Below are 144,179 nucleotides of genomic sequence, written 5' to 3'. Positions count from 1 at the left end.
TTTCTTTTGACGTGTGGAGAAGGCGGGTTGTAGCTGACGATGTCATTAATCCAAGTGATTTCTCCACCTGGACCAGAGTCCTTGTGTTCGGGCAAGCCAGGGAGTGTTCCTCCTTGCTCAGTAAGCTGGTAAATCGAGCGGCTGTCCCCACCCTGACTCCTGGCCTCCTTCAGGGCCCCACTCGGGGCTGAGAATGCAGTGCACTCCTTTCTTGGCAAAAGGCAGAACCGTGTGTGCTTTCGCTCCTCCTGAGTCACCCAAGGTGATTTGACAGCTCCAATGGCTGGTGTGGCTGGGATTTCTCTGGAGCCCACATGTTCATTGCATGTAGGTCCTTGACCAGACATTGGTGTCCTTTGTCGGGTTCAAGATACAACTTTGTGTTGAAAGAAGCAGTTTTGGGTGATGAACTCATAAATATGAAAATATTCTTAATAAGGAATATTTAAAAACACACACACCTAGATTCTTTTTTTAACAATATATTTTATTAATTTTTTACAGAGAGGAAGGGAGAGGGATAGAGAATTAGAAATATCGATGAGAGAGAAACATCAATCAGCTGCCTCCTGCACACTCCCCACTGGGGATGTGCCCGCAACCAAAGTAATTGCCCTTGACCAGAATCAAACCTAGGACCCTTCAGTCCACAGGCTGATGCTCTATCCACTGAGCCAAACCGGTTAGGGCAGCGTTTTTCAACCGCTGTTCCGCGGCACACTAGTGTGCCGCGAGATGTTGCCTGGTGTGCCGTAGGTGCAGACAAGACAAGAATTTTATAATTTTTTTTTTAAAATAAATTTTTATTGTTCATATTATTACAAGTGTTCCTTTACCCCCCCTTCCCACCCCACCCTCTGCCCTTTCCCCACTCCCCATTGTCCTCATCCATAGTTGCACAGTTTATGTTCAGTCTCTTCCCACATCCCGCTCCCCCCTTTTCCCCAAGAATCGTCAGTTCACTCCCCTTCCATACCTCTGATTCTATTATATTCAACAGTTAATATTGTTCATCAGATTTTTTTTTTTAAATTTCCTTGGTTTTTAGATTCACTTGTTGATAGTTACGTATTTGTTGTTCATAATTTTTATCTTTATTTACTTTCTCTTCTGAAAGAACCCCCTTCAGCAATTCATATAATTCTGGTTTGGTGGTGGTGAACTCCTTTAGCTTTTTTTTATTAGTGAAGCTCTTTATCTGACCTTCGAATCTGAGTGATAGCTTTGCTGGGTAGAGTATTTTTGGCTGTAGGTTCTTGCTATTCATCACCTTGAATATTTCTTGCCATTCCCGTCTGGCCTGCATGGTTTCTGTTGAGAAATCAGCTGACAATCGTATAGGTGCTCCTTTATAGGTAACCACCTGCTTAGCTCTTGCTGCTTTTAATATTCTCTCTTTGTCCTTTGCTCTTGGAATCTTAATTATGATTTCTCTTGGTGTGGTCCTCTTTGGATTCCTTTTGTTTGGAGTTCTGTGTGCTTCCTGGACTTGTAAGTCCAATTCTTTCCCCAGGTGGGGGAAGTTTTCTGTCACTATTTCTTTCAGTATGTTTTCGATATCTTGCTCTCTCTCATCTTCTGGGACCCCCATGATTCTGATGTTGGATCGTTTGAAGTTGTCCCAGAGGTTTCTTACATTATCTTCAATTTTCTGGATTCTCTTGCCTTCTAGCTTCTGCAGAGGAGTGTCTTCTGGCTCTTTATGTTCCAAATCTTTGACTTAATTCTTGCGATCTTCTATTCTGTTTTTAGGACTCTGTATATTTTTTTATTTCAGACAATGTATTCTTTATTTCTTTTTGATCCCTTTTCATATCCTCATAGGTCTCATTTATTTTATCAGCCTTTTCTAGGAGACTCTTGAAAAACCTTATAAGTGTGGTTTTGAATTCTATATCCAGTCGCTTTTTGTCCTCCATTTCTTTCGTTTGTGATCTATTTGGTTTAGGCATTTTCGCAGGCAGCTTTCCTGATGGGGCAGGGTTTCAGGGTGGAGCCTACAGCCTGGCTTCCGTCAGCCCCGCCCTATGCGACTCCTGAGACTCAGGGTCCTTCAGTACTTGCTGCAAGCACCTCTGAGAGAAAGGTGCCCTCGATTTTCGCCTGCTACCAAACAGTGTAGGCTCTCCCGCAATGGGCCTGAAACTGGGGTTCAGTTCAGTTGGAAGTGGAGTTGGAGATGGCGTTCAGAGCAGTCTGGAGCCAAAGTCTCCTTCCGGCCAGGGCAGTCCCGCGGCACAGCCGAGCGTCCCTTCTCTGTGCACAGTGTGCGCGCCTCTGGGACCTCCTTTCGCCGCTTCCCCGGGTTCCGCTTACAGCCCAGCTCCCTCTGGATGAGCCTGGGTCCCCGGGGTCTGGCCTAGAACGGGGGTTCAGAGCAGTTGGGGGCCCAGCACAGTCGGAGTGTTTATCTCCTTCCTGCTAGGGAACGCCAGCCAGGCACTCGGCCTCCCTCCTCTCCCGCTCCGTCCTCTCCGCGCGCCCGCGTGTCTCCGTACCTTGGGCTTTTAAAGCTCCTCTGAGCTTCCTTCTGGTTTTCTCCTTGCTTCTCGTTGTAGAATTTCCAGTCAGTCGACTTTCCTGTAGTTCTGGGTAATGTCCATTTTTTATTTTAGTTGTATTTTATTGAAATTGTTGTGTGCGGCTGCGGCTAGGTGCCTACCCGAGCAGCCATCTTGGATTCTCCTCAAGAATTTTATAATTTTTCACTATTTTGTTTACTTAATATTTCATAATAAAGTAATTATAAAATACTTTCTTTGTGTTTATTTGATTCCTATTCAAGAGAATTACTTTATATATAGTCAATATAGGCACAGAGTTAAATTTTTTAACATTTTCTAATGGTGGTGTGCCTCGTGATTTTTTTCATGAAACAAGTGTGCCTTTGCCCAAAAAAGGTTGAAAAACACTGGGTTAGGGCTACCCAGATTCTTACTGTAAAGTTAAAATTGGTAGAGGATTTTTTTTTTTTTTTTTTTTTTTTAGTAACAGATATGGCTTGATGCAACCGTTAAAGTTAGTGGAGACAAGAGAAAGAGATTTGAAAATAAAGGGGTATACTTTTCTTAAATTCAATTAGGTAAAAATAGTATCATTGAAGGGAGGAGTCCTGGCCTAAGAGAAGAAAGCTAATGACCTCAGGGAAGATTCGAACTCAAATCCTTCTTTCTCCTTGAAGCTTCTTTCTTTCCTTGCCCTCCTCTCTCTGGATGGTTCCCTCCCTCGGGCCAGGAACTCTCTCCACCTTGCAGGCACCATGTCCATTCTTTATTTAGGTCTCAGCTAATACATTTTACTTCCGTTGGAAGGCATTCCTGACCCATCCTGCCACATGCTCCCTACCCGCTACTTTTCCCCAGGTAATCTAGCCTGCAAACCCGTGAGATCAGGAATGGGTATCATATATGAAGGCTCTAACACAGTGCCTGGTCTTTGGTGGGTATTCACTGGTTAAAAAAGAAAGAAAGAAAGAAAGAAAGAAAAAAGACTGCTCAAGCTCTTGCTCACCTTACTTTTCCTTACAATCTTATTTCACTTACTGTCCTGTTTCTACTTCCCAGGGCAGTGTTGTTTCCATGTTTTTCAATGTATATTTTTTTATGAATTCAAGTACATTATAAACTACTGGGGAATGGGCACCAACTTTATTTTTTCCTGGATTTTCCAGGCCATCAAGCACAAAACTGAAAACCTAATTGGGGGTGGGGCATTATAAATACTTTCTGGTCTATTTAGTGAATGGAAAAGACGCTGCTCACAATTAACTAGGTCTTTCCCATTTCTCCCCGTCTTCCATCGCTGTTTGTGATTTACTCTTTTCTCCTCATGGCTCCACCTTTTTTGGCCCCAGATCACTCAGATGAAAGAGGGAAGAGATGGAGCCCATAATTAAGCCTACTCAAAAGAATTTTCACAAAAAAAATACTCTTTAGGACTTTAAAAAGCTGGGCTAAATATCCCAGAATCCCTTCCAAGGGTCCTGAGGCTCAGCACTTACCCCCTTAATTCTGAGTGACAGAACCAATCTAGCAGATTGGTAATGAGAGCCCTTTGTCTCAGTTTTCCCATATGTATAATGGGGTTAATAACACCTGCCTTCTACCTTCTACACAAGAACATGGTGAGATAATGTCAGAACATGCACTGCTGTCCTCAGATGAAAGGTACCCCATAAATACCAAATGCTATTAAAAGCCCTTGACCCTATGGAAGATCACGGAGGCTTTATTGCTTATGACGTTCACAGCAAGATGAATGAAAAGGAGTTCTTGGCGCTGGGAACTGGCAGCTGCCCATGAGAATTAGAATCTGTGCATGAAGCAAGGGCCTAAAATCAATTTGGCAGTGATCCAAGAATGCTTTAAAAATGTTCAAATAAATTTGTAAAATAACTGACTACAGTTAATAAATCAAAGTACAAAAACTCTTGTAAATAAAAGTTACTCGTTTCATCCTTTTCTAATTCCTGTCCTTTCCCCTGTCCTTTCCCCAGAAGATTCCACTTGTAATCTTCTGACTGTATCTTTTGATATTATATGCTGGGTCTAAATAAAATGTTTGTACTCCTGTTCTCTTATTGATCAATTGTAGAAGTTGGTTATTGAATTTCTGCTACTAATTTATTATGATTTTACCATTTCCTTTCTCTCATCTTTTTAATTTAGCTATATCACTATTCTATTCCTTTTATCACTGTTCTTTGAAACTTTGTCATTAGTATACCACTCTATTTCTTGTTCAGCTATAGACATTTTTTACTTCCTACCTTAAAAAATGGGAACATTTGCATCTTTACCTTTTCTTACAACTCCCCTTTCTGCTTTCTATCTCTCCACTTCTATCATTTGAATTTCTACACTGTCAAATATTTACACTCTGTCCGAAAACCATAACTGTATTCTGTGCTTTTCCTATGGGTTTAGTTTCAGAGATGAAGTTCATTTAAATTGCTTAGTGTAGAACTTTATTTTGTACTATGATTATATTTCTTCTCTTGTAGAGCTTTTTTTTCTTCTTCTTTTTCTTTTCTTTTTAAGTCTCTATCTCCTTTTCTTTTCTGGCACTGTTTATTTTTATTATGTTTATTATATTTATCTTTAATTTATTTTCATCTACTTGATTCAATAGGCATTCTATTACACACCCTTTATCCATTTCTCTGAGATACCCCTCCTGGGGCTCTCCCTCCTCTGACTGACTCTTCTCTAAATGCTGCATAGTTACTACTCGGGGACTTTATCACTGTCTCATGTTTTTAGAGCCCACATTTTCCTTATTCTTGGTAAATCTTTTGTTTTGCTGAGGTATATTCTCAATAGTGTCCCCAAAAGGCATATTAAAAAAATAAATATTTAGTTTTGAATGCCTTGAAATGTTTTTATTCCTCCCTCAACATAACTGATAGTTTGTCTGGGTAGAGAGTTCAAGGTTGGAAATAGTTTTTTTTTCCCCCCTGAGAGTTTTGAAGACCTTATTCCATTGTCTTCTAGTTCCCAGTGTTGTTGAGGGGAAGTCTAGTGCCAGTCTGATTCTTGTTCCGTTGTCGGTATCCTATTTTCTTCACCATAAGATCTCATAGAGTCTTCCTGTTTCCTTATCATTTTGAATCTTCACAATGATGTGTCTAGATGCGGGTTTGAGGAGACTTGGTGGGCCCTTTCAATTTAGAAATACTTATCTTTTATTTCTGATTAAGTTTTTCATATAGTTTCTTTGATAAGTTTTTTCCTCTTTGTTTTTATTTAAAAATATATTTTATTGATTTTTTTTTTTTATAGAGAGGAAGGGAGAGGGATAAAGAGTTAGAAACATTGATCAGCTGCCTCCTGCACACCCCCTACTGGGCACATGCCCTTGACCAGAATTGAACCTGGGACCTTTCAGTCTGCAGGTTGATGCTCTATCCACTGAGCCAAACCAGTTAGGGCACCTCTTTGTTTTCCTGAACTTTTCTTTTCCCTCTTGCTGGTTGTCATGGGTTGAGTTGTGTGCACCAAAACCCACATGTTGAAGCCCTAATCACTAGTACTTGCAAATGTGACTGTATTTGGAGATAGGGCCTTTAAAAATGTGATTAAGTTAAAATGAGGTTATTAGGGTGGGCAATAACCCAATGACTGATGTCCTTTTAAGAAGAGGAAATTTGGATACACAGAGAGGCACCAATTATGCATGCACAAAGGAAAGACCATGGGAAGACACAATGAAAAGGTAGCCGTCCACAAGCCAAGAAGAGAGGTCTCAGAAGAAACCATACCCGCCAGCACTTTGACCTTGGATTTCTGGTCTTCAAAACTGAAGCACAATAAATTTCTGTTGTTTAAGCTACCTAGTCTGTGGTACTGTGTTTTGGCAGTCTTAGCAAATTACTATACTAATCAAGTGAAACATAGAGAAATAAAGAAACTTTAATTGGATTCTTTTAATAAAGAAAATTTATCGGCCACATAACTAGTCAAAGGTTGGAAATAGCCTTGACCACTGCTGAATTCAGGGGGGCCAGCAATATCATGAGGATGTAACTTCTTTCATCTCTCAGCTCTATACTCTTCTATTCTGCCATTATTCACAGACGCTGGCTGAGGGTAGGGTCACATGATCCAAGGTTTAAGTACAGTGGGAACAAATCTCTCTCTCTTTTTCTGCAGTTCTAAAAAACATCTTTTTCTTCATTTGTCTTTTTGAGTCACATGTTCCTACCCAAATTTTGAGGCCAGGAAATTGTAGTGTTCTGATTATCTAGTCTGGAATCACATACTCCCTTTGAGCTGGGTGTGTGTGGAGTCATCCACATCTAAACTGAATGAGTGTGAATGGAAGGGGGATGGTTATCCTATCAAAAGGAATAAATGCTGGTGCTAAATAATAGTAAAGGTTTATATTGTTAGGTAAAATTAGAATTTTGATTTAAATGTGTCTGGTAAGAGAAGCATAGCTGCATTCCTTTATGTAAATTTGAGATATTTAATAGTCGAAGAATGGTGAGCGAGAGGGTGTAAGGATCTGATCTAATTAGTACTTGGCGAGTATGTACTCTGTGTCTTGGAGGTAAGTGAAGGTGAGGACAAAGAACCTTTCTGTCTTTAGTGAGTCTGTGTGGTCAGTAATTGTTGTCGAGTTTCCATCTGTGGGCAGATGGGTCATCCTTTAGCACTTTTCCAGGACATCTGTCTTTGTAGTGAGCTGGGGAGTTATGGCTCATCTTAGTCATCAACACTCGAGGCTCCATGAAAGAGCTCCGGGAAGAGAAACTTATTTCAGAGGGATTATCATCACTAGTCTTACGGTGTTTATTTCAATAACCTCTGTCATCAGTGGATGAGTCCATGGACCTTTCTTTGATAGATGGCTTTCAAGCTGATGTTAATATGGAGAAAGTGGGCACATTTTTGTTAGAAAATCTCCTAAGACTTGCCGAAACTGGTTTGGCTCAGTGGTAGAGCGTCAGTCTGCGGACTGAAAGGTCCCAGGTTCGATTCTGGTCAAGGGCATGTACATTGGTTGCGGGCACATCCTCAGTAGGGGGTGTGCAAGAGGCAGCTGGTTGATGTTTCTCTCTCATCGACGTTTCTAGCTCTCTATCTCTCTCCCTTCCTCTCTGTAAAAAATCAATAAAATATATTTTAAAAAAAAGAGAGAGAGAGAGAAAAAAAAAGAAAATCTCCTAAGACTTGATGAGATTTGAATATACTTTGTAATTATCCTCAGGAAATCCATTTTTGGGATTGGTTCCAGGTCCCATTACTGATTCACTGGATGGCCTCTGATCTGCAATTCAAAACAGGTTGCCTCAGTTTCCCCGTTTGAGAACAAGCCAAAACCAAATCCATTTCCCTCTGTAAGATGTGATATGTAATTAGAGCTTTACATTTCTTTTTAAATTTTTATTGAATTTATTGGGGGTAACTTTGGTTAATAAAATAAAATAGGTTTCGGGTATGCAATTCTAAATAATGCATCATCTGTATATTGAATTGTATGTTTATTACCCAAAGTCAAGTTTCCTTCCATCACCATTTACTCCTCCATATCCTCTTCTACTTCCCTTCAATTCCCTTTCCTTCTGGTAATCACCATACTCTTATTAATGTGTATGATTTATTTTTTGCTTATCCCTTCATCTTTTTCACCCATCCCTAACACCCTCCGCTCTACCAGCTGTCAGTCTATTCTCTTAGTGAGTCTGTTTCTATTTTGTTTGTTAGTTTATTTTGTTAATTAGATTTCACATATAAGTGAAATCATATGTCATTTGTCTTTCTCTGACTGGCTTATTTCACTTAGCATAGCAATCCCAGGTCCATCCATCCTATTGCAAAAGGTAATATTTCCTTCTTTTATTACTGCTGATTAGCATTTCATTGTGTAAATGCACCACAGCTTTTTTATCCAATCATCTACTGATGGAACTTGCTTCCATAGCTTGGCTATTGTAAATAATGCTGCATTGAACAGAGGGGTGCATATATTCAGTGTTTTGTGTTTCTTTAGATATATTCCCAGAGGTGGGATTGTTGGGTGGTAAGGTAGTTCTATTACTAATTTTTTGAAGAAACTCTATTCTGCTTTCCACAATGTCTGTACCAGTCTGCATTCTCACCAATAGTGCGGGAAGATTCCCCTTTCTCCACATCTTCACCAGCTCTTCATTGCTGATTTATTGATGGTAGCCATCATGTGAGGTGATATCTCATTGTGGTTGTAATTTGAATTTCTCTGATGATTAGTGACATCGAACATCTTTTCATATGCCTATTGGCCATCTTTTGACCGCTTGGGAGAAGTGTCTATTTAGGTTCTTTGCCTATTTGTGTGTGTGTATGTGTGTGTGTGTGTGTGTGTGTGTGTGTGTGTGTGTGTGTGTGTTGACTTGTATAAATTCTTTATAAATTTTGGACATTAAGCTCTTATCAGATATGTCACTGGTGAATGTGTTCTCTCATTCAGTGGGTTGTCTTTTCATTTTGTTGATGGTTTTCTTTTACTTTGATATAGTCCCATTTGTTTATTTTTTCTTTTGTTTCCCTTGCTTGAGGAGATATATCAGAAAAAATATTGTTAGAAGAAATGTCCAAGATATTACTGCCTATGTTTTTTTCTGGTATTTTTGTTTTTGAGTCTTTCACCCATTAAAGATTCTTTTGTATGGTATAAGAAGGTGGTCTAGTATCATTGTTTTGCACATCTCTGTCTAATTTTCTCAACACCATTTATTGAATAGACTATTTTTACACTTTGTATGATCTTGTCTCCTTTGAGTTTTATTTTCTTCCTCTCTTAAATTTATTTCTTCCCACAGGCTGCCCTCAGTGCCAACTTATCTCGATTAGAAGGGAAGTGGTATTCATTCTCATTATCATCATCATCATCTAATAACTACTACAGTAATAATAGCTTACATTTATTAAGTGCTTTCCATATATCAAGAACTCTGCTAAGTGATAATTTTTAATTATGCTTTGCGGTAAATGGCCTCTTTACATAATCCCATTTTAACATATGAGGAAACTGAGGCATAGAGGGGCTAATATAGATTTGCTTCTTTTCCCTTCGAATTTTTAGCCTTTTTTTTTTTTACTTTTGTGAATACATTTTATTTATTATTATTTTTTAACATTTATTGTTGAAAATATTACATAAGTCTCCCTCTCCCCTTCCCCCCACTGACTTCTTCTAGCCTCCTACTACCCAGGCCTTCAACACCCTGTTGTCTGTGTTTATGGGTTATGCATATACATATATAAGTTCTTTGGTTGATCTCTTCCCACCTACCCACACTCCCACACCTTCCCTCTGAAATTCTGCAGTCTGCTCCATGCTCTTATGTCTCTGGATCTATTTTGTTCATCAGTTTATTTTGTTCATTAGATTCCACATAAGAGTGAGATCATGTGATACTTGTCTTTCTCTGGCTGGCTCATTTTGTTTAGCATAATGCTCTCCAGGTCCCTCCATGTTGTCTCAAAGGGTAAGAGATCCTTCTTTTTTACTGCTGCATAGTATCTGCCTCATTGTGGAGTCATTATTCTTAACTGTTGTACACAGCTAACTTCCTGAACAGCAAGAAGTCAAAGGGCTTATGGAGCAACAGCAGCATCTAGGCCAAGGTTACCCAACTTCAGAGGTCAGAAGACTAAGACTATTTGGGGGATTTAGGAAGAACTTTGGGGGTCAAGGTTCCTAATACTCAGATCATAGGTGAGAAAGTTAACATAAAGAGATTGAGTGACTTACTCAGGTTCATACCGAACAAGACCTCTCTATCCACAATGATTTCCAAATGCCTTCTGAGCCAACATCAGAGCTCACACATTAATGGCTAATTAACTAAATGTTCTACTCCTCTAACATGGATTTTTAGTGACAAAGAGAAAAGTTGCAAGCACGACTTTCTGATATGGGTATTTTCCATTTCAAGAACTGAGTCAGACTCTTCACATTGGTATTTCATCCAACTCTTGGAAACTTCTTGCTACCTGTTTCCCCGAAAATAAGACAGTGTCTTATATTAATTTTTGCTCCCAAAGATGCGCTAGGTCTTATTTTCAGGGGATGTCTTATTTTTCCATGAAGAAGAATACGGTACACATTTATTGTTAAATGAAAATAAAGGAAATTTATTACCTGTATACGGTAGTTGTCAACACAAACCAGACAAACTGTGAATCCTACAGTATCAAGAATTTACTCATTTATTCAATGACAATCATGTCATCATCTTCTGGAACATCATCATAACAATCCAATTCCTGAATTTCCTGGTGAATTTCTTGTGACTCCATTTCTTTCAGAATCAGTGGACCAAATCTCTCATGTTTAGCCTAGGAGGAGGCCTTATTTTCGGGGGGATGCTTTATATTTTACTCAGAAGGAAACCTGTAAGTAGGTCTTATTTTTGGGGAAACACAGTAGTATGGGCTCCTCGTTGCTGTTCCATGGTGTGTGCTGTTGATGTTATCTGATACCAACAGTATCATTTGATATGGGAATTTTGTCATTAGCTCCTCTATATTCTCTTTAAGTATCATATTGTGTGTTTGTTTTTAAATGGGGGGGGGGTTGTTTTGTTTTTTAACTTCTGGGTTGGGTTCAGAAGCTTTTTGGAATCATCTGACTTTTTTATTTTGTCCTGAGGAGTAAAAGTTTGAGTCATACAAAAAAAGGGCTTTTTGCTCTTCCAAGACTAGATTAATCAATTTATTGAAAAGCAAGGCCACTGGGCTTTGTTTAAACAAGGAACAAGAGTATTATATGGCTTTGTACTTGAGAAGTTCCATCACAGGTAGTGAGTGCACTGGCACTAGAGAAGGATGCATTGTGCTATTATTAAATCAACTTTTCATATAATAAAAGAAGGTAACTTTCTTTTCCAGTCACCATGGAAAATCATCATATTCAGAGTTCCACTTATTCCAGTACAAACTCACAGTCTGTAGTTACACTAGCATCTTTTTCACTGTCATAAAGGGTTGCTTTTGACATGGAGACATGCTAAGTAATCTTTCAGACAAAATGCCAACAGCTCTGCCTCTACGGGCTTTGAAACCAAGGGGCCTTATATGTAAAATGCTTTGGGCAAATGAAGCCTTTGATGAAGGGAACATATAAGATATGGTCTCATACCACATAAAACACACCTGTAGGAAGAAGTATCGATACATGAAAACCCTATTCTCTGTCTACACGCCTCTTTCATTAGGATTTATTATAGTAGGTTGTTCATTTATATGCATTTATTAAGCACTGCAGAAGGTGTTGTTGGGGGATATGAAACTGAACAAGCGTGGAATCTGTTTTGTGGGAACTTGTTGGAGAGCTGCCGATACAAGTTGTGAGCACGGGGCAGCTTGCACAAGAACTATGACGCAGCAGCCGGACACATTGACAAGGGTGCTACCCCGGGATGTAAAGGCCCAGGTAACTAGGGATGTGAGGAAAAGGGGCAGGGCTAATATTCCTATGGGAAATATTTCTGGGAGAGCTGGATTTTGATACGTATCTCGAAGGAGGTAGAAGCTGTGGATTAGAGAAGAGAAATTATGGGATTTGAAGAAAGGAGTGCTGAGGAAAGGAATAAAGTATGAAAACACTAAAACTGACTTGGCAAAACATTTCTGTAGCTAGAACACAGGCAGCATGTAGGAAGTAGATGAGATTGCAGAGGCATAGGCTTGGGGAGGTGGGGGCTCCGAGGACAGGCTACAAACTGAGAGGCTATGATTTGATATGAAAACTACATGGGAAGCACTAAATGAAAAACTGCCATGTGAAATAGAGAGTTTGAGAAGGGCTTTCTGGCACAAAGGAACAAAGCTTGGAGTCACTGGAGGTTGGAGATCATCTAGGAAACTGTAATCATCCAACAGAAATGCAAGCCACATATGGATTTATACAGTTTCTTATAGTCATATTGAAAAAGTAAAATTAATTTATATAACATGACTGATTTATCCTGATATGTAAAAACATGACATGTTAACATGTAAGTGATATACAGTTATTAATAAACTATTTAACAGTTTTTTTATATGGAGTCTTTGAATTTGTACATTTGTACTTATGGCACTTCTCAATTTGGATGTTAAATTTTTTATTGGAAATATTTTATCTGTGTTTAGATTTTATAAAATTTATAGTTAAAAAATGCTGATTCACATACTCAAGTTGTTCCCAACATACTAACATACTTGAATGTTTTCCAATAACTGAATTGAGTGCTAGCTATAAAGTTAAAATTAATTAAAATTAAAGTGAAAACATTCAGTCTGGCGACTGCACTAGCCATATTTTACGTGCGCACTGGCTTCATGTGGGCAGCATTGCCTATAGGGCCAGCTCTGTCCTGAGGGATAGGTAAGAGCAGGAGCTCAAGTGGAGGGAGTTTCCATGGAATTGTGCTCCTTGATGCCCTAAAGAACAAAGTAATTTTGTTCTGAAAGAGAATAAAGATGGTTGCCTGTGTCTAAACATGTTCTGTCATAAGATCCCTGCTGACAGGGCCACACAACTGTACGCACATTCCTTTTTATCCTCCCCTAATGCAATGCTTAAATATGAGGTGAGTGATTATTAACAGGCTTCTTAGGACGCCATGGTTTGTTCATATTTGTTTGAATTACAAATCCACATTTGCCTCTGGCCATTATCAGCATTTGATCGCAGACAGGGGACATGGAAACCTGCCTCTCAGGGACCCTGTATTAGAGAACATTGAGCGAAGAGTCAGAAAAGCAGGCTAAACAGAGCTTGATCTGGGTATTCTCTCCTTTTCCCCCTTGCTTTTTATAATATTTTCATTCCATTTATTGTGGTGACATGGGTTGTTAAAATTATACAGCTTTCAGGTGTACAATTCTATACTACATCATCTGTATATTATATTGTGTGTTCTCCACCCCAAGTCAAGTCTCCTTTCATCACCATTTATCCTCTCTTCTATTTATTATTTTCTAGTCATTCTTTGCTTCCTATCCCTGTTTCTTCTTTCCTTGTAATAGGTTTAATATCTGAATCAAACTCAGAAAATTGTTCCACAGCATTATAAAGGTCTGGGAACTTCTCATCTTGACCTATGAAGAGAGCTGTGGTCACTGCTCTATGAAAGGGCAAGGATCGGATTGACCCTGCAGAAGGTGCCCCTGACTTTCATCTTGATCCAGACAAGAGTGAGTGGGTGGCGCTGTCACTACTTGCTAGCTCATTTCATTCAGCTGGGACTTATTAAATTACTGTGCTACTTGGGCCCTCACAAAGCAGCCTTCACGTATCTCTCTCTCTCTCTCTCTCTCTCTCACACACACACACACACACACACACACCTTTTCAAGACTTTTAAGAAATTTATTAATTTTTAGAGAGAGAGAAAACAAGAGGGAGAGAGTAAGAAAAAAACATTGATGTGAGAGTAAAACATCGATTGGCTGTCTCCTGCATGCCCCCTGCATGTCTCTGTTTTCCAGCTAATGGAAGAAAATAGGATTCTACTGAGTCTCCTATCTACCTACTCCAGGACTTCTGTGAGGATCAAATGAGATGATGTACAGGAAAAAGCTTCACAAACATTTTATTACAGTATAAAATATTTCCAGCTGGCTATAAAGCAAGTCATGTTCCTGGGCTGAAGAAACTGCAAGGAGGCTAGTTACGAGGGAGAGGAAACTGAGTGTTGCTATATGATGTCATTACTTGAATGGACATTTAGCATATTAGCCTTTTATATATATAGATATGCATAGCCCATGGATATAAACAATAGTGTGGTGAAGGCCTGGGATGGGGTAGGGACTGTGTGGAGGGGGAAAAGGAAGGTGGGAATGGAGACATCTATAATACTGTCAACAATAAAAATATATATTTAGAAAATAATAATAAACATCAACACAGTGTGGTGAGTACTATAATAAGCCTCAGGCATCACAAATAGAGTCATAGGCCCAAGAATCAAAGAACCACCAATCATTTATTTAACAAATATTTACTAGATACCTGTTAAATGCCAGGTACTGTGCTAGGTGCTAGGTGGGAATATTATGGTGAGCAAGACAGATCTGAAAGAGCTTTAAGTCTAGCTTATAGTTTATAATTATCATAAATACAGGAGGGATTTTTGAGGCCATCTGATGCAATCCGCTTATCTGATGGAAAACCCTTGCTGTCTTGACAAGTGCCATTTACATGCATGGCCTATCTCCAGTAACAGGAAACTAATGGATTAATTTACATCTAATGTTGGACAACATAAATGTTGGTTGTTATGCTTTATTTGACTTTATTTTATCTATCCTGTGCCTCTTAGTAGAAATGATATATTTCACTGCTGAAAAGTACTTGTTAGATGATCTAAAATTCCTTTTTTCATGTGACAATATAAAAAATATTAACATTCATTAAAATATAAGCTTCATAAGGACAGAGATTTTGCCTTTTGTTCATCACTTTATTATAGCATTTACCCTGGAAGAGACTTTGGCACATGACAGACATCATGTTCGTGTAAATGAGTGAATAATAGGCTTATCATAAAAGGATCATAGATTATATATCAAACTCTTTTTAAAAATATATATATTTTATTGATTTTGTACAGAGAGGAAGGGAGAGAGATAGAGAGCTAGAAACGTCGATGAGAGAGAAACATCGACCAGCTGCCTCTTGCACCTCCCCCACCGGGGATGTGCTCGCAACCAAGGTACATGCCCTTGACCGGAATTAAACCCGGGACCTTTCAGTCCGCAGACTGACGCTCTACCACTGAGCCAAACCGGTTTCGGCAATATATCAAACTCTTTAAAAAATATATATATATTTTATTGATTTTTTTACAGAGAGGAAGGGAGAAAGATAGAGAGTTAGAAACTTCAATGAGAGTCATCAATCAGCTGCCTCTTGCATGCCCCCTACTGGGGATGTGCCCGCAACCAAGGTACATGCCCTTGACCAGAATCGAACCTGGGACCCTTCAATCCACAGTCTGACTCTCTATCCACTGAGCCAAACCGGTTTTGGCTATATTAAACTCTTTACATAAATTATCTCATGTATTATATCATGAGACTATTTCTTCCTTCTCATCCTCCTGGTGGGCCAACTGATACTTAAATAACTTGCTGAGAACAACAGACTCAGGTGGTAAAACTTAGGCTACAGCTGCTCTATACCTTCTGGTGGCCAGTGGCCTCCTTGCCTGTACTCTGGAGACCTAGGGGTGCCGGCATTCCACAGGCTTGTCTTTCCTGGCACAGGAGGGTAACTGGACGAGGACAGGCAAAGGTACATTGAGGAAGTAGTCAAGCAAATGTTGAACAGTCTATGTGGAGGCCAGAGGCACTGCGTGGGGACCATTTGTAAGGAGGCCACGTCTTAAGGAAGTCCTTAACCATCTAGTCATACCACAGCATGCACCCTTCAGGTCCCAGAAGTTGGTACCTTGTGATAGCTGCATACTCTTTCATACACTCCAGTAACGAAGGTAGGAATTTGCTCCCCGATGCATTGATGTGGTATAACCTTTGCTTCTCAAAGAGTGGATCCCGCCAATCAGCAGCATTGGCAACATCTGGGAGTTTGTTAGAAATGCGGAATTTCAGGCTCCAGCCCAGCTGTACTAGATCAGAACCTGCAATTTATTAAGATCCCCAGGTGATTTGCATGCACATTAAAGTTTGGGAAGCAACTAGCGTAATTCATAAAGTTAATGCTTTGCTCAGCTGGTATCACAGGCTTCTATGTGGGACACGCTATGCTGTGTCCTGGCTTAGGGAAATCTTGCTGAGCTTACATGGAGTGACCTCATTCTGCCACACCTTCTGGACAAGCTAAGAAATTGGTTAGCTGGAATATGTTCTTGGTATTCTTAACAACAATAGACAGATGGAAAAAGGAATGAAAGAACAAACAGAAAGAAAGAGGAGTAAATGAAAGAATTAAAAAAAAAAAAAAACCCCAAAGGAATGAAAAGAAAGAAAAAGGAAAGAAGGAAAGAAAAAGGGAAGAAAGGAAGAAAGGAAGGAAGGAAGAAAGGAAGGAAGGAAGGAAGGAAGGAAGGAAGGAAGGAAGGAAGGAAGGATAAAAGGATGGAGAGAGGGAAGGAAGGAAGGAGGAAGGAAGGAGGAAGGAAGGAATGTAGGAAGGAAGGAAAGAAGGAAGGAAGGAGAGAAGGAAGGAAGGAGAGTGTACCTAGCTGGAGGGTTCTCTGGGCCAGAAATGCCCAAGCTGTCCAGGGATAAAACTCACTGGGTAGCTGCTCAGCTGAGACCAACCCTTCCCCTCAACTTTAGGGCCTAAAGTTCGCATGTGTAAGTGACTAGGTATAAATAATGTGCCACCGCCTGCCTCTTGTGGTCATATTTGGGCTGTGGGTAATGGGCCAACTCTTAGCAATCTCCAAAACAGTCAACTCTGATTTTAATTCCTTCTTGCCTTCTTTGCCTGCATGAAAATTCCTATTTTTCTTCAAAGGGAGCTTAAATGCTAACTCTTCCATAATTCCCTAAATCCAAAACTTACCCCAGGCCTTCAGTACCATTCTAGATGGACTTTCCTGGGAAGACTCTACAGCCCTCTCTGCCCAAGACCCCACCATCCATCCCCACTTTTATTTATTTATTTTTTAAATATATTTTATTGATTTTTTTTACAGAGAGGAAGGGAGAGAGATAGAGAGCTAGAAACGTCGATGAGAGAGAAACATCGACCAGCTGCCTCTTGCACACCCCCTACCGAGGATGTGGCCGCAACCAATGTACATGCCCCTGACCAGAATTGAACCTGGGACCTTTAAGTCCGCACACTGATGCTCTACCACTGAGCCAAACCGGTTTTGGCTCCATCTCCACTTAAAAAAAATAAATAAATAACTAGGTAGCTTTTTTTTTTTTAGCAGTTTTGGGTTCACAGAACGATGGAGCAGAGAGTATAGAGAAGCCCTGCCGGTTTGGCTCAGTGGATAGAGTGTGGCCTGCAGGCCAAAGGGTCCCAGGTTCATTTCTGGTCACGGGCTCCGTTGCAGGCTCCTCCCTGTACTGGGCCCTGGTCAGGGCTTGTGCAGGAGGCAATCCATCGATATGTTTCTCTCACATCGATATTTCTGTCTTTCCCTCTCTCTAAAAATAAGTGGAAAAATATCTTCAGGTGAGGATTAAACAAGAAAGAAAATATAGAGAATTCCCATATACTCCCCCTACACACACTCCTCCCCTGTTCCTCCTATTACTAACATCTTGCATTAGTGTGATACACTTGTCACAAGTAATGAGCCAATATTCATCCAGTGCCATTAAAATACAGTCCACAGTTTATGTTAGGATTCATTCTTGGTGTACATTCTATGGCTTTGGACAAATGTATTACGACATATACCCACTGTACACACATGGACCCACCATTACGGTATCACATAGCAGAGTTTCACTGCCCCCCAAAATCCCACCTGTAGCCCCTTTTGCTCCTCCATCCGCTGTTCTTAGCATCTGCCTCCTTGCCTCCCGGGCCCATGCCACACCCACTTGGACTGCCATCAAGGTGCAGCTTGTACTCAGGTTACCTGCCCCACCCAGGAACTTGGCTGACCTAGCACCTAGACATCTCTAAATCTCCACCGAACTCGAAGGGAAGTTTACCCCGTGAATTTGGAAAGCTCCAAAAGGAGAGGAGAGGAAGCTGTGTCTCTAGGCTCAGAACGTTACCAGGAACCCAGCAGGCTGAGTTCCTGCTGAGCAGCCTCAGGGATTTTCCCAAGAAATGCCAGGATTTCAGAAATGGCTTTTCTTTAATCTCGATGACTCATTCCTCCCGAGCCAGTCCCCGTCCTTTAATGGGGCGCTTTGTGGACATAATTTTAGTGGTGCCACGACGTGGCTAATGAAGTAATAATTTATGGATGCCCAGGGTATACGAGGCAGGAGGGGGCCCAGCTTCCGAGGGGGCCTCGGAAGCGAAGCCAAGGCCTCAACCCGATCTAGAAGCTGCCCGTTTCCCAGACTCTGCTGGGCTGCCTCATGGTGGGCCCTGGGAACCCTGTGATGGGGAAGGACCCTAACAATACATTTTGCATGTTATCTTTAACATCTTTGTTCCAGGAAAGCAGCAGGGCATTCCAGTTTGCAAGATTATATCTGAATCTGCTGGCAGCAGGTCCTGCTGGGTTCGGTAAAGCACACAAAATTTACCTTTTAGCCACTTAATTCAGTGGCAGAAAGTACATTTGCAATGTTGTGCAACTACATCATGATGCATCTTCCCAAGTAAAAACTACCCATTGTGAAGAAACTCCTTACTCCCGCCTTCCTGTGTCCCCTCGTAACATCTGTTACACTTCCTATCTCTACAAATTTGCTTATTCTAAGTGCCTTATGGAAGTGGAGTCATACAATACGTGTCCTCTTTTGTCTGGCTTATTTCACTTAGCATAATGTTTTCAAGTTCATACCTATTGGAGCATGTACCAGAAGTTCATTGCTTTTTAAGGCTAAACATATCCCATTGTTTGTATATACCACCTTTGTTTATCCATTCTCCTGCCAATGAATATTTGGCTTGTTTAACCTTTTGGTTCTTGTGACTATTGATGTTCTGAACGTTGGTGTATAAGTAGCTGTTAAGTCCCTGGTTTTGGTCCTTTTGTGTATATACCTAGAAGTAGAACTGCTGGACCATAGGGTAAGCTTATGTTTAACTCCTTAAGGAACTGTGATACTGTTTCCACAACAGCTATATTATTATGTTCCCACCAGCAATTCTCAAGGGCTCCAATTTCTCCACATCTTTACCAAAACTTGTTATTTTTTGTTCTTAAAAATTATAGTTTTCCTAAGGAGCTTGAAGTAATATCCCATGTTTTCTCTATTTTATTTCAATTACATTCTTGTAAGAACATTTAACATGTAAGTGCACATACAATATTGTTGACTATAGGCACAATGTTGGGCAGAGGATCTCCAGAACTTAATCATCTTGTGTAATTGAAACCTTCTATCTGTTCTGCAGCGACTCCCCATTCCCCCTCCTCTAGCCGCTGGCAATCACCATTCAACTCCTTGTTCATATGAGTTTGCTATTTTATTTTATTTTATTTATTTTATTTTTATTTTTTAAATATATTTTATTGATTTTTTTACAGAGAGGAAGAGAGAGGGATAGAGTTAGAAACATCGATGAGAGAGAGTCATCGATCAGCTGCCTCTTGCACACCCCCCACTGGGGATGTGCCCCCAACCAAGGTACATGCCCTTGACCAGAATAGAACCCGGTACCTTTCAGTCTGCAGGCCGACACTGTATCCACTGAGCCAAACCGGTTTCGGCAAGTTTGGCTATTTTAGATACTTGATATAAGCCATATCATGCATCATTCGTCCTTCAGGAATGGCTTATTTCACTTTTCCTGATGTCCTCAAGGTTCAACCACATTGTCATATACTGCAAAATACCCTTCTTTTTAAAAGACTGAATAACATTCCAGTGTGTGTGTGTGTGTGTGTGTGTGTGTAGATATGTATCTATTTTCTTAACAAAGACACACACGCTGAAGCAGGTTTGGCTCAGTGGTAGAGTGTCAGTCTGCGGACTGAAAGGTCCCAGGTTCGATTCCGGTCAGGGGCATGTACCTTGGTTGCGGGCACATCCCCGGTAGGGGGTGTGCAAGAGGCAGCTGGTCGATGTTTCTCTCTCATTGAGTGTTTCTAGCTCTCTATCTCTCTCCCTTTCTCTCTGTTAAAAATCAATAAAATATATTTTAAAAAAAAAACAAAAAAAATAAAGATCCACACATATATAATTTCTTTATTCATTCATTCACCATGGCTTTTTAGGCTGTTTTTATATTTTGGCAATTGTGAACAGGGCTGCAATGGACATGGGAGTGCTAACATTGCTTTGAGATCCTATTTCAGTTCTTTTGGCTAAGTATCCAGAAGTGGGATTGCTGGATCAAATGATAGTGCTATTTGTTTTTTGAGGTTTCTTTACTGTGTTCCATAGCAGCCAAACCACTTTACATTCCCATTGCAGTGTACAAGGGTTTTAATTTCTTCATATCTTTGCCAACTCTTATCTTTTTAAAAAAATAAAGGTTGTCCTAAAAGGTGTGAGGTGATATTTCATTGTTGTTTTGATTTGTACTTCCCAGACAATTAATAATATTGAGTATCTTTTCTTATACCTGTCAGTCATTTATATATCTTTTTTGGAGATTTGTCTAGTCAAATCTTTTACCCATTTTTAAATTGGGGTTATTTTTTTCTATTAAATTGTTTTCCTTATATCTGTTGTATATTAGTCCCTTATCAGATATGTGACTTGCAAATCTTCTCTCTCATTCCACAGGTTGCCTTTTTATGGCTCATTGTGGTTTTGATTTGTATTTTTCTAGTGAGTAGTAATACTGAGTAGCTTTTTAATATATATGTATTGATTTTTTACAAAGAGGAAGAGAGGGATAGAAAGTTAGAAACATCGATGAGAAAGAAATATCGATCCGCTGCCTCCTGCACACTCCCTACTGGTTGTGGGATGTGGGGCACATCCCACAACCAAGTTACATGCCCTTGACCAGAATCAAACCTGGAACCCTTCAGTGTGCAGGCCAATGCTCTATACACAGAGACAAACAGGTTAGGCTGAGTAGCTTTTTAATGTATATATTGGCCATTTATATATGTCTTGTTTGGTGAAATGTCTACTCTAGTCCTTTGCCCATTTTTAGATTGGGCTGTTTCTCTGTTGTTGAGTTGTAGGAGTTCTTTACATAATATGGAAATTAATCCCTGATACCATATTATCAGATATATGATTTGCAAATACTTTCTCCCACTCTATAGTTTCTCTTTGAAAGGACCCTGTATTTTTACTTGTTAAATCTGGCAGCTCTATGTGTGTGAGAGTCCCTCTATATATATCAAAGTTTCTCAAAACCATGGTGATTTTGCCCTCCAATTTGAAAATGGGCAAAGGATTTGACTGGACATATCATCAAATGACCAACAGGCATATGAAAAGGTCCTCAGTATCATTAAAATCATCAGGGAAGTACAAATGAAAACTGCAATGAGATATTTGGAAATGTCTGGAAACATTTTTGGATGTCCCAACCAGGGAGGAGTGCTACTAACCTCTAATAAACATCTTACAATGAACAAGAGAGCCCCTGGTAACAAAAAAAACCTGCCCAACCCAGACTACAGCCAGGCTGGGGCTGAGAAATTTCACACACTGTTGCTTCTCAATGCATCACCTTCCGGGATGTGTGGGAGCATCCGCTCCAGGGCTGACACTGCTCTCAGAGCTCCTCTGGGGTCCTCTGAGGCTAGTTCTGCCCCTGTTGGTGCTGATGGGGAATCTGAGGCAGTGAAAGGAAGCAGATCACAGGAAGCAGATCGCAGGTCAAATATTCTGTTGACCTGCACCACGGAGCTGCAATACTTCTGTACTAACTTCCTCGACTCTCAGAGACCAGATCAGTCCTACGTCTGATGTGAAGCTGCCCAGACAAATGATGTATTTATTGAGCACCTGCTCTGTACACCAGGTCTGTCCTAGGCGCTTTGAGAAACATTGATTTGATCTTAGAATGTACCATTCCTTTTATGCATGAATATATTAAGTTTTAGAAAGGTTATAAACTAAGTGCTTCTTAGATTGGATTGTGTGTGTGTGTGTGCGCGCATTTTAACCTGTATATCTCCCAAGCTTACTAGTAGCTCACAAATTAAACAGTAATAGAAACATAATAAATATTTGTCAGAGAAGTGGAAATTAACACAGTAACCAAGTGGTGGAGTGAGGGTTTACCTTCCCAGTTTGCTTGCAGGATCTATGAGAGCTAGAATCATTTGCTATTTATTTTAAAAATAGTTCCTTGAGTGCCTAGCATACTGCTAAGAATATAATGAGTGTTCTATAAATACTTGTGTTTTGTTTTTTTTAAACTAAGTATCATTTTTGAAGCAAATACATTACTTTGGAATCTGAATGTTTGTCTTGTATGGGGCTCCCATGGGTTCCCAGAATCTCAGAGATGGAATACACCCTGAGGTTATGTAGTACAGCGCACCGCCTAACGGCAGGATAGCCACTTTAGCAGTGGTTATCAATGTGTGGTCCCCCGATTAACAACATCCACAGCACCTGGAAGTTTGTTAGAAAAGGAAATTATCTGGCCCCAACTTTGACCTACTGAATCAGAAGTAATATGGGCAATCTGTGGTTTAACAAGCTTTCTATGTAGCTATTTTTGATTCAGAGACAGTTTGAGAACTGCCTTATCACAGTCCTGATGTCTAGTTTTGCTCTTTCTTGGACATGGCCACTGAGGGGTTTCACCATGCCTTGTTTCGTTGCCCTTTCCAGATGTTGTGTGTGTTTCCTTGGTTTATTTGAAGTTTTTTATTTTTATTGACTTCAGAGAGAAAATGAGAGGGAGAGAGAGACAAAAACATCAATGGTGAGAGAGAATCATTGATCTGCTGCCTCCTGCACACCCCACACTGGGGATCAAGCCCGAAACCTGCTTATATTCCCTGGCCAGGAATCAAACCATGACCTCCTGGTTCATTCACATCATTTTAATTGTTAGAAAGATCTCCTTATTTTGAACTATAATCTGTTGCCATTCCTATATGTTGTCCTGCCTCTATATTCTGGAACTAGATGGAATAGGAATCAATATACCAGAATTTTCTGTCTATATATATAAAAAGCCAGTAAAGATCGGTCAGTTGCTATGACGCCCACTGTGGCCAGTGAACCGGTCCAATTGGGGGATAGGACCTGCCGGCCAACCCCTGCCTCCCCCACCATAGCCCTCACCCCAACCAGCCCTGACTCCAATGGGCCCCCACCACTCGGATCAGCTCACAGCACCTCCTCTCCCCACTCCCCCCAGCTCCACCCCTGATCATCCCCCTACCCCAATAGAGGGTGGTGCCAGCTGGCCAACCTCCTGCAGCCCCTTCCCCTTGCTGGCCCCACCCTCAATGGGCCCCCACCACCCTAATAGCCTGCGGCCTCTCCCTCTAGGCCACATGTGTCAAACACAAGGCCCGCGGGCCAAATCCAGCCCGCCAGGCCTTACAATGTGGTCCACACCGCGCTGTCATCACTGCATTCCGCTGTCAGTTTATGACATTGTCAGTTTATGACTGTTCAGTAAACCATTCGGCCAGCGATTTAGGCTGGATTTTAGATTTTGGCCCCTTCTCTGATTGAGTTCGACACCCCTATGCAGATCTGCCCCTGACAGACACCCCCACCCCCAACTCTGATCAGGGGCAGAGCCAGAGGGCCAACCACCCATGGCCCCTCTCCCAGGCTAATGGCCCATGATTGACACCCCCACCCTATTTGGGGGTGGGGCCAGCTGGCCCACCTCCCTCAGCCCCTCCCCATGGCTGGCCCCATCCCTGATCAGCTCCCACCACCCCAATAGGCCCACAGTCCCTTCCCACAGCCAGCTCCCCACCCTATCCCCCCCCCCACACACACACCATTCAAGAGGGGGGCCAGTTGGCCCCACTGCACACAGCCCCTTTCCATGGTCAGCTCTGCCCCAAATTGGGGTGGGGCCTGCTGGCCAATCACCTGTGGCCCCTCTCTCCTGATTCCTGACCAATCTTCTGCTCTCTCCTCCTCACAACAGATCCAGCCCCGATCCTCTGATTAGGGCTGGCTGGGCCAGCAGGACCCTGCCTGTGCATGAATTCATGCACTGGGCCTCTAGTGTGTAGATAAAGATAAGCATTCTTTATGAAATTCAAATCTGGTGTTAGAGAAATGGGGTTGGGTGGATGGCAGTAGTCTAGGTTGTAGTGCATCGTGGATGATTTGGAAATTGGTCCAGGCCCCTGAGGACTGCCTGGGATCAGAGCAAGGCTGCATATCACAGCCAGGATTAAATTACTTGCCTCACAATCATTCCCCTCTCATCCTCCTCCACTTGATTTAGATCTCTCTCTCTAACAAAGCACTTGGCAGGGATCTCTCACGGGGACTTCCCCAGCCCCTGCCACAAGCACGATGCAACTAACCCTTGATCTTTCATAAATGGGGGCTCCAACTTCAAGCAGCCCAGAGAAACTTGTCTTGACGTTTTTCACCTCTGGTTTTATAGAATCTCAATACAGCAGTTTCTCCGATAATGTTGCTTTGTTCAATGCCATTTTGTTATAACACTGATGAGGAAGACAAAATTGATTCCTGGCCAGGGCCACTGTCTGTGTGAAGTTTGCACATTCTCCCCATGTCTGCATGGGTTTCTCTGGGGACTCTGGTTTTCTCCCACATCCCAAAGCTGTGCCTCTGAGCTGAGCTGACGTGTCTGGCTTGCCCCAGTCTGAGGGAGTGTGGATGTGTGAGTGGCTCTGCAATGGAAGGTGTCTGTCCAGGGTGGGTTCCCACCTTGTGCCTTGAACTGCTGAGATGGGCTGGGGCCACCCTCAACCCTGAATTGGAATCAGCAGGCTGGGAAAGAAGTATCCTGTTAGTTTTTATTCTTTCTTAAATGTATGCATAATTCACATTTATCTCAACGTTTAATATCAGAAGTGTTTTGAGTGTTTATTTAGAAGTTAGGTGATATTTTTGTGACAGCAATATGCTTTAGGAACTTAACTCTTGTTTATCTTATAGCCTATGGTAAAATTCATTTCATTATATGTTATTTCACTTAAAGTTGCAGTTTTCAAGAACCTATGATGACATGAACTGAGGCTTGACTGTACTCTTAATGTTACAAATAATCTTAGGGGTCATTTAGTACATCTTATAGATATGAACACAGAAGTGAAGGTTAGCAAGCAAGCACTGGGTCTTGAGGTATCTGGTCTCTAATCAGTTTTATTGCCCACTGATTACCAAGATTTTTTTTTTAAAACAGCTCTATTGAGATATAATTTGCAAACTATACATTCAGTCATTTAAAGTGTACTATTCAATGGTTTTTGACATATTAAAAAATTAATCTTTTAAAATTGTGGTGAATATATAACAAAATTTGCCATTTAAACCATTTTAACTGTACCATTCAGTGGCATTGATTACATTTACAAAGTGTGCAAACATAAACATTATCTATTTTCAAAACTCTTTCATTCTCCCAAACAGAAATTCTATAACCATTAAGCAATAACTCCCATTCCTCCTCCTTTAAGCTTTGGTAACCTCTAATCTAATTTTGTCTCTGTGAATTTTTCCATTCTAGATATTTCATATAAAGAGATCATACAGTATTTGTACTTTTGTGTCTAGCTTATTTCACTTTGCAAAATATTTTTAAGGCTTATCCAAGTTGCAATATATATCAAAATTTCATTTCTTGTTATGGCTAAATAATATTATATATATATATATATATATATATATATATATATATATATATATATAATTTTTTTTTTTTATTTATTCACACCTGTTTAGAAATGGGTTGTTTATACCTCTTGGCTATTGTGTATAAACTGCAATGAACATAGGCATACAAGTAAAAGTCTGACTTCCTGCTTTCAATTCCTTTGGCTATATATGTAGGAGTGGAAACTTACAAAATTTAATGAAACATTTTTATTTTAAATCAAACATAAATAAAAGTAGAGAAAATGCTAGGTATTATAAATTCCCCCATGAAGATAAAGTAGATATTAATAGTTTTCCATTTTTTAGATAATTTAAAAATTGAAACATTAAAAAATAGCTAAAGCCCATCCCTCATTCATTCCTTTTTTTTTCTAACCACAATCTCAAAGTTTTTGTATATTATTCTCATGCTTATTTTTATAATTTTCTATATGTCATCTCTGTATGTATGTGCTGTGTATACATTCTATATGTATATCCAAAAAATATATATATTATAATTTGGGGTATTTTAAATATGCATAAATAGTACAATTTTGCTATATTCTTTTACTTCTTTCTATTTTTCCCACTTAACATTATGTTTTTGGATTTACCCTTGTTAACACATTTAATTCATTAATTTTAACTGCTGTATAATATTTAACAATAGTTAATTATATTTAAAAATATGTAGGAGTTTCTTTTAACTTAGAGTTCACCATTTTATGCTTATTTTATTAGTAGTGTATGTGAATTCCTATTATCTTTTTTTTTTCTATTTGCTATGCTTATTTTAAGTTTCTTTTTGTTCCTTTTCTTCCTCCTATTAAATCAAGATTTCTTTATTTCCTTTCCCTCCTCTGTTGCTCCTAACATTTCTATTCTTTTAGTAGTTACTTTTAAAATTCTAATATGCATATTATACATAAATTCTACAGTTATATAAAACTCTTTTTTTTCTTCTTGAACAATAAGAATATACCAATTGTTATTTCAAATCCCTTCTTTCCATTTTATGTTATTGTTTATCTGTGTTTTAGTGACATATATAAAAATATATATCCTAAAATTATTCCTATTATTATTATTTAATTCAATCAATGTAATTATCCTTTCCCCCCCTTAATTTTGCTTCTTATATCTCATTTCTTTAATCTGAATTAAATTTATTTATTTCTGCAGGACATACTTTAGTAGCTCTTATTGGTCTGAAAATGTCTTAATTTTATTCTTGTATGATAGTTGAGCTGGGGCTAGTATTCTAAGTTGGCAATTATTTTCTCTCAGCATTTTGAAGTTATTATCCTACTAGCCTCTTTTGTGACATTGGAAAGTATGCTGTCAGTCTATCAATCCTTTGATCTGTGTGTTTTCTTTGGATACTTTTAGAATCTTTTTTTATGTCTTTGATGTTTTGTGGTTTCAATACAATATGCCAAGATATAGATTTATATATATACACACACACCACACACACACACACACACGCGCGCGTGTGTGTGTGTATGTGTGTGTAATATATATATGTATATATGTGTGTATATATATATATTTAAATCCTCACCAGAAGATATTTTGTCCACTGATTTTTAGAAATAGTAAAAGTGAGGAGGGGGAGAGAGAGAGAGAGAGAGGAGAGAGATACATCGACTAGTTGTCTCTCATATGCACCCTGACCAGGGCTGGGGATGGAACCTGCAATCAAGGTGTATGTCCTTGACTTGGAATTGAACCTGTGACCTTTCAGTCCTCAGGCTGATGCTCTAACCACTGAGCAAAACAGGGCAAGAGTTAGTTCACTTTATAGAATACTTGCTAACAACCAGGAGGTCTGCTAGTTTCCTGGAGACAGAGAAAAAAGACCAACTCATAGATACACAGATAAATGCACAGATATTTTCAATGTGTTATCAAAATAAATATAATAGCTAGGGTGTAGGTGGTGACTCACATGTTCAAGGCACTATTCTAAGTACTTTACATAAACCTCAGGTAATTATCCTAATAACCCTGTGAGGTTGAAGCTATGATTATATTTTACATGGGAGGAAAATGAGATAAGAGAATCAGGTACTGTGCTCAGGTCATTTGACCTTGAGAGAGGTCAACCTGAGGATCGGCAGGAGCTTCAAAGTAGAGCAGCTAACCGAAGCTGGGAAGGACCAGAAGTGTTGCCAGAGAAGGTGGTATCTGCTTTGAGTCCAGAGGCCAGGAAGGAGTTAAAATGGGGCAAAAGCATTCCCAGAAGAGGAACTGAATGAGCAAAGCGGCCCTGAGGGGCAGTGTGGCATGGTGTATGCAGGGAGCCCTGGCAGGGCACACTTCTGGAACAGAAGGTTTCCCAAGACCGTAGCAGGTTTCAGGGGTGGGCAGGGTCAGCTCAGCAGGGCTTTACATGCCATGCTGAAAACTCTGCACTTAATTATGTTGCGTTTCACTTTGACGGTAGAAGGAAAAAGAGCTAGTATTTATTGTTCACTATAATGAGGCTTATTTTAACATATTATCTTCTTTTTACAAAGTTTCCTCCATTAATAAGGAATAGAAGGTCACAAAAAGCTTCATAGTCAGGCAAAAAGCTTCATAACAACATATCCCATTTTGTGTTGACATTATAAGAAAGATGCTGCCAGAATTGAGGTTATACAAAATTACTATTTTTAATTAGAAAGGGATGTAAAAAAAAAAATAATACGCATGCTTTACTTATACTAGACACAGCATTGTGAGTTTATTGTTAACCTTAAAGTGACAGAACCAATTAACTAGAAGCCAATTTGTTGAAACTACATTATTTAGAACTCATCCTGTGATTCTATTTTAAGGAGAAATAAGAAAAAGACAACTTGACATTAAAGATATATTAAGAGTAAAATAGCCCTAACTTGGTTGGCTCAGTAGATAGAGTGTTGGCCTGCAGACTGAAGGGTCCCTGGTTCGATTTTGGTCAATGGTATGTACCTTGATAGAGGGCACATCCCCAGTGGGGGATGTGCAGGAGGCAGCTAATCGATGTTTTTAACTTTCTACCTCTCTCCCTTCCTCTCTGTAAATATACAAAAAATAAAATGAATAAAATATATTTTAAAAAAGAGTAAAACAACCTCTAGGTCAAGTTCTGAGATTCAGTGAACACTCATTCTAGCTCACTGTCTTTACCCTACAGAGTTTCAATGAATTATCAGTTCAGTTCATTATGCTATACGTGTAAGTAAGGGGAATTTAACATCCACCATAGAATGATTTTTTTTCTCCAAATAAAAAATTCATTCACTTGTTTTTAGCAAATACTTATTGTGCTTAACTCTGTACCTTTCCTTTTTAGGAACTGGGGTTTCCTCCAGAAGAAGAGAGTTCTTGAGCAGACACTGAGGTATGGGATTTGTCAGGGAGACAAGCAGGGGGAAAAAAGCATTCCAGGTGGGAGAACTCCAAATTGTGCATTGAAAGGCCCTGGGGCCCCATGGGCATGGTGGGTTCAGAGATATATGAGATGGATACATATGGAGGATAAAATTCATAAGCGGTGAGGCTTGTTGGTTGTCAGGGGTTGATGCCACAAAGAAGGTTGAACAGGGTGGTCATGATCAGATTCATGTAATAGAAAGATTACTTAGGGACAAAGTAATCTACTAATTCTCTCTTAGTCCCTGGCCACAAAGTAGAGCCACTACATTGGGTACAAGAAAGGTCCTGAGACCAGTGAAGATCTGGGGGCCATCTCCAATCATGAGATAATGACTGTCTCCACAATGACTGTTGGGGTGAAGCAGAAAGATACAAGAGCTGTTCAGGAAGACAGCAATGTGAGTGTGGCAGAGAGCAGAAGGAAAGGATAAAAGAGGAACCCAAGTTTCTGGACTAGGCCCCTGGTGATGGTGTTAGCTGTAGGTGAGATGGAAGCAGGAGGAGCAGGTTTGGGGGTTGAGATGGAAATACAGGTGATATCAGCCCTATATCATACTTTGATAAGCAGAAAGCCAGGGTTGCTCCTGCCAGTCTTGGGTGGTAGAATAGCTTAAGTCAGACTGAGCGTTGGCATACTTGAAGAAGTTACAGAGCCTGCCACATTGCAAGGTTCCTCTCCTCATTTCTAAGAACCAAAAATGTAGGCCTATTCATGTTTTTCCTTTGAAAAATTTTTTACAACGTATGTATGACAATATGCTTGTTGCAAAAATTTATGTTATGTAATTTACTTTTGCTAGGTTTATCAGAATAGATAAAAATTCTCAAATTTCTGAACTCAGGACTTCTTTCTACTCTATTTTTTTTTTTTTATCAGTACTTTTTAAAAAATATATATTTTAATTGATTTTTTACAGAGAGGAAAGAGAGGGATAGAGAGTCAGAAACATCGATAAGCTGCCTCTTGCACACCCCCTACTGGGGATGTACCCGCAACCAGGGTACATGCCCTTGACCGGAATCGAACCTGGGACCTTTCAGTCTGCAGGCTGACACTCTATCCACTGAGCCAAACCGGTTTCGGCAGGACTTCTTTCTACTCTTAAAGGTCACTGAAGAACCCAAAAAGCTATAATATAGTTTATATATTTTATCTACTAATATTTACCACATTCAAAATAAAGGTGAGAAATTTAGAAACTATTTATAAATTTATTTTAAAAAAAATAATAAATATTAACATAAAGCCCATTATATGTTAATGTAAATAATATAGTTTAAATAAAAACATATCTTCCAAAAATATATTTAGTAAGAACATCACAATAGTTATAGTTATGCCAACCATTCAATGTTAAGTTTGTTATTCTCATGCCTGTTTCTGTCTCCAATCTGTTGTTCTTGCATCTCCCAAAAAGTGGTAGATCTAGAGTGTGGATTGAACAGCAACCAACCAATCCTGTAGGGGTGTCGAACTCAATCAGAGAAGGGGCCAAAATCTAAAATCCAGCTTAAATCGAGGGCCGAATGGTTTTCTGAACAGTCATAAACTGACAATGTCATAAACTGACAGTGGAGTGCAGGGTGCGGGCCACATTGCAAGGCCTGGCGGGCTGGATTTGGCCCGCGGGCCTTGTGTTTGACACATGTGCAAAGCATCCTGATTTGCCAACTGACTTCATACAGACGCCACTCTGAGATCCCATGGCCTTCGACAAGAGAATTCTCTCTTAGTCTCTGGTCACAGTAATGGAGGGCAATGGAGCTTTCTCCACTAGTAAAAATCAGTGCTATCACAACCAAGATCATTACAAAACAAGCTTCAAGGCTCAGGGATGACCCACCCTAGATGTCTTGATCTGTGTGGAAGAAGAAGAGAGTGAAGGGGAGCCCATTTCCTCTGCTCTTCTTTTTACTATATCTGTGATTGAAGGCTGGCTGTCTTGAGTCTCTGGCCTGAGGGTTTGCTCCAGGCATGTGGGAGGTGAGGCATCTTGAGGCACTTCCCCAGTGGAGGAACAAGGAAATGCCCAAAAGTGGAAGTCCCCACTGGCTAGGGATGTGGCCCATTAACTTTTCCCACAAAACTCAACCTAAGTTGTCTATCAAGCTAACCTTGTATTTTTTGTTGTTGTTTGTTTTTCCTTTGATGATGGTGGTGGGTGGGACTTCACTATGCTCTATTCCTCCCTATAAAACATAAACATACTTCAGAACAAGCTGCCTGGCCATCTCTCCAAACATCTCAGACACCTCCTAACATTCTCTCCATTCACATTGGATTTACATTGAACTTTACTGAGCTTGTCATGATATTTAGCTAATATTTTAAAACTTGTTTGTTTACAATCCATTTCCCCCACTAAAATATAAACACGTTGAGGGCAGGGACCATGGGTGTCATATTTCTAGTTGACTAGAACAGTTACTAAAGTAGATATTCAGTAAATCTTTCCAAATGGTTGAATGACTGATTTTATCACTAGACTTTCATTTGGTGAAGTGTTTTCCCATGTGCATTTTATGTTGTGTTTCTTTTAAATCCTTAGGTCATGTTTATGCTTGAATAAAATTCTTATGTTCCTCTCTTGAAAGGGTCTTCCTTGAATAATCCCAGTAATACCTACTGAGTGTAGTATTCTATAGATTCTTTTAATAAAGCCCTTGGACCTCAGATGTAAAAGGAGGAAGATGTTGAGGCCTTGTCAGCTAGGCACTGTTCTCAAGGACTTTAGAGTCTGGTATGGGAGGCCAACATATAAGCATACAATAATATAGATAGAGATGCTCATGTGTACAAAGCCTGGAGGAAATACAGAGGAGGAAAGGTATGGAGGATGTGGCAGGAACCAAGGAAGGTTTCGGAGAGGAAGAGCCTAGAAGGATTTGGAAGGATGAGAAAGAATTTAGTGCAGGTGAGGGATGGAGTGGGTGGAAGTTGGGACATAAAATGGAGGAATGAAGCAGAATGATGGCATGCTTGTGTGTTTTTAAGGTTCTGAAATAATCAGGGCTTTACCAGGGCTGGGCTGAAGAGACATTTTGGGATCCCCTTCAATGGCCCCAAATAATCTGCTTCTCTAGAGTATGAACAAAAACCTTTTGGTCCAGGACATTTCCGAATTCCAAGAACTCCTAAAGCCCTACTTCCTTCAAGGCCATGCTCAGGTCTGCCCTGGGAGTCCTTTCCCCATGGTGGCTATTAGATGATGAACTCACACAAAGTGTCCAAACTCATATGAAGAGTAGATGTGCGTTAAAGGAAGGTGTGCTGTGGCAATTACTCCACAAGTGTCCTGATATTTTTAAAAAATAAAACCTAAGATCATTTAGATTTGCTTTTATGTCATTCTTTAAAATTTTTTAACAATCCCTTCACCCCCTGATTTGCAGAACCAGGTTTAGAGAGGTCCAGTGATTCTTCAATGCCATTAAATAAGTGCTGGGACTGGATTTCAAACACAGGTCTGTTCGAGCTCAGAATCCATCCTGGAGACCATTTCCTTCATTCCACATCTGGGGACCACTAGATTGGCTCACTTGCAGGGTCAGATGAATTCTCTTTTTTGTTTTGTTTTGTTTTGTTTTGTTTTGCTTTGTTTTGTTTTGTTTTTGTGCATCCTCACCTGAAGATATCCATTGATTTTTAGAGAGAGTGGAAGAGAAGAGGAAAGACACAGAGAGAAAAACATCAATGTGAAAGAGACACATCGATCGGTTGCCTCCCACACAAACCCCAACCAGGACCAGGGATGGAGCCTGCAACCGAGGTACGTGCCCTTGTCCGGAATCAAACCTGGGATCATTGAGTCCACAGGACGATGCTTTATTACTGAGCCAGGCTGATTGAGGCAAATGAGTTCCTTTTAAGCACTGAGATTCTAGGACACACATTTGAACACACAGAAGAATGGGCACTCCCTTCACCTTTTTGACCCAAAGACCTGCTACTGAATTAGGTCTTCATGTGCCTGAAGGGTATTCCTCCTGTACCACTGTCACTCATGTCCAGAAAGGCAGCTCAGTCTTAGGGGTGATAACCTCTAGAATTGTGGCTGAACCGGGTGATTGAACTCCTAATTTTTGCCAGTGGGATTTGAATTTGGTGGAGATGATTCATGAGCAAATGAAGAATTAGTGTGGTTTTACAATGTTGTTATGAACTTTACGATGTGAGTTGATTGTTTCATGTAGCCCTATAAAACAAGTTGCAGATGGCAGAGAGTGATTACATCATGCCCTCTGCTCAGCCGACAGAGATGAAGCCTTCTTTAGAGCTTGAGATAGTTCCTGATGCTTCATTCAGGCCAGCCCAGTATTCAGATTTTAATATGTTCCTATAATGGGTGTGGAGGGGGGGAAGAAAAAAAAAGAGGAAGAAGGCGGGGAAACCTATTAGCCCAACTAGTTGTACTGCCATTCCTGGTAATGATGAATGATTAATATCAGAGCAGAGCCCCAAAACCTACAGAAACAGGCCTGTTTGGCTTGGGCACTATATAAATAAACCAGTTACACATTTCTTGGATAGCTGGCAAAGGTTTTGTTGTCATAGCAACTCCCCCATCCAGCTTGCTCTGCTTATATGAGTTGTCAGCCTATGTCCCAACCCCAAGCTCCTGAGGAGGAGGAGCTGGAGCTGGGCCTTGTCTCTTTCTCATTTATAACTAACTCCAAATGAGGGGGAGGGACAGGCAGGGTTGCCTCCTGCACAGGCTGCTTGCCTGAGTTACATTCACAAATGCCTGGGAAGCAGCAGACTGCCTGCATCCTTCTCATCACATTCCTGGGTGTGTCTGGGCTGGTTGGCGCAGTTACCAGAACATACCACATCGGAATTGTGGAAGAATACTGGGACTATGTACCTCAGGGGAAGAACATTATTACTGGGAAAAGTTTCGCAGAAGACAAGTGAGTGAGCACGGGGTCCCCATGGACTCCCAGGTTTGGCTTCCTTTCCACTCGACGTGCGGGATCTTGTATTCCTTGGGTGGTGGTAATGGGGTGAGTTAATGTAAATCCACAGGCGGGGGTTTGCATTTGCTTGGAGAGCCCAGTCTGGGTGGGTGTGCAGACATTCTTAACTCTATCTATTTGCTGAACCTTCTATTCAAAGCCTTGTCTGTGAAGAGCCACAGACACAACCAGCTGCTTGAATAATGGCTCATTCTATAAATGGACAGTTTTCATTAGACATTTCTAGTAACTCAAGGAAGTTCTAGATTCTGGTGTGTGTTTTTTTTGTTTGTTTTTTGTGTTTTTTTTTTTGTTTTTTGTTTTTTGTTTTTTTTTAAGAGTGGCAATCTTTGAAATGGAAATTTGAGAATTTTTCAAGAATTCTTTACAGTTAAAACACACAGTGTTTTCTTAGTTTTTATTTTTTGGAATGAAACATCATCATTTTTGTTTTTGCTTTGTAATATTTAAGAGAGGGACTGTTACAATAGATTTGGCTGGTGTTTAAAGAGCTTCCGTGAGTCTCTGAGAAATGGCTTTTTCACTGGTGAGAGAGGCTTGTTCCAGGCCGATTCATTCAATCTGAGGGCAATAGCCTATCTCCAGATCCCATGGTGTAGCTGGATGAGATGGTTCTAGAATGTTCTATATCCGTGGGGTTTTTTTTGTTGTTGTTTTTTTTGTTTTTTTTGTTTTGTTTTGTTTTGTTTTGTTTTTTGTAGAATATAGCCCTCGTTTCCTGTTTTTCTTGTGGGATCTAGTGTCTTATATCTCTTATTTGTTCCCTGGAGATCCATCTGAAGTCACCCCCTGGCTCCAAAAGTTGTTATGCATATTTTCAACTTTGTGCTTCTTAAAACAACTTTTGAGATGTTCTGGTAACCACTGTTGGATTTTTGGATGCTTGTTTCTTTTCTGATAGGCAGAGCCCATTGTATTCAATATTCAAATTCCATTTTCTAAAGATGAAATTACTTGCTAAGCTTCAGTAAGAGCACAGGGTTTGCCAGCAAGTCCTTCAGAGCCAGGTCCCCCTGCCATGGGCAAAGACCAAAGATCCAGTTGGCTTGGACACACGGCTTCCAGGCTATGCCACAGTGGTGACACAGCCATAGCCATCAGTGTTTTGTCTGTTTGTTTTAAAATTAAGGAAGGATGATGCTTGTGCCAGCCAGGCTGCCAAGAAAGTCTTTTCCTTGAGTTTTGTTCCAGGAAATTTAATGTCCAGGGGCTATTTCTAAAGAAAGTTCTTGACTTCTTTTAATCCTACCTGTGCTGGCCTTCCCTCGATATGGAATTTGAAAGGCTACCCTCCCTGCTGGTGCCCTTCCCAAAATATGGAATTCTGCCATCCTCAAAAAACACTCAATAGAAAATAGTTGTTGTGAGCCACCATTGGATGCAAGGCTACTCAAAATGTGTGTGCTGAGTGTAGTGAGTTTATTCCTGAGCTCAGTGTGATATTGGACAACCTTCCCATATGGTTGAGTAAAAAGGAATGCTATCTTTCTCCTAAAATGTCCATGTCAGTATTCTTTGTTCTTTGTTCTTACTTGGAATTCCATTAGAGACTTTCATTTCATTGAAGCTTGTACATATTATTATTCCAATTTTACAAGCCAGGAACTGAGGTTCCACGAAGTACTTGACAGAGTTTATAGAGTGAAGGTAGCACCAAACACACATTGCTTTAGCTCCAGACCCCCCCGCCCCCCCCCCCCCCCCCCCCCCGGCTTAAACCATGAAACCTGTTTCTTGGCAAAGGTGATCCTTTCCAGCTGAGTTAAACTCAGCTTTGCAGAAGCCAGGGATCCCAGCAATTAAAAGTTCTAGAAAGAGCTAATTCTTACCAAAGACAGGTTCAGTCCACTTGTCACTCTTCTCAGAGAGACACTGAAAGTGATCACTCGTGTCCGTGACCAAACTGGTGACCTATTCATTGAGAAGCCCAAAATACGTAAACCCTCAAATGTTGGAATGCTGTTTTCACAAGGCTCTGGGTGCAGGAGGAGTTAGGGGCTCTCTTTTCAGCCATAAGATGGTGCTTTGAAGAAAGCACAAAAAGTGGGTAGCCCTGGCCGGGTGGCTCAGTTGGTTGGAGTGTCATCCCGTACACCAAAAGGTTGGGTGTTTGATATGCAGTCCAGGCATGTATGGAAGACAAATGATCCAATGTTTCTTTCTCGCATCTCTCTCTCCCCTTCTCTCTCTTTTTCTCTTTCTCTCTCTCAATAAAAAAATGTATGAAAATAGTTATTGCCAAAACCGGTTTGGCTCAGTGGATAGAGCATCTGCCTGCAGACTGAAAGGTCCCAGGTTTGATTCTGGTCAAGGGCATATATATTGGTTGTGGGCACATCCCCGGTAGGGGGTGTGCAGGAGGCAGCTAGTCGATGTTTCTCTCTTATCGATGTTTCTAGCTCTCTATCCCTCTCCCTTCCTCTCTGTAAAAAATCAATAAAGCCAAAACCAGTTTGGCTCAGTGGATAGAGCGTCAGCCTGCAGACTGAAAGGTCCAGGGTTTGATTCCGGTCAAGGGCATGTACCTTGGTTGCGGGCACATCCCCAGTAGGGGGTATGCAAGAGGCAGCTGATTGATGACTCTTTCTCATCAATGTTTCTAATTCTCTGTCCCTCTCTGTTCCTCTCTGTAAAAAATCAATAAAATATATTTTTAAAAATCAACAAAATATATTTAAAAATGTATGAAAATAGTTATGGTGAAAAAGAAATGGGAAAAAAGAGCCACGATTAAAACACAGTTTGGTATCAGATTAGAGTGAGATGGTTTAACAAATGTGGTTTCACATGAGAGGACTCGTGCTTTTACGGACAGCTAGTATATACAGTATATGTCATATTGGATGCCACAGTCCCCACATGCTTCCTTCTGGTGTATAAGAGACAAATTAATGCAGGGTGACTCCTGACTCTTGAATGGGCAGCCTGGTTGAGTGTGCCATGTATGTTGGTTTTTATCAACAATTGTCTCAGGAAGTGCTACTGGTGAGGCAGGTGGCTCAGGGCAAGTCCCCAAGAAGGCTGCTGATCTTTGTTTGAAGACCACAGAGCACATGCCTCAGATACTACAGTTTACAGTTGTCACAGCTGTCACATGACGATGCCATGATTGTGGAACATGTATGTGTGCTCTGCATGGTGCCATTTCCCCAGGAGCAAGGAATCATCCTGGATGATGTGGCCATGGTGTCGCTCAGCCTCCCGCAGGATGAGTAGGTAGTGTTTCTGGGGATGGGCTGCTATTTGGATAGTCAGAGCCAGACAAATGCCTGGTATTTAGAGGTTCCCAGCATTCACTATGGGTGGAAAGAACCTGAAATAGGAGTCAGGAGACCTGACTTCTAGTCCTTGCTCTGCCCCCTACTTGTTAACTTCTAGTCCTTGCTCCTTCCCGCTTTTTAACTTTGCTGGATCACAGGGTTCAAAATATAATTGAGGTTGTATCCACTAACATTTTCCTAAGAAGTATAGGATATAGAGTTATAGTCTATCTAGAAATATTTTTTCTCGGTGACTATATTCCCCCTCTTCCCTCCTGTGCATAATGGGGACTCGGGGCTCCTTTGATTTGCCTGGGGACATGTCAGCATTTGATCCATCGGGCCAGTGCTGCTCGAGCTCATAAAGCACTTAAGGCGTGACTGTGCTTCGGGGGCAAAGCCTGGTCTTGCATGGAGCCAGAGTGGGCTCACTTTACTTAAAGCCATAATTCTCACCAAAGCCCTCATTAGGCAACCAACACGTGCAGGCTTTTGCTTGCCAGTGAAACTCAGAGGTTTTTGTGGGCACTAGCTCACAGGCAGAAGCACACTTGACTGAGTGTGGCTGGCAATTGTTCAAATCCCAAGTTTAGGGAGTTCACTTGATCACAGCACTGTGTAAGACCAGCTGATGGCAAAGGGTTTTGAGCAGGCCCTTGGATAGCTGTGAAGTAGAGTCCCGTATGTCTACTGAAAGATTCAACTGGAGGAAACAGGTGGGAGAAGACAAGCTTTAAAATAAAGGGGAAGATTTCATCTTTTTAGGGTATAATCTTAGACAGACAGTGACTTTCAAATCTCAACTTTTATTTTATCAGCAGAAAAAAAAATCTTGTGTTAGGCTTGATGTCATGTGACTCCATTGAAGTTGCTGTTATTTCCTTCTATCAGTTAGTGATTGCTTTTGGCTGCCAATAGTGACAAGAATAGAGTGGCTTAAATAAATTAGGGTTTTGTATTTTCTTCTGAAAGAAATCCAGATGTGGGCAGTCCAAGGTTGTTGGGACAGCTGGTATGATAGGATTTCAGGGACCTTAATAATTTCTGACCCAACATCCCTAGCATGTGATTTTACTCCTCAAGGAAGTTAAGGGTCACAAGATGGCTGCTGGAACTCCAGCCTTCTTGTCTATGTTCCAGGGAGGAAGAGAGGAAGGAAAAAGGTAGAAGGAGCAAATTTCTGCTGCAGCAGCCCTATAAAGTGCTCTCATGGATATGCCACCCAATTAATTCTACTTATATCTCATTGGATACTCCAAACCTCAAAAGGAGCTTGACGATATAATCTTTCAGTTATGTGCTTTTTGGTTTGAAAACAGTAGGATTTAATTCTTTTACTAATAAGTGGGGCATAAATTTTGCAAAGCAGCTGGCAGCCCCTACCACCTTCCCCTTCCTCAGTTCACCCTGTTCCCCATCCTTCACAAAATCCTTTTTTTTTTTTTGAATTTATTAAAAAAAAAAATTTAAATATATTTTTTATTGATATTTTACAGAGAGGAGGAAGGGAGAGAGATAGAGAGCCAGAAACGTCGATGAGAGAGAAACATCGACCAGCTGCCTCTTGCATACCCCTTACCGGGGATGTGCCTGCAACCAATGTACATGCCCTTGACCGGAATCAAACCTGGGACCTTTCAGTCCGCAGACCGATGCTCTACCACTGAGCCGCAAAATCCTCTTGATCCCCCTCTTCTCTTTCCCACCCCAAGGCCTGGTTAGTGGGGTTCTAGACAACATTAATATCTAAGCGCCATTGAGTCCTTACTATGTTGCAGGCATTGTCATAAAAGCTTTTCATGCCATGCAGAGGAGTGACAGATCTTCTGCCCAGTCACGGGGACCAGGAGGTCTAGGGCGGGTTTTCCCCAGCCAAGTGTGGCCCAGCAGTGGTCTGGCAGAGATGCCAAGGCAGCCTGGCTTTCTGGTGGATGTGGGGCTCTAGCATTAACTTAGAAACTTAGAATTCTTGTTCCACTTACTAAGCAAGTAATTGAATCTCTGCCTCAATTTTCTCATCAGTAAAGTGGGAATAATGATAGTCCTTTCTTGGAGGTGGTTGTGGTGGGGGTGTATGAGTTTTCTGTGGCTGCTATAACAAATTACCACAAACTGAGTGGCTTAACACAATAAAAAATGTACTCTCCCAGCTCTAGGGGCCAGAAATCTAAAATGAAGGGGTTGCCCTAACTGATTTGGCTCAGTGGAGAGAGCGTCGTGTCAGCCAGGTTCAATTCTGGTCAAGGGCATATACCTTGGTTGTGGGCACATACCCAATAGGGAGTTTGCAGGAGGCAGCTGATCGATGTTTCTCTCTCATTGATGTTTCTAACTCTCTATCCATCCCCTTCCTCTCTGTAAAAAATCAATAAAATATATATATATTTTAAAATAAAGTGAAGGCTTTGACAGAACCACACTCCCTCTGAAGGCTCTAAAGGATGATCAATTCATTGCCTTTTCCAGCTCTGGTGGCTGCTGGCAATCCTTGGCTTGAGGAGGGGGCATCACTCCAATCTCTGCCTCCATTTTCACATCACCTTCTCCTGTGTGTGTCTAATCCCCCTGTTGTAAAAACACTTTTAATGGCATTTAAGACCCATCTGGATAATCCAGGATCATCTCCTCATCTTAAAAAAATCCTTAACATCAACAAAGGCCCCTTTTCCAAATAAGGAGATTAGGTCATGGAATTCCTTTGGAAGCCATTATTAAGCCATAAGACAGGTATCAGAGGTAAAGCCTCTGGGTTAAGCACACAAGACATGTTAGCCATCATGCTATCTCTCCTACCTCTAGGACTTCTCCTGCGAGCCGGAGCTCTGTGGGAAAGACACTTCAAATGGTCACATTTTCTTCTTCTCTGATTGGAGCTTTGCCAGAAATAATCATTACTCCCATAATTATCATTGCTTCAACATTCAGACACTGTGCATGTGGCTACACATCTCGTCTCATTTCCTCTCCTTGATGGCTCTATGATGGCCACCGGGTTGACTGTCAAGGAAACTGGGGTTCAAATCTCCCCAAGATCTCACACCATCAAGTGGGGAAGTTGGGATTCAAGCTCATTCCCTTTTCCCTTCACGGTGTTTTCAACTTGCCTTATGTGTGTCCCGAGGGGCTTCTATGAAAATAAAGTGGGAGGAGGAAGTCAAGACTCAGGTAGTGCCAGGGAACCAGAGTGAGAGGACGTGAATGGGAGCACATCGCTTAGGTGGGATGGTTTGAAATCATTAACCTAATTAGGGAGAGCGTGGCTACACCTGAGTTGCAATGCATAATCACCATCTCCACCCTTGTCTTTGCCAAGTGTCATTTGTATCTGTCTAGTCCTGTTTCTCCTCAGTGAACAATGCCCCTTCTCAGACAACAATTGCTTGTCCATATTGTGACTATAATGATTTCCCATGCTTTCCCTGACCATACCTCTGCTGATGTTATTCAAAGCTCATCTTTACCCACACTCACACACACATAGACAATCAGCTCTATATGATATATTTGCCACTTAGTATGGAAAACTGGGTGTTGCTATTTATTCTCCAATGCATATGTTTTGTCTTCCCAACCAGATGGTATGTCTCTTGAGTGCAGGGACTGAGATTCACACATCTTGGCCCTCAATTCTAAATCAATGTTCCGTGTACAGGAGAGGTTCTACAATTACTCAGTGGTGGAATGGATGGGGAAGAATCCTGCTAAAAGATCCAGGCTGTGGGGGACAGTGGTTCTGGCAAGGTGCACACCCCCTGTAAGCTATGAAAATCCTTGGAATCTAACCTGGAATTCACCTCTGCACTAGTTAGATGATTCTCAGAGGCAGGCTCATTCCCGCAGTAGTTAATCTCACCTGCTTTTAGAAGGTGTCTCTTTCTCAATATTGTCCCTGGCCTTGGCAATGTGAGCGTTTTGAATCTCGTTTTGTCCTTAAAGCAGTTGCTAATGTGAAGCTTCCCAGCCCAACTAGATTCCTCTACAGCAGGACAGAGATACCTGCTTGATTTGAGTCAAAATGTTAGGATATATGTTGGGGATAGACGTGAGGGGTAGTGATCGCTTAATCCATCACAGTGGGACCGTCCTGTAGCTGCACTGTAAACAATATACAGTCCACCAATGAAGCATCCTAATGCCTGCACTCCAGCTAACCTTGGGCTGCTTCCTGAGGATGCCTTCTGTGAAATCACCCCTTGCTTTGTTTTGGGGCAAAACTTGCATTTTTAGAACTCATATGAGTTTGAGTCTCTGTCCAACTGTTACAAAGGAATACTGTGTTCTTAGGGGTGGTTGGCTGCGTAGACATTCTCTTACTTCCATTCCTTTCCTGCCTTTTCTACTTCCAATAGTCCCTGTGGTTTCAAACAGCTACTATTTCAGGCTGTTTCTATGGGCTTTGTGCTAAATACAGTAGAAATGTGATTTCCAAACTTTCATTCACATCAGAATTGTATTAATCAGAATACATCAGCTGGTGCTAACATAGCCTCCAAATCTCAGGCTCAGGCCACAGAAGTGTATTTCTCGCCCACTGGGGTTCACCCAGGGCCATGAGACTGCAGGGCACCTGGGTGAACTAGTGAGCCAGGCTGCCAAGATCTGGAGACTTCACTGTCGCCGCTGAAGGTTTCCCCTGCAGCAGAGGAAGTGAGGGGCCTTGTAATGAGAGGCCCTGGCCCAGGAGTGGCACCTGTCACTTCCTCTCATAGCTCACTGGCCAAAACTGCAAAATGTCTTTGTTCTCCCCTTCTGCTGGGAAGAAAGAAGACTCCGATTGGGCAAGCACTGGAAAGCTCTGCTGTGAGAATTGGTTAGTGCAGTGGTTGGCAAACTCATTAGTCAACAGAGCCAAATATTAACAGTACAACGATTGAAATTTCTTTTGAGAGCCAAATTTTTAAACTTAAACTTCTTCTAATGCCACTTCTTCAAGATAGATTCACCCAGGCCGTGGTATTTTGTGGAAGAGCCATACTCAAGGGGCCAAAGGGTTGAATGTGGCTCGACCACGGGGTTAGTGAGCTCAGGAAACAGATGCCATGGCCCTGACACAGAAAGTCTGATTCAATTGCCCTGAAATGGGGCCTGGGGACCTACATTTTTGGCAAATGTCCCAAATAATTTGGATACAGTTAATACCTAGGTGGACATTTGGGAGCCACGGCTTAAGTAAACCTAATCCCTTCTCAGGATGACTGTGTAGGTGATAAGATTGACACATGTCCAGGAAGGTGCAAAACAAGTCAATATATAACTCAGTGCTAAAATATGCAACATATGCAATAAACGCTGTAAGAAGTCAACCAACAGTTCTCCTCCCTCTAGTTTGGCTGGCTCTGCTAGACAATTCATGATAAGGAACTGTTGCTCAGCATGCATTTGCATGTGTGTTTACTGGTATGAATGTGTGTGTGTGTGTATTGTGTGTGTGTGTGTGTGTGTGTGTGTGTGTGTATGTGTGTGTTGGGTGCCCAGAATAGAGATGTGAGGATATCAGATGTTCAATAGTATTTTTTATCCGCATTTGGGAATCCCCATTTGGGAATGCAAAAATACTGTTTTTCTGTCCGTGCTTAAATGAATCCTCGGATGTAAACCCAAGGATACAAAGGATCAACATTATTTCTTGAAAACAGTGTGTAAATGGGTCCACACAGTTCAAACATATTGCTCAAAGATCAGCTATATCCGATGATGCTTGGGTCCAGGGTAGAGTTTGTGGCTACAAGAAAATATCAGTGAACATCTTTCCGGAAAGCCACCAAGTAACCTTAAGAACTTTGGTCTGCTGGGCTTGCCTTTCAAAGACTGTTTTCTTTGTCCCAGGGACTTGCTAACAAGGAGGGTTTACTTTGCCTTAATAAATTGACGCTCATTGCACGACAAAGTTAAAAGAAAGGCACTTAAATAGACTATAGCACAATTTTAAAGTTACAAGTTGATTTTTCACAATCTTATCACTATCACTTCCTCACTTTAACCCGCTGAGGCATGCAGCCTGCCCCAGACTGCCTAATGATCATAGGACAAGGTCAAACCTGTCAGCAAAAGCCCCTTTTAACGAGAAAGCCCTTGGTCTCGGAGGTGGGAGAACTCTCAGGGATCCTCAGCTGAGCCAGAGGTGGAACATCTGGGCCTCAGCTCTGGAGGGCACTTCAGGCATCTGAATTTTTATCTGAATTTTTTTATCTGAAAAATTTATCTGAATTTTTTCCAGACAAAATTCACTGGAAATGACATTGAAGGGGGAGAAAATGACATCTCATTTTGTGTCTGATCGGTTAGGCTGAGTCACTTGCCCCATCTCTGGAGCTGGGGGTGGAGCCCTCTCCAAAGTACTTAGCATGAGAATGGGAAGGTGTGCTATCAGATCAAAGAATGGTGTGTGGGCACTGACCTGGCACAGCTCCACAGTATCTACATCAGCCCTTTCCATATCAAAGCTCCTCTTTGATCTTCGAGACCATGTTTAGGCATTACTTCCTCTAGAAAACCTTCCCTGATCTGTCTTCCCCTCCAGACTAGATGCCCCAGAACATCACCTGTGTTCTCATGACTCTCCTAGCACGAGAGCTCCTTCCAGGCTTTGCCTTTTTGTTCTGTAGCCCAAAGTTTGTTGAGGGACCGAGAGGGAATGCATGTGCATATGCAGGAGTGTGTGTGAGAGGGGGGCCTGCCTCTCCCCTCAGAGGGCACAGCTACACTAGGATGGCTGCACCCGAAGTGGTGGAGCTTTCCTTCCAGCAGAAGCAGTCCGTCTGGGGTGGAGCCCTGTGTGAGCACACAGACTGAGAGTGGGGAGGGGAGGCCCTCCTTCCAGGGAGCTGGTGTGGCCACCTCTCAGGTGGTGTCAGCAGTGCTGCTATTGTCTCAAGCTCCCAGACCCTGGGACTGAGTGTCCCCTTCCCCCTGGGGCTCCAGGAGGGGATTTGCTCACATCACATCTTACAATCCTACTTTTTACACATCTGCTCCTTTCTTTCTATTGCAACTCCACCCCGCCCCCATCTCCACTGGTCTCCTGACAGCTTCCCTCCCCCTCATTCATGCTCTCCCCTTTGCCCGACTCTTCTACGACTTGCACACCACTGTCAGAAGGATGGTCCCGAGAGACTGATGATCATGCCACCACGTTAGGAAAAACCTCCGTGAGTCCTCAGTGCTTCCAAGACAAATCCTAAATGTTTCAACCTGGAATTCAAGTTCCTGGTCAGTCTTCTTCCAGATGTTCCATGCATCCATACTTCTCACTGCTCCTCCCCTTCCGGACTCATAGCCTCCAGCCTAGAACCTCCTCTCCCCCCAAACGATGGGTTCTGCTTCGTTCTCATGGCTTATGCTCGGTCCCTGCCGAGTGTCCTCACTTTTCCCTTTTCTTATCTAATCCTCCTCCTCCTCCTCCTCCTCCTCCTCCTCCTCCTCCTCCTCCTCCTCAATTCCTGCATTTTTCATGAGGTGTTTACTGACCTCTTCAACCACTGCAACCTTTTCCTTCTCTGAACTAATTATTCCTAGAAAACGTGATCTGTATCTGAGGCTTCAACCACTCAGTTGGCACTTGATCAAATACTGCTCTAGGCAGTTCCTTAATTTTTCCATTATTAGGTCATAAGCTCTTTTGTTTCCCCCGCCCCCCCCCCCCTCTTACACCCCCTAGCACCCAGCAAAGTGCTGGGAATGCAGCAAGTGCATATTAAGGTTTTGTCAAACAAAAAACAAAAGGGGGGGGGGGGACGGGGTGTAGAAAGAAAGGGGGCAAAGGGGCAGCATGATTTTAGGGTGTTTGTGTTTTGTTTTAATTTGTGTCTTTGGCTTGTCACTTAACTCTCTCAGCCTCCATTTCATCATCAATAAACCAGGGGTAATCTTACCAGCTCTCCAGTGGTGACAGGATTATGGTGAACACCAAAGGAGAAAGTATAAGTGCATGTACTTTATATGTTATTAAGTGAAGACATGTTATTAAGATTTTCCTTTCAATTTCCACTTTTAATATTTTTCTCCTTATTTTTAGACTTGCAACCTTATTTCTCGAAAGAGGGCCCAACAGGATAGGTGGTCTTTACAAAAAGGCTGTTTACAAACACTACACAGATGAGACGTACTCCACGGAGATCCCCAAACCGCCCTGGCTTGGCTTCCTGGGCCCCATCTTGAGGGCCGAAGTGGGGGACGTGATTGTCATCCATTTAAAGAACTTCGCTTCCCGGCCTTACTCTTTGCACCCACATGGCGTTTTCTACAACAAAGACTCGGAAGGTAAATGTCAATCCTGTAGTATTGGTGTCCTGTCTCTGTTTCATAAATCAGGCAACTGCCCATTACAGGGAAAGGGATTCTGAGAGCCCAATGATTGCACGGATTCATTTGTCTTCTCCCTGTCTCCTTGACTCCCATCTCCATCTCTTCCCCCTTCTCTTTCTCTTTTTCCTGTTCCTCTCTCTCTTGTTTCTACCCTCCCTTCTTTCTCATTCTTTTTTATGTTGATTCCAAGCTGGGTGCTGGGCTCCCTTGGCACAAGTGCCCCCACTCCCCCAGCATTACACTAACTTTCGTCCTTGTCAATCACTTGTGACTGGGTAGCACATTGGATAAGGAGGGCACACACCAACAGCTTCCAGGGGCCTGACAGCTGTAACAGCCTTAGTGTGGGCAGCGTGTCTCAGGGCAGGTTGACTTCCACGCCCCTGCTCAAGGCTACTGTCTTTGGCACTTCGTTCCTGAAACTCCCCAGTTTTCCCTGCACTGCAAGAGCTTCCACCGTGCAGGTTCTTGAGTGCTCCCTAATGATTTAAAAAAAAAAAAAATTTTTCAAGCGATATTCTTGGACTTTTGATATAAAAGTAGTTCTGAGATTTCAAAAGTTTCCCAACCTTTTCCTCCACTTGAAGTGTGTAGCAAAAGCTCCCATGGTGTTCCTGAGTCCTCGAGGATGAGCACATAAAACTGTGCCAAGAGAGTTCTGTGACTCTAAGGATTAACAACTGATGCATTTTCTTTAGCATGGTTTTGTGGAAGTATTATTTATGTTGCAGGTAGAAAGCAAAAATGTGTCATGCCTGTCCTTTCAGCTGTAGAGGAAGTAAGACCATCTGTGAATCTTTAATTTTGTCTTTACCCCTTCAGATATTTCTGGGAAGCATACCTTAATAGAGCTGATGGTGTTCTGGTAGATCAGCTAGACCTGCGACTCTAAAGCTTGATAAGGTTACAGAACCATTTTTTACAAATTGTAGTAAAACACACATTACACAAAAGTTCTCATTTTACCATTTTAAGTATATAATTAGTGGTATTAAGTGATATAAATGTAAGGGTTTATATCAGAGGTCTCAATTCTATTTCACTGATCTGTGTGCTTAATCCTATCACCAATGCCAAACTGTCTTGATTACTAGGGATTTATCGTAAGTTCTGAAATCGGGTAAATAAATCCTCCAGCTTTGTTCTTTTTTGCAAGACTTTTTAGCTTTGCATTTCCATATACATTTTAGATCTGCTTGTTAATTTAAAAAAAAAACAACAGCTGGGATTTTGATGAAGATTGCATTGAGTTGCTCTATCATGAAGGGAGGGGCAGGGGGAATTGCCATGTGTATTTTAAAAATGAATTACCATCTAGATAATATTGAGTTTCCAGTCCGTCAACATGCAATTTAGAGCTTCAGGCTCTTGCAACAATGTTTTAGTTTCTAGTGTACAAGATTTGCATTTCTTTTTGTTGTTGTTAATCCTCACCCAAGGATATTTTTTCCATTGATTTTTTTTTTTTTTTTTTTTTATTTATTTAATAAGTTTTTATTTTTCATATTATTACAAATGTCCCCCCCCCCCCACCATTGCTCTCCTCCACCAGGTTCCCACCCCACCCTCTGCCCTTTCCCCTCTCCCCATTGTCCTCATCCATAGGTGCACAGTTTATGTTCAGTCTCTTCCCACGCCCCCCTCTCCCCTTTTCCCCAAGAATCGTCAGTTCACTCCCCTTCCATACCTCTGATTCTATTATATTCAACAGTTAATATTGTTCATCAGATTTTTTTAATTTCCTTGGTTTTTAGATTCACTTGTTGATAATTACGTATTTGTTGTTCATAATTTTTATCTTTGTTTACTTTCTCTTCTGAAAGAACCCCCTTCAGCAATTCATATAATTCTGGTTTGGTGGTGATGAACTCCTTTAGCTTTTTTTTATTAGTGAAGCTCTTTATCTGGCCTTCGATTCTGAGTGATAGCTTTGCTGGGTAGCTTATTTTTGGCTGTAGGTTCTTGCTATTCATCACCTTGAATATTTCTTGCCATTCCCTTCTGGCCTGCATGGTTTCTGTTGAGAAGTCAGCTGACAATCGTATAGGTGCTCCTTTATAAGTTACTACCTTCTTTGCTCTTGCTTCTTTTAGTATTCTCTCTTTATCTTTTGCTCTTGGAATTTTAATAATGATGTGTCTCGGTGTGGTCCTCTTTGGATTCCTTTTGTTTGGAGTTCTGTGCGCTTCCTGGACTTGTAAGTCAAATTCTTTCACCATGTGGGGGAAGTTTTCTGTCACTATTTCTTTCAGTATGTTTTCGATATCTTGCTCTCTCTCATCTTCTGGAACCCCCATAATTCTGATGTTGGTTCGCTTGAAGTTGTCCCAGAGGTTTCTTACATTATCTTCAATTTTCTGGATTCTCTTGCCTTCTAGCTTCTGTGGAGGAGTGTCTTCTGGCTCTTTATGTTCCAAATCTTTGACTTGATTCTTGCAATCTTCCCTTTTGTTTTTAGGACTCTGTAAAATATGTTTTATTTCAGACAATGTATTCTTTATTTCTTGTTGATCCCTTATCATTTCTTGTTGACTCCTTATTAATTCTAGTTGATCTCTTTTCATATCCTCATAGGCCTTATCCATCTTTTCTAGGAAATTCTTGAAAAACCTTATAAGCGTAGATTTGAACTCTATATCCAGTCGCTTTTTGTCCTCCATTTCTTTCGTTTGTGATCTATTTTGTTGTCGCATTTCGCAGTTACAGATGGGACGGGGTTTCAGGGTGGAGCCTGCAGCTTTGGCTTCAGTCAGCCCCGCCCTATGCGGGTCCTTCAGTGCTCGCTGCCGGCGCCTCTGAGAGAAAGGTGCCCTTGATTTTCGCCTGCTGCCAAACAGTCTATGCTCTCCCACAATGAGCCCGGTATTGGGGTTCAGTTCAGTTGGAAGTGGAGTTGGAGGTGGCGTTCACAGCAGTCTGGAGCCCCAGTCTCCTTCCCGTCAGGGCAATCCCGCGGCACAGCCGACCGTCCCTTCTCTGGGGGCAGTGTGCGCGCCTCCGGGACTCCTTTCTCCGCTACCCCGGGGTTCCGACTTACAGCCCAGCTCCCTATGGCTGAGCCTGAGTCCCCGGGGTCTGGCCTAGAACGGGGGTTCAGAGCAGTCAGGGGCCCAGCACAGTCGGAGTTTTATCTCCTTTCCGCTAGGGAACGCCCGCCAGGCACTCGGCCTCCCTCCTCTCCGGCTCCGTCCTCTCCGCGTGCGCCGCGTGTCTCCGTACCTTAGGCTTTTACAGCTCCTCCATGCTTCCTTCTGGTTTTCTCCTTGCTTCTTGTTGTAGGATTTCCAGTCAGTCGACTTTCCTGTAGTTCTGGGTAATGTCCATTTTATATTTTAGTTGTATTTTATTAAAATTGTTGTGTGCGGCTGCGGCTAGTTGCCTACCCGAGCAGCCATCTTGGATTCTCCTTCTTTCCATTGATTTTTAAAAAGAGTGGAAAGGAGGGAGAGAGACACACGGAGAGAGAAACATCAATGTGAGAGAGACACATTAATTGGCTGCCTCCCACACTTGCCCTGGGCCAGGATCTAGCCTGAAATCAACGTACATGCCCTTGACCAGAATCGAACTCAGGACTCTTCAGTCCTTGGGCCGATGCTTATCACTGAGTCAAATTGCCTAGGGCTGCATTTCTTTTATTACATTTATTCCACAGTATTTAAAAAATATATATATTTTATTGATTCTCTACAGAGAGGAAGGGAGAGAGATAGAGAGCCAGAAACGTCGATGAGATAGAAACATCGACCAGCCGCCTCCTGCACACCCCCCACCAGGGATGCGCCCACAACCAATGTACATGCCCTTGACCGGAATCGAACCTGGGAACTTTCAGTCCGCAGACCAACATTCCACCACTGAGCCAAACCGGTTTCGGCCAAAGTATTTTATTTTATTGCTCTTATAAATGGAATAGTTTTCTTAATTTTATTTTTTGATTGTTGCTGATGTATAGAATACAATTTTTTTAAAAAATATATATTTTATTGATTTTTTACAGAGAGGAAGGGAGAGTTAGAAACACTGATGAGAGAGAATCATAAATCAGCTGCCTCCTGCACACTCCCCACCAGGGATGTGCCCGCAACCAAGGTACATGCCCCTGACCGGAACCAAACCCGGGACCCCTCAATCGACAGACCGACACTCCATCCACTGAGCCAAACCGGTTTCGGCTATAATACAATTATCTTTTGTATATTTATCATGAATCCTACTATCTTGTTGAACTGGTTTATTAGTGGATAGTTAGAGGGGTCCTTGGAATTTGCTATATATAGAATCATGACAGTTTTATTTCTTCATTACCAATCAGTGTATTTCACTTTTTTTTTTCTTTTGCCCAATTGCACTGGCTGGCACCTTCAGGACAATATTTAATATTAGTGATGAGAGCAGACATTCTTTCTTGCCTTGTTCCCAATCTTAGAAAAAAACATTCAGTCTCCTTCCCATTAAGCATAATGTTAGCTGTGAGTCTTCCTTAGATTGTCCTTTGTCAGGTTGAGGATGTTTCTATCTGTCCCTAGTTTGCTGAGAGTTTTTAATTTGTTAAGTTTAATTTGATATGGATTTTGTTAATTGCTTTTTGGCACATATTGAGATAATTCTATGGCTTTTGTCATTTAGTCTATTAATGTGTTATATTACATCACTTTATTTATTTATTTATTTATTTATTTATTTATAAATATATTTTTTATTGATTTCAGAGAGGAAGGGAGAAGGAGAGAGAGAAACACCAATAATGACAGAGAATCATTCATCAGCTGCCTCCTGTACACCCCAGATCAAGCCTGCAACCTGGTCATGTGCCCTTGACCAAGAATCAAACTGTGACCTACTGGTTCATAGGTTGATGCTCAACCACTGAGACACTTTATTTTTTTAATGTTAAGCCAACCTTGCAATTATAGAATAAATTTGGTCATGTTATATAATTTTCTTGATATGTTGCTGAAGTCAGTCTGCTAATATTTTGTTAAGAATATCTGTTTTTACATTCATGAGGAATATTGGTCAGTGTTTTCATTGCTTGTGATATCTTTATCTGGTTTGGTAGGAAGGTAATGTTTGTCTCACAGGATGAATTTGGGGCAATTCCCTCCTTTATTTTCTGAAAGATTTTGTAAAGTATTGGCAACATATCTTCTTTAAGTGTATTATAGAATTTATAAGTGAAACTAACAGAGCCTGGATTCTTTGAGGGAAGATTTTAATTGCTAATTGCATTTATTTACATGCTATAGGTCTATTTCAAATTTTTATTTTTCTTGAGATATTTTTGATATTTTGTGTCTGTATATGAGTTTTTAATTTCATAAGTTGTGTAATATTTTGACACAAATTACTTCTAATATTCCCTAATGATCCTTTTATTTTCTGTCTGATCAGAATAATGTCCCATCTTCCACTTGGTTTTGGTGGTTTGTGCCCTCTTTCTTTCCTGGTTAGTCTTAGTAAAGTTTCCTCAATTTTGTTGATCTTTTCAAAGAGCCAACATCTGTTTTCTCTTTCCCCTTCATTGTTTTCTGCTCAAATCTTTTTTTTTTTTTTAAATATATATATTATTGATTTTTTTACAGAGAGGAAGGGAGAGGGATAAAAAGTTAGAAACATCGATGAGAGAGAAACACCGATCAGCTACCTCTTGCACACCCCCTCCTGGGGATGTGCCCACAACCAAGGTACATGCCTTTTAGTCCACAGGCTGCTCTATCCACGGAGCCAAACCGGTTTTGGCTTCAAATCTTTATCATTTTTTTCTTCTCTTTTTCTGTTGTTTTAGGCATAGTTTTACTTTTTTTTTTTTTTCTAGTTTCTTAAGGTGGAAGCTCATGTTATTGATTTGAGACTGTTATTCCCTTTTGACTTAAGTGTTTCAAGCTCTAAATTTCCTTTTAAGTACTACTTTAGCTGTATGCCACACATTTTGGTATGTCTTTTCTCCGTTTTTTATTTAGTTCAAAAAAATTTTACAATTTATCTTGTGATTTCCTCTGAGACCTATAGGTTAGTTAGAAGGGCATTGTTTTATTTCCAAATACTCGTAGAATTTAAAAGATTCATTTCTGGTACTGATACCAAATTTAATTTCATTGTGATTGGAGAACATACTTTGCATCCTATGAGTTCTTTTAAATTTATCAAGATTTATTTTATGTGTATGTAGCCTGTTGTTCATCCTGAGGAATGTTCCATATGCTCTTGTAAACAAGGTGTATTGTGCAGTCATTGGGAAGAATGTTATATAGATGACAGGTCTAGTTGGTTGATGGTATTGTTGAAGTCTTCTACATTCTTGCTGATCTTCTATCTGGTTCTGTCTGTTACTATCAGGAGGGTATTGAGATCTCTAACAATTTTTGTTGTGCTGTGTATTTCTCCTTTAATTATATGAGTTTTGATGTGTGTGTTTTGAGACTATTTTGTTAGATGTGGATACATTTATAATTGTTATATCTTCCTGACACATTAACTCTTATCATTATGAAATACTTATCTTTGTTCTAGCAATATTTCTTGTCTTACAATATGGCTTGTCTATATTGACAGCACTTCAACTCTCCTGTTGTTACTATCTGCATTCTTTTACTTTTAACCTATTTCTGTCATTGAATCTAGGAAATAGACTGCATATAGCTGGATATCTTTTTTTTTTTTTTTTTTTTTTGTCCAGCTTAACAATCTCTTCATACTAATATGGATGCTTAGAATATTCATATTTAATATAATTATTGATTGGTTTCATCTACATTTGTCATTTTGCTAATTATTTTTTATGTGCCTTCTGTCTCTTGGTTCCTCTTGGTCCTCCTTTATTGCCCTTTCTGGTGCTAAATATTTTAAGTATATTCTTTATATTCCTCTATTTATTTTTTAATACATATTGAGTTATTTTTTTATTGGTTGGCCTAGAGATTATAATATGCAACCTTTAACTGATCACAATATACTCCATATTTTTATGACCTAGTTCTGTCAAGACATAGAAGCTGCCGAAACCGGTTTGGCTCAATGAATAGAGCGTCTGCCTGTGGACTGAAAGGTCCCAGGTTCAATTCCGGTCAAGGGCATGTACCATTAGGGGGTGTGCAAGAGGCAGCTAATCGATGATTCTCTCTCATCGATGTTTCTAATTCTCTATCCCTCTCTCCTCCGCTCTGTAAAAAATCAATAAAATATATTTTAAAAAAAAAAGACATAGAAGCTTTGTTCCAACAGTGCTTCATTCTATTCCCCCCTTTTGTGTTACTATTGTTGTGCTGTCATTATACCTATAATAATAATAGCATAATATGCTAATTAGACCGGATGTTCTTCCAGACGTCCTTCTGGATGACCTTCCGGAGGAAGCCAGGGCTGTTAGGGAAGCCCCAGTCCTGGGTGTCGGAGGGAAGCTGGTACCGGCAGCTGGGGGGAAGAAAGGCCCACTCTTACACAAATTTTGTGCATCAGGCCTCTAGTCTCTCTATAAATACAACAATGTGATGCTGCACTCAGTACTTTATATTATCTTATGACTTGGAAAGAGTTAAGAGAAGAAAGGAAAGTATTTGTAGAACTTTTTATATTGATTCACATATTTTCCATTTTGTTGCTTTTCATTTCTTCCTGTAGATTTAAGTTACTCCCAAGTGGTAGTTCCTTTTAGTCTAAAGGACTTCCTTTAGTATTTCTTATAAAACAGGCCAGATAGCAACAAACTCACTCAACCTTTATTTATCTAGAGCATTTCTATTTTGCATTTTGTTTTTCATTTTTTACTTCATCTTGGAGATTTTCTCATATTATTATATATAAAGAGACCTCCTTTTAACAGATATAGTTATACAATATTCTTGTATGAATATACCACTTTGGTATTGATGATTATTTAGGTTGCTTTCAGTTTTGGGTTGATACAGTCTGACATGAGAGTCAGGCATTAGTCAAGCAATTGCACACATTTTATATGTATACATATATAATTAAAAACTTAGATAAGTGCTATTAATAAATAATAACCAATGTTTATTGAATGCTTACTATATAATAGGCACTATGATAAATGTTTTATAGACATTTTATCATGTAAATCTCAACTACTCTATGAGGTAAGGATTATAATTATAATCTTACAGATAGGAAACTAAGACTCAAAGAGGAGAAGGGTATTGCCCAAATCACAAGCTCACAAGTGATGGAAAAAGGATTTGATTCTAAACAAGTAGCTGTGAGCTTAACTGCTATATCTACTGCCCTTCTCTCTGTGTGATGCATTTTAGAAAACTGGTCTAGTCCAGAGAGTTCAGGATTGCTTGAACCAGACTATGCTGGGCCTTGCAATCTCTCTCTCTCTCTCTCTCTCTCTCTCTCTTTTTTCTTTTTCTTTTCTTTCTTTTTTTTAAAATTTATTAAATTATTATCTGTGTACATATTTTAACACTTGCAATCTATCTCAACACATTTGACCTTCATCCCTAAAGTGATGGGAAGCCATGGAATGATTTTAAGTAAAGGACAATATGATCAGATTTGAGATGAAAAGACAAAACAAAACTCTCTTTCTATGGCTTGGAAAATGATTAGAGAAGCAAGAGATGCTGTGAAATCAGCTAGGAGGTCACTGCAGAAGTCCAGGGGAGAGATAATGCTGTTTGGACTAGGACTGTGATAGTGGAAATGGATACAAATGGAGACATCTTAAAGAAGCAAAGACAGAACCTGTGGTGCTTTGGAAATGGTACGGGAGGAATATTATATCACTCAATAATTTGTATATAATTATTTTCTTGAAAATATTATCTTAGAATTAATATCAACAAAAAGTTCCTCTCCCTTAAGGAACTGGTAAGTTTCTTTTTATTAGACAAAGAAAGAATATAACCTAATTATATCACCTAATATATATTAATATAATAACACAGATATTTTATTTTATTTTATTATTTTTAAAAATATATATTTTATTGTTTTTGTACAGAGAGGAAGGGAGAGAGATAGAGAGCTAGAAACATCGATGAGAGAGAGTCATCAATCAGCTGCCTCTTGCACACCCCCCACTGGGGATATGCCCGCAACCAAGGTACATGCCCTTGACCGGAATCGAACCCGGGTCCCTTCAGTCCCCAAGCCAATGCTCTATCCATTGAGCCAAACCGGTTTTGGCATAACACAGATATTTTAATATAACCTAGATATAACCAAGAAATTCAGAACTAACCGTAATACTAAAGAGGTCTAACTAATTAAATCAATCGCCTGATACTTTTACATAGGTTTTGTTTTCAGACTTTATCTTTTTAGTATTATATTGTATCTGAATATAAATTGAAAAATAATCCATATTTTTCAGATTAAAAGAAAGTTTTACATAAACATAATACATAAAAAGAAAGTATGTAGCCCTAACCGGTTTGGCTCAATGGATAGAATGTCTGTCTGCAGACTGAAGGGTCCTGAGTTCCATTCTGATCAAGGGCAGGTACCTTAGTTGTGGGCTCAATCTCCAGCAGGGGAAGTATAGGAGGCAGCTGATCGATGTTTCTCTCCCATCAATGTTTCTAACTCTCTATCCCTCCCCTTCCTCTCTGTAATGTATTAAAATAAAGAAAGAAAGTATTTAGCCCAGCTGGCACGGCTCAGTGGTTGAATGTCCAGCTATGAACCAGGAGGTCAAGGTTCGATTCCAGGTCAGGGCACATGCCCAGGTTTCAGGTTCAATCCCCAATGGGATAGAGCCAACCAATGATTCTCTCTCACCATTGATGTTTCTATCTCTCTCCCTTCCTCTCTGAAATCAATAAAAATGTTAAAAAAAAATAAAGTATGTAAAAATAAAGTGAATAAATATGTTAAACAGTTCATACACTATATTCCCAATAATTTTGGGGGAGGTATCACAGTATAGTGAGAAATTAGACACAACTATTATAGATTGAAATTTGGTTCAGCCATATGCTAATGTGTTGCCTTGACTCGATCTAAAAGAGGTATTAATATAACCATATGGGATTGCTTTGAGGAGTGAGGTAATCTACACAAAGTACCCACTATGCTTGGCACATAATAGGCTCTTTGCTAGTATTCTTCTAAAAAAAAAAATCAAACTATGATTCATGGTAGAATTCATTTAAAAGGTAATGTTAGATTTTTAGTTATATCTTTTCTGCGGCTTGCCTTGGATATACTGGCTCTTGCTGCCTTATTCGAATTTGCATTCCTAACACCAGCACATTTGCTGGCCTCTGGTCAATAGCCAATACAGGGTTGTTGAGTGACTTAATGAGAGAATGAGAATGAACTTGGAGTGTTTTCACATCCGTCTTTCTCTCAGCCCTCACCCTCCAGCCTTCTTCTCAGTACCATCCAAGTCCTCCCAGTCGTTCAAGGCCCCTCAAATCCCACCTCTGTTTCTGATAATTATAACTTGCACAGGTTGATCTTCTGCCTTCTACCCAGATGATTTTCAAACTATTTTTAGCAACAGCCCTTCTTTAATGGAAAAACCTTAGTTTATAAAACAGAGAAAGGGGATGTCACGCCCGTGTGCCCCACCCTTCTCTGTGGTAGAACCTCCACTTTGCATAGACCCCAAATTACATAAAACACACACCCTGCTTTATCCTCCAGTGGACCTATGTGTTCATAGTTCACATTCTTGTCTCTGCAGAGGAACCGTAAGATCCCTGGAGGCAAGAAGAATGTCTTCACTCTCTTCCTATATTTTGTGAAACCTCATATAGGTGCTGAGTCTGTTTTTAAGTGCCCAAGAGGTGTTGGTTATTTCTTTTGCTGCTTCTCCTTTCCTTTTGAGTTGATGTTGAATGGATTGCTCGCTTCCTGATTGGTGCAGAAGACCGATCAGGAGGGGTCCTAGGAACACCTTGGAAGCATCTGGGTCTTGTGCAGGACAGTCATATACATGGTCATCTAGTTCTCACATCCCTCTGGGGCACACAGTAGCATTCCAGCTGTACTGATAGGAAATGAAGGCACTGAGAATGTAAGTGATTTCCTTCAATCTCACAGGAAATAAATTTTTAATTCATATGTGTTTGATTCTAAACCCCTGGCCCTAACCATGATAGCCTGTGGTCTCTGTGTTTAACTATGTTTTCTCTTTTCTTGGAAGGAGCCTTGTACCCAGATGGGACATCTGGAAAGAACAAAGATGATGATATGGTTCCTCCTGGCAAAAATTACACCTATGTCTGGCCAGTGAGAGAAGAATATGCTCCTGCTCCAGCCGACGCCAATTGCCTGACCTGGGTGTACCATTCGCACATCGATGCCCCTAAGGACATCTGTTCTGGGCTCATTGGCCCACTGCTGGTGTGCAAGGAAGGTAAGGGGGTGCCTTCCCACCCCTCCTCCCCTGCCCCGCACAACCAAGTAGGCTGTTCCCAGTGTGATAAAAAGCATGCATACATTTCAGGTCTTGTCTTGCCTACCTCCTCTGCTTCATGTGGAATGTGCCTTTTCTTCCAAACTTTCTATAAGATGGGATAAATTCTTCTAATGCAGAAGATTAGTCTGACACCATAGCAAGGACAATAATTTAAACTTCTAAGGACCACCATAGCCTTCTGAAATAAATAAACATTTATTTTATTTTATTTTTTAAAGAAAAAAAATAAGGACATTCTCTAGTAATAGCTGTTAGTACCTCACTGATACCATGCACAGGAAAAAGAAAAAAATGTAGTCAAATGACCAGGAGTGCTTTTACTTCTTTATTTTACCCACATATTCAAGCTGCTATTTCATTTCCTATTGGTTTGGTGTGTCTGTATTCTATCCATAAAGTTGGCTTCCTTCTGGGATGGACAGATTTCCAAGTCTGAAGTTGTGAAGATTTATGTTCGATGGCTTTTCTTTTCTGCAGTTCTGTCATTTTCATTAAAGCCCTTCACTGCTTCTATGTTGCAGGTTACTCTTGTACATATACACTGAGTGGCCAGATTATTTCTCTGAACGCATAATAATCTGTGTGTGTATATATGCACTGAGTGACCAGATTATTATGCGTTCAGAGATCATAATAATCTGGTCACTCAGTTAGTTCTTTGACACACCTCACACTTCTGTGACACCATTGGCAGGAAAGAAAACTCATCTTGATTTAGTTTACTCTGAACTTCTTTCCCTTCTCTTTTTAATGTGTTTGATAGGTGTCCTGAACAAATATTCAGGGACAAGGATGGATGTGGACCAAGAGTTCATCATAATGTTTACCCTGGTGGATGAGAATCAAAGCTGGTACCTCGATGAAAATATCAGGCATTTCTGCACTGAGCCTGATTCCGTTGACAAGGAAGATCCTGTTTTCCAGAGGAGTAACAAAATGCATGGTAGTGTCTCCCATGTTCCCAAATGCATACCTACAGCCTCTGTGTGTCTGGTGCTATGAGGGATGCAAAAGCACAGAAATACCCAACCTAGTTTTCCAAGATTTGTAACTTAGCGATGAGAATGGTTAGAAAGTGATATGAAACATGTTAACACACTACGTGTCAGAACCTGCAACAGCCTGAGAAGGAACGAGATAATAGATAAAAGCTAAATTGCGTGTGACAAAGCTATGGTACAGCAAGTGGAAGGATTGATGTTATAATCAGAAAAGAATCAGGAGGTGACCCCAGAGGATGGGTGGACAGAAGAAAGAAGAACAAATCATCATCCTATCACAGTCCTGTGATTTACAGCCTCTTGTTTTATTCAGGAACTATTTTCTAAGCAGCTGCTAAACGTCAAGAAGGATGCTACACCCTGAGCTAAACACCTGCTTGTGAATTCATGTTTCCCCAGACATTCTTTAAATCAACGCCATCTATTGAGCATTCATTCTGTGCCATGAGTCCTTTCTAATCAGTACCTTTTCTTTCCATCTTGCTGTTTGCTTTTGTCACTTACATTAGGTAGTTACTATGGGCCAGGTTTTCTGCTGGGCCCTGGTGGCTGTAAGATAAGTGAGACAGGGTTCTGGTTGCCAGGGGCAGTCAGTGGGGAAGGCAGATATGCAAATGAAGGATTGGGAAAGAGGTGGCTGACCAGTCCTGGCAGTTTGAGAGGCACTGTTTACTCCTGATCTCATTGTGCCCACACAGCAGCTCCATGCCTGTTTTCTCGTGTGCCCATGACAATTTTTATTGAGTGCTTTTCTCTCAAAAAGAATAATACCTTTCATTTCCTCCTGGGACTACGTTTTATAAAAGGAGCTTTTCTGCACAAAGTCACTGCGGTCAGTGATCTGCGCTGATTTTCCAGCCGCGCTGGAGGATGAATGATCAGGGTCCCGTGGTTCTGCTTGCTCCGCAGGAGAGACTGTTCCTCTCGTGTGCTTCTGTGTTTCAGCCCTGAATGGATACCTCTTTGGGAACTTCCCCGAACCTGAGATGTGCGCTGGTGAATCAGTGTCCTGGCACCTGTTTGGGATGGGGAATGAGATAGACATCCATTCCATCTATTTCTATGGTAACACCTTCATCAGCCGAGGGCATCGGACTGACGTTGTCAACCTGTTCCCAGCCACCTTCCTGACAACAGAAATGATAGCTGAGAATCCTGGGAAATGGATGATAACCTGCCAAGTCAGTGATCACCTACAAGGTAAAGGGACAAAAGACCAGTGTAAGAAGCTTAGACTAGAACAATTAAACCACACGGTCAGTGGTGCTCAGTCAGTGCCCGCTGTTATGTGCTATGTTTAATTAAATATTAAATATCTAGGAAAATGCACAATGCTTATGTGACAGCATGTCAACAGATATTTGTTGATCCCCTCCCTATGAACCACGTAAGAGGTGATTGAAAGAAATATGGCCCCTCAAAGAATCTATAGTCTAATAGTTCCTTGCAAAATGACTAACATTTGAGGCAGAATGATAAAGGCTCTTTGGGTGCCATAGTCACTTCTCTAGAGCAATCAGAGAGGCTTCCTGAGGAGTTGGCTCCTACCCTGAGCATGGAAATATGGGTAGGAATTGAATAGATAAAGAAGGGAAGGAAGACTTTCCAGATAGAGGAATCAGCATGGGCTGGGAAAAACATGTTCTCTATGAGCAGCTGTAATCAGAATGGCACATTTTTAGCACTGTCAAGGAATTGGTAGATAATCTGGATCAATCCCCTATCTGATTCTTCAATTTCTTTTGGAGGATCTATTTTTTAATTTCATTTCTGGGCTGCTCTGTTAGAACATTCTTCCTTTTATGCAAAATCTGATGAAAGGTGTGCAGTAAACATTTGTTGGCTTAAAAGCCTGCTGAATGACTTGGTCCTGGTTCTTTGGGACCACATATAGGTCTTTACTTACCTGGACCCATGCTTGCGGTGTGAGGAGAGAGAAGCCTAGAGAGGCAGTTTGGCCCCTGTAAGAGCAGTTTTAAAAGATAAGGGTAAGGAGGTGGGACTGTGTCTAGAAGGCAATAGTGAGTCCTTCTAGATCTGTAGGCACACTAGAGACATAATCAGTGGTAGTATTTATCTGTCATTGTGCAAATTTACCACAATATTATTGACTGTGTTATTCTCCTTAATCTTTTCATCCATCCCCCAACCCTCTCCCCTGTGGTAACCATCTTTTTGGTCTCGGTTTCTATGAGTCTGTTTTTTGTTTTGCTTGTTTGTTTCATTTTTTAGATTCCACATGTAAGTGAAACTATATGGTATTTTCTTTCTCTGTCTGACATTTCATTTAGCATAATATCCTTTAGGTCCATGGAAATATCAAAACTATACCATATGGTTTCATTTATAATGGAATATTACACAGTGATAAAAAAGAACAAAGTCTTGTGTTTATCCTTTATTTTTAACTTTGTTTATTGTCCTGTTTTCTGTACAAAAGATTTTGTTGTTGTTTTTTAAAAATATATATTTCTTTTTATTGATTTCAGAGAGGAAGGGAGCATGAGAGAGAGATAGAAACATCAATGATGAGAGAGAACCATTGACTGGCTGCCTCCTGCATGCCCCTACTGGGGATCGAGCCTGCAACCCAGGCATGTGCCCTTGGCTGAAATCAAAACTGGGACACTCTATCCACTGAGCCACGCAGGTTAGGGCTATCCAAAAGTTTTAAATATTTTTTCATGAATTCAAATGTATCAGTCTTTTTCTGTATGATTTATTTTGTGAGCAGTTATACCTTGGCTGATGGTTTTTCTCTGTTCTGCAGCTGGTATGCTGGGGCAATACAACGTTGGTAACTGCAAAAAGGATATTTCTCATCCCAAGATGAAGGGTCCACAGAGGCGCTACTTTATAGCAGCTGAAAAAATTCTTTGGGATTATGGTCCTCAAGGTTATGACAGATTCAGTGGTCTTGCCCTAAATGCCTCTGGCAGGTAAGCTTTTTTGATGGTGTTTCTGAGCCTCTCATAAAAGCGGCATCTGTTGGCCTTTTCCCTGAGATCTCATTCATATTCCCAGCACCGCTCTTATGAGCACACCTTATGAGATGACATAATGATACCACTTAAGGAGTTCTGAGCCCTGGATATACTGCTGAGAGCTGGCAGACTATTGCTTCACAATTTTCTGGCCAAATCAAAACACCAGATTCATTCATGCAGTCATCAAACATTTCCTGAGCATCTACCATGTGCAAATTGCAGTGCTAAGTGCCATGAGCAATACTAAACTGACAGAAAACAGAACAAAGCCTCTCTGTACTTATGGAGCAGACAGTTTTGAAAAAGTAGTAAGACAGGGCTCTTTCAATGGAGATGACCTGGCAAGAAAGGTTACCCTTTTTGGTTCGAGGACAGCCTGATATAAGACTCCCTGTAGAGTAAAATGCCAATTTCCTTCAAAATCTAGCACTAATGTCACATCTTAAGTGAGGCCTGTCCTGAGTCCTGAGTCATAATTGATAATTTTCACTCTTGGCTCCCATAGAACATGGAATGGGATCTAATGGCTTATTGAGTGGTTGATGATTCCTATTGCTTTTTATTGTAGAATCACATGCAATGATGCCTGTGAAAGCATTTAAAAATGTACATTGTAATACCAAAAAATGCTGCTATTACCCTATAATCCTTTTTGTTTGGGGAAATGTTTTTTTTTTTTAATTCTCTTCGTGATCAATAAGATACCCTTTGTTTTTTTTCCAATGCAGATTTCATTCATTCATTCATTCATTCTTCCACCAAACTGCTGATATACTTGATCCTTGTTTAAAGGATGTGTGTGAACCATGTATTAAAAAGTCTGATATCAACATTCTCTACTGACCAGTATTTCTCCATAAACAGAATAATGAGAATTAGTATTGAAAATTGTGTCTTAGAAACCATACAGAGTATGAAGCACCTTTTAAAATCTGAAGTTAGATTAAGCTGTATTCAATCAATATTTAATGTAATCTATGAAAGCACAACATTAAGTGACATGAGGATGCAAGACGATCTCAGACTATGTTCCCACCTGAAGATAGAGAAAAAATCTGTATGCACAAAAGAGAGGTAACTGTCAGTTACAAATAGGAGTGAGTGGTTCAGTCAGTTCTCTGGGCATTCAGAGAGAACTAAAAGAGACAGAACCCTTAACAGAGGAAGCAGGACCTAAGCAGGGCCACGAAGAATGATAGACTTTGTTACACAACAGTGAGATTTTAGATGTAGGGGTTCATGCAGCACTTTCTATGCAGGAGAGAGTGATTAGATCAGAATGACTGGAGAGGGGGATATGCATAGGTGAGTAGGCATTTACATAGAGAGAATTGGGACAGAATAAACTGGATATCAATTGCAGAGGTCCTTTAACCCTCATTTGTTGGCAATTGGAAGCAAATGATAATTTTGAAACTGGTATTGGACAGTGAAAATTGCCATTTTGGAGATCAGTGTTGCAGTAGTGTGTATGCTGAGAAAAAAACTGAGTGAGCCCATGTGAAATAGAGAATGGAGAGTTAGAGGTTCATATACTAGTCCAAACATAGATAATACGGGCATGGATTGGGTCATGGCACAGGAAGAAAGGAAAGAAAAAGATGCAAAAAAAAAAAAAAAAAAAAGGTGCTGAATAGGAAGGGTGCATTAAGAGGTTACAAATAAACAAAATAAGGAGAGTAATAAACAGCCTGTATGACTGCAAGAGGGATGGTACCGTTGACAGAAATAAGATAATATAGAGTTAGAACTAGTCAGAATGTATCGTATTACATTTCACATTTCACAACTTTGAAGTAGTATTTCATGTATGTAGCTTCTATAATAACTCTCCTTTAATTAGACAATTTGATTAACTAGACACTCCATTTCTTAATCATGCCAGATATCAAAGAGCTTACACTATGCAGAGATATTCATATTGGCATCAGCAAGGGAGAGAGGGTTGCTTATTCTGCAAAGAAACCAGTTAGCTCTTTGTTACTTTGTAGGACACCATTCTAGGACTCCAGTTCTGGTCAGTAAGGAGTTACCTCGGTTGATGGGCCTTTGGGGAAGAAATGCAGTGGCTAAGAGAGAAATGAGCTTGCGCATCATCCAGCTTTTGATGACTTTTAAGGCCGGTTGACTATTCCTGGTAACTGGTTGAAGCCTGTTTTGTTGTTTCTTGGGAGATGGGTGGGTGAATGGGCTAAAGATCACAAAACCAAGCTCCACAGTGAAGGCAGTGGATATCAGAGATGTGTTCTCAGTCAGGTTCCTACTCTCTCCACAGTGACTCTGAGCTCTACTTCACCCAAGGGGACAACAGAATAGGAGGAAAATATTGGAAGGCTCAATATATAGAGTATGTTGATGCAACTTTCACGCGAAGAAAGAGACTCTCTGAGGAAGAAGCCCATCTTGGAATTCTTGGTAGAGTAAAACCAACTGGCATGTTTTGAATGGGGGAGGGGAGATGTCGTAGCAGGCATGTGCACCTACTTGGAATAACTCTTCTTCCCTTGCTTATAGTTACGTCTCTCTATTTTTCATCCTTTTGTCTTGTTGATATTTTTCAGGCCCAGTCATGAGGGCAGAGGTGGGCGATACCCTGTTAGTGACCTTTGCCAACAAAGCTGACAAAGTCTACAGTATTTTGCCTCATGGCGTGGTCTATGACAAGGCCTCTGATGCAGCCCCAAACATAGATGGTAAGTCTCAGCCTCAGCTTAGAGAGGAAACAGGATGAATATGCAAAGGACTTAGAACTGGACAGAACAGGTTCAAATCCTGGTCCCCTTCACTTATCAGCTCCGTGAGCTTGGGCAATTATTTCTACTTTCTAAACCTTATTCTTCTCACCCATCAAATGCAGACAATGGCACTCAACTCACAGGGCTTTGGGAAGCAATGCAGAGAATTCAGGATGGAGTCTGGCCCACAGTAGGTTCTTAGGAAACGTTAATTCCTTTTTCCCCCCTTAGTAATGTAATAAATCTCAAAGCAAGCCACTTGCACAGTCACCCCCACTTCTTTAAGGCGAATAACTTTTCTACTGAAGGTTACATGGAATTCTGTGGGTGAGGGATGAGGGGGAAATGTTTTGTTTATATCAAATTTTTACACATGGTCTTTGCTCCAAATCTACCAACAAAATGTTTACTTGTTTGTTTATTTATTTATTTTACTTTTTTTGTTAATCCTCACCCAAGGATATTTTTCCATTGAATTTTAGAGTGGAAGAAGGGGGGAGAGACAGTTGTAAGAGAGACACATTGATTGGTTGCCTTCTGCATACCCCAACCAGAGCCTGGGATTGAGCCTGTAACCAATGTACCTGCCCTTGACTGGAATCGAACCTGGGACCCTTCAGTCAGCGGTCTGACACTCTATCCCCTGAGCCAAACCAGCTCGGGCCAAAATATTTATTTAAAACTATATTATGTGCTTACCATCATCGATGGCTTCTCCCCATCACAGAGTAGGTGACACAGGCTCTCTGTGTGTAAGGAAGGCAGCTTCTGCCCTGAGGCTGCAGGAAGTGTCCTTTCCTTCATGACTCTGCTCCTGGGAAGCTCTGGGTCTCCTCGAAAGCTTCTCATGGCTGTCTAGGCTACCTCCTCATGTCCCAGTGTGAGGCCAGGCCTATCCAGAGCTGGCTTTGGGGTGATGAAGAGGATAGAGGATGAAGGAATGGAGAGAGTCTTCCTCCTCCTTAGGCCCATCCTAGCCCTCCCTGCTGTAGTATCTCCTGTACCTGCACTCTCTTCCTTGGCTAAAATGTTCACAATGACTTTTTGTATGCATCCAGAAAAAAAAAAAAGTGACAACCCAAATGTCAATATTTTCTATTGTTTAACTCAGTAAACTTTTAGGGCACCTTTTTTGCAAAGCCCTGAACAAGAGGCAGAGTGGCTCTGTCTAGCAGGAGAGATTCAATGTGTTCATTGCTGTGTAATGTGAGGATTAAGTGCACAGTCTTTAGAATTGAACGGCCCAGGGTTTGCATTCCAGATCAGCCTTGCAGCCTTGAACTTTTCTTGTAGTTACTTGGATTATTTTCTAGTTCAACCTTCAAGATTTCAAACTCTTCAAAGATAGGCCTTTTGATTAACTTTTTGGGGTATACTTTGCTGGGCCAAATGTAAAATATGGCTACATTTTATGGCTACATTTAATTGCTAAACGGGCAACTATTACTTTTTAAATATTTGAGTAAGAATAGCATCTATGAAAGTAATAAATGTGATCTATGAAGAAGGCAATCCTTTGATAGAAGCTTCTACCTCATGAAACAGAACACTGTGGCTTGTAGCTTCCCTTGATAGATACATAAGCAAAATCAACTGTCGTTCTGCAAAACATATTAGAGAGAGACACCATGGGCTGTAAGACCCAACCTGACAAGTTTAATAATGTTCCTGGTTGTTGCTTCAAGTAATTGTTTCATTTATCTCCTCAGGATTTGTGAAACCAGGGGCACATGTTAAGCCAGGTGAAACCTTCACGTACAGGTGGACAGTGCCTGAAAGCGTAAGCCCAACAGCCGGTGACCCTCCCTGTCTGATCTACCTGTACTTCTCAGCAGTTGAGCCAATCAAGGACACCAGCGCTGGCCTTGTAGGGCCTTTGCTAGTCTGTAAAAAAGGTGCTCTCAATGCCGATGGGACACAGGTAAGTCAACAAATGTTACCAAATTCTTCTCAGGGTTGTATGTAGGAAAAATCAGCAATATGGTTAGAGATTAGATCATAATAAAGAGTCGGTTACAAAAAGCAATTTCCCCTTCTTCCTCTTGAAATTGACTTCTACACAATGGGAATTCTATTTTATTTTTTTTTAATACATTTACATCTGACTTTCTTGAGTTACAGATGTCCACCCAGAACCCCAGGATTTCTGCTTGTTGGCTGGGGTTTGGTGGATCTCTTCCTGTGCATTGCTTTGATTGTAGAATCTTCTGAGATTTACATGGAATGCAAATTGGGATCCTTTCTTCTTGGACAAGGTTACTCAAGCCTGGCCACCCATTGGAATCACCTGAGATCTTTTAAACATCTTTTTTTCATGTGTTCCAGACCAATCCATCAGAATCTCCAGGTGATTCCAATGAGCAGCCAGGGCCGAGTGAGAACCACTGTTAACTCATCACTACAAAGTGGAAGTTAATCACTCTGGCTGAAAGAACAAGAAACATATACATAACTTCTGGCAAGTTCCACCTTAGAGGCTTGAATGGTTGCGCTGGTTAGTGTGGCAAAACATAGCATTCCAACCCATGTCTGCATGCTATTAAATGCGCTGAAAAAAGAGGAAAGTCCAGTCATTTAACCATTTGAAATTATTTCACCAATCAGAAATAGCAAGACTATTTATTTGAATGGAATATTTATAATGTTTGCATTGTATGGACCCACTTCTGGGCTTACAGGAACTTCTAGGTACAGGACATAAAGTGTCTTGGTCTGCCTCGAATTCTCATTTCCCTGTGCAAAGGACCAATCCTGGGAATGTGTATCAGAGATTCAGTGTGTCCCTGGCCCTCTGAATGACCGTCAATAATGCTTGTGCAATAAGACTGAATATTTATACTGAACCCCAACAATCATATAAGGTGAAGCAGAATGACTATCCCTATTTTAAAACTGAAGGAACTGAGGCTCAGAGACGTTGAATGATATCCCAGAAAACACACCTAGTAAACAGTGATAGTCAGCAGAATATGGAACTTGGAGCATCCAACTTTGGCCTTTTATCAATATACTACCCTGCTTTCTATTAGCTAAATACCTGAACCAAAAGCATAGTGTGCCAGAAACAATTTGTTAGGTACTTCTGATTTTGTCCCTGTTGCATCCATTCAATGGTAACTTTGAGGTTTGCTAGAAGTGTCTTATAATTATTCTTTGGGAGTTGTTACCTAAGCCACATACCTTTTGTGGTCAGTCCATAAAATCATTAAAAAAAAACAATGGCATTAGAATCTAGGCCTGCCTGCTTCCATAACCCATAATCTTTAATATACTTGTGATCCCTTTGCTCCCCTCAAATTTTTATATTTTATTTTGAAAAATTTCAGGCCTACATTGTTTCTTTCTATAGCCCATTATCTTAAATTTCTGCCTGCTAAAGCACCATGCGATTAAAGCAGTTAAGTGTACAGGTGCAGTACAAGCGTAAAGCAAGCAGTATCCACATCTTCCATAGGTGTTAGGAAAGCATCACAGAGATGGGACTGCTAAGCTGGCCCTTGAGGCTGCATTAGGGTGGCAGACCATCAAAGTTACAGGATACATGCATGAAGGACAGAGACCTTCAGAACACAGCACGCTCAGATTGGTGCGAGAAGCTAGGCCTCTCTTTGGTCAAAGTGCCAGGAGGGAAATGCCAGGAGCTGAGGCAGCACAGGCGGGCAGGGACCAGGTCACTGTGAGTTTAGGTTGTATTGTCCAGGAGGGAAAGAGATGTGATCAGATGGCATTGCTGAGGAGCTCTCTGGAGCAGGCAGCAGGATGAAGGGTGGATTAGATAGGAGCCTGTTAAGGAAAGGAGACATTGAGGGACAGAAAATACAGTCTCCTCTCTGTTTCAGCATTAAGGAAAAGCATATTCCATCAATTCGAGATGCTGTGTGGTCAGATATGCTCAAATAGAAGGATTAGGAATATACACAATGGGAAATAATCTGTAGTCCCTTCAAGGTCAACTCAAGTTAACATAATATAGCAAAATCTCATGGATTAAGTCAATTCATTATTTCACTCACAAACATGTTCTGGGTGCCTGCTTTTCCAGACTGTTTTTTTTTGTTTGTTTGTTTTGTTTTTTGTTTTTTAGCTGGGGATACAGAGAGGAACCTAGAATGTTCCTACAAGGCCTGCATTGCAGTGAGAAAACAATAAAAAAATATATGTTTATAAATAAAATATATTTAATATTTAATAAATTATTTATTAATATTTAATAAAATTTAAGGTAGAGAAATGTGCTATGAAGAGCAAAATAAGGTAAAATGAGTGAGTTTGAAGGCAGGGTGGAAGGTGAGTGACTGTTTTAAACAGGGTATCAGGGAAAGGCACCTGAGGAGGTGACATTTGTGCAGAGAACTGGATGCAGTTAGGAGTGACCCAAGCAAAACCTGGGAGAACCTTCTAGGCAGTGAGAACAGCACTTGAAAACGCCCTGAGGGGGGAATGAGCGAGGTTGGTGTGAGCCTGGTTGCAGTAAGCAGGGGGGCGAGTATGAGGGCCTGAAACCAGGAAGAGAGAGAGACTGAAGCCATGGTCAGGAGAGTAAGACAGTGAGGACCCGCTGACCATAGCAGTACCACAGGTAGAAAGTTTCCTGAGCAGGGTCTTATTTCCCACCTGGAGGAGGAGAAGGAATTAATGAGAACGACGAATTTTGGGGGGGAGTGTAATAAATTTATCAGAATCATCCTCAGAATGCTGATTTACTATATTACCCCATACATCTATGGCTGATTCTTGTTTACTTCGTGTTAACTTTGAAAGTGAAACCGAGCTAAGAATTTCTCCAAGTTGTATTTTTCATATATTCATTTCTTTCTTCTCTGTAGAAAGGAATAGACAAGGAGTTTTACCTACTATTCACAGTCTTTGATGAGAATCTGAGCAGGTACCTGGATGAAAACATTCAGAAGTTTACCCTGCGTCCCTTCAGTGTTGACAAAGAGGACAAGGAGTTTGTGAAGTCTAATCGGATGCATGGTATGAACAATGGCTTCTCCCCTGGAAAGAACAGGGCCATTGCGTTTGATGTGAAAACGTTTGGCATGCTTTTAACAGTCTCAGTTTTTGGTGTTTTGGGTGTTGTTCTTGGATGAGTAAATTAGTTCATGGCTTCAGCCTCACAAAGTATGGGGAACCCTCAGTATCTCCCGGAGAGGTTGTGATCTTAAGTCTAAAACACTTTGTCAGCCTTAGATGAAGCAACACAGAATTAGAACTTGCAAAGGTCACAGTGCATCTTAATTGTATCAAATCACTGACAAATGCCTCCCTTGATTTCGTGATGACAGTGTTAAGTCTGATAACCCCAGTGATAACTGATGTAATCACTATAGAGCAAAGGAGCTCTTATCAAGTTGTATGGGTGTCTAAAGGGTTAATTTGAAAAATTCTAACCATTCCTATTCCAGATGTTCATTTAGGAGGAATTACTTAATTCACCTTCCCTGCAAAAGTCCAAACTCAAATGGCTGCAAGAGTGTGCAGCCAAAAATAATAAATAAATAAATAAATAAATAAATAAATAAATAAATACCTAAAACAAACACTGTGACATAGATAAAGGTGCTAACCTGCTTGTCTATAAATAAACATCTATTTATTGCCTGTAAGGCATTATGAGAAAATAACAAAGCAGCCCTTAATCTCCCTCCCCCACAAGGAAGTCCAAGGTTCCAAGTGACTCACAGCACCTAGCTCACAGATTCCTAAGGTCCTGGATGCTCCATGCTAACAGTTTCCTCTTGGGCCAATAGAAAGCATGGAGTAATGCGTTTTCATTATCATCTTCTGCAAAAAGCTTTGTTATAACTCAATACAAACTTTGTTTTCAATCTGCCTAGCAGCCAATAAAAAAAGGGGGAGGGACTAAAACTAGAAATGAGGAAACATAGCAATTCCTTATGGAGAGGGTAAGAGGCAAATGAAATTTATCATGAGAGGCCTGTCTATAGAAAACATTCAACAACCTCATGGGCCATGTCAAATCCAACCCCATCTGGTTTGGCTGTGTGAATATGTTTTCCTATTTTGGACATGCAGACTGTGTTATTTTAAAAGCAAAGTTCAAGGAAAATCATGTATTTTGATTTAAATTTTACATTAATGATGAATTTAATTCTCTCTCCAGTCTTGCTTGCATGGAGTGGGAGGAAAAAAGGTGGCAACAATACCAAAGAGAAAGTACCTCACACAGTATACAATGCTTTGCATTGCACCTATTCTATAGTCTATATTGAAAGACGTTTGCTCAATGAATGAACAAATGAATGAATGAATGTTCCAGAAAGAGAGCCATTAAAGTAGAGTTCCTGAGTAAGAGAAGACTCTTCACCAGCCAGCCAAGGACCAAGTTATTACAATATCTCCTTGATATCCAGTGGACAAGATTTAGATCATTTATTTGCAAAGCATGATCAAAGATTCTTTTTTTAGAAAATGATATGTTCCCTCTCAGAAGTCCCAGGGCTTCTTGGAATTTCTACCAATAATCTTAGATATCTGGGGAAATTTCCAAACGCCACTGGTTCTGCAGACACAGAATAAGAAGTAATTTTGTTTGAGAATGGGATTATAACAGAAGATCATGCAGGGTATAGCACTTGTTTTTCTTTCTTTTTTCCTACGATGGGCATTAGTAAGGAGTGGGAGCAAGGATGGAATCTTGATATCTCTAATGGACATCAAGTATGAGACATAATTATGTGCAGTTGTCCTCAGACAGTGCTGTTCAGTCATGGCATTCATCCTCCCCCAGCCCCCAGCCCAGCCTCTCCCCCTTCCTCTACCCCAGAGTGAGAATGTACTTTGTAAATTCTCTATGCACTGCTCCAGATAGCCAATATCAATACCTTGGGGTTGATGTAAAAGATAAAAACAGTTTGCATTTCTGAAGATACAGATGGTATTCATATCTAAGTAAGAAGTACTCTAAGTTCTTTAAATTATTTTACTGAGATACAAAAAGTTACCATAGGGCAGACTTATTTACCCAAAGACTACCTTCTTATAAACTTAGTGTTCCTCTTCAACACCCTCCCCAGTCCCCCCAAAAATTCATCTCCACTGACACAATAGCCAATATAATGTCAATTAACTGCAAATCTTTCAAATGATGTAGGATCCATGGAGTCAGTAAAGAAATGTCTGATATCTTCTAGAATCAAATGCCAAGCATTGACAAATAAGGATCTGACAAAATTATATGAATTAATAACTGAGAAAGAGACATTTTACAAGGGAGATGACAAGATAAGAATCTCAAAAGAAAATGATTTTCATATCAAGAGTTTTAGAGAAGCCCTAACTGGTTTGTCTCAGTGAATAGAGCATCAGCCTGTGGACTGAAGGGTCCTGGGTTTTATTTCAGTCAAGGGCATGTACTGAGGTTGTGGGATCGATCCCCAGTGGGGTTGTGCAGAAGGCAGCTGATCAATGTTTCTCTCTCATCATTGTTTCTAATTTTCTATCCTTCTCTCTTCCTCTCTGTAAAAATCAATAATATATATATATTTAAAAGTTTTAGGGAAGACTTTGGGGAAATTGATAAAGTCCATAAATATTTTTTACAAGGATGATCCTCTTTATAATCTGCAAAATTAAAATTGAAAATGAAAGATATCATGTTAACCATCAAACAATCTTATCAGAAAAAAAAGGATGCCAGAACACAACCTGATTTATTCCTTATTAATTCTTATAATTCACGCATGCCCTTGTGTATATGTTATTACATATAACATTTTCACAGTTTTCATATATTTTATTATTCATTGTTCATTTCAGTTTCCATTTGAAATTGATTCACCATGACTTTTCCCCAGTACTATTATTCTCTGATAATAAGGATCTTCTGTAGAGAGTTTGAACACTTAAACACCCCACCCCATGCATAACTGATAAGCTTTCATTTAGGATTATGTGTTCTCAGTATTTCTACCAAATTATAGTGGGCTCTGACTATGTCTTTCCTTCCATTTAGCTATTAATGGATATATGTATGGCAACCAGCCAGGCCTTACCATGTGCAAAAAGGATAGAGTTTCCTGGCATATGATTGGAATGGGCACTGACACTGACATGCACGGAGTTTATTTTCAAGGCAACACCATCCACCTACGAGGCACTCACCGTGACACCCTGGCCCTGTTTCCTCACATGGCTACAACGGCATTCATGCAGCCAGACCACGCAGGTAAAACTTGGCAGAGCCATCCCAGGTGACCAAGTTTCTATCTTCAGGTATATACTCTTAGGGTACTTTCTTAGAAAACATTCGTCAAATTTGGGCACTTCGGGGTGTGTCTTGATTAGAATCAGAGAATCCTGTTTTATTCCAAACATATAGCGTAAAGGAAAAGGAGAAGCATCTAAAATAACATCCATAAAGCAGAAGTGCGAGTCCTCTAAATCAGTGTTTCCCAACCTTCTCTCATGATGAGAATCACCTGGTGGAGTTGTTAAAACACAGATTCCTGAATCCCAACTAAGAAGTGCTAAACTAGAATTTTTGAGAACATATAGGTAAAATTGTATACTTAACTAGTGCTCTAACACAGATGTTATATACAGAGCACTAAGTTAGGTTTTTTACCTATATGTTCTCAAAAATTCTAGTTTAGCACTTCTTAGTTGGGATTCAGGAATCTGTGTTTTAACAACTCCACCAGGTGATTCTCATCGTGAGAGAAGGTTGGGAAACACTGCTCTAAATGACCTTGCTGCACAAATCCTAGAAGGATGCTTTTGATTCATATCCATGAATAATTTAGCCCCAAAAAAGAATACAGGTTTTTGGTTTTTTTTTAATAGTTTCTCTTTAACCACAAACATCATTTTAGTTGCTACTCTGAAGCATCTTACCAGGTATGGACAGCCCAGTGGGTGCTTCTAGGTTATGGACATGGCCTGGTCTGCCTTCTCTAGAGATTGACACTTTCCCATTTGATGACTTATTTGGGGGCTTCTCTATTTTCATTCTGTTGGGCACCTTTGGTTTCCCCAGAGGATATGCTGCACTGGGCCTGAAGTCCATGGAAGGCCCATTGAAGTGCCTGCACTCCTCATCTTTTCTTTTAGAGACTCCTAAGCCAATTAAGTACTCAAGGCACTTTTATAAGAGATACAGAGCAATACATGGCAGCATATGCTTGCTGTTGCATGAAAAGTAAGGATAGCAAGTGCTATGGGCTTTCAACATGTTTCTGCACCCAACATTTTCATTAGCTTTGAAAAGAAACCAATATGCTACTCAAGATGAGTTCTTGGCAACTCTACCTCCTTCATGAATGGATGTTTACTTCTATAATTAACACTGAAATTGCAGTGTAGGTGCCTCCTGGTGCCATTGGTTAAGAACTTGAGGTTTGGGTTTCACAACTTTTGCCCAATAATTGCCTGAGAGTAGGAACTCCATAATCTGTGTCTTGTAAACATCTAGTATTCAACCTTTCTCTTTTAATGTAATTGTTCAATTATGAATCACCCAAACCAAAGGATGCCTTGGGCACAATGAATTTTGTTTTTAACATACTCTAAAACCAAAAGAGGAGGGGAGAGAATCGCCAAATAGTTTTAATCCATTAAAACAGACATTCAAAGCTAGAGCTGGTTGGGATAATTTTAGAGACATGGCTACTTATTACATGCCATTACTCATGTGCTCTACAGGCTTCTAAAGAGCTTTATGATAATGGTTTCCGGTTTATGTTTGGTGGTAAGTATAAATCTGTGGCTGCTTAAAAGCTTGGTCATGTCCCCAATTCCTGTCCCTCGTCTATCAGCCAAAAGAATACCCCAAACATGGGCAGAGTAGACTATAGTCTGCAACTCAAACATTTTATTTTCTTTAAAATCACTCTATTGATGTTTGATTGATATGCAAAAAGCTGTACACATTTAATATCTACAAATGAACTAGTTTGGAGATACGTACACATCTCTGAAACCATCACCACAAAAAAAGGCCGTAAACTCCTCTTTGTTCTGAGAGAAGATAATTCCTTGACTACTGAAGAACACAAAGAACACAACATATGCAGAAGAAGCTCTTTCCAAGTTTGTCCTCACAGGTGCTTTCCCTTGTGGTGTCTTCCTCATGAAGGTACTCACCAGAGGCTTGAGGGTTCTAAGGTAGCCACTGAACCAACAATTTTTGCTCATCCCGAAGGGATAACTTAGTATTTAGACATACGTAGCATGACAAAAATTCTCTCTATGCATCATAGATAATGAAAGCTACAGTAATTACTCACCCCTAAGAACAGACTCTACTAGAGGAAGAGAAGATTTATTGATCTAACAGTAAATATCTCCCAACAATTTTGTTTTATATGATTTTATGTTGAGTTCAATTAACATATATCTACCTGATGCTAATGCATCTAGAGAATCCATTTTAAAAATTACATAATCTCAATCATATATTAATTTTGGCCCTATGTGGGGAGATCTAGTTGACTTTTTATTTTTTTGCTTTTCATCTGGCATAAGGTAGACCTATCATTGGTAATGAGAATCTCGTTGGCTCAAAGGCTTGATGAAATATATGTTTGGTTTTAATAATACCTTATATGTGTATTGTGCTTTATAGTTTATGAAATCCTTTAGGGCAAATAGGTGGCTTCGGAAATGTGTCCTCATTTGAACTTTGTCTAGGATATTAATCTTACAGGTAATTAGTTCTGTTTCATCTGGGCTGGGCTAAGATAATCATCCCCAGCTGTGATTTCCCAGAAGTACTATCTTCTAACAGGTGTGCTCAACAGGGAAGACCCAGGTAAATCACTTCTCGGCAGCAACTTCACAAGTTTTATTTTTTTGTTGCAAATGAATTATTTTAGATGGTATTCCCCTTTACCCCCCATAAGTAAATATATTCCAAGTGAATTTTTCTCCCTGGGGCACTGATTTTGAAATACTACATACAGTTGACATTAAAAAAAAAAAATCTATAATACCTTCCCGGTTATTGATTTTAGGATAACACATGTAAGTTTGCTAGCAAACCTAAACCAAGAACAACAACAAAAACCACAATCGACCACCACACCCAATGCCAAGCCTGTTTCTCTTCCAGGCATTTTCAGGGTGTTTTGTTCCACCATGCACCACTTCACCAGAGGCATGAATCAGATATACGAGGTCAGCAGCTGCGGCAACAAGGACCCCTCCGAGCAGCCGTACGGGATGATAAGAACCTTTTACATCGCCGCTGAAGAGGTAGAATGGGATTATGCCCCTAACAAAAACTGGGAGTTCGAAAAGCAGCACTTGGACGCAGGAGGGGAAAGGTACCACGGGCGAAGCCGCCAAGTCTCTTGGGTGGGATTGCACACGCGCTTGTAGACGTTTTTTCAAATGTGGAAACCTCAGAACGCCCTGGTGTTTGCCCGCGCAGAGACTTTGACTGTGAGCACAAAAGATGAAGGAAGCTGCGGTCTCCATCCCGGGAAGGGCACCTGAGGTCATTTGGAGGGCACTCCGCGGGCGGGCTCAGCACACCTCCGCCAGCGGGGCTGGTCCACGTGTGGCTGTGACAATGACAGTGACTTTGAGTGAGCGTGTAGAGCGAAAGGTTGTAGGGGAATTGGGCAGATCCCAGGGATCGTGGGACTGAGAAGACAAAAGGTGCAGAGAGGGTGTAGATTGAGGACCGAGAGAAAGGGGGCCGGAGCGGGGGCCACCGAGCAAGAGCTGACCCGGGCGGGAGACAACCCAGCAGCAGGCAGAAATGCCAGTGGAGGATGGAGGAGCAGGTCTTCTCTACGGGGCCCTATACCCAGAAGTCTGCAAGACTGATTTTCGCATGAAAGCGCGGTCAGTCATGCTAAGCAGCAAAGCATCAGCGAGGCTCGAGCTCCTGAAGGCTGGTGAGCCCTGGTCCTCCTAAGCCCCCAGGATGCACTGCGGTAGAGTCAGACAACGTAGAGAGGCATGTGTCAGGCTCAGACCTGCAGGCTTTCTCCCCCAAAGTTCAAAGTTCATCTCCCCCCACTTCTCAGCTTCCCTCTGTTGGGCTATCACTGCCTCCCCCCACCCCCCACCCCCTCCACCCCCCAGCTACAGACTTGGACACTTCCATGCAGAGAGTTAAAATCGCCCAACTGGTCGCTGGGAGGGCTGGAATTGAACACAGACCTTTTGAAGGACAAATACCAGGACATGTTGACTTGGGTGCCTGTTCTCTTTTTTTTTTTTTTATTATCATCCTTCCTTCTCCCCTCCCCTCCACACTCCTCTTACTCATCCTATGGCTATGCCGCACTCAAACTCCTCTAAGCACAGCTGTTCCTGACCCAGTATGTTGTTTCTCTTCTACCTGGTTGACCTGTTTTGAGGGTTCAGACTCCAGGAAAAGAGAGTATAACAGTGCCACCTTATGGATAACTGAAGAAACAAAATGAATCTACATTTAAAAAAGATTTGCCTCAGGGACAAGATGACTTAAAATTAATTCAGTTATTCCATAACCCATTTGTTAAACCAGACACCCCTCTCCTGCAATACCCGTGCTGCCAATGCAAGCTAAGAACTGATGTCGATGCATTGGAATAGGAATGAATGCTAATTTGGCCTTTTATAAAAAACAATTATTCCTTTACATGGCTGCCATAACTAAAGAATTAATTGTGTTGCATGTACAAGTTTAGCTCATGAGCATGTAAGATACATAACCTTCCTTATTTTCTTGAAACTCAGTGTAATTTCAGTATTAAGACCCGGACCTCCACCCCCCATCCCTCTGGGCTGGCAGGAAGTTCTAGCTTCATTCCTCTGGGATTGTCTCCCAAGATATACAGAAGGAGAGCAGGTGCTGAGTGTACTTGCACTCTGCCTTTGCCACTCTGGATATTGTCCATGAACAAATAAATAGATAAAAGCAAAATAAAATGAGAGTATGTTCACATGTTCAAAGTACAAACAATTCATAGATAAAATAACAGAACAGAAATGAAACAAATTCCCCTACTGGCACCTCTGTGGTACCCTTGTCAATATGAACCTGGAACAAAGGTCCCTTCTATACCCCAGTTGCTATTTCTCTGCCCTTTGACCCAAGACCATCGCATGGCAACACATCTGTTTTTTTCCAAACCACCACTGGGTACAGGAAGTCTTTCCCTGGGGCTTCCTAAGAACACACCGGGGTCTCAAAAGGCAAAAATGGCAGGGTTTGTGCAGTGGGAGGGAATTTGAAAACAGAAGTTCAGTTGCAATAGAGCAATAAAGTTGAATTCCTAGCATTCCTGATTGACATGCAGATAATGTAACTAACCTGGGATTCAAGATAATAACCACCATCTATTAAGCACCCACTGTGATCCGGGCATTTGGCTAGGGCTTTTACAAACTACCTGGTATGACCCTCACAACACACTTGATCAGCTTTGACTCAGCGTCACACAGGACACCCTAAAGAGATAATGATAGAGCAAGTGCTTACATGGTGCTTAATAAGTGTCAGACTCAGTGCATTACAAATCTTATCTCATATTATCCTCACTCCAATCCTGGGAGCTAGACACATTATTGTCACGCCATTTGCAGGGAAGGAAAGCTGAAAACAGCACAGCATGGCTCCAGAGTCTGTGCTTGGCACTACCACAAGCTTTACGGTACACCTGGAAAATAAAAGCAGAAGAAACGTTCCTTTTTTAGAAAGCATACAGTGTAGGGTAGAAGGTATATGTGCATTTGTTAAATGCCTACTGTGTGCTAGGCATTGTGCAAAGTGCTGGTGAAACCGTGCTGAGAAGGGCAGACAAGGTCCTTCTCACACAGACTTGATGGTCCATGGGGAAGACATTAGGACAAGCACATTGAGTGAGGCAATCACTATGAGAGGGAAGTGCAAAGTGCAGCCAGAACTCACAACAGGAGCACACAGCCCCCTCTGGGGGAGAGACAGGGATAGGGTAAGTGGTTAAGGAAAGCTTCTGGGAGGAAGAAATCTTTGACCAGGAACATGAGGAATTAAGAAATTGAAGTGGCAGGAACTGCACTCTTGGCACAGGGAACAGCACATGGGAGGCCTGGAGGTGGAGAGGGCATGTGGTGTTCAAGAGAGTAAAAGTTTAGCCTTGGCAGGGGTGGCTAAGTTGGTTGAGCATGGTCCCATGCACCACGAGGTAGCCAGTTCATTCCTGGTTGGGTCACATGCCCAGGTTTTGAGCTTGATCCCCATAGAGGGCATGCACGAAACAGCCAATCAATATTTCTCACATCAGTGTTTCTCTCCCTCTCCCTTTCCCTTCCTTTCTCTCAATAAAACCTTTTCTTTTTTAAGAGTGAGTGTTTAGAATGACCTGAGCATAAAGTATGTGAGGGCCAGTGATGGGAAACAAGGTTTGGGAAGCTGGCAGAGGCAGAGAGTGAAGTGGTGGCATGCGAGCCAATTTAAAGAGTTTGGCAGTGGGAAGCCATAAAAAGGCTTTCCACAAGGACTGGCTTGGTTGAATGTATTGTTTAGGATCACTGTCTGCAGTGTAGAGAATAAAGCAATGGTCGGCAAACTGCAGCTCTGTTGACTAATGAGTTTGCCAAACACTGACCTAGAATCTCGATTCCAATAATTACAGGCTGTTGTTGTTCCTTGTGATTAAGTGGTTGGCAAACTCACTAGTCAACAGAGCAGCAAACTGAGGCTCACGAGCCGCATGTGGCTCGGGAGCAGCAGTTTGCTGACCACTGGCATAGAGAAATGGGAGGAGTGTAGTTGGCAGGAGGATGATTAGGAAAAATTCCAGTTAATGCAGGTGGCTTAGATTGGAGTGTGGGCAGCTTCACGTATCTCTATAGTTTAGAAGTAAAATTGGTAGATTTTAAAAAATCTTTTGTGATGGTCTATCTTGGTGATAGATTAAGTATACAGTCAGTTTTCATTATTGGTGGGTTCCACATTTGTGAATTTGCCTGTTCACTAAAATGAATTTGTGACCCCCAAACAAATTCTGGGGTGCCTTTGTGAACATTTGCAGATATGCATAAGGAGGCAACAATTTTGTGTCACCTGATATTCATGTCAAGCAAGACCTTGCTTTGCCTTCTTGTCTCCAATCTTATGCTGTAAACAAATGTTCTATTTGTCGTTTATTTAGCAACACTTCCCCCCACCCCCATTTTAATGCTTTTTATTGGCCATTTCTCTGTTTAAAACTTCCCCCAACAGTATCTGAATGCCCAAGAGGCCTTACAGAGGAAATATTTGTGTTAGACAAGCTTCATTCAGACCTGAGTGACAGGGCTGTTAGCTGTGAATTCAATGTTAATGAATCAGAAGTATATAGTAAATAAGATGTGTTTAAACAGAACAAAGGTTCTATTGTATATTGATCTGTTGGTGGAAATATTGTGGCCAAAGGTGAGGTGGAACCCAGCCCTGTATTTCCCCAAGGAAATACAAGGCTGGGTTCAGTATTTGTTAATCCGGTGTTTGCAGTGACTTTCTAAGACAAAACTACTGTGATTAATGAGAATAAACTGTATCTATATTTGGCATAATGCACAAACCACAGGCTTTCTTAAGACCTTTCAAAGTGGAAAAGCATACCAAGGAACAGAATGATAACATATGAAATCTGGAGGAATCTGGGTGCGTGGGTGTTTGCACGCACGAGCATGTGTGTGGGGTAGTTACTACCCAGAAGGAAGTTACGACCGCAAGGGGCCCTTAGGAGTCTCCCACTGAGCCTGGCCCTTACTCATTACTCAGCACCCAGCAGGGCTGTAGAGCAATGGTTCCCAAGAGTGAGCCACGGGCCAGCGCTGGGCTGCTTGCAGCAGTACCCGCTGAGTGCTTTAAACTCGGATTCCTTGCCCCACTCCCCAACAGCTTGGCCCAAAAGGCCAGCTCCCCAGGGAGATCCTAACTGCAGTGAGGTTTGGGAAGCACTGCCCCAGAGCACCCCGCATCACTCAGAAGCACTCAAGGTTTTTCTACCGTCTAACAACCTTAATTCCTGCTGCTTCTGACTTGCAGACACGGAGATATATTTATGAACCACACTGAAAACTGGATTGGCTCTCAGTACAAGAAGGTGGTTTACAGGGAATACACCGATGGAGAATTTGTGGAGATCAAAGCCCGGCCACCAAGAGAGGAGCACTTAGAACTGCTGGGTATGGCACACGCGTGCGTACACACACACACACACACACACACACACACACACTCACATAGGTCCGTTAGATTCACACCTGAGAATGGAGGAAAGGAACAGAGTAGCCTGCCTGCATTCAGCCGAGTGCAAAATCTTCCTGCCCTCCCACTTTCAGGGAGCAGGCTGTGCACGCAGCCCATTCAGCGCATAGTCAAATGGACAGAGCACTTGCATAGCTTCTCCCAAGTCCTCGATTACCCGTGCACAGGACCATAACAACACACATAAAAACAATTCTGACGAAAGAGGAAGCCCTTATGTGGGAGGGGTGCTCAGGGTGAAGGGCCTGATTTCCATTTGGGTCATGGCCTTAGACCCACTCTGCCTGTCTGACGCCTGAGCCTGCCTGACCCTGCCATCAAGTTAACCCTCCCTCCCTTCCTCCCTCCTTCCCTTCCTTCCTTTCTCCACCTGAGAACCCCAAAACCTGATCCCATCGTGAAGATGTGATCTCAAGGCAGAGGACTAATCTGGATGACTTTCTGAAATCCATTCCCATTTAGGCACATGGTAACTTATGTGCCTAACATGACTTACGGAGTACTTTTTAATATTAAGATAAGGGCCCACAGCTGCTAGCTCGATAAATGACCAAATGCCCTACCCAGCCACACCACACCTTCACCACCTATTAATACTGGCGCACAGGCTTGCTTGTCACACTAAGTGAAGTCAGCCCCGGTGGGAGCGTTTCTTCTTTTGAAACTTGTGTGTGACAACTGAGCTCTAGAGACAGCGTGCTGGTCCTGCCAAGGGGGCCAGGTTGCCCCTCAGAGAGCCCCAATTTGGCTCTGCTCAGTAAAATGACACAAACGATGACTCCATCAGAGGCAAGTCCTGCAGCACTTCAGCCAGAGAAACAGGAGGCCCACCTACTCCTTTTCTGCAGCTCAGGGACAGGAGTGCATCTTGAAGTTACAAAAGGCACAAGGCAGGCACAGTACTGCTCACTACTGCTCCCTGTGACCCACCAGGCCACAAATCCAAAAGCATTCACTGTTACCACTGCAGCAAGCCTGTGCGATTTGAGTGGTAATGAACCGACAAATAGTGATTTTAATTTAGCCTACACATGCCCTACTTGTAATTATACCGAACTTACTGTTTAAAAATATGCCTAGAAATTTCTTTGCTAGCTTTATCATTTTTTTCCAGACACTTCCTAATTTGCACTATTTCCTTCCAAAGATAATAATAGTCCAACAAATAATAGATTTTTTATTTTAGGTCTTTCTCAGAAAAATCAGTTTAAATCATGGTCTGAATCAGTAATGAATGGATAGGTGTGATCTGACCTCCCTTTCATGAGTATATCTCCCCCTGAATGTAGAATTCAATAAATGCCCAAGAATGTGAATAAATAGGGAACTGGTCTCAGGTGCTTCCAAAATAGGAGTCTGGTTCCATCCCACTGCCTGGGCCACTAGGAGGTAAAAGGCACTAGGCATGGGCAATGGCATCCCATCGTCATGCTGGCACAGGCTTCCCTTTTTTTTCCATTGGCACACAGGCTGGTTGCTTCTAACAGAAATGTGCATAAATGAGGACTGAAGGGAGCGCATCTCAGCTATCCAAATATTGAGAAACAGTGTTGGGCATGCCTTAGTGAAATCACTGTATTGATCATAAATCAACATATAAATATTTACATTTTGTTCTTATCTTTCAGATTCCTTTTATACACATTACTTCATTGTATTATTAATTATTATTATTATTATATCCATTTACCAGATAGTGAGCAATTTCAGACTTAACAAAAGTTACAGACAAAGAGATTATATCTGAACGTCTTCATATTGTGAATATGGCTTTTCCTGGAGATTATGTCTAAGCAGTAGTAGAAATTTAAGCACTTATTATTGTGTTTCAGTGCACTGAAATAAGCACTTTACATACGTTATTTTATTAAATCCTACGATAAAAGCATCATTAAACCCATCTTATAGAAGAAGTTGAGATTCAGGCAGGCCTTGACTATAAGGCCTCTCTAATAAGTGAAGGAGGCAGGACTTGGGCCCAAATTGGTCCAATTGCCAAAACTACATGCTCTTTCATACTACATATATGGCCCTCTAAAGGAAATACACTAATGAAGAAGCTAATATTTATTTTATTTTGCCAAATACTACCTACATCTAAAATACTTAGTGTTGAAAAGAGCAGCAATAATGCACACATACCTGTGTTTTGCCTTTAGGCCCAATGATACATGCTGAGGTGGGTGACTCTATCCTGATCATATTTAAGAACAAAGCCGATCGACCCTACTCCATCTCAGCCCACGGTGTGGAGAACACAGAGAGTGGGAAGCGACTCCAAGTGTCCATGACAAAGCCAGGTACGTTACCCCCGATATCTGCTGCATCCTGATGAGGACACCAGACTCAACCCTTCTCTGATCATTTCTGATCTCATCTTAATATTAATGCGTTCCACCCATTACTTTTTATCTCTTCTGTGTAGTAATATTGTGATACCCAATACTATAGTAATTACAAGAAAGGTCATATGAACTTAAAAAAAAAATAAAAGCACATATAAAGGAGAAAACAAAACAATCTCACGCATCACTAGAAACATCAGCAAGGTGCCTCCTACCTATACAAGCATGCAGCTGGGGGAAGGAAAATCGTTATTGGCTGAAATTCGTCTGCCACACCCCACTCCACCCCACCCCAGTAACAGAAGCCTGTATTTTGCTGCTTCGAAAAACTTCTCAGGAACATCCTAAATGTCTAAGGAAAACAGTTAAGTGAATATTGGAATATTCTTACAATGGACTGTTATATAGCCATTAAATGAAATTTAAGAGTTTGAATGACATGAGAAACACTAGTGGTATCATGTTAAGCAAAATACAAGTGTAATGGGAAGGCCTGAGGGAAATAAGCCAAACTGTTAATAAAGATTATATCTTTGTGGTGGTATTGGAGTAGCAGAGTGATGCTCTTTTCTACTTCTTTACATTTTATTGTACATTTTAATATATTTTATTGATTTTTTACAGAGAGGAAGGGAAAGAGATAGAGAGATAGAAACGTCGATGAGAGAGAAACATCGACCAGCTGCCTCCTGCACACCCTCTACCGGGGATGTGCCCGCAACCAACGTACATGCCCCTGACCGGAATCGAACCCGGGACCCTTCAGTCCGCAGACCGACGCTCTACCACTGAGCCAAACCGGTTTCGGCTTATTGTACATTTTAGATTTTCTTTTAGATGAAGAGGAACATGTTTTAAAATGGGTCAAAAAGCCATTAAGGTATTCATTTTTTTAAAAATATATTTTATTGATTTTGTACAGAGAGGAAGGGAGAGAGATAGAGAGTTAGAAACATCGATGAGAGAGAGTCATCGATCAGCTGCCTCTTGCACACCCCCTACTGGGGATATGCCCGCAACCAAGGTACATGCCCTTGACCGGAATCGAACCCGGGACCTTTCAGTCCCCAAGCCGATGCTCTATCCATTGAGCCAAACCGGTCTCGGCGAGGTATTCATTTTTGATGGTTGAAAGCATCTCAGGAGTAGAAGGGGAGAAAGAAAGGTGCCAATCAGGCATTGATGGGACCCTGGTAGGGCTGTGGACAAGGTGGAGTGACCTTTTGCAGGCAGTTGGGCCTTAATGGTGAGGATGTACAGGGGACACAGCTCCTCTATGCTGGCTGGCCTTCAAAGAGCCCTTGATGTGAGGTTATGGAAGAGGGGAGGAGAATGATTAGGAAGTGACGAAGGAGCATTTTTCTTCCTGGAAATCAGAGAGTGAGAATCCCCACAAGGGTCTGACAGGCTGAAAGGTATGGGAGAGCCCAGAGATGAGGGTAGGAGCAAGAAACTAACTTTGGGCAGGAAGTCCAGGCAAGCTGGAGAAGAGTAATCTGGGCATGCTTGGGATAAGGAGAGTATCATGGTAAGAAAAGTAAGCAGCCCCTCTCTTCTCTTTCAAAATTACACGACTCAGAAAACATTTATTGAGCATCTTCTGTTTATTTCAGGCTGTGCTCTCTGCTGGATTGTTCCAGCTTTAATCATACCACACCTGTAGCCACTTGCATTTAGGAAGCTAAATATTAGCATTTTATCTTGTGATTAACAAGGTATAGAGGCTATAGTGAAACTTAATGGAAATTAGATCTAAAGTTATATTGCTAACTCATTGGTGTGTGAGCACTTATGGAGCAAAGTTACACGAAAGCAATGCTTCTGCTTTGTTTTGTGGCTCACATTCAGCTATAGGTTATTTGCCCTGATGTGGTGGTGTGGGACACAGTTCAAGAGGGGATAATGATTTAAATGTGGCTTTTATTTGAGATGTTTACAATGGGATTATGTTGCTAATTCATGAGTATATTTATGACTCCTCTGCAAGGCTCTGGATTGGTCACGGGAGGGGAGGGGAGTTTGCACAGGTATGGTGCCCAGCAACAGGCAGTGCACACATTTGTTATTAGTATAGATAGAAGTTAACATATATTGACTGCCTTCAATGTGAGGCACTATCCTGGGTGTTTTATTTCCTTTTATCCTCACAACAATCTGAAGACTGGATAACTACCCCACTTAATAAGTAAGGAAACTAAAGGTCAGGGAGGTTAAGTAGTGTGTCAAAAGTTGGGTAAGTAGGAAGTCATGGAATTGAAATTTGGAACTAGATCTCTCTGGTTCTAACTAGATCCCACCTGTTTGCACATTAAAATCACCTGAAAAGCTTAAAAAAAAAATGCCAGTACCCTAATCCTAGACCACCCCACACTCTAATTTCATTGGTTTGGGATGAGGCCTGAGCAGTGAGGGTTCACAAAGCTTCCTGGTGATTCCATAGGAAGCCAAGGCTGAAATCTATGGTAATTCAAATGAGCTTGAGCATAGCTCTTGGGAAAGAGACATGATATTTGACTGGGAAAAGCAGTGAGGTATAACATAAGTCTTCATTTCCTGAATAAACATAAGTTGATAATAGAAAGAGCAAACTAGAGGGGAAGCTTTATTCTGAAATGAAATATATGCCACTTTGAAACCACAGAAAATCAAGATGTGAGTTTAATGGGAACATTTCTAATGAATGGGTACTTCTCCCCAGCAAGAAACATTAACCAAAATATATAAAGATCTGTTTGTAGTATTTCTCCAGCTAAATCGCCTGGAATAAGAGGTAACATTAGTAAATCCTTTCTATTTCTTCTCATTCGTTTCAGGAGAAATAAAAACTTACATATGGAATGTCCCTAAAAGGTCAGGTCCAGGGCCATCGGACCCAAATTGTATTCCATGGGTTTACTATTCAACAGTAAACTTTGTGAAGGTAAGATGGAGAGAGCAACCAGAATGCTCATAGTAATATGGCTGTAAGTTGACTATTAAGTTATCACAATTCTGGTGGGTATATGTGAAGGTGTCATGGTTTAGAGCAGGGGTCTCAAACTATGGCCATTTATTTATATTTCCTATGGTTGAATTGAGTAGTTGTGAAAGAAATAGTATGGCCAATGAAGTAAAAAATATTTATTATCTGGTGCTTTGCATAATATAAGTTAGTTGACGCTAATCTAATGTATGAGGGAAAAGATCAAATCAAATACCAATGTTTCAATTATCACATTTAGAATTTACAAGGTAGTTTATGTAAATAGGTAGCCACAAAATAAAAATATTTTAGATATAATTTATACCATGGTTTTTTATGTGGAATCTACAATTTTTAAATGCATCACCACTGCTGTAGGGGTTCAGAAAAAGAAAACGCATTCCAAACATAGTAACTGAAACTATAAACTATTTGAATAATAAATAGGCTAACTTTATATAGAAATGAAAGGCAAGATTCACTAGTGATTGAGTCAGAGATGTATATGGTAAAACAACTAGTCTTTAATTATATGTCATAAATCAAAGTCCAAACTAAAGTCACATCTGTATATATAAAAGGCTAATATGGAAAGTGTCTCCTCTCAAATTTGACCAGGAGATTGGGAGTTCAATCGCTCGCTATGACGTGTGCTGACCACCAGGGGGTGGCATGGAATGAAGGGAGGTCCCTGCAGGCAGCGGGGAGGCCCCAATGGCCAGCCAGGCGTAGGGACCCTACCTGTGCATGAGTTTCATGCACTGGGCCTCTATTATGATATAAAATTTCAATAATGCCCTTTGTTTAAAAAGTAAAAGATTCTCTTAACCTTCCTTTTAAATATTAGATGGCTGCATTATTGTCCTTGAGTTGTACTGGACAGTGAAGGAGTTACAGGGTGACATTAAAGACAATTCAAAAAAATAAACTTATATTTTGGAATTATGGGAAATGTATACTTATTCATTTATTTCTTTGTACATCCCCCAAAATATTTATTGAGCACTTGTACTATGAGCTATGCAAACATTCTTGTCTTGAAGGACTTACACTCTTTGGGGAAAATAATACATATGCACTCCCATAATTATAACAAAATTCTGAATCTGGTGTGTTTTATAGGAGTGTCCGGGAAAGAGAGTCTAGGAAGAGAGAGCATTGTGAGCAAAGCTGAAAATAGGAAAGTCAGTGTGTTTGGGAAATGCTGAGAGTCCCATTTGGCCAATATAATAAAGGAAAGCAGTGGAGGAGGGTTCAAGGACCTATTGAGGATTGACATTCTATTCAGTAGGTCATGGAGATTCACTGAGGACTTCTAGATATGGGAATGATGAGGTTAATCTGATGGCAGTCCGCAGGATGGGCTGGAGGTGAGTGAGTCAGAGACCAGAGAGGGGCTGATTTCCAGTCCAGGGTGAGGTGTATGGTCCTACACTAGACGGGTGGCAGATGGTCTGGAAAGGAAGTCGCAGAATGGAGAGGCATGGTGAGGGAAAATAAGTGTAAGGTTTGAGATTTATTGAAATGAGACCAACTGAGAAAGAAAGAGGAATTAAATACTGGAATAAAGTTATCTGATCTAAATGACAGGTAATATCATAGCACGGTTAACAGAAAAAGAGAAATAACTTTCTTGTAAGAAAATGACTTTGCTACAAGCACTTAACCTGTATTATTAAATTAGTTAAAGGCTCTTCTACGCAATTTTCTTTTCTTTCAGGATACTTATAGTGGTTTGATGGGCCCTCTGATTATATGCAGAGAAGGAGTGTTGAATGAGAAAGGAAGAAGAAGCGATGTTGATTATGAATTTGCTCTCTTGTTTTTGGTATTTAACGAGAATGAATCTTGGTATCTGGACGACAATATTAAGAAGTATCTCAATAAAGATCCACGAGATTTTAAGCCCACTGATGATTTTGAGGAGAGCAACAGAATGCATGGTATATCAGAGATTAAAAAAGAAGACCCTTGGTGAGATAAGCTCATAGAAATTCCTGTAACTGTAGGAGGTCCCCAGCCTCCTTCTCTGAGCCCTCCCCCAAACCCAGGTGCTCCTGGGCTGAAGCCAGAGCTCTAAAGCTTTCCTTCACAGGGAACCAGTCAAGCCATTGGATGGCTGCCAGCAAGGCCCAGCCAGGCTGTGGACCTACTGTTTTAGAAAGTTCTACCCTGAATGCTGGGAACCCTAAATTTTAAGACTATGAAATAATTCTTTAAAAGTGAATCATCACTTATTGGTATATTTCCTCTAAGAATACATCATAACATCTAATTGATCAAATTTAAGGGTCTGGTTGAACTGTTTCTGGGACATAAAATACCATCACCAAATTTCTGTTTTAATGTGTCTCTATTATTTAATTCTATGTCATTTAGGGTAGTTTTATTTTTAAGCAGGAGTAATGTGTTTCATTGACACAGCTATACTCTCTCACCAAGATCTACTTTGTGACCAAAAGAGGTCACAAAGCTGATTAATTGCTAACACAGATTAGAATTAGCCTGATCTCTGGCTCAGCTACTCTTTCCCCTACCCATTTTGCTTCCTTTTCCCAGAAATTTCTTGATATGCCCTCTATTTTTAATGGATTAATTCATTTGGCTGTGTCATGATGCATAGAACACAAACAGAAGAAAGTGAAGGAGAATCCCACATCACATCAATCCACCTTGAGCTTGCTTTGGTCCCTGTGAGCTCATGGGCTCTGCTGGTGTGATGCTGTTAGTAGAGTCAGCCAGGCTTAGAAACTTGCCCCAAGGTAGTTCTCAGAAAGTACATATTAAGGAAATAGCTTCTAATTGGTTCAATCATGATTTTATGAACTCGATTATCTGTGCTTCAGTCCACTCAACTGTAGAACGGTATAAATCTGGCTACCTCACAAATGGGGCTGTAATCTACTTCACAAAGAGAATATACTGAATAAACAAATGAACAGTTCGCACTGCTACTCAAGATGCAGCTTTAAAAACAAACTGCTATTCTCTTTCCTAGCAATCTTTGTATAAGGATTTCTTAGGAATGTGAATTTTGGGTCTAGAATGGTGGGGACATTGGCAAGTGTAAATGAGTTTGTTCCATTTTATCAGGCAGGTGAGAACATTGGTGACTTAAATATTGGCTTGAACCAGATCAAGGAATGAGCTTAATAAAAAGCTATTTTCTCTTCACCATCTTAGCTATTAATGGAAAGATTTTTGGGAATCTCCATGGCCTCATCATGAATGAAGATACAATGACAAACTGGTATTTGTTAGGAATAGGAAGTGAAGTGGATATACATACCATCCATTATCATGCTGAGAGCTTTCTTTTCAAAGTAAGTATAAGGAAAATGCTTTGGGGAGGAGATATTTTCAATAAATTCAATGCATTTCCACTATAAAGTAAGAGGTTTATTTGGCAATAAAGCTTGGGGGAGGGGGAGGGGAGTCAATTTTAGAGAATAGAACAGAATAGTGTGGTGATAGCCTACCCGTGGTAGATATTTCTTAATATGTACATATATTTTATTGTTCGTAATAAGTCCACAAAGACAAACAAAAAACCTCTTTAAGCTTCAGGTGAGAGTTTTTGCATCTAGGGTCATGAAGAATATTAGTAGTCACTTTATTTTCATGTAAACTATTTGTAAACTATTTGTCTTGGTTTTGGTATCAGGGTAATGATGGCCTCATAAACTAAGTTTAAAGTGTTCCCTCCTCTTCTATTTTCTGGAAGCTATGTTTAGAATTGGTATCATTGCTTTTCTAAACTTTGGTAAAATTTGCCAATGAAGGCCTATGGATATGGAGTTTATTTGATGGAAGGTTTTAATATAATTTCAGTTTTTTAATAGGTAATCTAAATAGTGATATTTATCAGTTTTATTGTAAGGACTTTGTCCATACCATCTAAGTTGTAGAATTGATGAACAGCTGTTCACAATATTCCTTTATTATCCTCTTTAGTGTCTATAAAACTCAGTAATGACCCCTCTTTTCTTCCTGGTATTTGCAATTTGTGTCTTCCTTCTTTTGCTTTTCTCTCCTTGGTGAGTTTGTCTAGAAGTTTGTATTAGTTATCTCTTGCTACATAACTGTTTTTGGTTCCTTTATCTCTATTATATTTCTAGTCTTGATTTTATTGATTTCTGCTCTTACATTTATCATTTTCTTCTTTCTGCAGATAGATAAATCTTACCGAGAAGATGTGTACGACCTCTTTCCTGGGACATTCCAAACCATCGAACTGTTTGCGGATCACCCAGGGACATGGCTGTTACACTGTCATGTATCCGATCACATCCATGCTGGCATGGAAACAACCTACACAGTCCTTCGGAACATAGGTATGCTGTTGTCTGCCAGTGATGCCAGGGGCTAGGCTTCCTGTAGACCCTGAAAACAGGAGGCATGAGACCCCCCCCCCCAAGGAGCTCAGAGCCAAGCATGAGAGACAGACATGTAAATAATAACCGTAATAAAATCTGCAACATGCCCACATAGAGTGCAGAGTACAGGGCTCAGTGACAGCAGTAGGAAGCAATGGTCAACAGTCTGGGGATATGAGCCAAGGTTCCACAGAGGCCATCGTTTCCGATGGGCCTGAACGGATGAGTAGAAACTTGAAAGGTGACTGGGGTTGGAACCACATGTATAGTAGAAGGGAGAGTAACACTGAGAATCCAAGAAAGGCTTACAGATAACTGACGGGGAAGTTCTGTTCGGTGAAAGGAAATAACCATTGAAACAGCTCATGCCATGAAAAGAACCTACTACTTCTGTTGTTTATAAAACAATCAACTTGCCTTCTTTGTCCAGACAACAGGATTCCTTACTCCACCAAGTCTCCTTCTGGAGGAACCTCCCATCCGGCCACCACCATGCCCTCCCATGGTAAGGACCTCTCCCTGACCCCTGCGTGGGAATGGTCAGTCTCACGCTTAGGCAGAGGCCTGACACCTCACTTTTCTTTTTCACAGAAGAGCCTGCCGAGGAGCAACTCTATTTCTTTGGCAAGAATCTGAGTCCCAGAGGAGCTAAAGCCGCCTTGGTCATCCTATTCATCATCGGGCTCCTCCTCCTGATCGCCACCATGACCCTCTCCCTCAGACTGCGCTCTGCACGGAAGCAGGTGGCCTACCAGGCCGTGCAGTCCTGCGCGCTCCCCACCGAGGCCCTGTGAGCGGCTGCTCTTGCTCCGCAGGGGAACTGGACAAGGCGTGGTTCGCCAAGGAAGGTCCACACGGTACCCTGGATGGGCGCTGATCCTCGGGAACACAATCAAAGCAATTTGCTTTTAATTATTTGTTTTAAATGGGCTGTGACTAATCCTCAGGTATAAAATACAGAGAGAGAATAGATGTGACTGAGACAACAGCCTCAGCCTGTTCTCAGAATACATTTGCTAAAGCTGTGGATTCCCTTTGAAAGATGTCTTTCGTTTCCAGCTCTCACACTTCTTAGATTAGACAGTGAGGGCTTCCTTAGTTAACCGTCCGAGTTTTCAGATGGACAACTTCTGGAAAGTTAGACTGCCTCAGACATCTAACTGGAATAGCACTGAGTTTTCAACCCTGTTCAACAAGATGCTTCCTTTAGCTGTTCTAGGGGGAAGGCCTTTCTCAGGAGTTCATGGAAATGTCTGTCAGTATTTGCTGATAGAATCTGACCAAGGGAATATTTTAGAGCGTTAGCCAGCTCTCTCCGGCCTTTCCCACTTTAATATAAATAACTGGTACACTATTTGTTACAGAAGGCAAAGTTATGCGCAAACAATTTTTAAAATATTGGTGCTATTTTTATGCAAACTCATAGAGATACTTGAATGTGTATGACTCACTTTATGTTATAAATTTTTACTGTATGTTTCTATGGCAACGTTTGTATTTTCAAGAATCAACTAGAGAACTTGAATCTGTGTTCCAGGAAGTGGAGGGCTGGAATCTGAAACAGCGGGCTCCCTGAGAATTTCGAGAGAGTTTCTAAGATGGAAGGAAACTTCGCAGGAGGCGAGTCTGGGCTTGAGTCTGATTTTTTATTCACCTCGGGGTTCTTTCCAAGTCTCCATCTTCTAGGAAATAAAAACAGTCTCATCATGTCAGAAACACTAGGAAGAACTCAGCAATGCAGCTGACTGGTTGAGAGGAGAAGAGAACCTCACAAAATCCTTGATTCTATGCCTCTGATTGATATAGCCTCTTGTGAGAAAGGGAAAAAAAGGGAAAGGAAATGCTAGAAAAAGAGAGTCCCAGTGGCAATTATTGACACCATTAAATCAGCTTTAAAAATAAGTATTGCAGTTTTCAAGGCTCAAATGCAAAAATAACATCTTGAACAACTAAACTCAATCCACTATGAGGCAATCCATACTCTTTGTATGCATAAAGGTTAGGTGTAAGATTAATAAAACCAATATTGTTTATTACTAGACTGAGAAATTGCCCTTGGTTCAGGGCGAGATGCCCTGTGATGCCAATGCCAATGCCAGACTAGTGACAGTATACATCTGCCCTCGCCATGGATCACTTGGATGTCCAGATGAATGAGTAGGATCTAATAAATACCGGTGGAGGGAACTTTCATACTTTCTGTCTTCATCTTGGTGAGGGGAAATGGGATTTGGTAGAAGCTATTTTTACATAAGACAGGATGTGAATGCTAATAGTTCTGTTCATTGTTTGGCTGAATGCCCTCTCAAGCAGGGGTTTGAACTCTCCCCTGCTAACCACTGATAATGTGATTTTGTAATAGGTGCTCTACAGTTTTCATACATATGTAGACTGCATCATTTCATCATAATGATTATGAGAAATGTCTTATTTATATAACTCACTTAAACAACAATTATTTAGTTGTAAGGTTTTTTCCCCCTTTTCTCTTAGTTTTTTTTTTTTTTTTTTAATGAACATGAAACCACATAGTAGTTTGATTATACCACTTCTCTTTTTAATAAAGTTTCACATAAGATGGCTAATTGCATGTTTGTTCGTCTTTTAACTAAAAATTACCTACCATTAACCTGGTGTGGGGAGTAGTTAAAGGAGGATATATTTTATTTATTTATTTTTCATTTTTTATTAAGGTATTATATGTGTACATATCTTACCATTGTGCTCCCCCGCCCCCAACTCCCATACATGCCCTCCCTCCCCAGAGTTTTGCGTCCATTGGTTATGTTTATATGCATGCATACAAGTCCTTCCGTTGATCGCTTAAAGGAGAAAATATTTCAGATACTCAGCAGCTATCCCAGTTATACTTACTAAGGGAAATGAAACAACAATTTATCTCCACAAGTAATATGACACTCCCCAACCATTGTTTCCTCAAATGTATCACACTTCTTCATCCTCAGCCTCACTCCTTTGAGAAAATCAACCACATTACACACATCTTTTCCTCCAGTCACAATAGAAGAAATGTCTCTGCTCCTGGGAGGGCTAGTCTCTCACTTGGCTCTGGACCTCATCCCTTTGTGCTTTCTCAAGGACTTCATTCCTCAGTTATCAGTTTTTCCTCCTGCATGGAGTCATCAGCAATACCCACCATTAACATTAGAAAGCAAAATTGCCCTAGCCACTTTGGCTCAGTGGATAGAGTGTTGGCCCTCGAACTGAAAGGTCTCGGGTTTGATTTCAGTCAAGGGCAAGTAACTCAGTTGCAGGCTCGATCCACAGCCCCAGGCATGCGTGTGGAAGGCAACCAATCCGATGTGTCTCTCTCACATCAATGTTTCTCTCTGTGTGTCTCTCCCCCTCCCACTCTCTCTAAAAATCAATGGAAAAATATCCTGCGGTGAGAATTGACAACAGCAAAAGAAAGCAAAACAAGAGGTCTTGTACTTAACTCCATAAACCCCTCCAGCCCAGTTTCTCTGTTCCCTTGATAGCAGAACTTAAAAAGCTATACCACCTCACCCCCTGCTCATTCCTCAACTCATTCCAATGGCTTCCAATCCAGGGTGCCCCATCCTCTCTTCCCCCACATCCCAATCTGCTGATGTCAAAATCAATAACCATCATGCCATTTCTACTGGTTCCCCCCCCCCCCCCCATCTTTAGCCTTCCATCTTCCTCAACTGCTATTCCGTCTCAGTCTCTTCTGCTAGTTACCTGTTCTTTCTCGGACTTCGATGTCAGCATGCCTCAGGGTCTGACACCAGCACCTCTTCTGTCTTATGCTCTCTGGGGTAGACTAAATAATGTCCCCAAAGATTTCTGTCCTAATTCCCAAACATGTGAAATATTACTTTATATGGAAAAGAGAAGGACTTTGCAGTTATGAGCAAGTTAAAGATCTTAACACATTGCAGACAGATCATGAGAATTCTTTTTTTTCCTGTTCTAAGGCTTGTGGCTAATCACAAGAATTCTTTAAGAGGATATTAGCTTGTAAGAACATGTAATAAATAACTTCAAAATGCAATGGGCATTTAATTTTAAAGTGTGCCTTTAACATTTATGTAACATTTTTTTTTTTTTTTTGTAATCGTTCAATAGACACTTATTTGGCCACTGGGTAAAGCTAGCAACAAAACCACTGGTCCACAATGTGTCAATATGAGTGTCAATATGAGAAGTGGCTACTGGATTACCCACATTGGCCAAAAGTGTAATCACAAGTGTCCTTCGAGAGGCAGAGGGAGATTTGGTTACAGAGGAAGGCATTGTGAAGCAAAATTCTTCCCAGCTGGCTCTTGGGGTGGAGGAAGGGGCCACAAGCCAAGGAATGCTGCCTTAAATGCTGGAAAAGTCAAGGGAACAAATTCTTCACCATGGGAGGGAGCATGGCCGCTGACACCTTGATTGTACTCTAGAGAAACTGATCTCAGGCTTCCAGAGCTCAAAGAGAATAACTGTGTGCCACCAAATGTGTGGTAATTTGGTATAGCCCTCTCCATAGATTATTCCATCCATCTTCATGGATCTGAAAAACATCTATATACAATAAATTCAAAGTTGCTTCTCATTAGGCTGCAGACCATAAATCCTGCTCAAGCAGGATGGATCACTGCCGCAGCCCCCTAACCAGCCTCTCCCTGTCTCTCTTGCTCCTTCCACCCAGCCCACACAGCTGCAGCAGTGTTCTTCCTCATCTGACACATCACTTCCCAGCGAATATCCTGCAGTGTCTTTCCATTTCACTTTCTTTTTCCTTTCTGCAAAAACCCAAAATTCCCCAGTTGTTGACACCAGAAATATAAAAATAAACAATAAATGCCCAAACATTAGTCAACTTACTTTCAGCTATTTTATCTCATTCACTAAATAGTCCGCTCACTGATCATTCCTTTTCTTTTAGCTAGACAGTCTGTTTCTAATACACCTACCTACCTATTCTGGGCAGCTCCCACCCATCTAACCCATATTAATTTTAGAATTATGGATTTTCGTCCACACAGCTAAATATAATATGATATCCTAGATAGAATCCTAGAATAGAAAAAGGATAGGAGGTAAAAATTAAGGAAATTTTAATTAATATTAATGTATCAATATTGGTTCATTCATTGTAACAAATGTATCACCAATATAAGATGTTAATAACATACAGAGAGGCTTGTGTGCATGGGCGCCACCATTTATCTCTCCTCCACCCCCCATACACACACACACACACACACAAAAAACAGAGGGCAGTCCAGCCCGGCTCCAAGAAGACATCATGTTTAAAGGTCCTGTCTGCTCCCATGTTGCTGGTTAGAGCATCTCCTGTCTATTTCCCAGCATCCACTTTCTGTAAGTGATTCCAAAGCTGCCCCACCCCAATATCCACTCATCCTCGGTCACCCCTCCGCAGGCTCCCAGACCAAGGCTCCTCCACTGAGCAGCGTTGAGGCCTGAGATCCAGTCACATCAGGGCTCCCCACCGCGGTCCCTGTGCTCCCGGCCACTCAGAGCTCCTGGAAGGGCCCAGGGCTCCCATTTCCCCCACGTGCTCAGACTACACCGCGCGATTGCCTTGTTGCTCTTTGAAGCATTCGCAGCAGCTCCTTTTAACCTGAATCATCCGATGGAAATGTTGCGGGAGGGATGTAAAAGTAGGCCATTCTGTGCACCGCGTTAGGGGCAGCTAGCTTTTCAGAAATGTTTCCAAAACTTCCAGATGCCTAGACCTGGGACTAGGAGGACGGGAGGAGCGCGAGGAGGATCAGACTGAGGTCCTTCTATGGTGGGAAGATCTCTTTGGAGATGCAGATGTCCGGGGCGCGGGATGTTGCCGTGCCCCTTCGCTCCGCGTCACCGCGGTTTCCGGAAACTCCACGCCCCCCGGGTCCTCCCTCGGCCTCCGGGTTCCGGAAAAGCGCAGCCGAGCGTGCAGAGCGCGCTGGCTGGCCGGGGAGCAGCTTCAGCCGCCGGGCGGAGTGGATCTGGGGCCCGGGCTAGAGCGGAGAGCCTTGTTCCCCGGTTGATTCTCGCGCCTCCGGGCAGCGGAGCAGCGCGGGGCCCGGCGGCGCGCGCGTGTCGGGACCCGCGCGGGCCGCGCGCGGGGGCGGGTCTGCGCTGCGGCGGCGGCGGCGGGGCGCGCAGAGCCCGTGCGCCCGGCAGAGGCGCTGGCTGCCGCGCGCGCCGAGGCACAAAGGCTGGTGTGCAGGCCGCCGGCGGAGGTGGCAAAAGGAAAGCGAAAGCCTCTGCGGGGCCGTGGCCGGCGTGAAGGCTCCCAACACCGACAGCTCCCGCGCCCGCCCTCGGGGGTCTGACGGGCCTAGCCCGGCGCGCCGCGGCCATGGCCATCGCGCACCTGGCCACCGAGTACGTGTTCTCGGACTTCTTGCTGAAGGAGCCCTCGGAGCCCAAGTTCAAGGGGCTGCGGCTGGAGCTGGCCGTGGACAAGATGGTCACGTACATCGCCGTGGGGCTGCCCCTGCTGCTCATCTCGCTGGCCTACGCGCAGGAGATCTCCATCGGTGGGTAGGGCCGGGCCGGAGGGGCGTGGCGCGCGGCGCGGGCGGGGGGCCGGGCGGGGCCGGCGCTCCGGGAGGGGCCGGGCCCTGGGAAGGGATCCTACCCGGTGCCCCTGGTGGTGCTCCCTGCTGAGCTGCGAGAACGTGGGGCGGAAAGGTAGGCCCCCGGTTTTCTGGGCTGAAGCATTCTTTGTCCACGGGGACGTCATGTGTGCCCCGTGGACCCTGCTCGCATCCTTAGTCCCCAGTGGTGTCTCCTGCGCTCTGCTGATCACCACGGTGGCCTCTCGTCCGTCTCCACTCATCTGACCCGAACACCTGTCTCCCCTCTTGCCCCTGCACACGTTCCTGTTGTCATCTAAGGTTTTTGTGCCAGAGAAGTGCCTGCGTGGCTGGACGTTGGATATGGATACAGGTGCTCCGTGAAAAGTTATTTTATCCCATTGTTATCTTATTTTAATTGATATTTACTGAAACTTGGGGGCTGCAGGAGTGCGGATGATAGGACATACCTGTAGCTGGCAGGTAATAGACAGATACTAACATCCTCCGCGGTAGATGTTCTTATTATGAATGAGAGGAATGAGTCCCCTTCGTGTGAATTCTCACTTGATCATAATAACAGTTCTGTGAGATTCGAAAATCTGGTGGTTTGGGCAGGGTCAGGTGGCTGAAAAGTGTATGATCTTCCACCTCAGCTCTTCTAACTTTTCAGCGCAGGAGAAAGTGTTTGAGTCAACAGGGAAAGCGTGTGTGACTGACAGCTGGAGACAGGTGGGGGTGGGGGCGGGGGTGCAGAGGCTGGTGGAACTGGACCTATGGGAGGGGTTGGGCCAGAGCCTTGGAGTGTGGGAGGGATTTGGATAAGCAGAGGTGAGAGCTTTGCCAAGATGCTGAGATGGCAAAAGATGTTACATGTTACTGGAAGGGGGAAGCGGGGGCGTGGTGGGGGGAAGGGGGGAGGGACAGTGGCGGTCCTAGCTGAGGCAGGAGAATTAGTCAGGGTTCCTGGAATAGGAGAGTGATGGGGGCCTGAGTCTCTTAGAACAGGTGTAAAGACTTGATGGCTTAAACAGTACGAGGTTCTTTTTTAAATTTTTTAAAAGTATATTTTATTGATTTTTTACAGAGAGGAAGAGAGAGTTAGAAACATCTATGAGAGAGAATCATCGATCAGCTGCCTCTTGCACACCCCCTACTGGGGATGTGCCCGCAATCAAGGTACATGCCCTTGATCGGAATCGAACCCGGGACCTTTCAGTCTGCAGGCCTACGCTCTATCCACTGAGCCAAACCAGTTTCGGCACCAGGTTCTTATTTGAGCAAAGGATGGACTGGTTGAAAACAGCACTTAAATAAATAATAGCCCGATGGTAGCACATAGGGTCTACAAAGGAGGGGAGAGTGGAGTTAGGGAGACTGGGTGCCTCAAGATGGGGCATCCTTTGAGGTCTTGTGCGTGCATGGGGGCCAAGAGTGGAAGGGAAGGGGTGATTTCTGAGAGATGGAGGAGCATCAAGCGGCACTTGAGTACCCCATTTTTAATGGGCCATGAAGAGCAAGAGACAGGTCAGAGTTTTGGAAAGGCGGTAGGCCTGGGTGGGGGGGAGAGTAGTGTTTTTTGTTGAAGGAAATAGTGAATGGAGGGAAAAGTTGGTTAGAAGAGGGTTACAATGCGTTTGATTTGGACACAAACTTGTTCAACTCAGGAAGTTGCCAAATTCGTTGTTGAAAAATATGCGTGCCGTTTTCCCTGTCTCTGGGTAGGCTTTCCCTTCCACCTTCCTGACGGCCGGCTGCTGAGGCTCCCAGCAGGAAGGAAAACCACCGACCAGCATGGGTTCTGGAGATAGTCTCTCCCTGCAGCAAGCGCACCTCGAGTATGAGTACACCCGCTGAGTGTGGACCGCGTGCTGGGCACCGAGGACCCGGTGTACATGAGTCATGGTCTCTGTCATGGAGGAGCAACGGTCTTGGGCACCTGATTGGGACGGAGGAGTTGGTTACCATCCTGGCCACATATCAGAGGGCACCTAGGGAACCTGCACCAGTAATGCTGTAGACTCATCCACATTGATGGGCTGTGTGAGAGGCACTTAATTGGCATTGGGAGTGGGTTGATGCAGCAAGGGCGTGGCTTTAGGCTGTGGGCATAGCAATGCTAGGTGTGGAGGGGACATGAAAAGAGTTTGTAGGAGTTTACTATCCAGTTTGCCACTAGACCATTCATGCTGACAGGTGACATCATCCAGTTGTGTGTGAGTGTGTGATTCAGGGACAAGAGAGAATAGAGCTCCAAGCACCAGGCCGGTGAAGGTGGGCCGGGACTTGGCTGAAGAGCTGCCGAGCAGACTCCCATGTCTCCTCCAATGCTTCGGGACCCCCAGGGCAGGACAGGCATGAGGCCATCATGACCAGGGAAGACCTGTCAAGCTCAGTACACACCAGATAAAGCCAGAAGAAAGGCTCAGGAGAGAAGAGGAGAGGGACGTAAATTAGCACCTGGAGTTGGTACAGTGGGGTCACATCACATAGCATTTTGTTTTGTGCACACTAAGCTTTTGTACAAAAACAAACAAGGCAATAAAGGAGAACAACAACAACAAGAGAGAGGAGTAGTTTAAATGGGGCAGACGCTCTTGCCCACCACTGTGGGGAAGGAGCACTGGCCCAGGGTGTGAAATAGGCCTGCAAACTTTAAACCTGGTTTCATCCTCCCTCTCCTGAGAGGTGCACCCTGCCCCTCTGGTGCCTGGGGTAGCCTTTCATTGTCGAACATTGCTCATTGTGTTATCACCGGTCCCTGTGGCCTCCTCACCTATAAGGTACTTCATTTGTCTTCTATTGCTCTTTGAAGCTGGCCAATGGGGAGAGGGTTAAAGGTTAGAGAGAGAATGGCCTCACATGATAAAGCATACTGGGTGTCCTATTAAAGGCTTCTTCTCAGCCTTTGGCCCATTTTCTCACTAGTTCAGTTCACTGGGTTCCTTTCAGAAAAGAAAGACAGAACCTGCCCAGGCCTTAGAGACCGATGGGCAGGGGAGCAAGCGGGCCTTTAGGCTCTGTGGGGTGCCCATGTGGTGGCTGCAGGTGAGTCCACTCCATGGAGATTCTGGCCCATCCACCTCCACAGAGCTCACATAGGCCTAGGGTGGAGCCTGCAGGGAGACAGTTCTGTGCCGCAGAAGGACCCTCATTTCCAACACAGCTGTCCCCAGATGCCTCTAGAGGGGCAGCACGCTTCACCCTGGGGTGGGGGAGATTTAGGACATAACTGGGTGACAACTCTGTGTAGAATCCTCCTATCTAATAAAGAGGGAATATGCAAATTGACCATCATACTGTCACAAAGATGGCGCAGCCCATAGCCACAAGATGGCGGCGCCCAGTCCCCTCAGCCCCACTGGAGTCCCCCAGTTCTTTCAGCCCAGCCAGGGTGGCAGCAGGCGCACAGTGTGGCTGGACCTGCCCTCAGTCCCCCAGCCACCCAGGGCTGGCCCGAGGTGCAGGTAAGCCTCGGATGGTGGCTGGCCAGCCGACGCCCAAGGCATAGGCAAGCCTTAGATGGCAGCTGCCCAGCCAACGCCCGAGATGCAGGCAAACCTTGGATGGTAGCTGCCCAGCCATCCAGGGCCACCTGAGGCTCAGGGCCGGCTAAGGCTTGTGCTGCTGGCAGTAGCAGCAGCAGCAGCAGAGGTGTGATGGGAGCATCACCTTCCCCTGATTGCTGGGTCACCTCCCGCCCCTAAGGGCTCCCGGACTGTGAGGGGATAAGCTGGGCTGAATTTCCATGCACCAGGCCTCTAGTCCTATATTATAAAAGACTAATATGCTAAGTGTCCAACTATTCGTTTGACCAACCGTTTGACCAGTCACTGTGGTGCGCACTGATCTCCAGGGGGCAGATGTTCCGACCAGTAGGTTAGCTTGCTGCTGTGGTCCAGCTGATCTGGAGCCCTCCTGCAGTCCCTCCCCAGCCCCGATTGAGCAACCCCACCGGTGCACGAACCTGTGCCCTGGGCCTCTAGCACAAGCATAACTCGACAGTGTGGCCTCCAAGCTTTGAAATTCTAGCAGTATTTGCCCAAACTATTGGAGAAATGAATTCCCTGAGTGTGCGGCTATCTTTCAGTAGACCAGACTCTGAATGGGGTTCATGCTCTGGGGGACCTTTGAGAAGGTGTGTAGTGCAGGCCTTCTCAGGGCTGCTATGATTCCCGGGGCCCTAACCTGGTGTGTGAGGAGACCCTGGGAAAGGGAGTCCAGTCTGGCCAGGGAGGTGTCTCCGCCTGCTGCCCTCCCAGCGGGCGGCCACAGAGGGATTTGGTCCCTTTGGGCTAGCTCTATTCTGCTGCTGTCATCATAGGCAGGCACTGGGCCAGCCTCAGAGAGCCAAAGGACAGATATCATGGCAGCTGCTTCAGATCCTGCGTGCTTGGTTACCGTTTCCCCTGTTCTTTCTGCATGCGAGTCGGCAGCCAGATGGCTTAAGTCATCTGCTCTGCTGTGCCCAAATTTAGGCACATCTTTGGGAATACGGTTAGGCTTCTTTTCAGCATGTACTGGACGGCAAAGCTGGTTGATTCTTTTCAGGGCACCTATAAGAATGGGCTAATATTTAGGGTCTCAGAGCATAGCCCCCGTAACAGCACACTCTCAATTCATACTTAAAGCCCAAGAGCCTCCTGGCCCCTACCAGAAAGACGCCTGCTGTCCCGAGAGGCTGCTAATGTGTGTGTGGGTCTCTTTGTTAACTTTCTTTGTTGTGTTTTGGTTATACAAATAGTACCTAGATATTTGTGCAAAATGTGTAGGTACTAAATATAGTCTCATGCCAAAGGAGTCATAAACTTCCTTCCTCACATGCTAGAGGTGACTACTGTGTAGAGACCTATGCAGCCTTAATATCCCTTTTGTCTGCATTAATAAAACTTGGTGTTTTTTTTTTTTTTGTTTTTTTTTGTTTTTTGTTTTTTTTTTTTTTTTTTTTTTTTTGTGTGTGTGTGTGTGTGTGTTTTAAAGCAAATTGAGTCGTACTTGCATTTTCTCACTTAATACAAGTGGCTTGCATTTTCTCACTTAATATTTTGGATAGCATTCTGTGTCAGTGCATAAGTGTCACCTCACTATTTTGTAATAGTCAGGCAGCATATTCTGTAGCCTTGTATATTCTTAACATAATTCTTCTAAGAACTCCCCTAGTAAAGTACATATAGGTTCTTTCAAAATGTCTACTATTACAAATGAAGCTTGTGTGTGTGTGTGTGTGTGTGTGTGTAAATTTTTGTAAATGTTCTCTCCTCCCAGCATTGAAAGGGAGAAAGGGAGAGAGCATTATCATTTTCCCGAAGGATAAAATCATCTTCAAGGATAGTTTGCATTCCTGAGACCCTATTTTAAGTAAGTAGGAAAAATGCTGCCTTGTGTACCCACCACCTCTCACTCCTGCTAAAGGCCACTCTATCAGAAGATTGGAGGAGGTGTTTGGATGTGCTCCTGGTTTTAAGAAAGCAAAATTGCAACTTTCGGTGGATTCCCTGATGTGTTCCCAGAGTACACTGTAAATTTCCTTCCTGACACTGAAGTTGCAGTTAAGTAATTATTTGTATTAATAGAGGCCCAATGCATGAAGATTTGTGCAAGAATGGGCCTACCTTCCCCTGGCTGCCGGCACACCTTCGCTCTGGCCTGGAGCCACCTTTCCGGCTTCCCATGCTGCCTAGAGGCCTAAAGTGGCTGGAGCGGTGTGGAACACCTGCATCCCCACCTTGCCCCTGGCTACTTGGCACCTGCGTATGCAAACTAACCTGCCATCTTTGTTGGGTTAGTTTACATACTCATGCCTGATTGGCTGGTGTGTGTCACGAAAGTACGGTCAATTTGTATCTTACTCTTTTATTAGTGTAGATTTGTTGAATAGTGTTTCCCCACCAGACTGTACTTTAATTAGGGACACCTGTTCTCTATTGGGCTCACTGCTCTGTCCATAGCATTTAGCAGAAAACTGATACACAGTAGACATTCAGTAGAGGGTGTAAATGAAAAGAATTATCAGGAGTGTCAGCATTTTGGGATTATCTATAAGGAGTGATTAATAGAGCAAGGTATATGAATTTGATAGATAATAGCAAGCACTTAGTAATGATGAGATCAATTAAAAAATATATTAGAACTTACCCAATAGCATTTGTTCTGTTTTAGTACATATTGTTTCCTGACTTTAAAAGACCCAATGAGCCTGGCTGTTGTGGTTTAGTGTTTGAGCATGAGGTCACAGGAGGTCACAGTTCGATTCCCAATGGGGCATGCAGGAGGCAGCCACTCAATGATTCTCTCTCATCATTGATGTTCATTCTATCTCTCTCTTCCTTCCTCTCTCTGAAATAAAATTATAAAAATACCTTAAAAGTGAATTACAAGATCCATCTATATATATAAAAGCCCAAGCGACTGTTACAACTGAATGACCGGTTGGCCAGTTGCTATGATGTGCACTGACCACCAGGGAACAAATGTTCAACACAGGAGCTGCCCCCTGGTAGTTAGTGCACTCCCACAGCCGCTCCCCCCTGCTGGCCGGCCAGCCCCCCCACTTGGCCCCGATTGGGGGGGGAATGAAGGGGGCTGCTAGCCAACCTCCTGGGGTCTCTCCCCCCTGCCAGCCAGCCTCCCGATAGGCCTTGATCACCCCTCAGGCCAAGAGACCCCACCCGTGCATGAATTCATGCACTGGGCTTCTAGTATTTAATGATTTACTTCTCCCCTTTTCTGTCATCCCACCCCACCATCTCAAGAAAAAAGAAAGAAAAGAAAATGAGGCTGTGGAAAATATTCTATTATTTCAAAATAGTTGGAATTCCCATATGCAGCAAAAACCGAACATACGTCTCCGAACCTTTGCAGAAGCTAGGTTTGAATTAGTGACATCCTTTCAAAAAACCATGCTAACTCCATCCTTCTCTGCAGATTGCATCCTTGGACTACTTTCTTCTCAAACCTCTGACTGAGGCAGTAAGACTCTGGAGAAGGGGAGGCAGTTTGGGAGCACTGAGTCTGGTGAAGCGAGGTGGGCACACAGTTGTTACTGGGTTACTGAGGGCAGCAGAGCGACTTTCCCAGATACTTTTAATGTCTGTGTCTTTGTGGTCAAGATCAGACAGTAAGAAGAAATTAAATTAAATCCTTGCTTTTTTATTTTTTTTTTGACATACCCAATTTTGGTCTCTTCCTCAGAGGTAACTACTGTGTGTGTGTGTGTGTGTGTGTGTGTGTGTGTGTGTGTGTGTTTCCTTTTACATTGCTCTATGTTCCTAAGGAAAAATTTGATTCTCTTAGCGTTTACCATTATTAAATTTTTAACAAAAATTCTGCTATGCATTAAACATATGCAATTTGTTCATTTGCTGTAATATGTCCTGGAGGTATTTTCATGTCAGTGTGTATAAATCTGCCTCATTTCGTTGAGATGTGGCATCATCTTCCAGAGTCTGACTGTGGAGAATTCCGCTAAAGGAAATGAAGGTTCTTTTCACTTCTTCTCACTGCAGACATGGTTCAGTGAGCATCCCCGGACGTGCTTCCTCATTCAGAATGAAGCCTCGGATGTGGTTTCTTGAAGAAACAGAACAGGATTGGCATTACAGGGACCTGTTAGGCAGGGAGAAGAGTAAATGGTATAAAGCAAGCATGTCAAACTTGTGGCCCGCGGGCCGCATGCCTCATGTATTTAGCCTGTGTTAGCTTTTGAGTTTGACATGTTTGGTATACAGAGATTGGAGAGATGGGCAGGGGTCTGGTCCCGGAGGGCCCTGTGGGATTTGGATTGTAGAATTTATATAGAGCAGTTAGAGGGCTTCTGGCTATAATGTGACATGATCAGATATGCATTTTAAAATCTCACCCCAGATACTTTGACACTGGATTGGAGATGTGGGGAAGTTAGGTAGGGGTTATTGCAGTTAATTTCAGACTTATTAACTCTGTGCACTTTGAGGACAGGACTATCATATATATCTTGGTCTCCACCATGGTACTTCATATGGGTCAAGTATTTCATCAAAGCTAATCAGGAGCTGTTGTGGGGATGCCTGACTGTCCCAGGATGCTCGGGCTGACTTCGGAAGGACCCGAGCTGGTCACGTTCAGCAGCTCTTCCCCGGGGCTCTATGGACACCGCCGAAGCCTGGCCCGGCACAGTGGACGCTGAGGAAGAAGGCTTTGTCTGGCGGGAATGAGCCAGGTCCAGGGTAGGAGCCAGCCGGGGGTGGAGGGTAGGGTGTGTCCTCACAGTTGGCTCTCATCACCTGGCAGAGCAGGAAGCCCTGTCTGGTGAGGGGCTGGGCAAAGCTGCAGCTCTGGGGGGCTGACCTGGGCCCTGGAGGTTGGACAGCCAAAGGGCTGGACCAGAGGGAAATGTTGCTACTCACCTCTGCACTTAGGCAGACATTCCTAATGCCTTCCTCCCCCTCCTTAGGACCAGATTAACAGCTACTCTGTGTGTGTGTGTGTGTGTGTGTGTGTGTGTGTGTGTGTGTGTCTGTAAGACTTTTTTAGAGAATTTTTAGGTTCACAGCAAAACTGATTTGCCATGTAATCCCTGCCCCCACACATGCATAGCCTTCTCATGATCAACATCACCTGCCAGAGTCGTACACTCTGTGGGTTTGGAGAAAAGTATAATGACATGTATCCATCATTATGGTGTCAGAGTATTTTCACTGCCCTGAGGGTCCCCTGTGCTCTGTCTATTGACACAACCCTGGAGGGGGTGCCTGGTCTGTTAGAGTCACGGCCAGCCCGGCCCCCAGTTCAGCACTGCAGTCTCTGCAGGTCATCAGGACCAGGGCTGCAAGGATTGCAGTCCCAGGGACATTAAACCGCAGCTCCCCTGTCCCCAGTTCACCTCCACCCTGCCCTGCCAGACTGTCCTTGCCTTTATTATAGAATCCAGTCTGGACTTCCCAGCATGTTGTCCCAGGGTGTCCTTTATCTGATTCCTCGCTGGACTCTGTTCCAGGCACGAAGTCTGCTCCCTTCACAGCATGCTGTCACTCTAAAGTTCCAAGCCTTTATTTGTGCTGTTTGCCTCTCTTGGGATTTTTCCTCCCTTTGAATATGAACATCCGCCCTGGCTTAGCCATTACTCTGGATAATTTTTTTGTCCATAACATTAGTGATTCGTTTCTTGGCTTCCACTGGACTGTAAGCTCTTAGAGGATAGGGACCCTGCCTTCTTTCTCTTGAATCCCCCATTTCCCACGTGGTATCCTGGACATAGGAGGTGCCCAGTGAATGCTTTTGGGGTTGAGTTCAACACCACTGAGTTCTGAGTGTGTTAGGGAGGATATCTGTGCTTTTTTTGGTACCATAATAGAGAGAAAAAAAACAGAGTCCTTGGGGAGGCAGGGTCCTTGGGTCCCTCTGCTAAGCTGCTGGCACAGTGGCCCTGTGGCCTTAAATACCAGCTTTTTTTTTTTTTTTTAGGTTATGCATTTGTCACGTGAAACCCTTGATGGTCTCTTTAGAATGTCTTTGTGTTTGCATGGCCAGGCTAAATAATGGTGACAGTCATTGGAAGTTCATTTCACTTTATTGGAGTCACTCATCATCGATTCAGTACTGAATTTAGATGGTCAAGGCCTCCTACAAAATAGGGTTTCTTTGCTGCAGAAACTACAAAAGCTAGTTGTTAGAAGTGTCAAAGAAAGAACGTCCAGCCTAAGAAAAAGTCTTATAATAAGAGTTTGTTTGAGCCAAAATGATGATAGTTGCTGAGAAGCAAATTCTCAATTGAATGAGAAAATGCTCTCGAGAATGGCAGTTTTATAGCTTATTTTATACATTTTAACCAAAGGAGGAGAGGTAAGGGGGACAATACATGGAATCCATTGGTGATGCACGAGTATTAGGGAAATGAGAGAAAGCAAAGAGGGGAATTCTCTGAGACTGAATAAAAAGTAAAATGGAAAAACATACTTCTTTGATAGTGGTGAGTATGGGATAGTTAATGGTTAATATTTACAGCACAGAGATGGTATTTAGGCAATAAGATAACAAGGAAGGTGGGAGACTGTGCCTTTGGGATCTGGAGAAGGAGATTGCTCTGACATTTCAAAGGTATATTATTTTAAATGCAAAAGGACAGTAGGTCAATTAAGATAAAGACATGCTCAATTAAGATAAAGATTGACCTTTGTTACGGAAGATACTGGCCTATGTCGTGACTACCTGCCATTAGTGGCATTTAGTTGGTGATTTTTATGTTGAGACCATCCTGTGTGGTTACTTTCAGTCTCTGTGTTTGTAGCACCCACCGTTCAGGCCTCTCCTGAGTTTGTGGGCTTTAGCATGTGGCCCCTTTTTGTTCACAAAAGGCATCTTTGAGGGAAAGATGATACAAAAGAGCTTAACAAAGTTGGGTCTAGTTTCAGGCTGTGGCCCCATTGAATCTAAGATCCTAGTTATCCAAGGCCCACTGTATATTCAAGAGTTGTAGAAGATATAATAAGACAAGTAAACCAGTAAGTGCAGGTGAAATTGAAATAATTATAAGTGCACTACAAAAATAACACGGGCCCTAGCTGGTTTGCTCAGTGGATAGAGCCTGCAGACTGAAGATTTGATTCCAGCCAAGAACACCTGCCTGGGTTGCAGGCTCGATCCCTTGTGCAGGAGGCAGCCGATCAATTATTCTCTTTCATCATTGATGTTTCTATCTCTCTCTCTCCCTCCTTTCCTCTCTAAAGTCAATTAAAAATATATATATTTATAAAAAGAAAAAGAAAATAATATGGGAGCCCTGTTTCATGTGGCTCAGTTGGTTGGATTGTCATCCTTACTCCAAAAGGTCCAGTTCCCAATCAGGGTACATAGCAAGTTGCAAGTTTGCTCCCCAGTTGGGGTGTATGGGGGAGGCAACCAATAGATGTTTATTTTTCATATTCATGTTTGTTTCCCTCCCTCCTTCTATCCCTCCCTCCCTTTTTCTCTCTCTAAAATCAATAGAAACATATAATCAGGTGAGGATTTTTTTTAAAAAGAAAGAAAATAATACAGGATGTGACAAAAGAACCATATATCTTTGTATTTCCAATGCTCATCATGGTATCTGTCACATAGAAATAAAAATAATAGCTACCCTAGCTGGCTTGGCTCAGTGGATAGAGTGTTGGTCTGCGGACTGAAGGGTCCTGGGTTCAATTCCTGTCAAGGGTATATGTCAGCGTTGCTTGTTCCCCAGTAGGAGGCATGCAGGAGGCTGCCAGTTGATGATTCTCTCTCTTTGTTGATGTTTCTCTCCCTCTCCCTTCCTCTCTGAAATCAATAAAATATATATATATATATATATTTTAAAAAAATTAATTAATTAAAAAAATAATGATCGAGTTCTGATTGAGTTCTTACTATGTGCTGACACTATGGCCAACATTTCTTTTAATCCTTACAGGAATTCTGTGAAGTTTACAAATTAGAAAATTAGGTTCAAAGAGGCTAAGTAACTTGCTAGCAAGTGAAAGGGAAAACTCAGTGCCTATTGGCTAGCAAGTGAAAGGGAAAACTCAGTGCCTATTGGCTATAATGAGATCTTTTAAAAACAATATTCAGGAATAAAAACTCCAGAGCCTCTGTTTATAGATTTACCTAATTTTTTTTTTACTTTAGGCTAAAATTCCTTCCCCATATCTAACTGGACTTTTATATTATGTTTCTCTGTCAGTGAAGATCACCTGGACAGTAATTTCTTCTAAGCCTTTTTATACTTAAACATGTCTGTTAAGTTGCCCCTTGGCATTAGATGATCTGTTCCTTTAATTTTTTTTCTTAAGATGCCCTCCTCCCTCTTTGCCTGGGGCAACATCCAATATCTCACCTTCATTTTGGGATGGTGCCCAGCTTCCCCCTGCCCTCTTACAAAGCAGAAATTTAGACCAGTGGTGGAAGTATGACCAAGGACCTATTTCCCGGCTCTCACATGTCAGATTTTGCTGTGACATTTTTGATGATGTAGTTTATTCTTTCTGGTCCTTTACTTCATGGGTCCAGCCTCTGCCCCTACTGGGTGAACTAACTCCATGTCTGCAGTTCTGGCCACCCTGCCAACAGTCTGTCTGCCTCCACACAAAGCAGCACTAGGTGCTCTGGGTTAGGCCTTCACACACCAGCCATGGAACACATGGGCTGCTCTTGTTGGCTCTGGTTTTTGATGACACTTTTATGAATGTCAACTTTGGGCCTAGAGCTCAGTACCAGGCTTCTGGGGAGATTGAGGCTGGCCTTCTCCTGCTGCTTCGTGTTACTGACAGGCCTTGCATTCCACAGTGCCTGCCTTTCTCCACTCCGCCCTGCCCCATGCCCTGGGCACTCATTCCCAGGGCATCAGCACATTGGGGAAAGTGTAGGGCCACACTCGTGAGATGGTATCCCGCCTATACGAAATATCATCTGTCCGCCTTTGGATGTTAATCTCTCTGAACCTCTATTTCCTCATCTGACAAATGGGACTAAATATGACGACTGATGCCCCTACGGGTTCTTTTAGTGGACTGAGTGAAAGCATCTTAGTAATTCCTACCCAGTCATAGTAGTTAGTAAATGACATGTGTTCTCCTCCAGCAGGGGATTCTGTGACGGGACGTAGCTTCTGTTATCCGCACACAGGGCAGGGATGGGGAACATCTGGCCCTTGGGCCATATAAAGACCTTGAAATCATTTGGTCTGGCCCTGCCAAGGCATTGGGGGTGACTTCCTTAAATGTTTGACCAAATATAGCGGGCTAATTTTTAAGCTGATAATGTTGTGTGGCCCACAAATTATGTTATAAATATCTAAATGGCCCTTGGCAGAAAAGAGGTTCCCCACCCCTGACATAGGGGAATACCAGTATAATGTGGGAATCACAGATTCTCCTATGCCTTTTTTCCCCCAGCATGTGAGTGATTTGCGCCACCAACTTAGGGGATCTGGATGAAGCAAGCTGCAGAGGAGTGTGGCAGGCACACAGTGCCTTTCACCCCAGGCTCTTCCTCTTGGCTCTGTTTGGTCATGTCCCCTGTTTCGGAAGTGCTCTCTCGTCTTTCTGCATTTTTTTATTTTTTGTGTGCCTTACACAGCAGCTCCTACTTACCACACCCTTTATTCCACTAGGATGTTTTCATCAGGATTGTTGCTGTTAGTGTTCTAGGTTCAAAATCTACAGAAGGGGAGGAGGGGACATTAAAAATTTTAAACTACTAAAAATCTTCAGAGATTTTGAGTGATAGGCCCTAATCCTATAATATCCACAAATTTTGTTAATTTTAGTGATTCTCCAGAATACTACATTAAAAAAAAACCCCACATAAATAGCATTATAGTAGAGTTATTTGTATTGATTTCTTTTCTATCTTCTGTCTGACGTTTTGCATTCATCTTTATTTCATGGGACCAGAGTCTTTGGCCTGGACCCGGCTAGGACAGAGAGGTGATGGAAGAAACTTCAGACAGACGTGTGCTGTGACTGTTTCTTCCCACTATCCCTCACCTGGACAAGTACAATAGGTTCCCAACTGTTCTCTGCTTCTATTCTTAATCCATAGGGCCAGTTATTGACATAACATCCAGTGTGAACCTTTTATTTATTTTATTTTATTAACAGGCTAAATCCACTTTATATTGGATTGGAATTAAAAGTTTCATTATAAACACACACACACACACACACACTGATTTCCTAGCTGTGTCTTCTGAAAGGGCCTGGGAACTGTAATCATGAGTGCATCCAGCATCTTGGCTTTAAACTTTTATTACCCACTAAAAGGAACCGAGGGCTCCTTGGAGAAATGGCGAATGGCAGGGCTGGGGCAGGGAGACTGCAAGAGAAGCCCGGAACATCTTGTGCCAGGAAGTGTGGGTGAGAGGGGCCTATCAGAGGGACACAGGGGATGTACTTTGATACAGTGTGAGCGTCCAGATGCACAGCAGTAATGGATTATAACACAATGAAAAACAAGAGACTGAGACTCCATATTGATACTAAAGAACAATTGTAGGGGAGGGGAAGTTCCTCCTTAGAGTAAAACTAGAGGCCTGGTGCACACACGGGTAGGGTCCCTAGGCCTGGCAAGTAATCAGAGCTGACCTATGGGGTGATTGGGGGACCCCTGCTGGCACCAGTCTTGGCTGGCCTGGCACCACCTGCTCACTGCTCCCTTTCCCCCCAACTCCCCGGCCACTGCTGCTGGTCGTCTCCCTCTGTGAGGCAACCAGTGGGGTGATCGGGGAGTTGCCAGGGCGCTGCTGGCACCCGCCTTGGCTGGCCTGGGGCCTGTGGGTTGGGGGCAGCTCTTGCATTGAGTGTCTGCCCCCTGGTGGTCAGTGTGCATCATAGCAACCAGTCAGTCCGCCATTTGGTCGATTTGCATATTAGGCTTTCATTATATAGTATGCCAACTAATAAATGTAGAGGGAAGGATAAAGTTGGAAAATCTTCATTTTGCAACCACAGTTGAAGTATTTGATTCCCTGCTGAGTGGGAGTTTGTTGGGGGACGGAATAGTTACACAGTCTCAGAGGGTCTCTCTGTAGAGCACTTACTTCACAGGGAAAAGTCGCATTTTACAGCAGAGACCCGGCAGGCAGTACCAAAACCAAGTGGTCATCATAGGTGACATCACCAGTCTTGGTGATGGGGGCTCCAGGTGTCCTGCCAAGGACCCACATTCTCCCCTGGGGCTCCCGCAGAAATACGGAACTTGGGCTGAAGTGTAGAGAAACAATCAGACCGACACCAGCACTGGGCCCGGGGAGAATGACAGAAAAACTGGAACCCGTCCAGAATTAGGTGACAAAGAGACATGGCACCGAAATGTGGAGGATGGCACAGGCTTGGATTCTTATGCCAGAAAGGGGGGGAGGGGGGGATAGTTACTTCAAAAGATAGTAGGGGGGAAATATGAATATAGATTGTTTCTAATTTTGTGATTGCATTGGGTCATAGAAGAGAATGTCTTGTTCTTAGCAATACATACACACTCCCAGAGTTAAGGGTTATGATCTTTGCAACTTTCAAGTGGTTCAGAAAAAGAAAAGAATGTGTATAGTACATATGATATGCATCGAGAGAGGACATGTGGCAGAAGGTTGATAGTGGTTGAATCTAAATCCAGAGTGTATGGCACTTCATTGAAATAGTTTGTTTGTTTTTTAATGATACTGTGTTTTATGCAGGTTTACAACTTTTATTTATTTTCTCTTTTCGTTTTAATGAGATATAATTGACATATAACATTGTATAAGTTTAAAGTGTACAGCATAATGATTTGACCTATGTATTAATTGTGAAATGATTGCCACTATAACTTTAGTTAACTTTGTCACCTCATCTATTTATATAAAAGCCTAAGCTAACAGAACGTCAGAACGGCCCAAATGACTGGTCGCTATGACGCTCATAGACCACCAGGGGAAGATGCTCGATTCAGGAGCTGCTCCCTGGTGGTCAGTGCGCTCTCACAGCCAACCTCCTGTGGCTAGCCAACCTTCCCTGGTCCCTCCCCGCACCAGCCAACCTCCTGCAGACCCTTCCCCCTGTCCAGCAGGATCCAGTTGGCAGCCAGCAGCCAGAAGAAAGGCCCCATCTGGTGTCTGGCAGGAAGACAGAGCTGGCTGGGGGGGATGGCCTGCAAGAGAAAAGGCTCTGCTGGCAGCCAGAAGACCCCAATCAGCCCTGATCACCAGCTAGGCCTAGGGACCCCATCCATGCACAAATTTTGTGCACCAGGCCACTAGTATGGTTATAATTTTTGTGTGTGTGAGGAGAACTTTAAAAATCTACTCTCTTAGCAGCTTTCAAATATACAACCTATTGTTGTTAACTTACAGCCACCATGCTGTACCTTACATCCCCACAATTTACTTTCCTTAGAGCCAGAAGTTTGTGACTTTTGACCACCTTCACTCATTCCTTCACCCTCCACCTCCCACCTCTGGCAGCCACCAATCCGTACCCTGTTTCTAAGGGTTCTGTCTTATATATAAGTGAGATCATGCACTGTTTGTTTTCCTCTGTCTGCCTTATTTCACTTACCATAATGCCCTCCTCATCCATCTGTGTTTACACAAATGGCAGATTTCCTCTTTTTTTATAGTTGCATAGCATTATAATATTCTTGTAATGTTTTTGTAGGTCTGAAAAAAAAATCAAAATAACATGTTTTAAAAAGAGATGAGGTAACTACAGCAAAATGTGCATAGTGTTTTAAACTCCCAGGTATCTGTTATATTATTTTCTGTATGTTTGAGTTAGTTCATCTCAGAGGACAACCTTTTTAAAAATAAGATAATATTTAGATACACCGAGTAATTTTTTGCATGTTTAGTAGAACATTGAGGTTTTATATGCCTTTCTTCCTCTGGTACCCAAGCTATGAAAATTGTATTCACTGGGCAGCTGGCTAGGTTTTACATTGGGTTTATGCAAGTTCTTCTTCTGTGTGGGTTAGACTCAGGCATGCTAAGGGACTGGGCTCTCCACTACAGGAAAGAAACCCTCAAACCGCTCCTGAGTTCTCTCTTCTCTCCTTCTTGAAATAATCCGGCTTCGTGGTTTCTTGGGGCTGTGGTCTCAGTCCAACTTCCTTTTTGCTTCCCCCTCTTGCACTTAACAGGCCATATACTATTATATTGTTTATACCATCCTTCTTGACTTCATTAAGGGAGCCTTGTAGGTTCCATCTGAGCTACCAGCTTGGTGGCATGTTCCCTGTGGTCATATATCCCAGACCAGGTGGTCGGTTAGTGCGGGCTTATATTCCCTCCTCATTAGTGAGAGCAGTGTGCACTCTGCACACTAGATAAATGGGCCTTTACCTAGTGTGTTAGACCCAGAGGGGAAGACAGTTCTGAAATGCTGAGCAGTTATGTGTTGCTCCGTACAATGTGCGGTGGGTAGAGACTACTTGGAACTTGTTTAGAAGTTTACATTTGGAGATGTCCATCTTAGCAAAGGAGCAGGTGTTAGCCCTGCTGGTTGGCTTCTCTTTAAAAGTCAGGCTTAGCTGTGGACACAAGAGATCTGGTGAGTCAATTTGGTTTAAAGGAAAAGAAGACCAACCATCATTTCAATTCAGTGTTGTTTTGTTTGGGCTACAGAGAGTACTTATATTTTTGTGCCGGTTTAAAACTCATGTGTGCCTTGGGGTCAGTTCTTGCAAAAACAAAGGCAGTAATGGACAGTTTGGAACTTCCAGGATATATTTAGTTGCTTGTGTTTAAAAGCTGGTCTGGGTGGAAGTCTGATTGGGAAGTAAAAGGGGAGAAATTTGGCTCTTTTTTTTTCTTTTCAATGCAAAGATCTTATTGGCTTTATTGAACAATTCATGAATCAGACAGCATCCATCTAGTAAATAGAAAGGTGTTTCTTGGCTCTTTTTTAAGAAAGAGGAGATTTTATGAGACTCTTAGAATTTTGCTGCAGAGTTTATGATAGCTGGGAGCTGGGAGTATTTGGCAAGGTAGGGACCTTTGGGGCAGACCCTTTGGGTCATCCGGTTTTACCATGTTGGGGTCAAAGGTACTTGAAACAGACCCAAGCCTGTTTTGTCCTGAGAATGCACTGTTCTGTGTTTAAGCTTTGAGCACTACCCATCTCTTTTTCTGTTCTGCACATTCATGGTCCTGTTTACATGATTGTTCTCATTGAACTTGAGAGTGTGTAATAATATTCAGTTTTGGTGGGTTTTTTTGTTTGTTTGTTTGTTTGTTTTGTTTTGACAACCTTAAAATGAGCCAGAATTTTTAACTTCTGTTCTTTCTAGGTTGTATTATGTTCTAAATAAATAAATAAGTGTGTGTGTGTGTGTGTGTGTGTGTGTGTGTGTGGTATATGGTGTGTGAATATAATTTATATTACTTTACTGAATTTAAATAGAATATTTGTTTTGCAAAATAAAAATATTTTGTACATTTTAAGAAGTTATATAGATAGTAATGATTATAATTGATATCATCATTATTATACTCTATTTTTACTTTGTACTTCAGAACAGCAATCCCAAGATCTATTGTCCCCCTAAAAGAAACTCTCCTGTCTCCTCCTTTCTCTATCTGCCGTCTCTGACTCAACCTTTGTCAACAACCTGTGCTCCATGTCTCCTCTCTCTTGTGTCTGGAAGGTGAAGACAGACACCCAGGTTGATACCCAGCTCTACAACCTGCTTGCCACGTGATCCTATGCCTCACTTTTCTCATCTTTAAAATGGGGCTAAAAGTACACACAAGGGCACAAGGGATAGGTCCCTGAGCTTGCCTTCTCCTGCCTCTTCACTCTGTCCAATGTATCGCTTATTTCAGCTTCAAATCTCTCCTATTTGAAGGGTCCCCTAAAGTTCTCCCAGCCGATTAACTAGATCCTTCTATTTGTGTTTTTATTTTTTGTTAAACTTGTGGTTTTGATGAGTTCTCTTAATTCCTCAAGAGGCCGGAGTCCTGTGCCACCTCACAGTTGTATGTAGCATTATAAATGCAGAAGCAAATACCGGGAACATGCTCACACGGCACCCTGGGAGTGGGTGTTTGTCAGGGAACACGGGGGGCTTTCTCAGAACTTACAGCCCCTCCGATGGGCGTCAGGGATGCATAAGAGTGAAATGAAAGCCTGTTCGAGAGAGCGGGACTTAGCTAACTAGGCCAAAGTCCCTCTTTCCGAGGCTGGGCTGGGAACAGAGAGGGCCTTGCACAAGCTGCGTGGGTGTCGTTGAGAAACCACTGGGCAGGCTTGCCCTTCTGGCTCTGTTCCTGTGCTCTCGGGTTCTCTACCAGCTGCTCCAGGTGTAAGCTGCCTGGGCTGCCACTCAGGGAGAAGGTGTGACCCTCGCCTGGGTGCCGTAGGCTCTGAGCTGAGTCCAAGGAGAGGGGCAGGGAGGACGTCTGTGGTCGGGTTACTTGGCGGCGGCTGTTGTCGCTGCTTCCACAGTGCCCATGAACACATGTTTCCTCCTTGTGGTCTTTCATAATATCTGGCCAGACACACTCGCTGCATGCTTGCTCTACATTATGAGGGCAGTGCATGTCTCCCTGAAGCTCCCTGCTAGGAACCAGTGCTCATGCAGCCAACACACAGCAGGGTGGAGGCAGAGTGTGGCACTCGGGCCCTCAGGCCAGAGGATCACTGTGGGTCAGGCTATCAAGCAGGGTTACTTGAACATTGAGACAGACTTTATATTAGTACTTTGAAATGTCTAAAATAACGGATAGATGTTATGTATATGATATTGCAGTGTGGGGGCGGGGGGGCAGAGAGATTGATTCTCTGTCAACCCTACCAGCCAAGAGTTGAGATCTTACTAGAGGAGATGAGACATAACTGCATGTTGATACAGCATGGTTGAAGGTGATTATCTGCATGTCTCTGATGGCTTTAAAGTAAGGTGACCAGACGTCCTGCTTTTGGCGGGACAGTCCCTATTTTTAACAATTTGTTCCGCGTCCTGCGGCGTTTTAAAACAGTCCCGATTTTTGCCGAAACCAGTTTGGCTCAGTGGTAGAGCGTCAGTCTACAGACTGAAGGGTCCCAGGTTCAATTCTGGTCAGGGGCATGTACGTTGGTTGCGGGCACATCCCCAGTAGGGGGTGTGCAAGAGGCAGCTGGTTGATGTTTCTCTCTCATCGTTTCTAGCTCTCTCTCTCTCTCCCTTCCTCTCTGTAAAAAATCAATGAAATATATTTAAAACAGTCCCGATTTTTGAAAAATCGGGACTGTTTTAAAACGCTGTGGGACAAATTGTTAAAAATCAGGACTGTCCCGCCAAAAGCGGGACGTCTGGTCACCTTACTTTAAAGGGCTCTGGGAACTCATTGGGGAAGGAGCTTCATGGTGAAGGTGACCATCTAAGGTGGGTTTTGAAGGTGAGCCATGGAGGTGGATGTGGAGGGGCACTGACTTAAACAAGTATTGGAGAGAGGGCCCAAGGTAGAGGAAATACTGTGAGGAAAGGCTCAGCGTTAGGAACGAATGAGGCCTGTGTAAGCCGCAGCAATAATAGGGTTTGATTGGAGCATTTGTTTGGATTTATACGCTGTGCAAAGGAGAACCGGTGAAAACAGTTGAGCCAAGGGAATGTCAGGATTAGAACTGAGCTTTAGGACTGAATAATTCAGGGAGAAACTGGAAGCTTTCCTAATGGGAAGGTTACTAGGTAAAATATAAGACACCTGTGCACCTTTCAATATTATTTTGAAAAGTGGGATAAAGGATGTGGGAGTACATTTGGAGATGGATCAGGAGGGTCCAGGACCCAAGCGGTCTAGATTGTTTGGATGGAAGTTTGGCTTGGGATCTGAGCAGAGCTTTTGCCAGGTTCATAGAGCTGGAGACAAAAATTGAAATTGGGACCTGCCTTAGATGGAAGGACACTGTTCAACACCCATGTATAACAGGAAGATTCCTCTGTGCCTCTGTCATCATGCTCAGGATGTCTTGGTGGGCGGGACCACACGGGAAGCATCTGACAAAGTCCTGCTGATGGGAGAGCAGTGTGACATTAGCCCCATGGTCCTGTGCTGTCCTGACTTGTAAAATGTAAGAACTCACTTTTAACAGGATGACAAAGTTGGAAGGGACCTTGAAATACCTTACCTACCCCCAACTCCTATGTAAGCCGTTCCTAGCAGGTATTATAGGCATGTTCTGGTGGCACCTGACTCTTCACGATGACCTCCATGGGCTCTTCCTGAGGGGTCCTTTCTAGATGCCCGTGGACGTAAAGGCACCGGTGAAGGAGAAGGGATGTCAGGACCTTGCCCATTGCGCCTTCCGCCACCACAAGAATCTATTCTCTGGACAACATCCCCAGCACTGCCCTCTCCTGTCACAGCTATAAAGGCCACCCCCTCCCCAGGGAAAGACGACCCTTCGAGGCTTCTTGTGCCCTGGGGAGTAGGGAAATCAGTTCAGTGTCTTCTTACCATCCATGTCCCCTGTCTTTAGGGAGGGAGGAGGGAAAGGTGGGCATGCCCCCGCGTTTAAAGCTGTAACAGAATATACTAGCTACTTCCGGTAGAAGAGTATCATGCTTATGAAGCCACTACTGGGAACCAGGCCCTGTGCTAAGAAGGCAGACGTTAATGCCATTGCTTTTTTGGAGATCCTCGGCTTTGGGAAGGTTCGGTGACCCGAGGTCACGCAGCTGTGAGTGGCAGAGTTAGGTTTCGGTGCAGCTAACACCAGCGCCCGGCTTCTGACACTTCCTCTCATGCTGCACAGGATGTGGACGGGAGTGTGCCTGCTCTGGGCCTCAGCAGCTGGTCCCTGTGACACACCCAGGAGCCCACGTGTGGCTGAGGGGACAGGGAAGTGGGGCTGGGCTAGGCGCTGCCAGGAGAGGCTCAGTGCCAGGTGCTCTGCCTGCGGTCAAGGAGGGGAGGACACAGCCTCAGCCCTGCACCCCAAAAGTCCAGGCCAATTTCCCACATGGCCTGTGTGAGTCAGGGGCTCTCGGGGAGCATGCAGCTTCTTCAGGTAGTAGGTAGTGGCAGTATTTGCAGAGTGATGCCGTCCCAGTTTGCAGAGGAGAAGACTGAGCTCTGAGAAGAGCAAGGTAACAGCCAGCAGGACCCATCTCTCTGGATTCCCCATCCAGCACCCATCTCCCTGCCTGGAGGCTTGCCTTCCAAATGTAAACACTTGGGCTGCAGTTTCAGCCTGCGCCTGTTTTGTTAAAGGAGATGGAAAACTGCTGATTTGTCATCAGGCAAACGATTGCCAAATGTTCCATCAAATGTTCCCTTCCTCAGGCTAAAAGGTCTTTGTTTCTTTGTTCCAAGAGGCCTTCCTTCCTAGTCTGCTTGTCTCCTCTGACTCTCCTCTTCCCTGCCCCGACCGGACCCTATAGTCCCCTTCCTTTCTCTCATTCTTCACCCCAAAGGGAACCAACTCTGTGCAGGTTTCCTCCGTACATTTTCGGCTCTGGTTCTTTTCCTGCTCACTTTTTCTTTTTATGGTGGTTTTGTTTCTTTCAAGAGTCTTTCCCCACCAGAGCCCAAGCTGCTGTCATGACAGTGTTGGCCCCCCAAAACTCTCCAATATTCAGCTTTACCACACACGTGGGCGTTTGGTTCGGCTCTGCCCTTACACCTGCGTGGTGCTCCCGGACTTAGCTCACACCTGAAAACCGGAGGCAGCGGGGAGAGGTGGGCGGGGTGGGCAGGGACCAGACCCTGGACTAACATTCACCTGGGTACCATCTGTTTCTGCTTCTCAGGTTCACAGATCAGCTGCTTCTCCCCGAGTTCTTTCTCCTGGCGGCAGGCTGCCTTCGTGGATTCTTACTGTTGGGCTGCCGTTCAGCAGACGGGCTCCTTGCAGGGCGACCCCGGAATCCTCGCCCTGTGCCTGCACAAGGTAATGGGGACTTTCTCACAGGCCACCCGTTTGCTGTATGTGGGAACTGAGGCCCAGGGAGGCTGTGCCATCCCTTGCCGCCCAGATTCATACGGCCAACCAAGGCTTAACTCCGATTGTACAACCGTAGCACTTTAACATCCAAAGGAGCCCCCGAGGAGCATGGTCCAGCCCCTTCATTTAGCAGATGGGGAAACGGAGGCACTTTTTGCATTGTAGCTCCACCACGGCAGGCACCTCATGCATGCTCGTCACCTTTCTATCCTTAATGCCCGCCTGAGTGCCTGGCCCGTAGTGGCCTCTGAGGACATTCTGAACGCCTGAAGGAGCATTGTTAGATCGCGGCAGAGGAGACCCAAACAAAGCTGTGGGACCAACAGAGAGTTCATTTGCTTCTAGCCAGCGCGTGACTGAGCACCGAGGCGCCCGGGGATGACTCCCTCCGGGCGTGTGGACTACAGCACAGCTTTTGGAATAGGTTCCTTTGCTTTCTGAGGGACACAGACACTGCAAGAAGGGGAGACGCTGCATAGGCAACACCTGTGTCCTATAGGGAAGAGTTACAGCCCTGGAGCTCGCTGGTAGAGGTGGGAGGGAGCCCAGGGAGGGAGCAAAGAGGCTTTATGGTCTTCCCTGCATTTATGCATTTATGCTTTGCTTTAGCCTGTCGTTGTCTTCTACCACTGGTTCTTTGTTCCAGGGTGAACACAGATAGAACGTGTTTGTGTGTGTGTCTTTTCCTCCACTGAGGGAAGTGAGGTAGGTTAGCTTCGGAAAAGGCAAAGGATGAAGTCTCTTTGACTCTCTCCCGCCTTGGCCTGCTGCCAAACACAGTCAGCAATTACTTTTGTGTACAAAGAGTAATTTCAGTCCTTGGCTGTGACTCAGGCCTGCTCCCCTCATGTTTATTGATTGCGTGCCATTAGCACAGTGATGCCCTACAGTGACTCTCTTCTTTGGGGTTGGGCTTTTTCCCCCCCTCTTTGACTTTCTCGCCTTAGCGTTGCTTGGGTTCTCATCCATTTTGCATGACTTTACAGCCAGGGCACGAAATAATAAGGCTCTTCAGGACGAAAGGGCACAGTTCCAGAAATGGAACAACTTTGCGTGCAAATCTAAATCCGTGCTGTTGTAGTTGTAAATCCATTTGTGATAATGTTCTTATGAGAATAGAAAGTTGTATTTCGTCGCCAGGCTGGGCCAAGTAGGATCCACAGAAGGGGATTGTATAGCATGGGATTGTCCTTACGTCAGATGGGTTAGAGATTGCAAAACTTTCAGAGCAGGAGGAAAGCTAAAGATTTGATCCAACTGCATTTTACACAGAAGGATAAGGGCCCCTGGAAAGGCCAAGCCTAGGAGCCACAGGACGAGTTTCTGGCTGAGACTAGAATCGGGTCTCTGGGCTCCCATTGCTCCTGCAGGGTGGGAGGGGCGATCTTACAGAGCAGTGTGGTAGGCAAGCCTTAGGTTTTGAGTATGAGTGAGGATTAAGGAGCTCTCTTCTGGCTGTGGAGGTCTAGATAGTTTGGATGGAAGCTTGGCTTGGGATCTGAGCAGAGCTCTTGCCAGGTTCATAGAGCTGGAGATGAAAATTGAAATTGGGACCTGCTTTAGTTGGAAGGACACTATCCAACACTCAAGGCTTGAAAGGCCATTGCTGAAGAGAAGTGATCATCCAAAATGAAACCAGCCCTCAGAGGGACTAGAGCCCTGGTGTGAGTGATGTCAGTACCAACGGAATGAGTGAGATACGAGATTGTCAGGGTCCTCCCAGCCTACCTGCCATCCAGAAGCAAAAATAAACCAATCTCTCTGGAAGAGGGGGTCCCTTCTCAGATGTTTGCACCAGTTTTTCCACATGTAATGTTCAGCACTCAATTAAAAATAAGCAGGGTGTAAGAAAGTCAAGAGAAAATCCAGATCTAGGAAAAGACCCACAGGAGTTCCAGATAATAGTCATTATCAGACACACACTTGAAAATAATCATTAATATAATGTTCAAAGAATCAAGATACTATGGAGAATTTCCCAGGGAAATGGAAGTTATCAAACTGAAAACAGTAAGGGGCAGGGAGTTGATGCTTGCTAACATTGGCGGAGGGCCTGCCGTATACATTCTGGTATATTTGCTATCAGAGAACCACACATGACGTGGGCCCTTCCTCCAGGAACTCACTGTTTGGGGGGGGGGGGGAACATGTGAAGAAGATACTGAAGATACTGAGAAGGAATAAACAGAAAGCTGGATGAAAAAAGGAGAGTGTGGTTGAATGCCACGAAGAGAACAGTGCACTAAAGGTGGAACAGAACTTACTGGATTTGGTGAAATCATTAGTCATCCCAACAGGAGTGATTTTAGTGGAGAAGTGGGTGCCGGATGGCAGTGGGTGAGTGGGAGGTGAGGAAAGATGACAGTAATAGACAGTTTCTTCAGATGTGTTTTCACTTTTAGGAAAATCTCTGTCCTAGAAAGGAAAGCCACAAACTCGATGGTAAATGGAGGGTTTGGGGTCTAGGAAGTTTGGTTTGGTTTCACTGTGAGAGAGTTTTGAACTTACTGAAATGATAGAAATAAGAAGGCATAGGGGAAAAAAGGATGGCAGGCACTGCCTGGGGAAGGCACATGTCACCTTCTGGGAGAGGAGAAGGCATTGGTTTATTCTATTGGGGAGCAGTGGGGCCTTGATCTGCTTTGGAGGGTCAGGCTGGGTTATACGGAATCTTTGAAAACTACATACATGTATAGACTACAGGGTGGGGGACAGTGGGAGCGATTGCAGGTCCTTGAGCAGGGTGAGCATGGTGTTTCCAGGAGTTAATCCTCAGTGAGGGTTTGCTGGAGAGAACAGAGGCAGGGAGAGCGCCACTTGGTAGTCAGAGGGTTTTGATCAGAAAATGGAGAGGAAGGGACGTCATTATTTCTGAGAAGGCAAAGAACAAACACTCAAAGAGCAGCACATTGTGTTTTATTGCCGGTGCAGTGTTTCCCAAAGTGTGGTATGCGTACCCCCAGGGGTACAGGAAGAGTTTGGTGAGGGTACACGTTGCACCGGAGTCTGGTGGGGATATGCACTGCACCGTGCTTAGCTGTGCCTAATTCTACGTTCTCAGGAGTATGAGGGGTACTCAGCGTTATGAAAATTATAGAAGGGGTACACATACGTCAAAAGTTTGGGAAACACTGGGTTAGAGGATTGCACTAGGGGCTTAATCACAAGGAACAACAACAGCCTGCAATTATTGGAATCGAGAGTCTAGGCCAGTGGTCAGCAAACTCATTAGTCAACACTACAAGGATTGTCAACGGTGATCAGATGCTTAGAATAGAGATCAGCAAACTTTGCCCTGAAGGGTTAGAGGGCACATTTTTTCATCATTGCCAGATGTGGTCACTATTGCCGTTACTCGGCTCTGCTGAGGTGGAGGACATGTGCATAATTGGTTGTGGCTGGATCTGGCTCTAGGGCAGCGGAGCTGGTCCCCTGGGCTCAGGTGGTTGGTAGCAGCAGGGCTGGTGGGTAGGAGGCAGAGCTGGGGCATCACAGAAGGTGGAGCCAACAAGATGTCCTGACTGGACTGGGAAGAAGAAGGAAAGATTAGGGTCAAGGACCTGGCATGACCGAGCTGTTAGGTTCTGGGAAAAGGTGACCATTTGCTACACTGAAGAAGTCTGAGGAAGGAGAAGTTTTAGGAGGAAAACCAAGTAATTCTGCTTGAACACATGAAATCACAGATACTTGATGGCCCAGGTGGCAGTGGGCTAGGGTTCGGGAGATCCAAGGGTAGGTGGAGGCATGAATACAGGATGGGGCAAAAGTAGTAGGTTTACACTTGTTTGTATGGAAACTAATACAATAACACACACACACACACACACACACACACACACACACACACACAATATGCAAATTAGCAGGGCTTCACGACCGCTCAGGAGGAGCTGCGCACGCACGCACGCACACACGCACGCACGCACGAACGCAGATGGGTGGGAGGGGACTGCGTGTTGCCCCCAGCCCAAGAGACACACACACACACCAGGGGTGGGGGTGTGCTCCGAGCTGGGCCCTGGGGCGCAGCACAGAGCTTGCCCCTGGGTATGCCCCCACCCCAGCAGACGCCCCCACCGAAGCGACACACACCCCAGGGGTGGAGACATACTCTGAGTGGCTCGGCATGGCTCAGAGCACGCCCTCAGTGGGTGGCAGCAGCGGCTGGAGCAAAGCAGCCCTGGTCCCACATGCAGCTGCAGCAAAGCAGCCTGGGTCCCAGGTGCCTGGCAGCAGCTGGAGCAAAGCAGCCCAGGTCCTGGGTGCTGGAGGGAAACCGGTGCCGGCAGCCAAGGAAAGGAAGGCCTATTCATGCACGAATATCTGTGCATTGGGCCTCTCGTTAAAAAATAATAATACAAGAATAAGCTGTTTTGTGTGCTCATAATTATGAACCTACCTTTGTCCCACCCTGTATAGCGGTTGACGGAGGATAGATGGGATTTAAAGCTGTGGGAGTGGGTGGGGTTGGCTAGGGAGTGAAGTCTGGGGGGTGCTCCAGCTTTGGAGGTGGTGGAGTAGGAGGCGTTGGCAGGGGAGAGAGACCTGGGGATCATGGGGAAAATGAGAAGGGTGTGCTGTGCAAATGAAAGACTGATGTCCTTTATCAGTATATCAGGTATCTGTTGTCCCTACTTTCAGTTCTTTTGAGTAGATACCCAGACGTGGGGCTGCTGGCTTCTTTTTCAAGCTCAGGAAACTTTTCCTGTTGGTTTTCTTTAGCCCTGCCCACATTCAGTGAACTCGTGTCTGTGAGGATGATTGGGGTCACCTCATCCAGGCCCTCACTTCACAGAAGGGATGCTGAGGACCATGGCAGTTGATGCCTTGTCCAAGGTCCCATGGCCTCCTTAAGATTTCAGATGTTTCTCACACGTGTGTGGCTTCAGATGTCTGCACTCTAACCTGTGGGTGGAAGTTCCCAGCTGGACACGAAGAGCCTTTCCAAGCAGAATTCTGTCCAGCAGCAGAGCCCACTGTTGACTGGGTGATCCTTAATTCAGGCTGGGCATGAAGCTGAGTGTCCTCTTCCCATATTTTCCCTCCTTACCCTTGCCGCACTTCCTTCATGTAGAATCCTGGCTCCCAGGATGTACTTGACACCCAGCTACATCGTCCACCTCCCCTCCCCCTCCACTTTGAAAGGAAATGGAAGCTCAGACATGAAAACATGCTCAGCTTCTGTCATCAGACCTACCAGATAAATGGAAGAGGCCCCTTCTCCTGACCAAATGCAGGACCCCTTTGTGCCCCACTTGTGTTCTAGATCTCCCCAATCTGAGTTTGAAGGAGCTCAGCCCCCATTCCTTTTTTTTTTTTTTCCTGCATGTTTTCTTCCCATCAACATTTCAGCACATTTCTTTCCACCAACCTTATCTTGCCCAGATCACCAACGACCTCCCTGTTGCTAAATTAATTCTCATAAGGGTTCATCCTCCTTGGCTTCGCTCTGACATCCAATTCTGTGGACCATGCCCACCTGCAGACGAAAGTCTCCCTGGCAGACTCTTTCTCTTCTGCCCATCCCTGAGAAGTTGGGGCTCCTCTGGGCTCTGTCCTAGGCTGCTTTCTTTTCTCCCGCTTCATCCTGTCCCTGGGTCACATCATCCCCCTGGTTTCAGTTTCCATGTGCCACAACACCGGGGCTTGATCTCTGACCAGCCTGCTCTCCTCAGCTCAGTCCACACTCTCAGAGTACCCTGAACTTGAACACTTGAAGGTCTGGCATGTGCATCAGCACTAGTTCAAGACTGAATTCACCTTCTCTTTTGGATCTGTAGTTTTCTAGAGGTCTCACCATTCACCCTGTGACCTCATCCAGAAATCAGAGCCATTTTGACTCTTTTTCCTCACCCGCCCACTTCCTGTCAGTCCCCGAGTCCCATCAGTTCTTATTTCTATAGTTCTTAAATCCTTCATCCTTCCGTCCACCTCTTTAAGGGTGGCCGGCCATCATCCCTCACCTTGCTTCATTTATTCCCGCCATTTCCACATAATCACAGGTGCTCTTTTTTGCCTGACTGACTGTCATCTCCCTAAAAAAAAAAAAAAAAAAAAAGCAGTAACAGCCCTTCAAGTCCCTACAAAATGACTCTATCGCTTTGAAAAAGCAAACCATTTTGTCTGTGTTCACTCTCCCTCTGGCCCCTGTGAACCATCCCAGCCTCACTTCTCGATGCAGCCTCACCACCCCGTGTGCTCCAGGCAACCTGACTTCCCTCAGGTCCCTGGTTTCTGTTCAGTCACACCCTGCTCCAGGACTCTTCCCCTGGCCACCCTCCCCCGCTCCCTGACCTGGGAAACTCCTAATGTATTGTTCTGATCGTGGCTTCAATGTCATTTCCACCTTGAACCTTCCTCTGAATCCCTTAGACTGAGGGCTGTTGCCAGTTCAAACTGCTTCCAGAGCCAGCGGGGAATGTCACATGCCCTGCCTAAGACAGAGCCTAAGAATGGGGTGCTGGCTAAGCAGAACGCCATTGTGGTTTGTGGTGCCTGGTTGTACATTCCCTGGGGTCACCCAGGGATATGGCAATTACTTAATTCTACTTAAGTGATGGTTTATTTCTAGGACTCGGTTCCATACAAGCAGATACCATGCTAGGACAGTGTGTAACTCATGGTGGGTGTGCAGAACACATCCATAGAGGGAAGGACACACGGAGGAAGGGGAGGAATGAGGGGCTCGTATGTCCTGTCCAGAAGCAGGTGTAGCTCTTTAGGAGCATCTGACTCTGGGTGAGAGGCACAGAGTTGATGTGGACACTTCTCAGTTCAGTTCTGATGCCAGGGTTAAAACCAGGAAACCCAAACTCCCCCCAAAGAAGTTACTCCATGTGATAATTCAGTGTGCTTGTCATCAGCATAGAGTTCATGGCAGTGGTATAATGAATACTGTAATTTCTCCCCCACGTGCTTCTTCCATTTCTCCTTTCCTTTCCGTTCTCCCTTCCTCTCCCATCTCTTGCTGGTGGCCTCTGGTACCCCCTGAGGGAAGTCTTTTGTGCAAATGTGGGTGCACTCAAGGACACCAGCAGGTGGCGCCGAAGGACTTTTTGATAACTGGCTTTTTGGGGCGCTCCGTTCTTTGTCAAGTTCATAATGTAGGCAACTGTTAGGCAAGATTTGTTTCTGAAACAGGAAAGCAAACTGAAAAAACAGAAGGGAAACAAAAACAAGAAAGTAAAATTAACAGATTTGTCAAATTTTTTTAGTTCTCTTTTTAAAAATATATATTTTATTGATTTTTTTTTTTTTTTTTTTTTTTAATAGAGAAGGGAGAGGGATAGTTAGAAACATCGATCCGTTGCCTCCTGCACACCTTCTACTGGGGATGTGCCCACAACAAGGTACATGCGCTTGACTGGAATCAAACCTGGCCAATGCTCTATCCATTGAACCAAACCGTTTAGGGCTCTTTTTAGTTCTCTTAAGTGGTTTTACAGAGACTTAGTTAGAGGGGTCCTCTGAGGATGCCAGACGAGAGGTTTCAAATCTGTGTGAAAATATAGGTTCCTGAGCTCCTCTAGATCACTGGATTGGAACTGACGGTAGGGGGTTAAGGCCAAGAGTATGGTTTTTATCCATTTTGGGGAGACTCCTGACACTGTTGGCCCAGCTTGGATTCCAATGTAGATACCACTCATCTACACCCATGTTTCCCAAACTCTGTGTGCATGTGAGTCACCTCTCTGGGCATGGGCCTATAAATGGAGGTCTTTGCTGAAATACAGACTCATATTCAGTAGGCCCGATGGGGCCTGCATTCTGTATTTCTAACAAGTTCCCAAGCAGTATTGAAATTGCTGGTCTGGGGATCACTCTCAAGAAGCAAGGGTGCAGACAGAGCAGGGCTTGGCAAATGATCACGTCCATGCTCCAGCCACATGCTCCAGCCACCTGCTTCTACACATAGTTTTACAGTCATGCTCATTCATTTGCTCATTGCCTGTGTAAGTTTGCACGCTGTGACAAAGTTGAATAGTTGCCACAGAGGCTGTGTGGCTCACAAGCATTTACTGTCTGGCCCTTTGCAGGAAAAAAATTTGTCCTCCCCTGATCTAGAGCTTAAAGCCCATCCAGTGGATCTATGGAAAGGGAACTCCCTGCTTCACAGGACAATTCATTTCACTTTTTTTTTTTTTAATCTTCATGTGAGGATATGTTTTCATTAACTTGAGAGAGAGAGGAAGGGAGAGAGAAAGAGACAGAAACATCTATGTGAGAAACACTGATCTGTTGCCTACTGTAGGCACCTCAAACAGAGCCCGAACCCACAACCTCGGTATGTGCTCTGACCGGGGAATCAAACCTGCAACCTTTTGGTGTAGGAGACAATACTCCAACCAATTGAGCCACCCGGCCAGGGCCATTCCATTTTCATACAGAGCTTAAGGAAGGTTTTTCCTTGCTTCCATTAACTGAGTTCTAGTCCTGTGGACAGGCGTCTTTTCCTTCTTACACACACCAATGCTGTGCTACCATCTCTTCCATGTTTCTCCTTATGTTAGGTCCACCCAGAATAACACTCTTGTCTTCCCTTGATTGCAAAGTGGAATGAGTGCACTAGCCTTTTTGGGTAACCGCTCACTCTTGACATCCATATTTGGGATTTTTTAAAAGTGGGGTACTGTCTAAACATCATAGAACCAAAAACAAATATCTTTTGCACATATTTTTATTTCACCTCCTCAGTACAATTTGTTTTTGGCTTATCTGTGAAAGATGAAACAGAGAGGGGGCCGGAGACCGGGATGCCAGGACATGGGCTTTATTGAAGAGAAGAGTACCCCTGCCGGCTGCTTTCCAGAGGAGAAAGAGAGTGAGAGCTGGGGTTCAGGCACCTTTTGAGGGGAGGAAAGAGAGGGGATGGGGCTTAGGGCACTCAGCACACGCTGATTGGTGGTCTCATGATTAGGGACCTAGGGACTTAGGAATCAGGGGCTTAGGGTATTTGGCAGGTGCTGATTGGTAGTTCGGTGCTCAGGAATGTCCATCAGTTGGAGAAAGGGAGGATCTATCAATCTGCTTCCTGCTTTCTAACAATTCCTTCACATCTCTTCAATTCTCTTGTTTCTGGCCCCTCAAATGGCAGGCTCTCAAATCTCTCTCTGGTCCTCCTTTTATCTCCTCCTCCTATACATTCTCCTTGGATGATCTCAGTCAGGCTCTTGGCTTCAACCATCTACAGGCTGCAGACCTTCTCTCTTTACTTTCAGTTATCTACGATGTGTGTCTACCAGGATGTTCCTGACTACAGGTATCTCACGTTCAGAACTTCTCATCGTAGGGTCTGCTTCCCGTCTCACCCTTTTTACTGTGAATCTGTTCCTCTGGTTTCTCCATTTTAACTAATGGTACCCCCACCACGCCCTTGGATAAGCTAGAAACCCAGAATTAGCCTCACTTCTTCCCCTTTTCATCCCTCACCACCAAGAGGGCACTGAAATGTATGCTTCCCCCTGCGTGTAGCTCTCAGACCCACCTTCCCTTCTCCCCACTGCTGCTGCCTCCGCCTCTGTTCAGTGCTTACCACTCTCCACCTCCGCGGCAGGAACCTCCTGCCGGGTCTCTCTCCTCTCCAGTGCTCTCCTGTCTCCACTGCTGGCTGGAATAGTCTTTGTACAATCAATTTTTATCACGACATCCACCACTGACTTCCCCCCATTGTGTGTATGGGAGGAAGCCGAGGGCTTCATAATTCAGTCCCTGCTTACCCTTTTGTGAGTTCCCAAAGACTGCCATACAAGATTAGCACAAAATAAAAAAAAATAAAAAAAAAAAATAATAAAAAAAAAATAAAAAAAAATAAAAAAAAAAAATCAAGAAAATATGTAAAAAATAAATAAATAAATAAATAAATAAATTAAAAAAAAAAAAAAAAAAAAAAAAAAAAAAAAAAAAGATTAGCACAAACGTGGTAGCTTCAGAAATTCCCTCTCTCACAGCTCTGGAGGTCAGAAGTTAGAAATTAAGGTGTTAATAACCAGACAGACGACGGGTCTGTGCTGTCTGTCACTACTGGAGCCAATTAGGCAGAGACAGGGTTGAATCCTATATGAGCGTTTATTCCAAGACTGCCGGCAGCACGGGAGAGCAGCAGGTCAGCCACAAGAAATCTGCTCTGCACCCCACCGTAAGCCAGCTGCTTATATTGGTAGAAGTACAAAAGAAGGCGGGCAAAAGGGCAAATGGGCAGTTTACAGACATGCAAAGGGCTGGGGTCTTCAAAGGGCTGGCGAATCTGGTTCTGCAGCAAAGGTGTTCATCTTTCCACGATGATAGGCAGCTCCAAAAGGGGAGGAAGAGCTGCATCTCCAGGTCAGCTCCCAGGTCCGGAGTGTGGCCGCCAGCCAGGTTAGAATGTGCCTTCTTTAATCAGAATAAAACAATCACGGTTAACAGAGCGTGATTAATATTTCTTACAGTCTTAGCTGATCCCCCAACATTCTACTTCTGCCCTTACCAGTGTCAGCAGGGTTGGCTCCTTCCTGAGGGCTCACAGGAGGAAATCTGTGCCTCTCTCCTAGTTTCTAGTGGTTGCCAGCCATCTGCCGTGGCTCAGAGTTGCACCATCCCTCCAATCTCTGCCTCCGTCTTCACACAGCTTCTCCCGGTGTGTCTGTCTTCCTGTGGCCTTTTTAGAGGGCCACCAGTCACCGGGGTAGGGCCCACCCCCACCCTCATTAATTATGCACTCAGCTTAACTAATTACATCTGCGAAGACTGTATTTCCTGACAGTGCCACATTCTGAGGTTCCAGGTGGACATGAGTTTTGGAGAATGCCATTCGACCTTGTATACACTTGCAGCCTCAGCTCTGACAGCTCCTCTCTGTGGGCTCACTCTCTACATTTGGTGCCTGGGATGGGAGAGAATTCACCAAGCAGGCAAGGAGAAAGGATCCCAGTAGGGGAAAGGGGATGTCTGAAGGGCCAAAGAGAAGGTGAAATTTGAGCTGAGTCTTAATATAATTAATATAGTAATGCTTTATCTTTTGTGTGTGGGGGGAATGGGGGGTTGTTTTTGCCTCACTGTATTTTAAAGCAGCAGTTGCCAACCTGTGGTACGTGAGGTCCCAAAGGTTGGCGCCCGCTGCTTTAAAGCATAGCTCAGATGTTACCTCCTTTCCAGAGCCTTCCTTGACCTCCCCAAGAACATTTCTGTTCCCTCAGTACTTAGTACCTACATATCTTGCGGTCATCACTTTTATGTTTTGGTTGGTTAAATAAATGAGGCGCGCCGGCCGTGAGTTTGACATGCTGGTTGTACACTTTCGGCCCACTGCCTAGCCGCTGGCAGGTGCCCAGGAGATGTTTTTGAATGAATTTTCCCACCCGCATTTAATCCCATAGACATGATCACATACGTTTCAGGGAGGAGTTGTTCAGTCCTTACTGGACAGTTCTTCGCCTTATGAGGCAGGAGGGGATTTGAACATGGAGGGAGGTTGTACTGGATCCCATCCATGCCTCCTCCTACCTGGAAGTTCTATTGGTCTCATGATAGCCCTTATAGGAAAAAACACAATTTTTTAATGTTTTTATTGATTTTAGAGAGGAAGGGAGATGGAGAGAGAGACGAAAACATCAATGATAAAGTATCATTGATTAACTGCCTTCTACATGCCCACACTGGGGATCGAGGCTGCAACCCCTGTCCGAGAATCAAACCCTGACCTCCTAGTTCATAGGTCGACACTCTACCACTGAGCCACGCTGGCTGGGCAAAACACAATTTTTTAAGACAGGTAGACCAAAAAGTGTGCCAACTGCTTGTTCCCGCGCTGCTTTCAGAAGCTTCATCGTCACTGGAAGAACTCAGTGCCCCTCGGGCATCGTGCAAAAACCTGCTGTCACAGCTGTGAGAGGTGCCGAGCATCTCAGACCTAATTGGGTGGAGAGGGAGCTGTGGACAGAGCTGTGTCCATCCAGCAGATGGAGTCATAAAACTCAGCTTACTTGGGTGAAAGGATTGTAAAGACTGTATAGTGGAACCTCGGTTCTCGGACTTAATTCGTTCCAAAAGGCTGTTTGAAAACCGAATCATTTTCTCCCATTAGAAATAACATAAATTTAATAAATCTGTTCCAGATCCCCAAATGATTCCCTGTTTTAACCCCTCTTATATACAGGACATGTCTAATATACTGTTTATAAATAAACACTTTAGCAGATAACCAAGAGACATGTGGAAAAAATGCTCAAAGTCACTGATCAGCAGAGAGATGCAAATTAAAATGACAATGAGGTATCACCTCACACCTGTCAGAATGGCTACCATCAACAAATCAAGAAATGACAAGTGCTTGCAAGAATGTGGAAAAAGGCAATCCTAGTACACTGCTGGTGAGAATGCAGACTGGTGCAGTCATTATGGAAAACAGTATGGAGTTTGCTCAAAAAATTAAGTATGGAACTGCCATTTGACCCAGTGATCCCGCTTCTAAAAATATATCCTAAGACACCCAAAACACAAATCAGAAAGAATGTATGCACCCTTATGTTCAAAGCAGCATGCTTTACAATAGCTAAGATCTGGAAACAGCCTAAGTGCTCATCAGTAGATGAATGGATAAAAAAGCTATGGTACATTTACACCATGGAATACTATGCAGCGGTAATAAAGAAGAATCTCTTACCCATTGAGACAAGATGGAGGGACCTGGAGAGTATCCTGCTAAGTGAGAGAAAGACAAGTATCACATGATCTCATTCATATGTGGAATCTAAGTAACAAAATAAACTGATAAAGGGAGTGGATCCAGAGACTCGAAGCATGGAACAGAATGTGGAATCTTGGAGGGAAGGTGGGGGAAGGTGAGTGGGTGGGAGGTAATCAACCAGGGACTGTGTGTGTATTTATGCATGGCCCATGGACACAGACAATGGGGCAGGGTGGTCTTGTGGCGGGGGTGGGGCAGTCTGGAGGGGGTCAATGGGGAAAAAAAGGAGACATTTGTAATACTTTCAACAATAAAGAATTATTTTTTAAAAATAAACACTTAAAACAAAAAGGACATGAAATGCAAATGAAAGCTTAAAAAATGAAATGTACAGTAAAAATTGAAAATTTAATAATAATAAGCAGCAACAAAAGCAAAAAAAAATCACAAAAATTTTCACAGAACAATCTCCTGAGATGTTAACAGCGTGAGGTTTAGCGGTAAGCGGACTCCTACTCACACATTTGCTCCTTTGTCGCCTGAGGGACACAACTGGTCATACAGGTGTCTGCATGAAAGGCTTGTCGGGGTGAGAGCCAACTTGTTCAAGGTGGGAGATGTTCGAGAACCAAGGTTGGGCTATAATTGAATGCTTTTTTCAATTTGTATTTTAATTGAATTGAGTTTAATACCACCTTGTTACAGATTAACTGAAAGTTGCATATATATATATATATATATATATATATATATATATATATATATATTTACTTTATTGATTTTTTACAAAGAGGAGGAGAGAGGGATAGAGAGTTAGATACATCAATGAGAGAGAATCATCGATCAGCTGCCTCCTGCACAGCCCCCCACTAGGGATGCACCCACAACCAAGGTACATGCCCCTGACTGGAATCAAACCCAGGACCTTTCAGTCCGCAGGCCCACGCTCTATCCACTGAACCAAACCGGTTTTAGCTGAAAGTTGCTTTTTATTTTTGATGGTGGGAAATAAGGTTTAACTGGAGAACATGAAGAATGGTGGTGCTCAACCACATTTCCAAGGGGTGGTCAAGGTACAACGATATTTTGGGGAGAAATCAAATATCCACTACATAATACCTTTAAACACTCATTTTCCTAATTATAATAAGCCAGGCCGAATGGCCAATTGGTACTAATTATCACACCAAGTGGGCATGTTAGAAAAATTGCATGTAAAAAGTAACCTTTTAATTCAGAACAGTTTGAGGTAAAATGCTATTATTCACATAGCTTTGACAGGAAAAGTGTTCTATAAAAAGATCTCACATCCCTGAGTTAGAAATAGTTCCCTCTGTGACTCTCAAGAAGAATGCCTGGCGCTGACTGGTTTGACTCAGTGGATAGACCATCGGCCTGCAGACTGAAAGGTCCCAGGTTCAATTCCGGTCAAGGGCATGTACCTTGGTTGCGGGCACATCCCCAGTAGGAGGTGTGCAGGAGGCAGCTGATTGATGTTTCTCATCGATGTTTCTACCTCTGTATTATCCCTCTCCCACTCAGTAAAAAATCAATAAAATGTATTTTTTTTTTAAAAAAAGAAGAATGCCTGGTGGTGGAAACACCACAAACTCTGTGGCATAGTTACATTTTGATGCTAATAGGCACCCTTCAGAGTGGGCAAGGGTTGAAGGAACACTGCTTCTTTCTCAACGCAGCCAACCCCGAATTATGCAGCCCCAGTTCAGCTAACCACTGGCTGTGGTGTCAGTGTGCAGCAGCCCTATGCAAATTGGGTTAATAATCTTGAGAAGGCCCGTCCCAGGCCAGAACCCCTGGGCGAAGCCGCTATGTTGGTGAGAGGGCTTGGTAAAACTCAGAGCCATTCGTGTAATTTCTCTCTCTCCTCTGTGGCAGGGATCCCTAACCTGGGGTCTGTGATGGCATCAGGGAGTTTGTCACTGGGATAGGAAACACATGACAGCTTTATTTTTTATGCACTTCTAACTAACTTAACATTTAAAGTGTGCGTGCCACAATCCACAATGGTAGGAGTGGTACTTAGGACTTTTCACCCACAGAAACCACAGACAACTGGGAATACTGTCTCCCCCTCATAACTCAGAGTTACTGCTGTGAAACCATCTGTTAGATTCTATGAATGTGTTAGTAAAGAATCACATGCAAACCTGGCCCGTGTGGCTCAGTAGTGGAGTGTCGACCCATAAACCAGGAGGTCTCTGCTCCACTCCTAGTCAGGACATATGCCTTGGTCGCAGGCTTGATCCCCAGTAGGGGGCGGGGGGGGGGGGTGAGGGGCGTGCGGGAGACAGCAGATTGATGTCTCTCTCTCATCATTGATGTTTCTATCTCTCTCTCCCTCTCCTTCTCTCTTTCTGAAAACAATAAAATAAAAAGGAATCACATGCAAAATGGTTGGAAGTATTTTATGCACTTATAAATATTATTCTCCATGGAAAACAAGGAAAGATTCAGGAGTTGTCACAGAACCAAGACGATGAGGGAGACGTGACAACTCGGTGTAATGGACACCCCAAAATGGCTCTGGGAACAAAAAGAAGACAGTCATGGGAACACTGGAGTAATTTAAGTAAGATCTGTAATTTAGTTCCCAGTAATGTGCCAATGACGGTTTCTTAGGCTTGACGGGCGTACCATGGAAACATAGATGGTAACAGGCTATTCGAGAACTCTCTGTACCCGGGCTAATGCTCCCAGAGAGGTGTAGAGTGGAGGTTTTGTGTCAGCTCGGGCCTCTTCCCGATCCAACTCTGAGGAACTGTGGGAAGGGAACAATCCAAAAGCGGGAAGAGGCTTTCCAGAGCAGCAAACTAATTCGCAGCGTATTATGGTGAGACAGATATGCCTCTGGGGTCCGAAGCCAGGCTTCGTGTCCTGTCTCTGTCACCAGCCTTGTGCTCTGCAGCCAGGAAATGGCTGTGGACTTCTCTCCCCTCCCTGCAGCAGGCAGCCATCACCAAGGCCTGGCCAGGTCATCGTGAGGACTAAAGATGACATGCCCTTCGTTGCTTTTAGCTGGTATGTTTTAGTGCCTATTACATGCCATGCTAAGCATTTTTCATAGATTATTTAATTCTCCTAATATCTCTATTGCATGACCATTTTATAGCTGTGGAAACTGAGGTCAGAGGCTCAATGACCTCACTGCCCAAGGCCACTGGCTGAGCTGAAATTCAGATGGGTGTTGACTGTAGTTTCTGGATGTCCTGTGTCTTCTCTTGCAGCTAAGCCTTCCCTGACCACCCCACAGACCTGGGTGCAGGGTGCTCTTTGCTGTCTCCCAACTCCCGGACCCCCTCTTGTTCGTTTTGCACAACCATCTCCATCCGGATGCCCTCCTCCTCCTGACACTGCTGCCCGTGTGGTCGGCTTCTCCCGACTTGAGGTTGTCCAGCTGGGAAAGGTCGGGGGTCGAGCCCAGCTCAGGTCTGTCCCAGTTTGGAAAGTTTGTTCTCGTTTCCTGATGGTGAGCTGCTTGTTTCAGCGTTTTGGTGGGATGATTCCTAAGTCACGGAAGCCAAAGTTTTTCTCATTTGTTGTGAGCAAAGTTATGCATTTCTGTGTCATTCTCCCAGATTCCAGAGAAGGAATGAAAGGGAAAAGAAAAGAAAAGAAAAGAAAGTAGAGCTCTTAATCTTAGTGACCTTTTAAAAGCTAGAGCAATTTTTAAAATAGAGCCTAGCGGAGGCCACTGTGACAATGGTCTCTAGTTTGATTGGGGTTTTGTTGAGGGATTACTCAAAAGGATATGGGAGTACTTTTATTTATTTTTGTTTCTTTCTGTGTCATCCTGTAATGGCCAATTATTTCCAATTAAAGACTATTGAAAGGAAGGAGAAAGGTGATTGCCAGTATCAAAGCTTATCTGGACAAATGGATTTAGCCATTAGCAGCGGTTATTCGGCAATGAGCCTGATTCCCACAGCGGCACGGGCGCTCACCGCTGTCTCAGAATGAGGAAGCCACGCGCGCGTGGCAAGGTGGCCTCAGAGGAATTTTGATCCACGGTGTGCTCTTGTGTTTCAGTTCTTCCCCTACATCCTGTTGCTGGTCGCCATCCTGCTCTACCTGCCCTCCCTGTTCTGGCGCTTTGCAGCTGCTCCGCACATTTGCTCAGATTTGAAGTTCACCATAGAAGAACTTGACAGAGTGTACAACCGTGCCATTAAAGCCGCCAAGAGCATGTGTGACCGCGACCTGAGAGATGGCCCCTGCACAGTTCCCAGTTCTAATGAGAACGTAGGACAAAGGTAACTTAGTCCCCTGCAGGCACCGAGTCAGGTTTTGTCGTACACACATTCTCTGCCCTTTTCCTGCCCATCTGGGCTTCGGGCTCCCATTGCCAGTAGATATTGGTGTGTGTGTGGGGGGGGGGAGGGGGAACGGGGCGGGAAGCTTGCCCCCACTTGTATGCCCCAGCATCTGTCCTCACATCAAGAGTCCTCTCCTTATTGAGTGAACCATCACTGTTTCACTGGAAGAGGTAACAGGTTAGGGCAGGTGTAGCTCACTTGCTTTGACCCACCTTAATGGGGGACCACGGAGGATTATGAGACCACTGAGCTTAGAAGAAAGCAGGTGTGACAGAAGGGAATGAGTAGGCGGTGCCTTGCCTTTTTTTACATTCTTCCTCTGATTCTTGTTATTAGCAATAGCTCATTTAAAAAATACTTAATCTATCCCAGACATCATGCTGAGTTCTCTAAGTGCATGATCTCGTTTAATCCTCAGAGCATCAAAAGCAATTATTTCCCCCTTTGCAGAGAAAAACACTGTCCTGTAGCAATCAGTGGGCGAGATGGGGCCTGAGCCAGGTCTGTTGGCCCACAGCCTGGGCCCACACCCAGTGAGCGGTCTGCCTCCCGCCCCTGCCAACAGGAAGCACGTGTGTTCTAGCCGGGCCAGAATATTCTTCTTTATTCTGCACATTTGAGTGAGCAGAAAATTACAGCTTAAAAACAGCAGAATAAGAACTATCAAATTTATGCAACAAACATGTACATTCCCTAGGTAACAGGTGTTCGAAGAATTTACAAATGTAACTCATTTAACCAAGTAGACCTTTTTTAAAATATTAAGGGGAAAGGTGTTTTGTTATTGCTTTTCATTCTTTGTTTTTCCAAACCTGATTTGATTCTCTTGTGCGAGAGTGAAGTTGTCAGTAGAGGAGTTTGGACAGGAAGGCTTTTGAGATTTTCAGTGTGCTATTGTTAAATGTGCTTATGTCTTTAACTATTTGGTGGTCTTGGTAAGGGTTTAAACGCTTTTTGTTTTTCTTATTAGTTTGTGGGAGATATCTGAAAGCCACTTCAAGTACCCAATCGTGGAACAGTACCTGAAGACAAAGAAAAAATCTAATAACTTGATTGTCAAGTACATCACCTGCCGGGTGCTGACCCTCAGCATTATAGTGTTAGCATGCATCTACCTGGGCTATTACTTTAGCCTCTCCTCCCTCTCCGACGAGTTTGTCTGCAGCATCAAGTCAGGGATCCTGAGAAACGACAGCACCGTCCCCGATCGGTTTCAGTGCAAACTCATCGCCGTCGGCATCTTCCAGCTGCTCAGTTTCATTAACTTGGTGGTTTACATCCTGCTGGTCCCCGTGGTTGTCTACATGCTGTTTGTTCCATTCCGGCAGAAGACGGAGGTTCTCCAAGTGTATGAAATCCTGCCCACTTTCGGTGTTCTGCCTTACAAGTCTGAAGGGTACAACGACTTGAGCCTCTACAACCTTTTCTTGGAGGAGAATATAAGTGAACTCAAGTCATACAAGTGCCTTAAGATACTGGAGAATATTAAACGCGACGGCCAGGGCATCAACCCCATGGATATCCTGACTAACCTTGGCACGGTCAAGGTGGATGCCGTTGACGGCAAAAATCTCAAGCAGTCTGAGACGATGGGAGAGGAGCAGGGGAACCAGACGGCAGAGCTCAAAGGTAGGGCTAGCTTCCACCTGAGGCAACCCACAGAGAGCCTTTGCAGCTCCCTTTTATGAATGATTGACAGTCTTTGCCACCCCACCCTTCTGCATTAAACCATTTTCCTAGTGTGATCTTAAGTGAAACCCTTCAGTACTAGGAGAGAAAGGGAAAGAATTGGGGCGGCCCCAAATTTCCAGTGCAGGAAAGCTTCTGTGCTTTTTCTTGACTGTCCTCTCTTCCTTTTCCTCCTCTCTGTTCCATACTCTGCCTCTTGCTCAGGCATTACCTCTGTCTGTCATTCTTGCTTATTTTTCGGTCTTGTTTTACTGGCTTTCCTCCCTGTACCTTTTGTCTTTTCTCCCGGATCCTTTTGTCTTCTATTCTCTGTCTCTTTCAAAAGGGAATGGAAGACCAGAACAGCATGGATTAGTTGTTTGATTGTCGACCTGAAGGTCATGGTCTGGGCACATGTCCAGGTTTCAGGCTCAATCCCCTAAAAGGGGTGTGCAGGAGGCGGGCAATCAATGATGCTCTCTCATCATTGATGCTTTTTCTCTCATTCATAAAAGGGAGCTTTTTTCTCTCTCTCTCCCTGCTTCTCGGGAATCAATAAAAATATATATTTTTAAAAAGGGAGTAGAAAGGGCGGGGCGTGGGGAATGATAGTGTATTGGTTTAACTGTTGCCCCGACCTAACTTCACTGTGCAGTGAAATTGGCTAAGGGAAAGAACATGAGATAGATGTATAGCAGCAGAGAAGTTAATTTGTGCTGCGTGACTTCTGTCACAGACATATTCTTTCCGTTTTGACAGATTTGAATGCACACAGTGAAACTAAAGCAAATAATGGGGAGCAGAATGCTCGACAGAGACTCCTGGATTCTTCTTGCTGATGATCGTTTTCAGGAACTTCAGAGCCGTGACTTCTGTGACGTGGGATTCATTTTGGCTGCAGCGCTTCTGCGGGGCTTCATCTGGTTCGCAGGAAATGGCTCTTGGTAATGGCGGGACACGACTTCCTGATGAAAATGATGGCCCTCCGAATGCTGTGCGAGAGCCGTCCGTGCACTTCCTTTGAGAGGCGATGCAGGGATGAGTAAGCCGCAGCAAGTATGTGAGCTCTCATCAGATGAAAAGTGGAAAGGCTAATCAGAGTAAGAACGATAGCCCTTTTTAGTGCCTCAGAGCAACACCTTTCTGTACAGATGGGGCGATGAGACTCGGAGCTACAGGAAAGCATGGATCTGGGGAGACTGTTTTGTGAAATAATAATAAGCATGTCAGAATACAACTGAGTGTGCACCTCCTACGTGCCCTCAGGACTGCTGGACAAGGAAAACGTTCACTGGCTGTGGACCCAGAGGCGGACCTGCTCTTGGCCTTGTCTTGAATTGGGAGTGCTCTCTACATTGCCACCTGAGAGCCTTGGCCAGCCACACTAACCGCTATTTGCTATTCGTTGCAGCTTGGTAGGGAGGGCCCCCGCCCATGCACTGCTCTGCCTGACAAGTTATTAATAGTTTATAAGACAGAGTCTAAAGGGTGCTGAATTGTGACTTCTGTGCCGGAAAGAAGGCTTCTGAAAGAGCCCTTGAGGAAATCCGGACATTCAGCACAGGTTGATCCAGGCACTGTCCAAGGGGCGTTCACAGTGCAGCCCCTGTTAGCAGAAGCATTTGAAACAGGGTGCTGCGTAAACAAACTAACTGAACACAGAATGTTTAAAATGAGGGACGTTTTACCTTCTGTGATCAGAACGTATAAATGACAGCTGCCATACTGTGTGCCTGAAGCCAGCACAGCTTAGCAGTGTATTTTATTTATATTTAAGCACATCTTTTACACATTTAATTTAGTGTCATACGGTGTCAGAATTGAGGCCATTTGGGAAGAGCATTCTAACATTGATGGAGAATTATAGAATAAATGTGACAAAAGGGTACCTATTATAAATACAAGTGTTATTTTGTAAACACTTTCAAGCTAAGAATATATAACAACTCTAACCAATTCTGACCATGTAAAGACATCCTAACTATGTTTACATTTTATACAATCTTTTAAAAAATGACATCTGTGGACCTCCCCATTTTTATTCTTAGAGAGTGAACACATTGCTAACGTAAGCAATCCTCAGGTACCTCGAAGTTTACATGTGGCTCTTAGGGACAGTGTTGACCTGATGTAATAACAGTTTTGTGAAGAACAAAAGTTATATAAGCTGCTCTTTGTCTTTCAGAATACTCATAAAGGCAGGCGGGTTTCATTTGTGCTTCTGTGATGGTTTCTGAGATGGAGAGCTAATAATAAATAATTAAGGATGCAATCTATGCTTTAAATTATTCTTATTATATGATATTTATTACCACTAAATTATAGTGAAAATGGCAGTAATCTAAGTAACCAATTTTGCTACATGTTCATGTCATTGTATCTGAGGTGTTCAGTCACCATACTCTACATTCATTGCTTTTTATAATTTGAAAATACATATTTTTCTATGCTATGCTTTTCTTCCAAAAAGCCTCATCTTTCCTGTAGAGTCTACAGTGTAGACGGTCCCTGATGTGTATTTTGAAGCAGTAAAGTGGATACATTATTTAGGAGACAGGAACTCTCTAAGTCCCGCCATGTGTCATCCTCCCATCAGGGTTCTAATTGGCTTCTGTTCATGTCCCCGTTCCCACTCTCAGAGCTCTGAAAGGGTCTGTGACACTAATCACCGACTGGTGGGCATGAAAAAGACACATCCCCATCCTGAGGAGAGCAGAGTCTAGTAAAAGGCAGCGAAGACAGAGGCAGGTGCAAGAAGAAGAGGAGCCAAAATAAAGACCCTTCCAGAAAACGCACAGCCGGTGCTCTATGCTCCTGGGAAACGCCTGTCGTTTTTCTCTTTTTCGTACTGTCTCAGGCTGATGGTTTTGAGAGTCTAGTTCCAGTTTTTCCCAGAAGCTCTACAGCCATGTGCCCCCAGGTGGAAGCCTGGACAAAACCGCGACATAGATGGTAATTTTGAACAGTGAAGAGCTCCAGTCACTCCGATCACCTTTCACACCTGACCTGGCACGGGGTGGGGAGGACAAGCCCATGGGCTGGTTGCCTGAGAACAACAGTTGTGCCGCCAGGAAGCGGAGGTGGATGGCATACATCTTTGCGTAGGAAAAGGTGTTCCTAGGAAAGTTAACCCATCTATCCACTGTGTGGTACTGGCTTAGTGAATCAATTTGAGCAGCCAGATGCCTGAGGGTGAGGAGACATTCATTGCTCTATAAAAGGAGACAAACTTCCTAAATGAACTCCTCGTCCCTCTACCCCTACCCTCAAGTAGCACTTGACCTTATCTCTGATCCAGGTCTGCCTAGTAAACCACCAGGCAGCCTCTGAACCAGGCTCGTAGCACCCGAGTTGCAGCTGGGACTGAGCCCTTCATTCTGAATGCAGTGACCAGCTGCGTGTATAATCCTACCAAGAACAGACAGAGACCCTCCAATGCAGAGGTTCTTAAACTTCTGGGAGGTCACAAACTCCCTTGGAAATATTTTTTAAAGCTAAATACCTTCTTTTCAGATCTACACAAACCTTCTGGGGTCACAGCCCACACACCCAGGGCTAAGCTGTGTTCTAATGGCTGAAGGCCACTGCACAGCAGCATGGAGGCCCCCACTGCCCTTGTGTTTCCACAGTGAGCCTCAGCGGAAGGCTCCCTTTTGAGGGAAGTGTACCTATTGAGTAACTGACTTCATTTTCTAAATCGGATGGAAAAGCTACAAGAGTTGGCGTGGGTAGCCTGGATTGGCCAGGCAGTTGGCATTGACCACTGTTCTCTCTCCGGCCACTAGGGGCTGCTTATTCCAGATCGGAATCATTGTCCCCAGGCAGCCTCGCTGGAACGTGAGGAGGGTGGACTAACACTTGTAAAATGCTTTGTCCTGCTTCGCAGTGGTCTTGTGAGGAAGCTGGGAACTTCCGGTTGTGTGGTGGGTCTTGTGGCATGTTCATGTTTCATTTGTGGAAGCAACCTGTTGACGGGGTATCCTCTGCTATCGAAGGATGAGCCAAGGTAGGACTGCAGGGCAGTGCTGCCTCGTTCCTGGGAGAATTAGTTCAGCTCTTAGAGGCGGGTGCACACTTTTTTTTTTTTTTTTTTAAATGCGTGCATGTTTGGTTCATTTTGCTATTGTCAGTCCAGAGTAAATAGAAAAATCCACAAGGTTTTTATTCACTGCTGTACCCGAAGCTCCTAAAACAATGATGGTCGTGTAATAGGCATTCTCAAATGTTTGTTGAATCCATAAACACACCAGTGTGATAACTCCTCATTTGTTGGCAACTGTGATTTGATGTTAAAAGGCAGATGGTTCTCCGCAGGAGAGGGGAAGGGAGCTCACTTAGCTTCCTGGTCGAGGGGGAAGATGAATAGGTTTATACTGATAAGTAGTGACCGTTCTTAGCTTTTTATTGTGGAGGTAGTCGTGACCACTTCCCAAGTTCAATGCTGCCCTGCAATGATTAGGGCAACGGACATTGTAAAGGTCCTGGTCTCCGTAATTTCCCCGAAGAACCTCATGAAGAGAACCGTTGATTGAATGGTGCTGCCGTTGTCGGTAATTGAGGTTTCATCTCGGGCCATTGAGATGAACTAGCTCCTGCTGGGCAATCATTGGCCTTTTGGCTCATTTTGTTCACATGTAAAGTGAAACGTTTAAAGAAAGAAGATAATGTGTTATTTGTGGACTATCACAAATGTTCATCTGTGACTGGTTTTGCCTGCTTGAAATGAAATGTTTTGTGTTCTGGGTTCCCTTTGTAGCAGTGAAAATGCTTTGCCACTGAAAGCATGCAGGCTTTATCAGTAATTGTTATCCAAGTTCCTAAAAGTTATAAAAGCTCCTGGTGCCTTGAGTGTCTCCCGGCCGCCCACCAGAAGAGGAAAATCTTGTAGAGTTCTACAGCTTCACCGATGTCCCTACAAAAGTGAAGCCATCAGCTCCTCTGTAGCGAGGTGGCTTTTTAAAAGCATCCTAAGTACAATTTAATGGTATTCTGTAAGTGGTGCTCCTTGGTGTAATTTAAATCCTTCTTAGTGACTAAATTTCTTCAAAAGTTTTAAAGGAAAATATGTTTATTCTTTTTGCTGTGTCATTTGGAAAGAATGATGGCTTCTATTCCACAAAGGATGAGAACATATCATGGTTTAGAAAACGACCCTTAAAACCAGTACGAGCACCTTGAAAGCTCTGTATTTGGGTGGTTATCACTCTTGTATTTTGTATTCATTCCCACATGGGTCAATTGTCCCAGGTCTTCCTTCTGGTCGTGCTGACTTCTTTTAAGGGAGGGATGACAAGCTAAAATCAAGGCTGTGGTGTCCGTAGGTAAAGGTGAAATGCTGTTTTGGTTCTGCACTGTTGTGTCCACCTAAATAAAACTTCTCTTGAGTAATAAAAAAATATCTGAATATTCCTTGCCTCCTCTTCAGGGAAGATGAGTCCTGAAATGTCTTGAGGCTCATTCTTCTTCGCTGGATGCATAAAATTCAGTGGGCTCCATGGTACTTACTAAAATCCATCTGGTGATAACAGAAGGAAGAAAGGCTTGATTAAGGGCCCATGGATTCTGGAATTTCTAAAGCAGAAATCACAGGCTTTCTGATTGGGGATTGTTTGGCTGGGCTTGGAGAGGAAGGAGTACAGACTCTAGGCTGCTAAACATGATTGGCCTGCCCACTTCTCTCAAGAGGGGGACTCCTTTGTACAGTGGTCAATTAACACAATTGTTGTGGGTAATAAATCAGAGCCATTCAAAATCTTAGTACAGTGCCTGCCATCGAGTGAGTGCTCCGTACATGGTATCTGCGGTGATATTCCTCCTGTTCCTGGCTGTTTCCTAGGGCGGCATCCCAGGAACCTTGGAAGCTGTATTCGTTTTCTATCATTCCATAACAAATTACCACTACCTTAGCAGTTTAAAGCAACACAATTATTATCTCAAGGTCCCCTGGGTCAAGAGTCTGGACATGGCTAAGCTGAGTCCTCCGCTCAGGGTCTGACAAGGCTGCAGTGGAGGTGTGGATGGGTGCCATTCTCATCAGAGGCCTGACTGGAGAAGGAGCGGCTCCCAGGCTCCCACAAATGGTTGGCAGAATTCATTTCCTTCTGATTGTCTGACTTCTTTTTACTGAATGTTGGCTGGAGGCCGCCCACAGATCCTTGCCACATGAGGAGTTTCTTTGACATGACTGCTGACTTTCTCAAGCCTATAAGGGATGTCTCTCACCTCAGCTGGGGTCCCATCCCCCTTTTAAGGGTTTTACCTGATTACATCAGGCTAGTCAAGATAATTCTCCCTTTTGGTTAACTCAGAATCAACTGCTTTGAGAACTTGACCACATCTGTAAAATCCCTTCACCTGTGCCATATTCTGTTGCTTAGAAGCAAGTCGCAGGTCCCACCTACCCCTGGTGTGGGGTCGGGTGGGGGGAGATTACATGGAGCATGAACATCAGGGGGACCATGGGGGCCACCCTAGGGTCTACTTGCCATGGAAGTTGTCCTAATCCCAACCTCTCTGTCTCAGAGCCTGTAGTATAACCTCCACATCTTTTTAAGGCCTCTCTCCATTCCCAGTGCTAATGTCAGGCTCTGGTCACCTCCTGAATTCCTCAAAGTCTCACTGTGACCCCTGCTACAACATGGATGAACCTTGAGGACTTTATGCTCAGTGAAATAAGCCACTCTCTCTCTCACACACACACACCAAACCAAAAAACAAAAACAAAAACAAAACTCCATACATATGATTCCACTTATGTGAGGTCACTAGAATCGTGACATTTAGAGAGACAGGAAGTAGAA

At 43.1% G+C, this 144,179-nt stretch overlaps 2 protein-coding genes across 2 annotated transcripts; both read left to right on the top strand.

The window, feature by feature from the left end:
- Positions 1–33,972: 33,972 nt before the first annotated feature.
- HEPHL1 (hephaestin like 1) lies at positions 33,973–90,669 on the top strand (the record flags this gene model as incomplete). The annotated part of the gene is made up of 20 exons (XM_084895369.1): positions 33,973–34,142; positions 45,483–45,727; positions 56,889–57,101; positions 57,928–58,107; positions 59,111–59,365; positions 60,936–61,104; positions 63,428–63,567; positions 63,714–63,845; positions 65,597–65,808; positions 68,714–68,864; positions 71,866–72,078; positions 74,962–75,175; positions 79,864–80,003; positions 82,245–82,385; positions 85,244–85,350; positions 87,113–87,335; positions 88,576–88,715; positions 89,564–89,726; positions 90,199–90,273; positions 90,360–90,669. The coding sequence occupies 20 exons, from the start codon at positions 33,973–33,975 to the stop codon at positions 90,560–90,562; spliced, it is 3,486 nt and encodes a 1,161-aa protein (XP_084751495.1). The 3' UTR covers positions 90,563–90,669.
- Positions 90,670–95,202: 4,533 nt separating this feature from the next.
- On the top strand, positions 95,203–142,775 carry PANX1 (pannexin 1). Its single transcript, XM_084895412.1, has 5 exons — positions 95,203–96,286; positions 118,520–118,659; positions 135,425–135,648; positions 136,682–137,340; positions 138,139–142,775. The coding sequence occupies exons 1-5, from the start codon at positions 96,106–96,108 to the stop codon at positions 138,216–138,218; spliced, it is 1,284 nt and encodes a 427-aa protein (XP_084751538.1). The 5' UTR covers positions 95,203–96,105; the 3' UTR covers positions 138,219–142,775.
- Positions 142,776–144,179: the final 1,404 nt, after the last annotated feature.

This window comes from Pipistrellus hanaki (assembly GCF_964339955.1).
Source record: "Pipistrellus hanaki genome assembly, chromosome: 9".
Taxonomy (NCBI): Eukaryota; Metazoa; Chordata; class Mammalia; order Chiroptera; family Vespertilionidae; genus Pipistrellus; species Pipistrellus hanaki.
Note: the sequence above shows the minus strand (reverse complement) of the source record. Positions and strands in the feature narration are given on the sequence as shown.

Bases quoted from the DNA above. Each gene is read 5' to 3' on its own strand.
- PANX1 (XM_084895412.1), top strand. From the start codon at position 96,106: ATGGCCATCGCGCACCTGGCCACCGAGTACGTGTTCTCGGACTTCTTG. The intron at 96,287-118,519 runs GTGGGTAGGGCC...TCTGCTTCTCAG, and splicing joins CGCGCAGGAGATCTCCATCG to GTTCACAGATCAGCTGCTTC. The intron at 137,341-138,138 runs GTAGGGCTAGCT...CCGTTTTGACAG, and splicing joins CCAGACGGCAGAGCTCAAAG to ATTTGAATGCACACAGTGAA.